At 40.7% G+C, this 144,179-nt stretch overlaps 1 protein-coding gene across 1 annotated transcript; it reads left to right on the forward strand.

Annotated features, from left to right (window-relative positions):
- Positions 1-13,373: 13,373 nt before the first annotated feature.
- Positions 13,374-120,143, forward strand: NEBL (nebulette). The gene is given in 29 exon segments (XM_086714805.1): positions 13,374-13,648; positions 13,740-13,811; positions 20,751-20,855; positions 22,526-22,636; positions 29,441-29,551; positions 38,380-38,481; positions 39,450-39,551; positions 49,831-49,944; positions 51,541-51,642; positions 55,980-56,084; positions 57,815-57,922; positions 62,664-62,774; positions 65,424-65,534; positions 67,504-67,614; positions 72,854-72,964; positions 73,133-73,243; positions 76,167-76,271; positions 78,645-78,737; positions 81,799-81,850; positions 81,853-81,890; positions 84,238-84,330; positions 85,931-86,023; positions 87,528-87,620; positions 88,907-89,011; positions 89,996-90,167; positions 92,568-92,660; positions 93,866-94,015; positions 116,193-116,299; positions 118,163-120,143. Coding segments are annotated over 29 exon segments (3,036 nt in total). The 5' UTR covers positions 13,374-13,570; the 3' UTR covers positions 118,340-120,143.
- The last annotated feature ends 24,036 nt before the right edge of the window (positions 120,144-144,179 follow it).

The following is a 144,179-nucleotide window of genomic DNA, read 5'->3' on the forward strand; positions in this document are numbered from 1 at the left end:
CTTTAAAAGATACATTTTCGATGATGTTTTGAAAACTAGTTAGTCCTTATATCACAGATATTTAAACCTTTGAATATTTAAACAAAGATAGTTTGTTTAAACAGGACATTTGCTATTGCTGTTTTAGAAAAGTAAAAAAAAAAAAAAATAGTACAACACTGAACTTAGAGTATAATAGAAAAGGTAAATTAAATAAAGCACTAGTTAAAGCATAAAATTGTGTGTAGTTTTCTTTGTGATAAAGTCTTCTGCAACTACCCCAGAAGATTAGATTTTATCCTATAGGTGATTTACCCCTTTAGAGAAACCTTTGTATTTTGAATTGGGCCACACTTAATTGATAATCAGATGATATCTTTAAAAAAAAATCTTGTAAGGTTTGTTAAGCAAATCTAAACTTATTATAAGTTTTTTAAAACCCATGCATATGATATTTTAATGTAGGATAATACAGTTTAGCTATTTATTCTGATTAAGTTTAAATCTGAGACTTCCCTCATGATTATTTGTATAAGAGAAAGCAAATATAAATAATTATCAAATCAGGGGGCGGGGCGCCTGGGTGGTTCATTCAGTTAAGGGTCCGACTTCTGCTCAGGTCATGATCTTACAGTTCACAAGTTCAAGCTTTTTAGTGTTTTTTTAAAATTCTTATTGAGGTATCATTGACATATAACATTGTCTTTGTTTCAGGTGTCGAACGAGATGATTCAATATTTGCACGCACTGAAATGATCACCACAATAAATCTAGTTAATATCCATCACTATACAGAGCTACAAAAAGTGTTTTTTTTTATGATGAAAACTTTTAAGAATTACTCTTTCAGCAAATTTCAAATGCAATACAGTATTCTCAACTACAGTTACCATGCTGTATATTATATCCCTGTGACCTATTATTTTATATCTGGAAATGTATACCTTTTGATCCCTTTTACCCATTTCACCAACCCCCCCCCCCACCTGCTTCTGGCAATCACTAATAATCTGTTCTCTGTGTCTGGGAGCTTGGTGTGTATGTGGGTTTTTTGTTTTGTTTTGTTGTGTTTGTTTTTGTTAGATTCCACATATAAATGAGATCATATGGTATTTGTCTTTCTCTGGTATTTATTTCATTTAGCTTAATGCCATCAAGATTCATCCATGTTGTCTCAGATGGCAAGAATTCCTTCCTTTTTATGACTGAAGAATGTTCCAGTTGGGTATATATATATATTATATATATATATATATTATATATATATATTATATATATATATTATATATATTATATATTATATATATTATATATATATGTATGTGTGTGTATATATATACACATATATATGTGTATATATATGTGTGTATATATACATATATACACACATATATATACACATATATATATACACATACATATATACACACACCATATGTTCTTTATCCACTCATCTGTCAATAGACACTTAGGTAGTTTCCATATCTTGACCATTGCAATTAATGCTGCAATGAACATGAGGGTGCAGATATCTTTCTGAGTTGGTGTTTTGTTTTGTTTTTTCAGATAAATACCCAGAAGTGGAACTGCTGGGTCATATGGTGTTTCTATTTTTATTTTTTTGAGGAAACTCCATACTGTTTTAAACTGTTATGCATTGAATTGCATTAAAAGAAAACTTGTCAAATCTTTTTGGGTATCAAGGCAGTTATGTAGAAAGGGGAGATTCTATTTAAAAACAGTAAAATCTGCCTCTTACATTACTTTTCATCCCATTTCCTTCATTTGTGTGTACAGTATCTGATATGCATTTCAATTGTCTTTAAGAGTAACACAAACACAGACTTTATGATCTTACTGTATGGCCATCAGTAAAGAAAAACGGCTGCCCTGATAAATTGGAAATGTTATTTGTCAGCACGATTTCATCAGCACACAGATATGGGACAGAATAGCACTGGGGCATAACTGTGTATCTTGAAATGCCTGTTTTAAAATTTGGAAGATTAGTCTCTCAGGTCTACCGGCAACCTTTGGTCCACTCACTGTGAGATACAGGCTTTTTATTGTTGTTACTCACAGTGCTTCGTGTTTCTGGCTCATGTCATCTCATCTGAGTCAGTTGTGTTCCTTCTGTGTCCTTCCTTCCTTCCTTCCTTCCTTCCTTCCTTCCTTCCTTCCTTCCTTCCTCCCCCTGGGAGAGATGGTTGTTAAATATTTTTCCAGCTTACTACTGCTTATAAATGTATCGTTATTGAATAACAGTCAGGAAAGCTTCTCAAATTAGGTTCTTGCCAGGTCAAGAGTGCTCCTAACGCTTTCATTATTACGTGCTTTACCATTGCTTCTGACTCCTGGGAAGTCTTGTTTTTGCCACAGGAACCCAGTTGTCCCCACACCACAAGTACTCTTCCTGTCAGCCATGACACTGTCATCAATGACAATTACTTTGAAGTTGGAAATTGAAAAAGAGGATAGAAAATAATAATAATATCACTCGCAGAAAGAAATAAGTCATTGAATGTTCTCCTGTTCCCTGTTTCCATAGATTTTACACAGATTGAAGCGATACGGACCTGGGTTGATATCTCTTAGTGTGAGAACTTGGGCAAATTATCTCTCGGGGTCCCAGTGGCTCATCTGTGAAATGGATGGTGTGAGAATTAAATGGGATTTTATAGGTGAAGCCCACAGTCATAGCGCTTGGCATCCTGTGACACACACAGTGCTTTTGTGCCCTCTCCTAGTACCCAGCAGGCGGAGTTCCTAAGAGTTCTTGACTTCTAAGAGTTCTTGACTGAGGGATGACACAAGTAAAATTTAAGTCCTTGGATATCACTTTATGTAACAGCATTTTTGATTCAAAGCACTTCATTGCATTTGGATATTATCGAAGATCCTAGCAGTTACAAAATATCCATTTTGCTGGTTCTATGGGTCCTTTGTAGAACAGAGGTGAGAGATACTGTGTTTCCTCTCGCTGCTCAAGGGCTTTTCTGTTGAGAATTTGAAAATTTAAAGTTTTTAATAGAAAAAAATCTCATTTCAGTGAGACACTTTGGTTCTTTAAATGATCCATCAGGCCTCTTTAGCAAAGGATCATCGTAACATTGCTTCATAACAATGGCTTAGGTAACTAAGCCAAGCTGGTAAACAGTTGCTGGTATATTTTAAATTAGGTTCTAGGAGTTAAAAATGCGAGGACCAGTGGAAGATATTTCACTATCTGGACTTTTTTTTTTTTTTTTTTTTTTTTTTTTTTTTTTGTATTTAAGTAGAGAAAGAAAGAGTCAATATCTATTATTCACTCATATAATTATCTATTTATTAGAGAGATAATTAAAGAGTGACTATTTATCCTGAAAACTGCTGGGACCTTAAATATGTCATTCTCATTAATGAAACAAGATAGCATTTTGAAAATACACCTTCGGTGAAGTTAATTAAAACATCATTTAAAGAGTTAATTCATTATTTAGAAGAACCGTTGAAACCTTTAATACAATACATTCCCATACAGAGGACTCTGACTTAAGTAGGTCTGGAAACGAAATTAGATTGCAGTTTTTATTGCTTATTAGGGTTCTGAAACCCTCCTCTTAAGAAGTTTAATGTTAAATGTATTTTTTTTTCACATTTAAGGTATATACAATTAAAATGAAAAACATAGCGAATGGTTTACAATTTTTATAACATTATTGTACAGCTGTAATGTGCAATGGTAGGTTACTCTCCAGTACAGCTCATCTGAATTGGGATGAACTGCAAATATGAGATGAAAATACACTGGATTTCAAAGACTTCATATAAAAAAATGTAAAATACCCCAGTACTTTTTATATTGACTACATGCTGAAATGAATATAATCCGGATATATTGAGCGAAATCACATATATCATTAAAAGTAACTTATGTTTCTTTTTTAATGTGGCAACCAAAATACTTAAAATTGCATATGGAGCTCACATATAGGTCTCCTAGACGGAGCTGCTCCAGTGAATAATTTCTGATATAGTTAAAACATCATAGATAGACATTGCCCAAAGGATGCCACTTTAGGGGCAAATCAAAAGTATGCCAAGCGTGTTGGGGTTCGGAAGGAAAATTTCCCACACACGATTTGAGGGAAAAAAAAGGATGGAGAAAATCATCTACAGATATAGGGTATAAAATAGGATAGAAAATTGGGGCTCCTGGGTGGCTCAGTTGGTTAAACATCCGACTTTGGCTCAGGTCACGATCTCACGATTCGTGAGTTTGAGTCCCACGTCTGGCTCTGTGCTGACGGCTCAGAGCCTGGAGCCTGCTTTGGATTCTGTGTCTCCCTCTCTCTCTGTCCTTCCCCCATCCGTGCTCTGTCTCTCTCTCTCTCTCAAAAATAAACATTAAAAAAAATAGGATAGAAAATTGATATCTATAAATTATTTGCACATTGATAAAAATTCTTTAAAACATGCTGCTTTGTTGAAAATGTAGGTTTTATAAGCCCAATGCATTTTTCATAGTCTAAGAAAATTCATATTTTTACCTGAACATACCAGTGAATATTGACTGTCATATGTACATTCAGTACTTGGAATAACCTCGGGACGTAATGCTTACTACGGAGAGTGGCACAAAGTAGATATTCAAATATTTGATGAAGGAATATACGATTGAAATTGGAGAGATGGGTAGGGATTTTTATTGGTTTTGTTCATTGATTATTTGAAGAGATTAAAATAGTGCCTGGCCTGCAGAATGCACACAAAATTATGGGTGAAGTAAATGAATGAAGACACACACACACATATTAAATAATAAGAGAAAGTACTAAGAAATCACCCCAAATAATGTTAAACTAGTTCTTGCTCTTCAAAGGGTACCAATTGTTTCCAAACATCACTATATAGCTGTTTTAATTATACATTTACTTTAATTATGATTCTACTTTGATATTATGTTGTATTTTGCATTATACATGAAGAAACTCCGTGGAAACAGTTGGAATAAGATGCAGGAATTAATGCTTCACAAGTTCTGAACTTGTGAGAATCACTTGTGTTGTTTTCCCTGGCTTAAAACTAGGATGAAATCACGATTTCACGATAAAACAAAGCCTTAGTGAATGTAGGTACGGTAATTGGATACTTAAAGTTTAAGTAGAAACATTGGTATGACTTATTTAGGAAAAAGGAAGAAAAAGAGGTGCATTCCAATAATAAACTTGAAATTGTGGAGATGTGGAAATATGGAGCACCTGGGTGGCTGAGTCGGTTAAACGTCTGACTCTCGATTTTGTCTCAGGCCATGATCTCACGGTTCGTGAGACTGAGTCCCATGTCAGGCTCTGTGCTGAGCAGGGAGACTGCTTGGGTTGTCTCTCACCCTCCCTCTCTCTCTGCCCCTCCCCTCCTCATGGTCTCTCTCTCTCTCTCTCTCAAAATAAATAAATAAACATTAAAAAAAGAAATGTGGAAGTATGAAATTTGTATTATAAACACCTTTAATATAAATTCCATTTAATTGGGGGTGTATATAACACAAATATATTTCCCTTAATATTTTTCTTCATTAAACTAGTAAACCTGGGAGAGATTTCTTCACTATGAATTTTCGTAAATTCTAGATACACAGAATATTTCAATTGACTCACGGTAAAATGAAGGGGTAGAAATTAAATTTGAGGCATATGAAGGGACTAGAGTGGGTGTGAAGGTGCTGTTTCTGCTGTTAATTGACCAGGAACTGTGTTCTTTGTAAACAGTTCATGCTTCAAACTGGTTTAAGCTTCTTGTGTTAAGATAAGTGATTTCCGCCCAGGTACTCTTGTCAGTCTCTCCCCTGAGGTCTCCTGTTCTGCTACCCTCAGCTCTTCCCACTGTATTCTCCAGTGACATTGAACTTTTGGTTCCTTCAACTCTTGTCTCTGGGTCTTTGCAAATGCTCTTTGGATACATTCCCTAAACCCCATCACTTTGCCTAATTCTGGCTTAAATATCCTCCCTAAGGAGGGATCTGTCCATTCCTTGGTTTCTAGTAAATCTCTTTGTTATGATCTCATGTAACTCCCCTACTCCCCTTTTAGGAACATTATTCCACTATCTCCAAAAGGGCCAAATTGTCTAGTTTTGCGTGTGTTCATGTAAATTATTGTTCTGTTGGCTGTTTTTTAATCTACAACCCCAAAGCCTTCCCCTTTATGCCTAGGATTTAAGGATTTCCTTATTATTTCCACATTGTAATGCATGATTTCCCCCCTGAAAACATGACAAAAACAGCTTTTCTCCATAAACGACTAAGAAATCATTTACTTTACTGTGTTTTCATAAATCGTGTTCCTGCTTCGGACATGTTATAAATTAATTGGTAGAACATCTATCTCCGAAGAGTTAAAGAATTGCCAACAGTGATCCAACCCCACACTCTCTCTCTGGCTCTTGATATGGTGTTGACAGCCAAGCAAAGAGCTTCTTCAATAAATCCACTCTCATATTCAAGTTTTTCCAGATGTGAGAAATAATTAAGACTTTGCATTTATTGAAGCCTTGTATGCTTTTCAAGAGGGAACTAGCAGCTGTGGTGAATTAACTCTACTCTAGTGCATATGCATGGTGTGTGTGTGTGTGTGTGTGTGTGTGTGTGTGTGTGTGGTGTGTGAATGTACATATATACAAGTACACATGTGGCATTTGCCAATAGTCGAGCGAGATCAGACCTCAAAACAAAACAAAACAAAAAGCTAATTTCAATAAACACCCAAAATTGTTACAGCTATATTTCACAATTGAGAGGAGGGCTTTAGCCAATCAGCAGTATACCTTCTCCCTTTCTAGTTTTGCAAATGTTAAAAGAAAGCAACGAGGATGATTAAATCATTTGCATCTGTTAAAGGATATACTTTTTTTTTAAATGGTGAAATCATGATTCTCATGAAACGTAAGATGAACACATTTAAAAGATTTTAACTCATTGATTAATGAGGGCACCAGCAAGAGGGTAAGACTGGGTCAAAGGTACATTTGAAGAATGCACAAATATGAGTAATACAGGGATGCTGAAATGAATTTACAAGTAAATGCAAAAAGGCTCCATTGACAAGGCGATAATCAATTGCTTTTCCCCAGGACACAATTAATTTGCATTTGCATGGATAAAGCATCATTAGCATTGTTATCGGTTTTTAACATTTTATGCTGCTATAAAGCAGTTCAAAGACAGAGAAAGGCCAAATTAGCCAGAAGGTAACACTAGATAACACAGGAGGTAATTTGTGTGAGTGTGTGCCACTTCCCAAGTCTTTCACAATTTTTCCTGACACAGCTCACACCAAATTCTAGGAAAGAGATACTTTTGGGGACAGGCAAGGTATTTATGTGGGACTCTTTGGTTCTGGTCACAAGCCACACAGGGGCCACTCAAACCTCGAGCGTCTCTCAGCGGGAAGGCTTGTGCAAGTGAGCTCATGATTAGCTAGCTTCACTGTGGTTCATACAGAACTAATGTCTCAAGGAAGCAGTGAATTAAACCAAAGTCCTTCAGTTCACGGGATGCTTGTGTTAATGTCGGCTCTGAATGAGAATAGCCCCGCCCCGTTCCCAGTCAATACGTTTAGAAGAATAGATAACTTTTGATTTTTGGCATTCCAACTACACCCAGCCCGGACATCGTGCAAAAATGGTTTGCAGCTTCCTGTTTTCCTCCTCCTCCAATACCAGGGTAGATACGTAGCTCTCATTTGTGAGTAGCCTCTCTGTTTGTGAAAGCAGGAATATGAATCCAAAAAAGCCGACTCTATTAAATCTTATTTTAATGGCGTAATTAGTAACGGTGACAATTATTCAGGTTGCTTTGTGTTCTTTTGATTTCTAATTAACAAACAGTAATGAAATGGCCATTAAAAAGGAGAAGATGGTCTTAATGAATGTAAATTGTAAAAATAGAGTGGGCTAATATTAAACAGAGCTCTTCTCTTTTTGTAAAGAAGACAAATTGCCCAAGAGAGTTTACATTTCTTTCAAAAATTTTTTTAAATGTTTTCATTTACTTTTGAGAGAGACAGAGAGAGACAGAGCGAGTGGGGGAGGGGCAGAGAGAGAGGGAGGCACAGAATCTGAAGGAAGCTCCAGGCTCTGAACTGTCAGCACCGAGCTCGACTTGGGACTTGAACTCTTGAGCTGTGAGATCATGACCTGCGCTGAAGTCAGACGCTTACCTGACTGAGCCACCTTGGTGCCCAGAGAGTTTATGTTTCTTGTATGAAGAGACGATTTCAGACCCTCGTCTTTTAGGAAAGTTCTCTTCTGGACAGATGCCAAACAATGAGGAAACATGCGAGGCAAATGCGAAGTGACCAGGGATTCCGCTGAGAAGCAAGAACCTTCTGGGGGGATAGTCATAAAAACAAAACAAAACGAAACAAAACAGAAAACCCAGGCAACCGAAAATGAGTATCTAATGGACTGCGAACACAGGCGGACAAGTCAGATGAACCAGTTCCTCTCTGACCTAACCATTCAGGGAGAATATTTTGTAATAAGACATGTTGAATTAATTCTTAAAGCGGAAAAATTCAGTTGATCTCTGTAAGTTTTCCTCCACTCAGAACTGCACCTCCATTTTAATTATTACGGATTTTCATTTGCAAGCCCCACTCATCACCGTGTTGGCGAAAAGCACGTGTCCTATCACTATAAAGAAAAGAGGAAAAAGTGAACTAAGTGTGAAACGTTTGTCACATTCTGGGAGATCCTTATTGCATGTGACCAGGATACTGATAGCAGTCAAAGCACTGCATGGCCGGTGATGAAACACAAGAGTCTCCTTGGCCAGGGGCTCTGTCCCCAGAGACCTGAATCACCCATGGGACTTGGAAGTTGCCATGGAAACACATTTGCTTGCACGAAAGCATCAAACTCTAACCAGATTCAGGACTTCTGTATTGTACCATGCAAGTTAGCTCGTATCTTTAGGCTGTGAGGCTGGACGATGCCCCTCCGGCCTTTAAAAACATACTGATGTGGGGGCGCCTGGGTGGCTCGGTCGGTTGAGTGTCCGACTTCGGCTCAGGTCATGATCTCACGGTCCGTGAGTTCGAGCCCCGCGTCGGGCTCTGTGCCGACAGCTCAGAGCCTGGAGCCTGTTTCAGATTCTGTGTCTCCCTCTCTCTCTGCCCCTCCCCTGTTCATGCTCTGTCTCTCTCTGTCTCAAAAATAAATAAACATTAAAAAAAAAAAAAAAAAGATTTCAAAAAAAAAACATACTGATGTGATAGAGTCTTACCCTTTCAAATGAGAAGACCCTTTCCTACCGAGTGCTTTTCCTGCAGCTGTGTGCCTTTGTTGGATAGTTGACAAATCTTGTGTTTGTAAGGGGCTTTGCTATTTTTAAACTGCTTTGCTTTTGTGAACTTCTGGCAATTTGGTTTTTTGCATTAACTATGGAGAATTAGGGTGGAGAGGGATTAAAAAATTTGCCTTAGAGGGTGTGGGAGAGCCAGACCTGGGGAAGTAGAGGGCCTTGCCAGAAACAGTGTGATCCCCACATTGCTCTCATTCTGTGTCAGGGCGTGGAGAGAGCACTAACGTAAAAGGTAGGCAACGTAAATGAAGTACACGATAAGTAAAAGGGATTAGCGGTTTTTCAGACACTCCCTTCTTGGGGTGTCCCAAGGTGAAAACATATATTAAAACACAACATTTAACTTGGTTGAAAAAAAATAAAAAGAGGACAATAGGGAATTTTGAAACATGATAGCTATCTGTGAAGAACTTCCTTCTTATTCCCCAAGTCACGTTTGGGAGCTATTGACAACAGAGCTTTGCTGTGATAAAGTGCAAGGCTTTATTTAAAAAAAAATTATTAAAAAAATTTTTTTAATGTTTACTTTTAATTTTTTTTTTCAACATTGATTTATTTTTGGGACAGAGAGAGACAGAGCATGAACGGGGGAGGGGCAGAGAGAGAGGGAGACACAGAATCGGAAACAGGCTCCAGGCTCTGAGCCATCAGCCCAGAGCCCGACGCGGGGCTCGAACTCACGGACCGCGAGATCGTGACCTGGCTGAAGTCGGACGCTTAACCGACTGCGCCACCCAGGCGCCCCTAATGTTTACTTTTAGAGAGAGAGAGGTGGGGAGAGACACGGAGCGTGAGCAGGTTGGGGGGGGGGGGTCAGAGAGACAGAGCAGTGCGTGATCGGGGAAGGGGCAGAGAGAGGGAGACACAGAATCTGAAGCAGGCTCCAGGCTCTGAGCTGTCAGCGCAGAGCCTGAGGCAGGGCCCTGTCTCATGAACTACGAGATCATGACCTGAGCCGAAGTCGATTGCTTGACTTGTTGAGCCACCCAGGTACTTAAAATGTTTTAAAGAAAACTACATGAATTTTATATTATAGTTACAGGTGAAAGGGGAAAAAAAGATACATGCAATCAACAGGAATAATGTATGTTGCATGCCAAAGAATCCATTGAGGAGGGAGGTCATCTAGCATGTTATAAATAATAGTTTTTTTTTTTTTTTTTTTTAATTTCCTGCCTTATCTTAGCACAGAGAATGCTTTACTCATCATTGTATCCCTAGCACCAAGCACAGTGCCTGGCATGGCAGCCCTTAGTTGAATGAAAGAACAAAGCTCCAGTGAGTTCTGGTCCCGGTGTTCCACTGAATACCTCTGTGAATGAGACAGATAATTAATTTCTCTTGATCTTCATTTTGTCCTCTGTAAAAGAGCGAGCTTTTTGGGGCGCTCAGTCGGTTGAGCATCCGACTTCGGCTCAGGTCATGATCTCACAGTCTGTGAGTTCGAGCCCCATATCGAGCTCTGTGCTGATGGCTCAGAGCCTGGAGCCTGCTTCGGATTCTGTGTCTCCTTCTCTCTCTGCCCCTTCCCTGCTCATGCTCTGTCTCTCTCTGTCTCAAAAATAAATAAAAACATTAAGAAAAAAAAAAAAGAGCGAGCTTTTAGTAACATTGATTTCTTCAGGATCCCTGTGGCTTTAAAATTCTGACTCTAAAATCTCAAATGGAAAATTTGTGTTTACATTGCATATGGTGTTTGGTTTTGCTTTCAAAACTTCTGTGCGTAATCTCAACAAATTATTTTCTTCCAGCACAGTGGAGAGTCAATAAGAACTTATTACACGATGGGAAATGAGAAAATAGCAGCCGCTGAAGTCCACTGAAGGTAATTTGCGTGGGGAATGGATGTCACTGTGAACAACACAAGTCATCTTAAGTAGCTCTGGCAGGATGTTCTCCCTACACTTCTAGAAGTTTGTTAGCAAAGCTCATAGAAATTGCTCTTCCCCTTTTCCAAATAAAGATAATGTAATAGATCTTCTATGGAATATTAGAACAGTCTTTTGGCAGAAGACTTGAGAGAAACAGAGTTCACACATTCTGCTCCTTTACGGAACAAATATAACACACAGAGAATTTCCTTGTCGAATTCTCTACACAGCCATGTTTAAAATAACAGAGTTGTTATTTTAAAAGTAAAGGTTTCCAAATTCATCGGTCCTGGGGGACTTCTTTTTGGCATTTTGCTAGTAAGCAGGATATGTGATGCCATTAACTTAGCCTGTATCTAAAAATCATTTCAGGGTACGCCTGGGTGGCTCAGTCGGTTAAGCGTCCGACTCTTGATTTCAGCTCAGGTCATGATCTCACAGTTTGTGAGTTCGATCCCCGCATCAGACTCTGTGCTGACAGCTTGGAGCCTGCTTGGGATTCGGTCTCCTTCTCTCTTGCCACCAACCCCCCCCCCACTTGCTTTCTGTTTCTTTCCCAAAAATAAATAAAAATAAAATAAAAAAACCAATTTGTGAAAAGACAAACAACTATTCTAGAATACAACCTTTTTGTTTTTTCAGAGTAGGATAATGTTTCCCTAAGAAATACTTCACAGAAGAATGTTAGTTTTCTGGAGCTTGGGCATCATTAAAAAATAAGTAGGTAGGTAAGTAGGTAGATTAGATTAGATTAGATTAGATTAGATTAGATTAGATTAGATGAATAGGATTTCATGTTTCAGAAATGCTGGATTAAGGAGAGCTAAATAGTGTTTTTCGTTGTGGGTCTTCTTGGGAGTTTCTGATTTGTCATTATGCCATGTGGATCTCCAAGTGATAGGGGTAGAAATTAGAATACAGGTTTTTCCAAGCACATTTGTGTAAGAAAACCCCTTTCTTCTCCAGAGTATTTTGTGGAACTTTAGCCTCGTGGAAGACAATTCGAGGAATAATCTATACATGATGGTTGTTTAGGATATATTTCATGTCAGAATTTTTAGTTTAGGTAAAGCAATTTCTTGAAGAAAATTGAAAACTAGATATGATATCAAGAGAAAATAGCATATACTTGGCTACTTAGAATAATATATTTTGAATTAAGTTGTATTTTATAATTGATTTCATTATACACCCTGATGTTTTTTTTTTTATGTCCAACACTGTTATGTTATGGTTTTGTGAAACTTAATTTACCCTAGAATGTGAATAATCAAAATGATAAATTATGAGTTGTATAGAGCCTTAGGATTGCCTAAATTGACAATAAAGAATTTTTTTGAGAAATATATTTTTAATTATATAATTGATGACACCACATTATAAATACCATTATAATTTATTTTTTCCAAACTTTCCCAAGCATTGAAGAATATATAAATTGTGAATATTTAAAAAGGAATATATTGAGGAATATATAAAAAGTGAATATTTTATAATATAAAAACTGGTAAATTTGTAAAAATTGACACAATGGGCCAAATTGGAGGAGCACGATTATTATGTTTTTGAAACAATGATGTTTCTAGAATTCTTAAATGATATATCAACCCATGTTAACTGCGACTTCTCATGTTTAATGATGTTTACAATTAAAATAATACAATAGCAATATAAGATTAACGGTCATAATTAACTCAGAATAGATTCTTTGAAGTGGTTCAAAGGGCTTTTCATAATAAATTACTAGTCTTTAATCAGCTAATTTAAAGCTAGTACTTTTTAGAATGTGAGAAGTATGTGTTTGTCTCATAAAAAATTAACTTAGGTTAATGAAATGAGTTTGAATGATCCAGATTCACTATACCAAACGAGAGCTATGTCTGATATTCCAGTGAAAGCTTTATTTAGATGGAGTCGAGAAATCTTCGAGATAACAGGCTTTTAACTGTGCTATCTGGAGTGTTATAGCTGAGTCGTGTTCCCAGAAAAAGATCGTTAAGTCTCTTTCAAACTATTGTATGAATGCATTAAATTGGCGAAATAGAAATAAATGGTCTCTTTCGGATTCCTTTCCAAGTTTAAAGAATGTTGACTTTAAAAGGTTACGAAGCCGAATTTTGCCTGTTAAAGTGGTATTTCCACTTGCGAGGCTGGCCCTGGCCGACCTCCGCAATCCTGTTCTATCCACTCACATGCGGTTGTGATAAGGAGAGTGAAGTGTAAGCTAAATTGGGACGAGGCCTGGGCAAGGACATTTCTGCCCGAACACCGGAGACTCCAAGGTCTCAAGGGTGCTGAAGTACAGAAAAAGGGTCTGTCCTAGTGAATTAGAAAAACAAAACAAAACAAAACAAAGCACCTCTAGATGTAAAAAGTAAAAATGGGGGTCCCTGTATTTGAGGATGTAAACGATGAAGCTGAAGAGGAAAAAACAGGGGAAGAAGAAAATGAAGACACGGTGAGTAGGAAGGCATCTGCCGAGGAAGGGTATTTGTTCCTCAAAGTTGATCGTTAGAAAAAATGTCTCCTTTCCTTGTTTTTCTGGACAGGTATTCTTTAAGCCTGTGATTGAAGACCTCAGCATGGAATTGGCCAAAAAATGCACCAAACTCATTAGTGACGTAAGTGGCTTAAGTAATTTTTGTCTTCCTTTGCGCTGTGTGTATGGCACTATTATGTCACAGAATCATCGAGTTGGGGACAAAACATTGAAGTCCTCTGTTAAAACACAATTGTTTTTCAGATCATAGAAACTAAGTCCAGAAGTTTTCGCTGATTCCTTCAAGGTCACCTGTTCAGAGAATTTCTGTAGGGAGCAGGTGTCTGTGTTCCTAATCCAGAATGCTGTCCCTTATGAATTTCGTTGTCATTCTGGCATGAAATCATAAAGCATTGAATTTCAGAGCACTTTCCTTGTGCGAACCCCAAAGCCTTCTTAGTTTGTACGGTGGTGTAATTTGTTTCGGGAGGATCTCTGTCTAAATGAATGGAGGTTTAGAAAACATTTTGGGGATTTTTTGAGGGCTTTGATAAATGCAATAGTTTTCTAAACTATTTCCAAACCAGGAAAACAAACCATATATATACTTGTATGTACATAGTGTGCATTTACAATTTTGGATTTATGGATTACCGAGCAGCATGTTAAGAACCGTGAATTAGATGATGATGGTATGAGTAAAAAGAAGCATTTTTCTTGTGACTCTTTTCATTAACTGAGATCAGCTTCTATTATATCTCCAGGGAATCTTAGGATTGTAGAATTATTTAACACACACGTGATTATGTATTGGCAAACCGGTAAATATGGAAGCTAGAATTCTAGAAGCCCAAGGAAAAAGGGTTGCTCACCAGGGAAGAGCATTTAGATCCTCATTAAAACGATTGTCAACTATTTGCTAGTACAGAGGTGAATAGGTGCCTGGGGCTGTAGAGAAGCGAGCCCAATACTGGCCATTTCCGTGGTAGTGAATGAGCAAAGTGATCAGAATATTTGCAAATGTTTGTTTTCAAAGGCGGTCAATCCAGGGAAGTGGGGTAGTGTGCCGGCAGGGTCTGGGCTGACTGGGCTCAGTTCCTCAAGGACACCATCTATTACGGTACGATTAGGTCATGGTAACGCGTCTGAAATGTTTAGTGAACTGTCTGGAACATTGTATGCACTCAAGAGATGTTAGCTGTTACTAACTCCTGAGTCTGTAAATTTATGTCTGTATCCATTCTGTCCCATTTTAGATATAACTCTGACTCCCTGTGGTTGGTCAGAAAGGGCCAGAGGATGGTGGGAATCATACGACTTCCATATATTTGACGTGTAATGTAATTGGATTTTAAATGGAGTATTTCTTTGTGCTATTACTTAATAGTCCTAAGCTACCGCGTGTGAAAGTTCCTCGTAAAACCATAAGAATGATAAAGTGATGACAACAACGAATCCATCAGCCTAGTTAAGATTTACTGAGTGACAGGCACAGCGGCCTCTGACGTAGATTCCATCGTTTTTCTCACTTTCGAGGTGAAGAAACGAAGGCTCAGAGAGGTTCATGTCTTGCTGGGTCACACAGTTAAGCAGCGGGGACAAGGAATAAACACAAAGCCCTTTGGGCCTTAGCTACTCTGCTGTGCTTTCTCTCACTGTGGATTTCCGTGCAAAGTTTATCTTAGTTTTACTCTTATTTATTACTCTAGTATTGCTGATAGTAATGCTACCATTGAAAACCCTAAGTTCCAGAACTCTGGAAACAGTACATCTTCCAGCATTGTTATGTTTTTTATTAAAACAGAATTGTGGATGAGCTAAATTATATAAACCGTTGGCACAGAAGTGGCAACTTCAGTTAGCAGGTGATTTTATTGGAGTTATTTTGGATGAGATAATTTCTCAGTGACTCTTCATTTATTTATTTTTGTTTTTTTAAATTTTTTTTAATGTTATTTATTTTTGAAGGAGAGAGAAGCAGAGCATGAGTGGGGCAGGAACAGGGAGAGAGGGAGACACAGAATCTGAAGCAGGCTCCAGGCTCTGAGCTGTCAGCACAGAGCCCGAAGTGGGGCGCGAACTCACAGACTGTGAGATCATGACCTGACTGAAGTTGGTCGCTTAACCAACTAAGCCACCCAGGCATCCCTATTTATTTATTTATTTATTTATTTATTTATTTATAATTTAATTTAATTTAATTTTATTTTATTTATCCCTATTTATTTTTTTCAACGTTTTTTTTTTTTTTTTTATTTATTTTTGGGACAGAGAGAGACAGAGCATGAATGGGGGAGGGGCAGAGAGAGAGGGAGACACAGAATCGGAAACAGGCTCCAGGCTCCGAGCCATCAGCCCAGAGCCTGACGCGGGGCTCGAACTCACGGACCGCGAGATCGTGACCTGGCTGAAGTCGGACGCTTAACCGACTGCGCCACCCAGGCGCCCCTATCCCTATTTATTTTTTTAAAGTTCATTTATTTGAGAAAGACAGAGACAGTGCGAGTGGGGGAGGGGCATCCCAAGCAGCCTCCTCACTGTCAGCACAGAGCCCCACACGGGGGCTCGAACTCACGAAACCACAAGATCATGACCTGAGCCACAACCAAGAGTCAGACGCCTCACTGACTGAGCCACCCAGGTGCCCCATTTTTCAGTGACTTTTAAACCGACCTGATGGTGAGGGGCATGGCTTTTTATCATTTTGCAAAGGCCAAAGCCATGTTATTTCACTTCCATGCAGGAGAAATCAAACACGTGGCCGTAATTTTTGTATATTATAGATCTGTGCGGCATAGCAGAATATCTTTATTACTTACATATTTAGATCATAGACTGTGGCCTAATTTATATCTGTGTACATGTTCACATTTTGTTTCAAAATAGAATTCTGTGTGTCTTAAGGTACTGGCTTAATTTTTGGAATTTATATATTTACCAAGGAATCATCTGGACAGTTACTTCTTTTTTTTTTTTCTATTTATTTTTACTTTTGAGAGGTGGGGAGGGGCAGAGAGAGAGGGAGACACAGAATCCAAAGCAGGCTCCAGGCTCCAAGCTGTCAGCATAAAGCCCGGTGCAGGGCTCGAACTCACGAACTGCGAGATCACGACCTGAGCCGAAGTCTGACACTTAACTGACTGAGCCACCCGGGTGCTCCTACCTCTTTTGCTTCTAACACAAAAATGAAAAGAGAAGTTTAGACAATCGTTTTTTAAAAACAAATTTTAAGGTGCACTTTCTGGACCAAGCAAAAGTTCTAGTTTTTAGAAGTTTGGTTAAAAAGTAAGGTGTATTACGAAACAGCTACTTCATTCACTGTGTGAATAAAGTGTGAGGCCGTTTTTCAGTTTGGTTTTTGGTTCCACCTAATTTCTGCCTTTCACTTGCCCTGCTCATATTGTACAGTTTCCCTCTATGGAACTCACTTCCCAATCTTAAAGACCCTGGTCCTCTGAGGCCACCTCTTTTATTTTTCTGTTAACTATGTAATGCTTTTTATTTCCCCAGATATTCCCTCTCTCATTCTCTCTCTCTAGGCCTGTTAGTCAACTATCCAATGAATTCTTTGAGTACGTCAAACCTGTCAAACCTGGCTATTGAGCCGTCAGAATCATTGATCTAGTGGCCTTTTGTGAGGTGGTCATAAAAAAATACTAGGTTAAAGGGGATGTTTTGGTACGTTTCTTGCAAATTAGGCAGCAAGAGTTTCTGCTGAGCGAGCGCAGCCACATCTGCACAAAGCCTGTGACTCAGTGTTTTGGTTCAAACCTTCCGAGGGTGTTCACTTGCATGGCAGCAGAAAGAACATTTTCCAGGCAACTGAGCATTGTTTGTTGTGGGTAAATCCTTCCAGCGCTGAAAACACTAGGTTCCGTGTCTACCCCTCCAGAGAGAGCCCCGACTGTGTGAAGAGAGTCTGGGACGGCAGATTTGCTTATGAGTGCCCCCCACCCCCCCTACCTCACAGTGATGGGGCCACAGTTCTTTCTTCCAGGGTTTGCTGCATTTAGCCAATATGGTTCCATTTGAGAAAAGACTTTGTCCGTACTTTTGGTTGAGCGCCTTAACAAGGAAATATCCTCGGACATTTCTACATTTGTCATCCACGTTCAGCCATTAGCTAACCTCATACCAAGAGACTGGGCTAAGTGAACAGATTTAACTCTAATTGTAGTTGAGACATGGCAGGATTCCTGGGCATGGTCAGAGCAGAAGCTAAATACTTGGGGTATCTTATTGATTATTAAGTCATCAACTTTTCCCACCTTTCCCCCCCTTAATTAGAAAGGAACTTGGATGGGGGTGCCTGAGTGCTTCAGTCGGTTGAGCATCCGACTCTTGACTGTGGCTCAGGTCATGGTCCCAGGGCTGTGGGATTGAGCCCTGCATCAGGCTCATCACTGAACATGGAGCCTGCTTGGCATTCTCTCTCTCTCCCTCTGCTTTTGCCCCCTGCTCACTCTCTCTTCCTAAAATGAATTAAAAAAACCGGAAAGTAACTTGCACAGGATCTCGGTTATGAGTGCAAGATGGCCATGAGTAATAGGCAAACCCTAGCACAGAGGCTTAACAAATAGGTGCGGTTTTTTATTTTCACATAATGACACCTGGAGGTAAGGGTCCAGTCTTGGTACAGTGGATGTTGTCAGTCCCTCAGGTTCCTTTCCCTCTGCTTTGTCATCATTAGTTTGATGACCTTCTGATGACACCACTGCTCTTGCATCCCTGTGACGGGGGAAGGAAGAAGGTAGACGAGCAAAATGTCAAGGGATTGTGCCAGGAGGTCTCTCCCCTTTATTCCAGAGACACCAGGGACACTGCTGGGAAGACTTCTACAAATGTCCCCTGGCCAGAGCTGGGCACCGGGGGAGGCCGCTCACTTGCCAAGGGGAGGGAGCAAACCATGGCTGGTTTAGAGCAATTCGTCCTCTGACACTCGGACAGGGGCCTGGCTACTCTCATAAATACATTTGAGTTCTGTTATTGGGACAGAAAGGGGTCGCATAGGCAATCTAGCCAATAAATGGGGCCATGGCCATATTAGGAAGTAGCTGTCGACTCAGTGATTTTATTTCCCCTAGGATTTTGTGTCCCTTCTAGGTGTAGTTCCCTTTCATCTAGCTTTTTCCATGATCCCGGTATAGGAAGGCTAACAATACGTGACATTCTTTAGATAAAACTTTAAGTCATTTGCTTCTTGTCATTCATGTTGTAAAATTCACTACAAATACAATATGAGTGTCCATAAGCAAATCATACGTGTCCGTGTGTGTGTGTGTGTGTGTGTGTGTGTGTGTGTGTGTATCTTTTCAATAAAGACCAAAGAAAGGAACGGGGATCCCACTTAAGACTGAACCATTTGCCTGCACAGTGAAGGAAGGAAGCACTTCACCCTTATCCTGTGCGCTTGTCCTGAACATTCTGCTCAGGTCAGAGCTTATCGGGAGGCCCATAGCCATAGTGCATACCACTGCAGTGAAGAATGTGGTGGCAAAAGATAAAAATAATGAGCCAAACTTAAGCCTAATGATAGGTTCTTTTCTCTCACACTTAATTATATAACGGGGCTACTTTTTTTTTTTTTCTCCTTATGATCAAAATAGCCTACTATTTATCATGCTGCCATTAACGGTTTAATTACTGGTGGCTGAGGAGGGTGATTTGCAGAGACCTAAAATTATGGCTAATCTCTGAGAAGAAAAAAGGTAATTTAGTGCTCAGATAAGATAAATATGTTCCAATGTTGATTTCAGGAACAAAGCAAATGTTTAATGCGGTAGGCGTCTGATACCTGAGTCGCAGCCGTGATACACGGTATTTTGAAATAACTTTACTTAGTATGTTCATATCTGGTCGTACCCCAGGTCAAATTACGTCCCTCACATCAGGTTGACATGTGGTAAAATCTCTAGGTAATGCTAATGTGCAAGCAGTGTTAGTTGTGCCCTTGAGGAACCAGGTAGGTATTCAACTGAACTTCACTTTTAGGTTCTAATTAGGGAGACCATGTAATGTATCATCTGACCTGGGACATGTTTTTCAGCCAAAGTGTTTACAGTGTTGGGTAGCCAAACATGACTTTATTACAGGGTGATGCAACTTGTAGCAAATTACCTTCATCCTCTCAACTAGTCATAAATTTTGCCTCGCCAGTTTTCAGATCGGGTGGCAACTGGTGTGACAGGGCGGACAGAGCCTTGTCCGCAGATCCTGACTTCTTTTCAGCTCATGTGTTCATGCAGGGTCTACCCGCAGAGTGACAATTCTGGCCCCTCCTTAAGGGGAAAGGACTGACTCATTTTACTGCGGGGGGTGAGAGCACAGATGTGTGTGCTCAGCTCAGCCTCTCTGGCCTTTGTCTCGGGCACCTGCCTGCCCGTGGCATTCTGGAGTGGTCTCCTCCACCAGGTGGCAAGCTTTCAGGGCTCCGTCTGCTCCTGTCGGGGGAGGGGAGGCAGCTGGGCAGGCCTGTGGGTGCTCATAAATTCGGTAAGTTTGACTTGAGCAGAATTAATCAGTAAAGGAAGCTCATTGTGGCCACAGTCTGAGCCCCTTCCTCTAATCCAGCACGGAATGATGCTAACGGGAATCTCCACTTCTTTGGCTTCTGCCGCTCCTTCTTAATTGGTTACATCCCTCCCGATGGCTACTTGTTCTAAGCCTAGAGATAGGCAGCTAGGTTTCTGTTTGATTGTAGGCTTACCCGTGTCGTCAGGGGCTTGAAAGTAACGATAAACTAGGACACCTGTCGAATGAAAGAGGAGTGTGTGCTAATAGGCTGAGCAAGCTGGGCAGACAGGACCCACGGTCAACAGGAGTCCACCAACGTGACCCTTGATGATAACGGGATGCTTACTTACTTAAGCAACAGTCTTTCTGTCCTGTGTCTCATCACCCTTGCAGGTCTGTGTTAGATACCTGTGTATGTGATTTGGCTGGTGTCGAGCATTTTTCCTCATTTGAGTATTTCCTTCAGAAAACGGGCTTTCTCAAGTAATTCTCATTCTCCTGTTCAAAAAAGGACCATTCAAATGGTTTTTCCTCTTTCTTGTCTTATGTCAGTTATTCTCTCTTTTAGATTCATTATAAAGAAGAATATAAAAAGTCTAAGGACAAGTGTACGTTTGTGCCTGACACGCCCATGCTAAACCATGTAAAAAACATTGGTGCTTTTATTTCTGAGGTAAGGCACCCAAACTTTCAGAATGGCTTGCATTTTCATTTTGTTTGTGTAGATAAAAGTCTATGCGTTAAAATTAGAGAATAATAGTTTTGAGAGCACCACTGAATGTTGGCAATATCTATATAATCATGTAATTCAAACACAATGTCAGTTAACTCTAAGGTTGACATATTTTATTATATATGTTTCATATATATATGTTTCATACATATATGTTTCATATGTATATATATATATATATATGTTTCATATGTATGTAGGACTACTCTTGAAAAGAAAGATTTTATTCAATAGGTAGAAAGTCCTGGAAAAATTGTTTTAGAAGTTCCATTATTTTATTTCCGGAGAGGTGTATTAGATATAAATTGTTGAATATCATTTTGAAAATCAGTAAAATTTACCAGCTGATTCTATACAATGTAGTATCTTTGGTAAGTAATTTTAAATCAATTTCAACCATTTTTGAGTAGGATCAGTTCAACAGAGACACTTACGAAATCACAGAGTGAGAAATGCACTCCATTCATTTTCCAGCTGAAAAATCATATAGTCTCTTTCTGAGAGCATTTCAAGCTACAGTTTATTCTGCATTATAAAGCACACTATTAACAATGATATCTGTGAGAAGGCATTTCTGTAGTCTGTGACTAGATCACTTAGAAAAGATAAATGTGAAACAAGGATGAGTGAAATCGTATTGTAATTGACTGACCTCTAGTGTTTCGTCAGCTATGTTGGAAAAAGATCAACATGATGTTCTTGGGATTGTTTTCCCTCACGTGAAAACATTTTGCGAACTGGCAAATTTTCTTTTATTAAACACCCAACTCCAAAGAGTTGTGAGAACACGAGGTTTACACCTTGTCTACGCTTGATAAACCCACACTCAAATCTAGCCCCGAGTGGGAGCTATAGAGTGTGGAGACACGTGGTTTTGTTTGTTTGCGTTAGCTGTTATTTCTCCGGTGCAGACTCTCTTGATATCTTTAATTCCTGATGGATTCTTTCTCCTGAAGGAGTTAACTGCAGAGCAAGGAAAAAAGGAAAAAAAAAAAAAAAAAGGAAGTGGACAATCTGTTGTGTTACTTTGAACCTAATCTTCCTGAGGGAGACGGTGAATGAAATGAGCCTTTCTTTTTATGAGTAATGAATGTTTGGGATCACTTAGAGACGGTGCAGATTGGAGGTGGGAAGGCACAGAAACAGCACCCTCACTGCCCCCCCCCCCTCATCTCTGCTGCAGTCGTGGTAGAAGGAGGTTAAAAACATTTGAATAAAGGAACACTGTGCATTCGGGTTCTAGACAGTACACTAACAACTTGTGTTTTCTGGAATAGCTCACTTGTCTCATTTTTCTCATGTTTTTCTTTGCTGATCAAACATTTGAAACTCTCAATATATACAAACAGATTTACTTTTAGAAATGTGCACGGGTTTAAATAGAAAAATAGTCATTATTTCCTTGAGCGTCTAATTTAAAGCTTTTTCCGCGATACATTGGATTTATCTCTGTTCGGAATATGTTCTTCAGCCTAGTATCTAAGGTTCAAATGGTCTTCGGGTTTTTAAATTAATTCTGTTTCTGAAGAAAGTGGGCTTTTATTCTCTTTCAATATTCACAGTGAAAAAAAAAGTAATACTTATTTTTTTCCCTTTTTCCCCCTCTGTAGGCAAAATACAAAGGCGCCATTAAGAAGAATCTTTCCAATTCTCTCTATAGGCAGATGCCAGCCACAATTGATAGTGTCTTTGCAAGAGAAGTTACCCAGCTTCAGAGTGAGGTGTGGTTTTCCTAAATTGTTATAATTATATATACATAAAATTGTATATATTTATTATATATATTTATTATGTTTATAATTATATATTATTTATTATATATATAATTATATATATTAATCATAGACATATATGAATTTAACTTAATATAATTAGTATCTTAAAATATATTAATATTTAAAATATTTAAAATGTATATTTAAATATATTTAGCAAAAAGGTTGTTTATCTTGGGTCTCACATACTGAATGAAAATTAGAAGCTGCTCATTGATGTGCTGTCAGGAGTCACTGGTGGAGTCACAGAACATGAAAAGGACAGGCAAATTTGTCATCACCGGATGCTGTTTTTCCTAATCCCAGTCACAACTCTTAATAGAGCAAAGTTTGATCTAATTAGGACAGCTTACTTAGGTTGAAATCTTACAGCAAATATTAAAGGGTTAATGGTTAAATTCAGAATCCACAGGCCTGTGCTTCCTCAGTTAGGCAAGTGGTTCCTAAATTTCCTTTTCCGTGGATTATGGTTTCCATGTAGAGTACCTCAGCTGGAAATGGCCATTTCAGTGGTTGCACGGTGCAGGGGAAATTAAGGACTGTCATCCTATAAACCCATTTTGAATCCAGAAGAGTAATTTCCCCCTTTTGTACATTAAGACATAAGGAATATGTAATGCATTTCATTTGTTGTATTTCTTAAAATAGAACTTCAAAATAGAGTATTTCACCTCTCTCTCACCCACTTACTGTTTCGTTTTCTTCATAGCGCAGTTTGTTTGTTTGTGTTTTTAATGTTTTAACTTCATTAATCTGTTCCTGGTTCCCTAAGTGACATGAAAGCAGGGACCTCACATGTCTTGTTCTCTGTTCTACCCCCGAGCTTAGAATATTCCTTGGCAGACAGGGGGATATTCAGTAAATACTTGTAAAATGGATTTTGTTGAACTTGTTGATTCCTTTGGTAAGGAAATGTTTCCTTTTACATAGTTCATACGTAAACTTTTTGCTACATTTTAGGTTAAAAATAATAGTGAAAACATAGATGTGCTTACTGTATGTCCGGGGCCGTTCTCTGCATTTTACATATATTTGCATCACATAATCCCCATAACTATACTCTCTGAGAGAGTCTCACTTCGGAGATGTGGAACCTGAAACAGAGGAGCTAAGGAACTTACCTGAGATCACACAGCCAATAAATGGCGAAGCCAGCGCATGAATGTGGATCCAGGGTCTGGGCTGTTAACCACACACTGTTACCACCTCTTTTTACCACTGTTTTTCATATTCAAAAAGTTTACTTCTTCCTTCGGAATCTTTTTAAAGTAGAGGATAATTTAAAAATAGTCTGAAAATAAAGTGCTCTTGAAAACGACTGAACATCGTTATCTTTTGCAGAACATTTCTAAGTACCTGATTATTACAAATTTAAATGTCTGCTGTGTACTCAGCTTAGCAGTAAGCGTACCTCAGCTGCACAACACGAGGCTAAAAATATATGATATCAGGGTTTGGCATGGCTGACCATGACTAATGTGCCCCCTTTTTTTCCTTGCCAATATCTGATCACCTACCCACTTACCGATAATACAGACTATTCTGTAAAGCAAATCAGTACACTTGATATGTGACAAACAACAGTTATGCAAGAGAGGAAGAATATTCTTTTTTCTAAAAAAATTATGTTTATTTTTGAGAGAGAAAGGCAGGATGCAAGTGGGGAGGGGCATAGAGAGGAAGACACAGAATCTGAAGCAGGCTCCAGGCTCTGAGCTGTCAGCACAAAGCCCGACGCGGGGCTCGGGCACACGAACCACGAGATCATGACCTGAGCCGAAGTCCGACGCTTAACCGACTGAGCACCCCAGGAATATTCTATTCTTAGTTTTATACTTGGGAAGGTAACGTTGTCAGATATTTACATCCTCACTGCTATGAAAATGTACAACTTTTCTCACCTTGTTATGGCAGAAACAGAACTATAGTACATAAACACATGCAACATAGAGCTTAACGTGAAAGATAATCCATAGTGTATATTGTAGAATCTTTATTTTCCCTCCAGAATAAGTTGTCACTTACATTGTTAACATGTGTTATATGCATAGCACATGTTAAGGAGAGTGTGCACCCTGGGAAAGACATGTATGTGCCCCCAGCACTGCCCACTATTGTAATTAGTCACTGAACTTGTGAGGAAGAAAAAACCTGGATTCTGGATAAAGCATCTATTTCAATGGAATAATGTAATGTAATAACCTGTCAGTGTGATGTAATCACATTTCTTGAGATTTGTGTAAATCAGTTTTATTGTTGTTAAAATTAAAGTTCTCAGAGCTTACTGGGTAATAAGACTGGCAAGAAAGTAAAACTATTTGACAGTGTCTGAAAAAATTAAACAACTAACCTTTTACTGTGTCCAGATAGTATCGGATTTGTGGTAGGCTAAATTAGAGTATTAGATAGATTCTGGAAGTTCATGGTGTTCTGGGTTCTAATGAAAAGTCTCCTTAAACTTAGGACACTGGATCAAAATATTATGCTAAAATCAATTTGCAGACATTGTCAGATGCTTTCATTCAAACTAGAATAAGGTGAGATTAGCTAAATTAATGCTCCTTATAGAAAACGACTAAGAGGAAGAAATATCTTTTAAAAAAAGAGAGAAAGATGTAGAGGGTTTTGGATGCCATTTTATTAGATATCCTCCCCACCCACCCCTTACAAATTTTTGAATGAAGACCACAAAGAAAGTTTCTGGAAATGCATGGACCATGCCATGGAATGGTGAGATCCTTCTCACCAGGGCTTTTTCACGCAGAGGCTCAATAATCTCTTATCACAGAAGTAATACAGGCTACTCAGGTGTCTGAACTCAGGAGATGTTTGACAGCCTACATTTTATCTGTAGTGGCTACAGGGTCCTGCCTCAGGAGCCTCCGAGGTGTCTGTGCTATGGGGTTAGAAGTGCCATTTACCCAGACAGTAGTTCTAAAATCTACTGGAAGTTAGAAATGTATACAGATCTCGTGTATATATGTGGCATAAATATATACTATCTCATCAAATGTATAGGATAAACGTATACACTACTTTTATAAACACATTTATATATATGTGTACAAGACTATTGCACGGTGGGGCACCTGGGTGGCTCAGTCAGCTAAGCACCCAACTCTTGGTTTTGGCTCAGGTCACGATCTCACGGTTTGTGGGATCAAGCCCTGCATCGGGCTCTTGGCTAACAGTGCAGAGCCTGCTTGGAAATCTCTCTCTCTCCCCCTGTCTCTCTGCCCCTCCCTGGCGCTCTCTCTCTCTCTCTCTCTCTCTCTCTCAATAAATAAATAAACATTAAAAAAAAAAAAAGACTATTGCAAGTTGTCCTCCATTAGTTAGGTATCCAGTACCCAAGTGGCTTTAATTGTCAAGGTATGAAGAAAACAGTGTTAATTTAGGGAGATGCCACACCATAATGACAAATCCTACGAAATCAAATTTATCGGAAAATTGATTGGCTTGACATAATTTTCCATTAGCTACTCTAAGTATGAAAATTAATATGATAAATTAAAGTTCGGCTGCCTCCAATTTGATGTAATCTTAATTCTAAACTGGTGCTTAGTGGCAGCTATAAATGAAATGACTTTTAATGCTGCAGGGAGAAAATTACACAGCCTTTTAAAGAAAGGGTTCTTTTTAAAATTGTGCTTGATGACTCGCCATTTCTATGATAACCCACTAAGTGATCAGCTGCACTGGTTATGTTTATAAAGTCACAAGTAATACAAATTAGACCAGGCACCCAGAAAAAAAGAAATAGTACGTGCTATCTCCTTTTATTTAAGAAGAAGAAACACATCTGATAAAAGTTTCTTCTTGGCTTAATAGACCTGGCCACCCATTAAACTCTTCCTCCTTTCCCCCAAAGTTATAATATAGAATGTAATGAAACTGACATAATGGTCTTTGTCGACTTAAATGGTGGTTCTTAATGGGTTTCCTGTTTAACATAACTAATTGGTGAAAATGTAAAGGTATGTTCATGAGAATTAGATATCCTGATGGGTTAAGTCAGTGGACAGATACTAACAAGATGAATCGTCCCTGGAATAACATGGGGTGCTGTGTGTAAGTCCTGATAATCAACTAGACATGCAAGATTGGATGTGAGAACAGAGCAGGGCAGAACCGAACAAGACTTAAGGGCATTAGTTGACAGAAATCTCAACATCGCTGTCGAAAGGAAAACATTGTCATCTATGGGTACGTGAGTAATAGCGTATAGCACGGAAGAGGTCATAACCTGGCTTGGACAGTTCTAATTAGGAGAGGTCAGACCATATCTGGAACATTCTGGGCATGTTAAGAAAGAGATGGCCTAATTGTAAATTGTGCAGAGGAGGGCATTTAGGGGTATAGGGCCTCAGGACCTTACTCTGTGCAGATGGTCTGGAGGAATGGAAGTCATTGATAGCTGTGCACCTACATTTGAAGTTCTGTCCTGAGCTAGACTCCTGCATGGCTTCCAGGGGAAGACAGATGGGGGTTTCATTAAAGGAGGAACTTGGTATCCCAGCTTTCAGGATTTAGAGACTGTGATGCCCCAGGGTGAGTTCTCTTTCATGTAGAAGTTTTCAAGAAGAACTTGGTAGGGGAGCCAGAGAGGGGATTTAAATATTAATGGTTGCAACAGGTGACTTTCTTTTTTTATTGTAAATTTCAATGATTTTATTTTTAAAAATTAGTTTTACAATTATCACTTTAATTCTCCAGACAAGTATATTATATCTAAGGTAAACAAGTGGTTAATAGTGTTTATTAAGACCCATGAGGAGTTTGAGTTCATGAGAATATTTATTTTTATTAAATTTTTTTAACATTTATTAATTTTTGAGAGAGAGAGAGAGAGAGAGCACACGTGCATGTGAGTAGGGAAGGGGCAGAGAGAGGGAGACACAGAATCCCAAGCAGGCTCCAGGCTCTGAGCTGTCAACACAGAGCCCGATGCAGGGCTCAAACCCACGAGACGTGAGATCATGACCTGAGTGGAAGTCGGATGCTCAATCGACTGAACCACCCAGGTGCCTCAATTTTTATTTATTTATTTTGTATTTAAAGTTTATTTACTTTGAGAGAGAGCTCGGGAGCAAGTGGGAGAGGGGCAGAGAGAGAGAGAAAGAGAGAGAGAGAGAGAATCCCAGGAAGGCTGCATACTGTCAGCACAGAGCCCAACGCCGGGCTTGATCCCACGAACTGTGAGACCGTGACCTGAGCCGAAATCAAGATTTGGACACATAACTGACTGAGTCAACCAGGCACCCCATTTTTTTTAAAGTTGAGAATATTTAATAAACTCATTTATTCATGCATTCGCCAAGCATTTATTGACTTCTATACTCCATCATTCACTATGATAGACACAGGATATTAAAAGATATCTAAGGGGCGCCTGGGTGGCGCAGTCGGTTAAGCGTCCGACTTCAGCCAGGTCACGATCTCGCGGTCCGTGAGTTCGAGCCCCGCGTCAGGCTCTGGGCTGATGGCTCGGAGCCTGGAGCCTGTTTCCGATTCTGTGTCTCCCTCTCTCTCTGCCCCTCCCCCGTTCATGCTCTGTCTCTCTCTGTCCCAAAAATAAATAAAAACGTTGAAAAAAAAAATTTATAAAAAAAAAAAAAAAAAAGATATCTAAGAAGATACAGACATCGCTGTTAAGGAGCTTGTATTAGTAAAAAGTTTTCCTCAAGTTTAGCTGTATTCCTTTTCATTAAAAATTAGATCTTGTTTTGTTCTTGGTGAATACTCTTCTAGTTTTTCTCTTCAAATTGTCTTTATTCTCTTGTTTCAAGTTATTCTAACTCTATAAATATTTTCGTATTAAAGAACTTTTAATATATATTTAAAACTAATTTTAAAATCATTCATTCATTCCTGTTTTATTTTCGTTCGTTCATTCATTGAGCCAATAGTCATTCTTCCTTACTTTATGCCAGCACTATTTTGGGTTCTGAGCATTCAATGAGCTAAGCAGTTATGTTCTAGTGAGGGAAGACCGAAAATCAGTAATTCTACAAAAAATGAGAGTAATTGAAAATTGCTAGGGAGAGACATAGGATTATAGAATAGACTAGGGGGAAGGGGTTTGTTTGTTGCCTTCTGGATCTTCTTTTTTCTAACTCTGTTGTTGAGTTTGGTTACTTCCATTTTCGAAGCAATCTTTCTCACGCCTTCTCTCCATCCCAGGAGGAAACAGATTGGAGTGATAGCAATGGATAGTGTTGGCATGATGCTTGTTTCTCTCCCAGAGGACATTATCTCAGAAATCTGCCCGCATGTTATATTTTTCCCAAAGGTTAGGGCGTTTCATGAGGTTTATGTTATAATATAACTGTGCCTACGGAAAGTCATAACAACTAATTAAAAGGTGAAAAAATTCACCTATAAATGTCTGATCATTTCCCCCCACCATGTCAGTTGCTTTCCCAAGATTTAAACCTTGGACATTTATGACCCCCAAAGGCTCATAGATTTGGAAGGTTTCCCAAAACCGTAGCTGAGATTCAAGCGAGCTGCATATGGGTGGGAATTTCAGCATACGGAGTTTTGAAATCAACAGTGAAGAATTAGAATTACAAGTCTAACCTGAAGCACTAACATTAAAGCACTGTGTATACTCTCTCATAGAAGCTTAGGTGACTATGTCCATCATGATGGTATTCAAAAACACAAACTTCTAGCGAAAACACTGAACTGTAACAGGTAAGAATTTAACATCCCCTGAATGAAACTAACTGATGTGTGTTTTTTAAGGTTGCCTATAAGCAGAAACATGATGCTGGCAGAGGATTCTCAGATTATGCTCATATGAAGGAGCCACCCGAGATCAAACATGCCATGGAGGTCAATAAACACCAGAGTAATGTAAGGAAGCCATCCCTCGTGATTTTCTGGGGAATTGTAGTTCACCACATGAGGGCTAATGGATATGTTGTCAAAATTTAATTATTACAGCTCTCCTATTCAAAAAGGACTGTAAAATTTCTTTTTCTTTCTTTCTTTCTTTCTTTCTTTCTTTCTTTCTTTCTTTCTTTCTTTCTTTCTTTCTTCTTTCCTTCTTTCTTTTTCTCTTTCTTCTTTCCTTCTTTCTTTCTTTTTCTCTTTCTTCTTTCCTTCTTTCTTTTTCTTTTCTTTCTTTCTTCCTTCCTTCCTTCCTTCCTTCCTTCCTTCCTTCCTTCCTTCCTTCCTTCTCTCCTTCCTCCCTCATTTCTTTCTTTCTTTCTTCCTTCCATCCATCCTTCCATCCATCCTTCCTTCCATCTTCCTTCCATCTTTCTTCCTTCCTTCCTTCCTTCCTTCCTCCCTTCCTTCCTTCTTTCTTCTTTCTTTCTTCCTTCTTCCTTCCTTCCTTCCTTCCTTCCTTCCTTCCTTCCTTCCTTCCTTCCTTCCTTCCTTCTTTTTCTTTCTTTCTTTCTTTCTCTCTTTCTTCTTTCTTTCTTTCTTTCTTTCTTTCTTTCTTTCTTTCTTTCTTTCTTATCTCTCAGTGTTCAGTCAGAAGTCCATCTGAATTATTCTGTCAAAAGCATAAAAACCTTGTGGAATGCCTTTAAAATGTCAGGCACTTACAGATATTAGAAACTGTGCTTTGGACCTGTTGTGTTATTAGCATTTCCTAGAGTGCCCTTGGCTTGATGGTGAAGCTCCCATAGTTTCCAGTCTAGAATTACAGAAGAACTTGGAGAAAGGGCCCCATAAATCACTGATCCAGGGAAGAGTCACAAATGCTAGTGAGATTGTACCCTGTTTCTTTTGGAATGTATATGAAGAGCAAATTGTCAAACTCAATACCTATTGAGAACATGAAAGCAGTTAAACAAGCCCATAGAAAATGAAAATGAATTGTTTTTTAAAATGTTTATTTATTTTTGAGAGAGAGAGAGACAGAGAGAGAGAGCGCGAGCATGAGTGGGGGAGGGGCAGAGAAAGAAGGGGACAGAAGATCCAAAGCGGGCTCTGTGCTAACAGCAGTGACCCCATGCGGGGCTCCAACTCGTGAACCTTTGAGACGAAGCTGGACGCTCAACTGACTGAGCCACCCAGGCACCCTGAGAATGAATTCTTTTATAAGTTAGCAGATTATACAGTTGTAAGTTAGCAGGCACATGAAAACTTTCATGTGTTTGTTCAATGACCACCACTCTCCTGGTGGCCTAGAAGAATAGTTTGTTCCTGAAATTTCAGTGGAAGCCTATTTCTCTCCCCGTTATCAGTTCTTTGCTCTCTAGAAAGAATGCAGGAACTGTGTGTTTGGGTCTTTATGGGTTAGAATCAGTTACGATAAAGGTGTCTGCCTTAGCTGGGTCAAGAAACTCCCTTTCTTTGGAAAGTACCTGATACATCTTGGTCATCTCACGTGGGCTCTGTCCCACCACTGCGTTCCTTTATTGAATGGTGCTTTGCTGACTCTGTCCCCAGAGCCCCGGCTGTTCAGTGTCTCTTTGCAGGTTGGCAACAATTATCTGATATTAAATTGTAATAGGTCAGTGCTTAAGTAAAAACTGAGTGAGGTTTTACATTTTAATTCAAATGTGTAAACATATGCCAATAACAAGACAATTTTCTAAGATGGTTTAACCTTGATAAGAGATGAGGAAGCTACGTGTCTGTAATTACCAGCAAGGCCATTTTAAGGGGATGCTTTGTAAGAACGGTTTGCTTACAGAATGAGGATCATAATCATAATAACTACCACTTAGCGAGCCCTGCTGCACGGCAGGAACTGTGCCAAGACCCTGATCATTTCCAGTTCTCGCAAAGTCCCTGCACTGCATCCCAGTTTGTAGATGAAGAAAACGAGACCAAAGAGTCAAACTCCCAAGTCCACGCTCTCCATTACGCCCTGCTACCTCCCTCTTAAAAGTCACTGGTTACCGGTCAAGATTTTACGTGAAATTTTTTTTAAATGTGGGACCAAATAGGTTATCATCAGAATTTAGATGAACAGATTCAAGGCGCTGCAGGAAAGAAGGTGGCGACGGTGGTCCGGGAGGGGCCGGACCACATTACACGGACCCTCGGGAAGCCTTTTCCAACTCTATAATTCAATGAAATTCAAATACGGAAGTTCCTTATCATAGAACCGGGGTTATTATTTTAACTGTGCCTTTTCTTTTAAAAGGTCTTTGATTGAGGGATTGAGGGAATAGAGTATAAAGGCCTTTTCTCTTCCATTCAATACTGTGTACTTATGGGAGAAGGGTGTATTTACTTACACTCCTCTGCCTTCCCGGCTCAACCTTTACATGCAAAGTTTGTACATATAATAGGATTTAGAAAGTGTTTAAGACTATTTGCTCAGATTTAAAGTGAGAATGATATTTGTATTCTACCTGTGAAGTAGTTGATATTCCCCTAGAGTCAAAGCACTCAGAATAATACATTTGTTGTCCCTACAATATGAGATTTAAACCTAGGTCTGCAACGCCCCAAGAAAGCAGGAACTTCTCTTGGCTCGTAGGTGAGGCGACCGCATCTCCACGGTAGACGACACCCTGTCTCCCATAAAGCTTCAGTCCGGTCAACCTCATCTGCCCAGAACTAACTAACAGAATTACCCTTTCGCAAGGTGGAGTGCCGCCTTGCGTTGTGCCCCGAAGTGACGCGATTTAATGTAAACTAAAATGTGTGGCACTTGCACATCTGATTTACCTAGAAATAATGCAAAGAGGCATCCCGGCTTGCCTTTTTCTGTTTCTCCCCAAAGCAAGTGAGTTTCCACTCTCTGTTAAGAGAACCAGGACACCAGGACAGCTGTGCTTTAAGCCTTGTAATTTCTGCCTTCTTTCAGCTCAAACTGTTATTAGAACATCCGCCAATGGGCTTAAGGGTGTGATCTTTCTTTCAGAACCTCTCTCTCCCTCAGGCCTTGAGAGGAGAGGGCTTCGGGGAGGGCCATCTGAATCCTCACCTCTGCGTAACTGAGAGTTTCAAGAGGAAGGCTATTCTAGGGGTGCTAGTCTCTTCTGTCACCCCCAAACTCAGTGAGCACGGAACAGGGGGGGAATCATTTGTCTGAATACCCCCCCCACGGTAGCACATAACAGAAAAGGAATTCAGAGTCAGACCACATGTTGCCTGGATGACCTTGGACAGGTTACTTAATATCTCCAAATCTCAGCATTCCCATCTGTAAAACGGGGCAGTGATAATCTACCTCACTGGGCTCTCACGAGTATTAAATGAGATGGTACATGTGAAGGGCTTTGCAGAAGAGCTGTTCCATAAAATATGAGTCCTCTTTGGTCCTCCTCCAATTTTAAAGGGTGATTGGAGAGGCTAGGATGATTTCATAGTCAATTTGAAATAATTAAAAGAGCTTAGATTTAGAAAAGAGCCAGCTCAATATGCAATTTATTTTAAGAAGCGTTTAGTTCAGAAGGGCACGTTCAAAATATTTCTGAACCCATATAACTACCTATCTTGTTGATACTAAAATCAAGAAATTATTAAAAACAGCCAATCTAAATCCTTTCGTATCTTAAGGGATGTACCCCTGCCAAATTCTTCTAATGTAATTTAGAGGAACTGGAGGTAATCTATCCTGTTACTTTCCCCTAAAGATGGGCTCGAAATGAAAACCCCAGTAACATGATTAGTTCTCATCAATCTTATCAGAGACGTGAAACCCAATAGGTCTGAAGGAAGTCAAACAAAGTTTGAATTGCCATCTTCAGTTTTGTAAGTAATGTGGTCTGGATAGACTTGGGGTGAAATTGGAGTGATAAACTTTTCCAAAACACCATATTGGTAATCAATTCAATGTGTATTAGAAGGAAGTATTCAGCAGGGAAACAAGAGACTTAATGTCCTTTTTGAGCATGATGTATATACTTCCTTGATGGCAATAAAAACTTATCAGGAGGTACAATTTCTTTTCTTTTCTATCAGAAAGTGAAAAAGCTTAGAGATAAATCAGTAAAATGATACTGGAAAAACATTCGTGGTTCCCTGTGATTTCCTGGTGTGACTTACAATAACAGCACTTCAGGACTTAGTATTAAAATAGACACATTAGTATTTTGTTCATCTCCAAGAGTGGTTAGTAATACCCATTCTGCCTTCTTTACAAGATTACGGTGGTGGTAAAATGAAGTCATGAGTAAGAAAATGTCTGTCAACTCTAAAATGATTTTTGTAAACAAGACAGGGATAAAAACGACAAAGATAAAGCTCCATATTCTACTCCATCTTTTAGGAAACGGAAAACTTTTCTGCCTTCTGATGAATATCAGATCCTGCATTCACTTGTAAATAAAAGGTTTACATTCTCTCAAAAAAACATATGTACAATGTAATATTTTACTAGTTTTTTACGTACAGCATGCCCAGATGGAAATAAGCCTACGATGGGATTTCCAGTCCGTGTGCCCATCTGATGATACCTGGGAGCTGTTCTCATGTGAGAGTTTCCGATGACAATAAAAGTATTTCTTGAGAATGACTTCACCAGCGCTTTAAGATTATCACTAAGTACAGGCCACACGACTCACTTCCGTTCTGCAGACTTAAAAGATGTCTGTCCTATCTAGTCTCTTCTCACCAAGAATCATGTTACCCTTCAGCAGAGTAGCAAAGGGAATGAATGGTTCTGGGCCAGTTGGATTTGATTTATTTAAGTCTACTCAAGGGAACGTGGTGAGATAAGAAATTCAAAAAGAAATTTTGATGGAATTAATATCTCTATTGGAGGCAACGAAGAACACATTGGACACTGCAGAAAAACATGAAGTGGAGATGGCATTCGTCGGGAGTTTCTAGAGTTAGCACCAGAACTCCGCCTCAAGTGAGCTAAGTAAAACATGAGAATTTATGGGTTTACATGATTAGACATTCAAGCTGCCTTCAAGTGTAACTGGATGCAGAGATCACAGTGTCACCGGGACTCTTCCTCTCGACCCGTCTCGTGGCTTTGCTTTCGGACGGACTCTGTCGAGGTGGTCTCAAGATGACAGCTGGTGTTTCCAAAACCGAATCGTCCCCTCAGCAGCTGATCCCAGAGAGAAAGACAGTAGGTCTTTCTCCCTCAGCCTCGGATGCATCGGTGCCTCTGGCCCTCCCTGGGTTATGTGTCTGCCCTCTTATCGATCATGGTTTCCAAGGGGATGGGGTATCTGATTGGACAGACTGTCATGTGGCTGTTTCTGTCATCAAGAAGGTAGGCTGCATTGGACAGCCCCACCAATTCACGTGGAGTGACGGAGAGGCGGTTTCCAAAGGAAAAATCCCAGGCGGATTAAAAGAAAAGGATAAATGTCCATTACAACGGAAAATGACCCAGAGACGTGGGAAAGGGCAGGGAAATAAATTTAGTGGGGGAGGGGGGGTGGGGGGGGAAGATAAGAGGAAGAGATCAAGCAGGTATAGTAATAATTCTAGGTGTTCCTGAAGAAGAAACCGCAATCATTCTCTACAGATATTATTAAAAAGGTAAAGCAGTTTATCTTGGATACAGGATCAGCATATAAGAAAATGGTCATCGTATGAGAATTCCTTTATTGCCTTGGTTGGGACCTATAGAAGGAAACAATCAAACTTCATCGAAAGGTATAATAAGAAATTTAAACAAGTGGGGAAACACACTTTCTCCTGGGAAGAGACTGAAGTATCTCTCTTCTCCTTTTTTTCGTCCCTCCTCCGGCTTTTTTCCTCCTCTCCTATGCTCTGAGGACGCAGTAGGGAGCAACACGTTACACAAAACAAGGTAAAATCAGTCGCTGGCCCTCGAGCTTGCACGCATCCTGGGCTTGACGATTTTCAGCAGCCTCCTGTTTTCTCCTTCTTCAACAGTGTTCTGTAGAACACGAGAAGTTTCTAAGATTCAAGATTCATGAGAAGACAGCCTGAAGAACGGAGACCGGTCGGTCCACTGTTCCAATACAGTTAGCACTTGGGGGTTTGAAGTCATTCCGGAAATAGGGGGAAAAAACCATATATATTCTTTGACCTTCCACTGCCAAACCTCTCTTCGGCCGCATACTGTTTTTCCTCTTCCCGGGTTCGGACAGACTGCAGAATGGAGCTAAGACACATTGTGGACACTTGAGAAATGTCAGGCGAGCCCCCCTCAAAGCCGGGCAGCCGGCACACCACCAAGTTCAGACGTCGTTGCTCACGGTGCAGCCCAGGAGCTGGTGGCCCTGTGCCTCCCCACATGAAGCCCCGTTCCCGTGGGATGTCCCCACGCAGTGATATTCTGGAAGATCTGACTAGCGACCGGGCTCCCGTGCTGCTCTCCTGTGTGGCTCTGTGCCGTCCGCTTGTTTGAATCTGCAGCTCTTGTCAATCTTCATATTTGTTTGGAGTCACATATGCCGGCCTCTAATTTGCAATTTACATGGATGATGGGGCCCTATTCAGAGTCCTGCTCCTGCGGCCTTTGTGCCCCTCACCTCTCTTCACGCAGTCATTAGGCTGAGCAGCATATAATTACATAACCCATGCAAAGCTTAGATTTCTGGAAGGTTGCAGCTCTTTTCAGAAAGTAAGGGTTTCCGTTTTTATCCTCATTCTTTTCTAAACAAAAAGACATTCCCCCCCTGTGGTTTTTGTATGAATGCAGTAACTTAGAAACAGTTAGTCTTGTAGGTGGGTAGTAATTTCGGTTTGTTTTCACCCGAGAGTCGGTTTTTGTTTACACAGCTTGTGTTTAACTGAGCGCCGGCTGAGGTTGATTGGCCATCGTTGGAGCGGGAGCGTGTTGCTATTTGAAGCCAATGAAATTGGCTTAATTTTAAATCCCGAAGGATTTAAAATTCGCCCAACAATATAACTCCGTTTCCAGCCCGTTTTCATGTTTCTTTTGCTACCCGTGTGCACAAAACCTACCTGAATTACTTGCTAAGGTAAAGCCTGTGAAAACAGAAACAGTGAAGAAAACAGATGCTCTTGCTGAAATCACGCGAATTCTATCGAAGCTGTGTTTACCTGTTAGACAGATTCATAATTATAAACACAGTTTAAAAAAAAGTCTTGGTGGTGAGGCAAAAGCAAGCCCTTAAAAGAATAAATAGAAATGTATGTAAACATTTCACCGAAATGAAATAATATAATGCGTAGGGAGCCTATCAAAGTATTAATGCATTTTCATTTCTTGTACCGGATAATTATTTTTGAAGGAAGTAAGAAAGTACAAATGGTTTTTAACTCTACAAGACTGAAAGGAAAATAACAAGATACATTGATATTATCTAGAACACTGGCTTATATAGATCAACAGGGGAATTCATTAGAATGCGGATCCTTGAGCCCCATTTACTGGAATTCTGTTACGTAGGGTTGGGGATGAATCTAGGTTTTTTTTTTTGTTTTTTTTTTTTAACGTTTATTTATTTTTGAGGCAGAGAGAGACAGAGCATGAACAGGGGAGGGGCAGAGAGAGAGGGAGACACAGAAGCGGAAGCAGGCTCCAAGCTCTGAGCCATCAGCCCAGAGCCTGACGCGGGGCTCGAACTCAAAGACCATGAGATCGTGACCTGAGCTGAAGTCAGACGCTTAACCGACTGAGACACCCAGGTGCCCCAGGAATCTAGTTTTTGAATAAGTACCTTAGATGATCCTACTGTAGAAAATTCACAGGCAGCATTAGAAATATTTGTATTGTACCAATATAAATAATTGTGCATTTTGTGTAGATGTTCAGTTGTAAGTTTCTGTGTCTTACCTTTCTACGCCTTGAAAAAATGAAGGTGGGTCTTAAAAACGACCATTGCTGCACTCTTTGCATTAGAACTTCAATAGAACTAATGTAATGGACAAATCAATCAGCCCCTGGTGACATTGCCAGGTAGAATTACATCTGGAAAATAGATAAATATTCCTTTAGCTTATGACCAACCTCGAGAAACAGAGAAGTGGACAGATTGGTGAGGTGTTGACCGGGGCGGGGGGCATTATACTAGTTTTGGTCTGGTCTCACTTCCTGTTCGTCAGTCGAATTCAAATCTGAATAACCACCATCACCTAAAGTAGGTTTGATAAAATTTACATATATTTTTCTCTTTAAATTTACATATATTTTTCTATTTTCCGCGCTTCAGTTTGGTTGCATCTCATGTGCATTCAGAGAATGAATGTTCCTTAATGTAATTGCTTTTATTTTTTGGACTCATGGTGATGGTAGTTGCTAGAAAATAAAACGGTCAGTAAACATGACTAGTCTTCCCACACACGGGCATTTTAAGAGTCCAGTCAGAAAAGGAAGAGAAAGCCCGAGAGGAACAGCTTCACACATCCTTACCCCAGGAAATGATTTTCTACTTTCACGTGCTGGGCTTATCCTGCATCCACTGGGGGTCAAGACTGTGTGATGGGCAAGTTAAGGCCCTTGATGAGGATATTCTGTATGTGAATATGCACATACACATGTACCCACGTTGACATGCTTATCAGAGTGGTCTATGTAAAATCCTGTAAGATTGGTTTTGTGCCAAAGTCTTGGGCTCACATTTTTTTATGTTGTATGAATCCAGTTCATATGCAGTAATGCTAGTGAGACTTAGGTATGGTAGAAAAAAGAATGTATCTATTCAAATAAAGGTTGTGCTTAAAAAAACTTTAAAAAACAGCTCATGGTCGGTGGGTTCTCTAAGATGATTTAGCACAGATAAATGATTTTATAGACATTAAGTCTGGTAGTTATATAAATTTACTAATTTCTTTTTCTTTCTTTCAATCAAAACTGCCTCTTGGATCAGATTTCTTATAGAAAAGATGTACAGGACACCCACACGTACAGTGCAGATCTCAACAGACCAGACATCAAGATGGCAACGCAGATCTCCAAGATCATAAGCAATGTAATCTCTCTTTCTTATCTTGAGCAGAAATGATTTCTTATTTTTTGCAGGAGACAACCTGTGGCTCTGGTAGTTGAATGGTTAATTGAATTGGTGAAATCAATCTGAATGCATGATGTCTCAATTTTTTTTTAATCTGAATCATCCACTTGACTATGTAGGTTATTCAGGTATATGCAGAAGCTGCTCAAAGTTGCCTTCACTATGGCTAATGCTGCCATACTTTCAGAGAAGTAAGTGCTATACTCGCATTCAGATGTCTCAGCCTGAAAGTCAACTTTGTCAGTCATCTGGTCTAATATTATCTCTCACCTTACCTTGTCCCGAAGAATATCACTTGGCCTTATTCCCATCGTGTTCCTGTTAATTGTGCAGATTCTTTTTAGCCACCATTTGCCCTTGTACGTTTTCTACACATCGTGGCTGTTTTCTTATCTTCTCCAAGATATCCTTCTTGGTTAATACCATTTAACTTAAACATACCTTTGCACCTCGGTTAAAAATGATGACCTAACACAAACCAAATATTTGAATAATGTAGACTATACTCACCTTAAAAATCAATAACTATTTACGAAATTTAACTTCATGTTAACCAAACAGGGCTAAATTCCTGAGATCAAGCGAGCCATACAGGCTGTCTGCCTGCAGAATTTGGGATCTCAATTATCCAGAAATTTCTTCTAATATTTTTTTTCAGTGTTTATACAGAAACACAATGATGACAATGGTGACAGGGTACAAAGATTCAAACTTGGTAATTATTTTACTACAAAAGGGTCGAGTTTATTTATATAACCACACGAAGTCAATTTCTGCCCTAGCAGTCAGCATTTTATCATTTGGTGGATTGTAAGGGATGTTTTTTTGTGGACTGACCATCTATTATATTTTATTTCAGCTAATGTTAATGTAATGCTTCATTGGAAAGTAGAAATATTTAACATTCTCATATTTATTCATTTTAGGCAGAGTACAAGAAAGGGCAAGGAGTAATGAATAAAGAGCCTGCTGTAATTGGAAGACCAGATTTCGAACATGCTGTGGAAGCTTCTAAACTTTCTAGTCAAGTAAGACTCGAGTGATGACTCCACAATGATTTGATTGAGAGATTTTGTTTCTAGTGGCACAGGAAAATATTTCATCTTAGATAATATCTTTAATTGCAAGTCTGTGCAAAGATAATGTTTCTGAAACTATTTCAGATAGGATTGCAATAATTATAAATTTCACTAAGGCATAAAAATACGTCCAATTTTAAGCATGAGACAAAGGTTTCTTTTCTCCAGGCTCAAATTCTAACCCTTTTTAATGAGGTGGGCTGTGTTGTCACATTTCCTAGGATTTCGAGAATTCAGCAATCCTGATACCAATTAGATTAGATCAATAATTAGATTGCTATCTATCTATACACACATACATACACTTTGTAACTTGGTAATAAAATATCAATTTTGTTTAATCACAAGATAAGAAAGAGGTGAGACAAATGAAGGAAACTTTGAAATCTTACTGAAGACCATCAAATAAGATCTGCAAAAGTATAAAGGCAGGTCATGTTTTAGGCTGAAAGTCTCAGCAGGTAAAAATTGCAGTTCTCCCCAAATGAATATATAAATGTCATGCAATTTCAATGACAAGCCAATAGAACTTTTTTTTAAGCATGGACAAATGATCTTAGAGTTTGAATGGAAAGGAAATGCCTGAGAATAGCCTTTAAAAGTATGAAAATGAAGACCAGTGAAGAACTTTAGTTGTGAGTTACCATAACATAATATAAAACCACTGAAATTAAATCAATATGGGATTAGTACAGTAAGAGATAAAATGATCAGTAGGCTAGCATAGGGAATCCTGAAATAGATTCCAATATGTATAAGAATTTAATATACGATGAAAGTGTTGGTTCAAGGCAGTGGGAAGAAGTTGTATTAGTTAATAAATGGCGCTGACATAACTGTCCATCCATCAGAGTAAAAATAAAATTGGACCTGAATCTTAAACTACATACAAAATGAATTCCAGATGGATTAGAGATGTGAATGTAAACAATAAAATAATTTTTTAAATCTTAAAAGAAAACCCAGGAGAATATACATAGCACATAGGGATAACAGAGTTGTTCTTAGATAAGACCGGAGATCCAGAAGCTATATAAAGGGGAGTTAGGCGTATTTGACTATAGAATTAAAACTCTCTCGATGGAAAATGATAATATTTGCCAGGTCAACAATAGTAATATCAAAAGCGATTTTTATACATTTACGGTGTTTTCAACTTTGACAATACCCGTTCCTCAAGTTGCAAAGTTGGATTACATTTCAAAATGGAGAGGTGTAAATGAGGAAAATTGTGAAACCAGATAGAAGAACATGATGACATTTGCACCAATGAGAAGACCTACTGTGCTCTAGCTCAGGTGTCTTAATACTCAATATTGTAAAAATGTTAATTCTTCCAAAATTAATGTTAAAAACTCCATGCAAAGGGCGCCTGGCTGACTCACTTGGTGGAGCATGTGACTCTTGATCTCAGGGTCATGAATTCGAGCCGCATGTTGTGGGCAGAATTTATTTTAAAAACTAAATTAAATCGGGGCACCTGGGTGGCTCAGTTGGCGAAGCATCCAACTTCGGCTCAGGTCACAATCTCGTGGTTTGTGGGTTCGAGCCCTGAGTCGGAGCTGTCAGCGCAGAGCCTGCTTGGGATTTTCTCTCTCTCTCCCTCTCTCTCTGCCCCCCTCACACACTCTCTCTCTCAAAATAAATAAACTTAAAAAAAATTAAACAAGTTAGATGGTCTATAGAGAAGGAAGTGTCTGCGAAAGGCTTTTTCTAATTTTAATTTTTATTTATTTTTTAAAATTTATTTAAAAATTTTTAATTTTATTTTGGGGAGTGAGAGTGAGCGAGCGTGAACAGGTGAGATGGGCAGAGAGAGAGAGGGAGAGAGAATCTTAAGCAGGCTCCATACCTAGCACAGAGCCCAATAAAGAGCCTGATCCCACGACTCTGGGATCATGACCTGAGCCAAAATCAAGAGTCAGACACCCAACTGATTGAGCCAACAGGTAAGCAGATCGTAATTTGCAAGTTACATCTTTATTTTCCCCATGACATTCTTGCTGCTCTCATAAACTCATGAGAGAAAAAGGAAAACTGGGCAGATGAATATAGAGGACTCCTGGAATGAACGCGACACGTTCCGTGTGTGTATTTTCAGGGGTGTGAACTAGAGTCGAGGGCAGAAAGTGTGGTTTCTTATTTTCACTGACAATTCGACCATCATGTATTGTCTTGCTCCTCACCTAATGACAGATCATAGATACAGGAGCACTCAAAGGCAAAGAAATGCCTAGAAAGGAAGTGACTTAGGAAGGCAGGAAGCAGAGGACCCGGGGACAGGTGCAGGAGGGGGAGAGCAGATAGCACCAGGAGCACTTAGAGAGGAGGCAGAGAGGAGGTGGTGCTCGTGGCGTATAGCGGAAAGACCTGCCTGATGAAGGGGTGAGAACGAGAGAGCAGGGGGCAGAGTTCTTCCAAGTAACCAGTAAATTGACCTCTGAGGGGTTGAGCCTGGGAAAGGTGATGGAAACCCAAAACCCTTTGTTAACTTGTACAACAGCTTTGCTGCCATACTTGTGAAAGTTTCCTTTTTTAAAATTTAGTAGGCACATAAAATGATGGTCAAGTAATCAGGAGAAAATGAGTTAAAAAAAAAAAATTAAAGTGACACGTCACGTGCCAAGATAATGAGATTCGTGTATTTCCGGGTATCTCAAATGTTAGTGGGGGTAACTGTTGAAGCCATCATCTTACAAACTTCTTTTCTTTTTTAAGATTTTTTTAAAGTTTATTTTGAGAGAGAAAGCGAGAGAGAAAATGAGTGGAGAAGGGGCAGAGAGAGAGAGGGACAGAGGATCCGAAGTGGGCTCCAGCAGAGAGCCCAGTGTGGGGCTCGAACTCACAAACTGTGAAATCATGACCTGAGCTGAAGTCAGACGCTTAACCGACTGAGCCACCCAAACGCCCCCTTTTTCTAAAAGATTTTTTAAGTGTATTTATTTATTTTGGGGGGGGGGGAGACAAAATCCTTTTAAGAGCAGCTGATTTGTTAATATATTCATATATCGTCTTTATTACTGGAAATTTGTCTACATAGTGAATGCAATTCTGTTAGTTTTATAACATCAAGGAAAACTTTTGTATTTATAATAACTAGTGTTTGTTCTAAAATTGCATGGGATGTATTGACAAGAATGGGTTTGAAACATAAAAAGTACATTTTAGATTGCCATTAAAATTTAATTATAAATATTGTCCTCAAATTGAATGGGGATGTTAATTGGTTTGGAGAATCTCCCATTCTGTCTTCCTGGCAAACACTCTCCCAACCAACTTCTTTACCCCAAAATTTTGGCTTCAGTGTCGCATCCTTGACTTGCCAATTTAAATTGTATTGCTCCCTCCCCTTCATTCTCAGTTCTGGTTCTTTATAGTTCTTAACACAGTCTGTATTAATCAAAAATGTGTGTGTGTGTGTGTGTGCGCGCGTGTGTGTGAACTATCTCCTTTACTACCACATAGCAGGCTTTATGGGGACAGGGTTGACATGTGTTTAATTCATCATTACAGAATAGCACAGATTGGACTTCAATAAATATACATAGACTGATTAAACAAATTTCTCTAGATCATTCACAGTTGGTACAAAGTAAGATGTTATTTTGTTATGAAAATAAGGACAGGGATATGATTTTGTGTAAAATTCAGACCTGAAAATACTATTGATTTTATGGCAAGTTCTACATAAGAATCTGGATATACTATCTTCCTTGATAGCTTTTAGTTTAATTTCATCCAAACTTGGAGAGAATTGGTGCCTATAGGTATATGGCATTGTGTTATTTGTTTACGCTTCATTTTCACTGATAATGAAGGTATACTTCTCAAATTTTCCATTTTTCCCCTAACATTTGTTTCTGTGGCAATGATGAAAAGCTTTCTTTTGGAGTCTGCTTCTGTTTTTTTCTTCCTTTGTCTGGAGTCATAGGTGGGGCTGAAGTCCAGCACCCCTCGTGGTGAAGCTTTTAACTACTGGCTTTAGAAGTCAGGCTTCAGGCCATTGAAACACTGCTTTGTCTAGTTGCAGTTATGAGGAATGATTTTAAGTTATATTATTGTAGTTTAACAATTCCAGTGTTTTCTCCAAGTGTGGGTCTCTGAAAATCTTGCTAAGTCTTAACATTCCTCATCAACTTTTAGGGGTATGATCCTATATACCTCTCCTATATTAAAAGGAAAGGTTGGTAAACATCAGGATCATTAGATATGATGGTATTTATAATGTAAATAAAATCAGTCATGGGCATAAGTAACTTTTCATTTGTTTGCAAAGTAATTGACTGGTATAGGGGGTAACATACATAAGGAGCCAACTCACCCAACCCAACACCTATTTCTCCCTTTCTCAAGTGGTCTTGAAACTGGAGGGAGATATTTTGTTCTATGGTTGAGTCCCCAGTTAGTCAAGGGAAAGCATCACGTCAGGAGATGTGAGTGTGCATGAAGAGACAGACACTCAGATGTGTGAAGTGTGGGTTGAAAATAGGATAGGATATTGAATGTGTATGTGTAGTGAGTGAGTGAACCAGTCAGAAGGTGACCAAGGGGCCCATTGAAACCATTTGGCTCTTTTCTCACTTCATTTACATGCAACCCTTTATAGCAAGAGGTAAGAAATAGTTGGGTGTCAGTGTCTGATAAGCATGTTTTTTTTTTATGTAACGAAGTTATTTTGCTTTGTGGTTAACTAATGAGGGAAACTCTTGTGTCTTTGTTCCTTAGGCGTCTTTGAATCAGATCACATGGAGTACTGAAGCTTAGAGATAAATTTCACAACACTGCCTGTTACTACACTTATTACAAGGATAGGAGCAACAGATATATTTTAAATCACTGATCTCACACTACAGAAATAACCTGGAAAGGTTAGACAGAATTTTAAAATTCAAGTCTTAGGGTGTATAACCCAATGCGTAGCAGTGGTAGAAATCTTTAAAAATAAAGTTGTCCCGCAAGGAGTTGTGTGCAGGTTAGACTAGTAAGTCGAAGGGAGACAATTTGGTATTGAGACAATTGGTAATATATTTCTATATTTGGATTGTGAATTAAGAGTGTGAATGGATTTCAAACCTCCACACAAACATAACCATGATTTTGTGGGAAGTATGATCACAAATTTTGGGATCATTTGCATTACTCTGTGCTTAATTAGTAATGTCATGAGAGTACTTTATTACACTTTGTTATATTTTTAAGATATTAGACTTCTATTAAATACTTTCAGGAGAATATTGCATTAGAATGGCATTTAGTTCTGAATAGCTTATTTTATGTACCCAATTATTCCTAAGATGTGTAATTTATGCCCCTAGTTCACCCTTATTAGGACCTAAGCTGTGACTAATGCTCATTACGTGTGAGGCATGCAGTTCCCCATGCATATTTCGAAAGAATGTGAATTTGGGATTTCTTATTATTCTTCTCTAGAACATCAATTCTGTGATCTCTAGTATTCAGTAATGGCTACCTGATGATTCTCTCTGACTCTGTCACCTAAATGTGAGTTTGTTATCCTCAGGAATATGTAAAAGCAGTGCCTAGTATAGAGGTTAATACAGATAATGCCTCAAGAGATACTAAATGAAAGGATGGAATGCTAACAATTTCTGAAAGTAGAATCCTTTACTTAGATGGGAATTGGTATTTTTCCATTTTGAAAAGAATGGTCTTAAGGTATTGAGGTGGATATTGAAACTTAAAAATCAGGGTTCTAAGTAAACTATGCTGGATGAATGAAAAAAAAAAATAAAGTTCTCATCAAAATCTATCGCAAGGCTCTATCAAAATTTGAGGACACTGTGGAAGGTACCTGCTCCTGCCTTTCAGTGAAAGAATCCCTTCTCCATCCATGTATTGGTTCAAATGAGATAGATATTACATGCTGGACCCTGTGCTTGGGGGTAGATTTTCAAAGGTGAACAGGACAGATACAGCCCCTGCCATCACTGAGCTTCCAGCCTAATGGGAAAGATCCACAGTGCAGCGGTGTGGCAGATCATGACACCAAGGTGTGATCTCTGTGACTGGGTAAAGGCGGGATGTTTCAAAAATACACCAGCAGTCTGGGACATCAGAGAGGGCTTTCAGAAAAAAAGTTCCTAATGTTCATCTGAATAATTTCTGCACATCCTACAGGTATTAGCCTAAATGTAACTTCTTTTCATCATTATCCACAGAAACCATGGAGGCTAACTACCCATGTATACTAACTACGCATCGATACTAACCTTACCTTCCGCAGTAGAGCAAATGCCATTTTTTGATTTTTTCAAATATTTGAACACAGTTACCAACTGTTCCTTCAGTCTCTTCAGTATGGCCCTCTTTAGCCCAGTGAGCGACACAGAGGAGCCATTACATAAATATTTCTTGAATGAGTGAATGAATGAACGAATGCAAATCCAGCAGGAACTATACAGTAAAATACAGATTCAGCATAATGTTTTTATATCTATTGTTTTGCATTCCTTTCACATTCTTTATCTTCTTCATGGGCTCTAGTTCCAATCGATTTAACAGTGTCTGTGGTGTGCATGCACACGTGTGTGTGCATATGTGTGTGTGTGTGTGTATGTGTATGTACTTGGAGAGTTAGAGAAATCTCCGACACGTGTCTCAAGGTTTGACTCATTGTATGAGTCATAAAAGAGAGTTTTTGCTTATCATTTTCATCATTAATTTATATATTTAATAAACATATAGGAAGTACCAAATCCATTCCAATCCATTATACCAGGCCCTAGGGATAAAAAAATGAATAAAACTTTGTTCCTGGCTCACTGTCTAATGGGAGAATAGATGTACCCAGATAATTTAAATATGTCCAAAATTAGAAAATAGTCTAATCTAGTATTAGCTAAGTGGCAAGCGTCGGTTACATCATCTCTGAGCACAGAGAAGCCATCCTGCTCTCCGCATGCCAGCACAGTTACATGAGGGACGGAGGCCACATGGAGGGAGTGAAACTTGGAAATGAACGTGACGCATTCTCACCTGCCATCGACTCTGGCGTTTGTTCTTCCCAGGGGAAGGTATATTTCTGAAAAGCAATAATCGATCCACGTTGCGATGACTCCTTTTTCCTCTCCTCACTACATCGAGCCTGTGTTGAGTTCCTGCCATGAGGTAGGATGAGTTCCCACCCGAGGTTGGAGGTGGGATCAAGACACGCTCTGTCCAGACTGGCGTCCGAAATCCTTCCAGTGGCAAACCTGCTCAAGTCGCAAACGTGCTTAGAATGACTTCCTACCGGCCTTAGGATGAAGCCCAAGATCCATGGCAGCTACAGAGCTCCGTAGGACCTGGCCATTCCGGCTCTCCAGTCTCTAGTGTAATCTCCATCCTCCGGCCACCCTTGTGTTCTTAAATTCCTTGATCATGCTGTGTGCCCCTCTCTCGCCTTCCACCTGCTGTTCCCTCTGGGCACACTCTATCAGCATGCCCCTTCCCCCCACCCCTCTCCCCGCTTTCCCTCACTAAGTACACTCTCTTCGCGCCTTAACTCAAATACCCTCGGTTCCTCAGACTTGAAGAGGGTCTGCCACAAAATGTGGCTCCGTGGCCTCATTGCCCTGTGCTGCTGCAGCCAGCTCACCCTCCCGGAATTTGTCTTTGCGCCTAACCATCAGCAGTGACGCCTGGATGGAATCAAGTTCATTTTTTACTGCATGTCCCCGGGGCCTCCCTCAGGGACAGGGACTTCGTGAGCACAGGAGTATAAACACACATATGCATACATACATGCATATGTATATTAATATATATTATATCAGTCTTTGCAGTATTAAATTAAATCACGTGATTATGATAAGTACAGCCAGCGTAAATGGGGTTAGGGACGAACTCAGCTTGACTCTTGGCAAGTTTATAACGTAGCTAACGGAGTGGAAGTGCTGGGGCGCTTAAACCACTTTTAAGTGACTGTGATTCAGTCAGATCTGCTGCTGGAAAGATTACCGACCCCCATCTTGACAGAGCGTGTCTTGATCCCACCCCCAGCCTTGGGTGGGAACTTATCCTACCTCATGGCAGGAACTCAACACAGGCTCGATGTAGTGAGGAGAGGAAAAAGGAGTCATCGCAACGTGGATCGATTATTGCTTTTCGGAACCATACCTTCGCCTGGGAAAACAAATGGCAGGTGAGAATGCCATTGGCTCCAGGTTCATTTCCAAGTTTCACCCGCTCCATGCTGTGGGCAGACGGTAGGACAGGCTCTCTCTTCTCAGAGAGGATATAACCTAACTTTGCCACTTAGCTAATACGTAACTAAGATGCTTATGGTGCCCGGGATTGGAGAATTTGAATCATTGAAGGAAAACTTGGTGCAAGCCAGGATTGCATAGGTGGGTTGGTTGATGGGGTAAACAGCTACCAGAACGTTCAGGGCACTGAGGCCATCAGTTAGAATGTCTTGTTCAGTCAGGGGAGAGTGTTGGTGAATCTGGCTGAGTCAGGAGTGCCATTCAGGTGGAAGACAGTTAAGAGAGCCTCCTCTCATTGTCAAGCAAATGTCCTTTAGGCACTAAAAACCTAGAGAGACAAAAGCACAGATTAACACATGGTGACAAGTGTCCTGGAAGAGGGATGGACAAGTGCCCTGTGACTGGAGTGGAATTTAGAGGAGGACCAGGGAGGGGAAACTTTTGCTGTGGTGCCCATGACCGTGGAAAATAGCAAATGAGATCTAAATTTATTTCATTGGTGATATTGTGCCTGATTTCAAGACATAAATATATATATTTCGTATAAAATCAGAGTTTTTCTTGCTTTGTAAAGTTTATTAACTAGTCTAATTAATTAGAATAAATGAGGTTTCGCCTGAATTTGTAAGGCAATATGACTATCAGAAAGTTATTACTAGCAAATGGAGGCACAGCAGAAAATATTTCCTGTAAGCCATCCTGGAATCTTTTCCAAATGTATTCTCACCAAGATTTTCACTAGCGGTCTCCCATAGGTACCAGACATGTGTCCTTGAAGAAGACATCACCCAGTGTACACTCAATTAAAATAGATAGTGGCAGCCAGACCCAAATTGCTTCTCGATAAAAATTACTTTGAGGGGCCCCTGGGTGGCTCAGTGGGTGGGTGGCTCAGTGGGTTGAGCATCTGACTCTTGACTTCAGCTCAGGCCATGATCTCACAGTTCCTGAGACTGAGCCCCTCATGGGGCTCGGCACTGACAGCGCACAGCCTGCCTGGGATTCTCTCTCACCCTCTCTCTCCGCCCCTCCCCGGCTTGTGCACACACGCTCTGTCTCTCAAAATAAATAAATAAACTTTGAAAAATCAGAAAAAATTTTTTCGAGGTAGGGCTTAAAGATATATGAATGAAGATGCATTAGGACAATGTTGTAAGAACACAATACTGTGAGAATTATAATATTGTAAAGTTATCGTAAGAGAACAAAAGAGCGAGCTTCTGCTTTTGAGGTCTATGCCTCCTTTTCCTGGATGCAGGAATCAAAGTGGGTGTGAGATTCCAATAACTAGTTTTTTGGGGTTTGTTTTTAGTAAAGGACTTGTATCTACATTTCAGGTAGTTATCATAACCTACCTTCACATATTTCTCTATCTATAGAGAAATTGATAGACTACTTTAAAAAGGAGAAAAATGATACAGAGTAAGTATTAGAGATACTTTGCTGCTGAATATAACTGTGGAGCTAAAGCAGAGGAATAAAAAATTGACATTAAATAGACCCAGGACATTTCAGAAAATGTAATCCCTAAAAATGAATTTTTGAGCAACTGGGAAATGATGAGAAAAACCATAATCTAAACTATGTCCCGTATTTGGAATAATTCCCTCAGGAAAATTCATATTCAAATTCTGGGTCTCAGGATCCATTTTCTAAATGTTATAGACTTTCATTCATCTGTGGTCTCAATTTCTAATTGATCATAGGCAATAAGAATGCAGAAATGGAAACCTGACATTTAAAAATCCTGAGATTTTAGTGTATAATTCTTGTTAATAGGATTTGAGTTCATGCCTAATTGCATTTATGATCAATGTTCAAGTAGAGGTTGTTTTTCCATAAAAAAATTTTTTATGCCTAATTAAGCTTTATAGGAGGAAAAATACCAGGAATTTAAGCTTTGTTACCATTTGTTTTTAAGGTAGCTTAGGTCTGATCTAATTAAAAATCAAATGTTTCATTTTGAAAGCTTAAAGATAAATGTGCTGTTTAATTTATCCTGTTTTCTTCTTTTATGGCAGATTAAATACAAAGAAAAATTTGATAGTGAAATGAAGGATAAGAAACATCGTTACAATCCTCTTGAAAACGCTTCTTTTAGGCAAAGTCAGCTTGTCACTGCACTGGTGAGCGATGTAAGTTATGACGTGTGATTCATAGGCAATTATTTTCAGTATCTTTAGAATCAACTGTATTGTAATTACTAATTGCTAATACTGAATCGAGATGATGCAGTTCCCAAGTATTTTAGTTGCAAACACTGAAGCATACTTTCCTGAGAGCTTTCTCAAGGAAAATGTATTATTGTAAGTTACCACTAATGGTTCCTGATTACTGATTAGTTAATAAGTTAGGAATAGTATTGCTAATAAAACTATTCTATCTGTTCAAGAGTAGAACCAGATTACAGAGTTTTGCGAAATAAACGGTATGTAGTATGTTTGTTAAATTAGTGGTTATGACAACAGTTAACTCATGTAATTGTGCCCAGGAAATTGGGCTCCTGTAACGTACAACCTGGCATATGGTAGTTTATAAGAAAGAAATTTTCAGAAATTGCACTGATAACGTCTTAAACAGTGTCTTTCCTATGCCTTATGTAAATGCTGTGAAATACCTCTTCACAGGCTTGGTTTCATTTTGTGTTTTTAAAAATAATCAAGTTTCAGTTGACATGAAAAGATGCCTTAAATTTTTATTAGAATCAAGCAGAGCGTAAACACGGAAACATGGGAAAGAATGGACCACTTTGCTGTGGTTGAAGGATGCATAATACCTTTGCAAGTATTGAGATGAGGAATTGTTGAACTGTTGCTTTGTCAGATCACTGAAACTTTTCAACTCTTGCCCTGTCCTTGGGACTCAGCATAGCTTATTTCCCTTGATGTTTAGTAGGTATTGTTATTTGTGCCTCTTCACTCACCTGTGTTTCGTACCAACACTTGAAATGGGTCTGTTAGGATCACTGGAATATCAGAATGGATTCTTTGTCTTACTTGTTTTTTATCTCATGTGCGTGTAAAAATGGAAAGCAGATAGGGTTGGAATACACATAAAGGAACCTAGAGCATAGTGCTTGAAAGCACAGGGTTTAGAATTGGATTGCTTGAATTTGAATCCTGTTCTGCCTCTTAATTCTATACCTTCATCTTTCTGTGCCTTAGTTTACTCCTCTGTAAAATGGAGATACTTAAAGTATCTACCCACAAGGGTTGTTGTGGAAATTAAATACTATGTATAAAATGTTTGGCACAAAGTTAATGCTCAAATATTTTCTGTTATTAATATTTTAGTATTACTATTACTAATATTGTATATTTAGAATAGTTGGAAATAAAAGAAGAATGTCTGTATTGCAATAGGATGAAAAAACACCAAAAACCCTTAAATTGCTCCAGAGCATAATTAAAATATGGTAATTTCTAAAGAATAAAGTTACTGTTCCTTTTGGAAACAGAATGTCTATTAAAATTACCTGATTCTGTGACTGTCACCCTTTCTAAATATGTAAACAATAAAAGCAATTACCGAAATGTTTTCAAGACCCTAGCAGTAACTTTTTTAACTCATTCTGTAGTAAATGAGCACCATCTTGTGGCTGCCTGTAAACTCGCCTGTTAATTTACCACTACGTGGTGTTTTTCGATGTATTGAAAATAATAATGGCGATAATGCAAAAGCATAATATTTTCTTCTCCTGGACGGTATGTTGTTCCCTGTTATTTTCATAGGTGAAGTACAAGAAAGACATTCAAAATATGCATGATCCAGTCTCGGATCTCCCAAACTTGTTCTTAGACCATGCTTTGAAAGCCAGCAAAATGCTCAGCCGAGTAAGTGGGTTTGTTTGATGGCAGCCGGGGATGCCCTGTGGCCCCAGAGAGCCAGGATGGCTTTGAGCCTGTTCATGAGCGTACCTGCTTCATCAGGCGTGCGTGGGCTCCACCTCTCCCTGAATTACTAACTCCTTCAAAAGTAGTGGTCTGCTTGCTCGAAGCCCACGAAAGCTGTCGCTTTACACAGGGGGTTCTCACTAGCTCTTTAATATCGCCTGAATGCAACCTTTCCTGTTGAACAACTACACTTCAAAGTGCTTGCACGAGACTTCTTTCTGTCGTTCTTCCTCTTTCTTCTTCTGCATTAGACTGAAGCCACTTGAAGGTCAGGCTTAAAGCAGGGATCTTGTATTTTTTGGGGGCCAGAGCAGCGTGTCTGGTATTCAAATGGGCCTCGGTAACATACAAGATCGTCTTAGGCTAATTTGTGTTTTCTCTGGAAATAAATCCAACATTACGTTGGCACTCTACTTTTGGTCTTGTGGAAGCTTCCACGGTTTCTTCAAAGCAGTTAGGGGGCGAGAGCGGTTTTTTTCATGCCCTAGTGAAAATATTTGTGCACGCTGCCAAGTAGTGATTCTGGCAGAACTCACCTCCTGGTTGCTGTTTCAAACACTTAAAGCGTGTGGACCCCGACTTCACTGGTTCTCATAGCTGAGGACCCCAGCTCACCTGTGCCCCATTGCCTACATCTCAGAATAGCCCCTGGTGATGATGAACTGTAATTTGACCTCAAGTTATTTCTATGCCAGCTCTAATAATTACGTGCTCATCCAGGCACTCAAAATTATCCAGATGTGTTGGATGTCTGCTTTGGGCCAGGTAAGATTAGGTGGAAAATATGTTGGGCAAGGAATGTGAAAATAGCTGTCTTCAGGAGATATGCTCACAGTTCAGGACTGAAAAAAAAAAAAAAAACCCCAAAAAACAACAACAACAAAACTGGTAGTCCAGACCTGGTTCCCGAACTATTAAAGAATGAGATAAAGGGGCGCCTGGGTGGCTCAGCCAGTTGAGCGTCTGACTCTTGGTTTCAGCTCAGCTCACGATCTCACGGTTCATGATGTTGAGCCCCACATCAGGCTCTGCACTAACAGTGCAGAGCCTGCTCGGGATTCTCTCTCCCCACCTCTCTCTCCTCCTCCCTGGCTTTCTCTCTCTCCCTCCCTCTCTCCAAAAATAAATAAATAAACACAAAAACATTTTTAAAGAATGAGATCTGGCTTCAGATCAGGTTTAGAAATGTCTGCGCTTGGCCTCGAAGTATTGAAAGTTCTGTTCACTATTTTGTAGTTGTCTTTTCTCCACCACTATCCCTGACCTCCTTCTTGAAATATATTATGCATGTAAAGAATTCTTACTTGCAGAGATTTTTAAATTAATTAATTGACTTTATCACTGGTCCTCAGGAGAAAAGCAGTCTGTCCTTCTTGCTGTCTATTGGGCAGAGAACCATAGAGGACTGTCAGGTGTAGAATGAGACTCAGGTCAAGGACATTTTGTTCATGCTTCCTGTCGTTTCAGTGCTCATTCGTCCCCCTGTGCACACATTCCTGTGCTCCTTTAGTGGCTTTTTGAGAGTCACATTTTCCTCCATGCCTCACGGGGATGTTTCTAAAAGTTGATACGTTGCTATTCTCTGAGCTGGCTGCTTTCTTCACGTTCAGTCTTTGCCATCCTGTTTTGATCATTGCAGTGCCATTTGCCCTTGACTGTTTGGGTTAAATTTCCCGAGGATGTGAGGATTCCTGTGTAGATAAGACAATAAAAATATCATGGTAGTAATTTAAAAATTCGGTAGCTGGAAGAATACATACCACTCCTAGGCAATATTTCTTTTCAAGAATATTGACCTTTATTTTATAAGAATGGCAAAATTAAGAAATCATAGCTTACTGTAAATTGTTTCTATCACCTCCTCAGCAGAGAAACCCAGCAAAGTCACATATTACATTTATTGTATATACCATTTTTAAAGTCTAAATCTTCATTCAGGTGGTGCCTTTGCCTAGATTATGGACTTTTTTTTCTCCCATAGAAAAATTGCGGCTGAATAATTACTTTGTGGGAGAAAAAGAGTTTAAGACTCAAATGCGTTACTCTGAGGTGTCTGTTTATTAAAGTTGTATGATAATGCATTGGCTAAAATTTATCGTACATTAGGATTGCCTCTTTTAAATTTTAATGTGAAGACAATGGGAATTTTGCTGATTTATAAAGGCAACTTAATTTTATCAAAAGATTGAATAAGAAAGTGCTTAATAAACAGACATTCTGCCAAAATTAGTTGTCAGCTTGTTATAAATCACTGTTTTTTAAAGACCTCTAAATGTCTTTGGTATAGATCACGAATTTTGTAAAACACATAGTGTGTAGAGTAAAATTTGTCCTTATGAGTTTGAACGGCCATTCTAATTAAAGCTTCGAAGGAACATTTCCTCCCGGAAAATAGGGCTCGGGCTCTCCTATAACTGCGTAAGTGAAAAATCTATAGCACGTGTTACCCTGTCGTTCCCACTAGGAGGCAACAGAGACTATTGTATAAGGCACAGCAAGTCTTGAAAATGGTTTTGCAGACCTTAGTTCGAATAGGTTTTGTTTGGTTTTTTGTTTGTTTGTTTGTTTGTTTTTTAAGTCGGAGTTTCTGAAATTCCCTGTCCCTAAAACAGATCACCGGGGACAGGATTTATTAACGTTTCCTCAGTCTCTATCCACTATTGCAGACAGTGTCCTTCGGCTTTACTAGTTCTGGATTTTAAACCTGGTATGAAGTACGTTCTAGAGTGTGACATTTAGTTGATGATGATTTTTTTTTTTTAACGTTTATTTATTTTTGAGACAGAGAGAGACAGAGCATGAATGGGGGAGGGTCAGAGAGAGGGAGACACAGAATCCGAAACAGGCTCCAGGCTCTGAGCTGTCAGCACAGAGCCCGACGCGGGGCTCGAACTCACGGTCCGCGAGATCATGACCCGAGCCGAAGTCGGCCGCCCAACCGACTGAGCCACCCAGGCGCCCCAGTTGATGATGATTTTAATTACGTGTTATAAAATAACTTTTAAGTAAATTATAAAGGCTCTGAGCATGCTGTTATCCTTTGAAATTGTTTATTTGCTTTTTTTCAATTAGCAAAGGAGCCAAAATTTAGAGCTTATGCTCTTCAGTGGAGACGTAGGATGGGAACATTTTCTTGAGCTTCCTGGGGGCAGTTTACTCCCTCACTTTATTCTGGTTAGAGTGTTGGGGGAACCCATGACGTAGTGCTCTAATCGCCTGGGAGCACTTCGGGGACCCATCGCTGCGTCCCCGTGGAACATCCCTTCCCGTGCATCCTTCCATCCTTCCCATCCCTGGCTCTGGGCCTCTTCCTGTTTCACTCTCAGATCCCTGGAGCATCTGCTAAGACCTGAAAGTCACTTCTGTTCTGGCCAGCTCTTTCCCGCTCTCTTTTGAACGCAAGCTTACCTCTCCCTACATCCTGCACAAAATCGCCATTTCCCCTGAAATCCTCACCGCTTAAGGGGCAGCCAGCTTTACCTTAAGTCTCTGTAGCCTTGAGTCTTTGAGAGTTACTGTTTATCTCTAGAAGGCTTTTCCAAATAGGGTGAAATAACTGTCTGATCTTTAATGAGAGAAGTCACGAAGCAATTTCTGTCTTAGCGCACGCTGTTGTATTTGGAGTCCCACGGTTGCCAAATTTGGCGTCTCTTCCAAATTCACCTTTTTGTCTGTGTCTTAATCCAGTTTCTTCACCTTAAAAATTCAACCGGCTCTACCCAGACTCCTCTGTTTTTCTCGCAGGCACCACCTACCCTCTCCTTTTAGGAAAATTATTTGAATTAGTTCTCACTCTCTCATTTTCCTTATGATCCTTGCCAGTCATTGTCATGGCCGAGCCCTCCTGTACAACTTTTTTCTTTTCCTGCCCCCCCACTTTCCTTTCCTCTGTTGGTTCTTCTTTCCTTCTCTTCTCGTAGATGCCATCAAACACATTGCTGTCTGAGGATACGGGCTGGACAGATCGCCTTTATTTTGCCCACCTTGCTTGGTCACACGAGTCCTGTCACTGGCTTTAACACTGCCACTCCCCAGTGTCTTTCACATTGTGCTGACAGCTGGTTGTCCCCTGCTTCTCTTGGGTGTCTTGCCTTGACCACCTAGAGCTGGTCTGCCCGGCCTTGTGGTTTCCCTTAGTGTGGGAAGTCCACGAGAGCAGCCAGCACGATGGGTTTGCCGCTCTTGTTGCCTTGTATTTTTTAGTTCGCATTCCTAAGGATTAGTTGCTTTAATCGGTCTCTTTTATCCTGATTTTATTTTCACGTTCTCTGTTTTAGCGGGAGTATAGAAAGCTTTTTGAGGAAAACAAAGGAATGTACCATTTTGATGCGGACGCCGCTGAACACTTGCACCATAAAGGCAACGCCAAGCTCCAGAGTCAGGTGCGCAACCCCTCCCCCCACCGCCTTCTGGACCCTTTAACTACCCACCGCCACAGGCCTCCCCTGAGCCGGGGCAACAGCCAAAAAGGACCTGCATCCTGAGGAAGTGAACGTTGCTTTGGAAGATCTCAAACACTATTCAGTCTCACTGGGTTGGGAAAGCTGGAACCATGTTTTGGGGGCAAAGCATTTCGTAAAGAAAGTTCCTTCACACAATTTTAAACTTCTGTATCAGTTACTTAAATGATCGAATCTCCTGACGATTTCAGTTTTTATAGTGTACCGATTTGTCGTTTTCAGCTGCAGAATTCATTTTCCGGGCGCAAAGTTTAGTATAATTTCTCAGCTCAATTACCTGTGTGATTAAAAATGATCTTACGTTAATGTTTCTTTCAGCGATAAGATTCTGTGTATTCCCTGAAAGAAATTTTAAAATTTCTTTTTCCATGCACACTTTAAAGTTGGTATCCGCATGTTTCTTTTATTCTGAGTAGTTACAAAAGATGTCATTCTAGCATCTGTTAAGATATAATTTTACATCAGTCTATTAAACGTACTCTGTGGAACATACATTCCTTAATGATTTGATACCCACCTTCATTTATTTAAAAAATGTACAAACAAAAAATTCAAAAAAATAAAAATATACAGCTCAGCTCTCCTTTAAGCTTTGGAAACATACTTTTTTTTTTTCTCTTTGTATTCTTATTTTCATTTAATTTTTCCCACAAAGTTTTATCCTACCATAGTATGTTACTACACTTCAAACACTCTCATTGATCACTCTAGCTAGTTCTCCGAAACAAAAGTCGTCCTACAAATAAGAATTCAAAAAAATCTGTTACATTTCCCGCTACCACAAAGTTCTAAGTATTGAAAAGCTGCCTTTGTTTTGAAATGCCATTAAAACTGCTGTTATGATATAACTTAAGGAGCAATTTCATAAAAAAAAAATTATTTACACCTAAGGATTTTAATGAAAATACATTTCTGAAGGAAATGAATCATGATCAAAACTTTTCTGGGAATTTAATTTAAAAAGGGACACTGCTAAGAAAAAGCCAATCACTCTGACAGCTACGTATAATTCTGGTTTCTGTTATTAGGAGATGGAACTTATCGATCATTTTATAAACTAAAATAAGATGGAGATTGGTTGTAATTGAAATAAATAATTCATGGCATGATATTATTAAATAATGCAGGGTGAAACTGAAAGCAATCTCATAAAAGCTCTGTGTGTGTGTTTTACTCAACGTCTATGGAAAAATTCAGTGCCCCCAGAGAACACTGCCTTCCCTTTGACAGAAAGACAGAATCGCACTATGTTTTCCTCCTTGTTCATGATTTACTCATAGACTTTTGAAGCCATCGCGGGGATCTCTGCATCTCTGTCTCTATGTGTATAAAATGATCATATCCATATTAACCCCTTATATATGAGATATATCTGTATATCGCAGTGATTTAAATACTTCATCCGAGTCCCAGAACTACGTTATTTAGTAGTTCTAAGTTATTTTTACTTCTTAAATATTTTTATATATTACCTGTTTACTTTTTTTGTACGTCATTAACCACAGGGGACCCACTGACCAACCCAAAGTGGCCAGAATAATGTGATTTTAGAAACTAGGATGATTAATTTTGGACATATTGATTTTACTTGGCTCTGTTTGTGGAAGGGCCAATGAACTTTATGTGCTCTTTATACTTTTTTTTCAATGAAGGTTAAGTATAAAGAAGAGTATGAGAAAAATAAGGGGAAATCGATGCTTGAATTTGTTGAGACGCCATTGTATCAAGCTTCAAAGGAGGCTCAAAAGATGCATAGTGAGGTGAGTCCCTTTGATTTGCTATCAGCTATTTTTTTCGTTTCTTTATTTTTAAGTATTCTCTACGCCCAACGTGGGCCTTGAACTCATGACCCTGAGATCGATAGTCACATGCTCTCCCAACTGATCACATCCTGTGATTACAAAGTTGACATTTTCAGTTTGTGTCCAGGTAAAAAGTCTGATGAGGAGGAAAAAAAAAAAAAAAAAAAAAAAGGAAAAGAAAACGAAGGGCTGGTTGCTTTATTTGCCTTTTATTTTTCAGTGACAGTAGAACATTTATTAGATACTTACTCTATGCTAAGCAATATGATCAAACCTTTATATATGTCAACTAATCCCCTAGATTGATGATTATCCACTGAAATTAATTGTCTTATCTGAAATTACGTATCCAGGAAATGCCAATGTTTTAGGGCCTGGGAAAGTCATGAAAGATTCTCGTGTCTCTGTTAGCTTATTTAGTTGATTCCTCCCTCCCCCAAATAAACAGTGACATGGAAGTTTTAAAATATCAAGAGAAGAGAGAAGCTAAGAGTTTTTTGTACGTATGTACTTTGTTCTCTACTTAAAATGATGCTGAGTCATGTCCAGATATTTCCCAAATGATTTTGCTCTTTCCCAGTGAGACTTCTTTTGTTCATTTTTTGTCCCTACATTTTTGGGGACCAGACACCAGGCACAGAAGGTTTTCTCTGCAGCCAACATCCAGATTCTATGGGTACACCAAGTTATTACTTCAGAGGGACAGAAATAGTGGACAGTACTATCAGCTGACTACAGCCCAGTGTTCTGGGGTGTTCCAGCTATGTGTGCTCCGTGGGCACCATCTTTTCTGTTCTCCAGTAACAACACCGAAACAGGGAGAAAAGATAACTTCTGGACAATAGAACTCTCACAAGAATTTTGAAAACAATTTTTGTGCTGTTGGTTGAAATGTCATAATTCTTCTCAAGGAAAGGGCACTCAGACATTACTGTGGCTTGTTGAATTGTCCAAGTTGTCTGATTTCTTCTTCAAGCAAGAAAGGAGAAGATAATCGCGTGTATTTTTCGTATCTTGTAACTTCTTAAGCCAATAGAGAGGAGTCTGATCAAGAATAGTCAGGCGAATCTTTCGACTAAATTAGCTGTTGGTTTTAACTGACCTGGTGGAGCAGGTAAATTTGGTCATAGTTGAGAAGCCCTACCACAACTTAGGTTTAGGGGGATAGCTCTTACCGGCCTATCTTTGTCTTTGTCAGTTTGGGGTGCTGTTAACCAAGTACCACAGACTGAGGGGCTTAAACAACAGAAATGTATTTCTTACGCTTCTGGAGGCTGGAGGTCTGAGATCAAGGTGCCGGGAGGTCGTGTTTCTAGCGAGATCCTTTTGTGCGGGGCAGATTGCTGCCTTGTTTCTGTGTCCTCGTGTAGCCGAGAGTAGACAGGGGAAGCAAGCTCTCTCGTGACTTGTAGGAGGGCGCTAACCCCATCACGAAGGCCTCCTCCTCCTCACCTCATCGATCCTGATGACTTTCCAAAGGAAAGTCTGTCCAAAGGACGGATCCTAATGCATCCATCACATCGGGGGTGGGTTTCAACATATGCATTTTGGAGTGACGCGAACATTCAGTCCTACCACCTTCTCTGCATTTCAAGAATAGTATGTCAAGTGCTGTGATGATGCCAAGTGGGGAGCTGGAAGGCAACCTCTGGGTTGAGCCTCCGGGGCCTGTAGAGTTTATAGTCCTCGCCCGGCTCGGCTCCTTCTCCCCCATCTCTCACTCATAGTCCTGCCTCCTCCTTTAAGGAAAAGACCAGCACCTTCAAACTGGGTTTTCTGTGTTCTTCCCATCAACCCCGGGCTGCTATTATTTAGCTGTTTGTGCTACGTTGCCTTGCTTTATTCACCAAGGGACATGTTCCTGTTTTCCTTCTCTTTGATCCTCTCTGTACTTTTTCTTCTGAAGACCCCATTTTCCCGGCCCTTCTTCCTGCCCGTGGCTGTGGTGTTTGAACTCTGTGTCTCAGGGAAGCATATTGGGAAGACACATCCCTCGCTGCTGCCTCAGGATGTGCTTCCGTGGGTCTTGCTGTGGAGCCTGGGAATTGGATTTTAACAATATCCCGGGAGCTTCTGATGTTGGTGGTCCAGCGACCACGCTTTGAGAAACACGGACTCATGGAAGAAAACAAATAGTCCCCTCACTTAAAGTCATAAAAACCAGATGGATTAAAAAAACAAACAACCATCCCCCCAAACATAAAGAGAATCTTCTTCTTAGAGAGTCAATGGGCAAAGTAGGCCAACTTGTTTTTCTTTGCATGAAATGCTCAGTTGATTTTTTTTCTGTTGGGGATGGACCCTCAAAAGGGAAAGATTCCCTAAGAACAGATTTCGCTATGCCGATGACAGGAATTTTAAAGGCACCTTCTGCACTGGAAAAGTGCTATTGTTTCTAGAAGTCTGCTACCTTTGCCTTTACCATTGCTGTGGCTACCTAGTACAAAAGGAAAATAAAATGTTGCCAACTGAAAATAAAAATCTGTCAAATGAACTAATCGATTCCTTTTGGTTGGCTGTTTTGACATCAGGTGCAAACAGCTTTAAGGTTTAACTGTAGTAATACATTTATTATATGCTGTGGAGTTTGCTTACATTGGGGGCTGAGTGGGCCTTTTGTTAATATTGGCTTTCAATTTTCACTATTCTGATTTCTGATATTGTCGCTAGGGGGGAATTATCTTTTGCAGAGGCTGAGACATGTTTTCCTTTTAATTATAGCCATTGGCTATTGGATTTTTAGGCTCAGCAATTATGTTTCTGCTCAGCAGGGTTTGAGGAGACAGAGAGAGAGAGAAATCTCCCAATAGAAAATATCTTGAGACCAAATTTATACTCTAAAGGCTAGAAACATAAAATATCTGAAAATTTTAGATCAGTCGATGTGAAAGATATCCAACAAAGTGGACACAGAGAGAAGCATCTGGCTTAGGGATGGTTTTTATCCTTAAGAGGTAAGCTTGTCAACGAGCTTCCTGAACCTCCTATGGGTAAAGCCAAGTGTTTATGATCTCAGGAATAGTCACTAATGTTTCTGTGACAGCCTATAATTAGGCTTCTCTCACTTTCTTCTATTCTAGGTATAGGTTTAATCAGTCGGCTTTCTAGAAGAAACCTCTAAATCTGGCTTTGGAAAGTTCTTTGTCTTCTGTTTCATAAATATAGCTGTCTTGACAAAAAGCATACTAAAGGTTTTTTTTTTCCCCCCTAGTCATGTGTTGGCCAGTTCTGGTCATAATCAACCATCCTCAATGACTTATTTCAGTAAAATATTTTTTTCATAGAAGAAAGGATTTTTGAAGTCAATTATCTGAAGTAAATAAACATACCCATATTTATATTTTTACTTTTTTTTAAAGAGACATTTTTAGTCCGGAAATGCCCTGGATTCAGCTTTATAAGCATATAATTTTGGTTAGTTCCACATAAAGAAGGGGACAATTTCTCATTGTTCTTTAATAATATCTATAGTTCCTTTAATTCAGAATGTTCTCAATGCAACTTCTTAATCACTTTGTTAGATTTAGTATTTCCAGGACATCTATTGTGGCCTTTTCTGTGTGTGTGTGTGTGTGTGTGTGTGTGTGTGTGTGTGGTTCTACATAGGTCATTTGTTGAACCTGCTGTTCGTGACACAAATACAGGTGAGGCAACGACATGCTTCTCTTACCCTTCCTCGTGGCTTGGGAGAACTCCTTAATACAATTACCTATCTCTGCAATAAGTGTATTATGAACCTGGAAATGGCTTTTCATTTTGCATTAGTAACAATCTCATGCAGAAATTTACCCTTATCATCTTTGTGCTGCAATTTGAATAAAATACTTAGCTGGTAAAATACGGGTTTTTGTTTGTCCGGTAAGTATGGACATGGATGGACATGGATGGACAGTTTTGTTATTGGGAGAGATTGGTTTTATAGTCCTAACGCATGAGTTGCTGTTGGTTTTCAAACGCATCGTTCAAACGTTGGAATGGAGGGACTCTTAGCCAAAGGATGGCAGAGAATGTCGAAGGGGCAAGTGGGGGGTATGGATGCCTGCCCTCCACAGCACTGTGCGCATTCCCCTTTTCATTCCTTGTTGTGAACCTAGAGAACAATTTGTCAGGTTGGAGAGAAGACTCCTCACAGTGTAATTTAATTCATATCAAATCCCATAGAGGGTAGAGAAATAGTCTCAATGCCAAAATCATTAAAGGAAAATGTACACCAGCCTCCATTACATTTTAGAGATGGTCTTTGCTGAATTCACAAAAGGATAACACTGAAAGGGGTGAGAACCTCAACATTAATGCTATTGTGCTTTAAATGGCCTTCCTTGAAACCAGATTTTTTCCTCCGTGGATGATCCACTCCCTTTAGCACGAACCAGTCACGTGATTCGCAAGTAGCCAACTTTACTGGTTTTCCTCTCCAATCCAGCTGACGTCAAACAATGACACGCTAGTAAGACGTTAAGTAGCCTCACTCAGAGCGCTCTCCCAGAGGCAGTTGGTACTTAACGGTTCTCCTTTTGTTTGGTAGAATTCTAAAATTTACGGTAAAGGTGGAATCGTGTTCTTGTGGCTCTGATGACTCTGAGGGGGTAGAATTATATAAGGAAAACATCAATTTTGTTCTGGGAACTCTGGTACTAATATCTTCTCAACAGTCACTAGTATTTTCTTAAATTTAAAATTACCTGGTTTTATTTAACAGAAAGTTTACAGAGAGGATTTTGAGAAGGAGATTAAAGGAAGGTCATCACTCGATTTAGACAAGACTCCAGAATTTTTACATGTTAAGTACATCACCAACCTTCTGAAAGAGGTATGATCTTGCGATTTACTATTAAATATTGTGATAGAAAGCTAAAGAAAGAACCCAGGAAGTATTTACCCAACAGTTCTCTACTGTTTAAGATGTTAATCCGTTCCCCCACTCTCATTTTAACCTTTGTTAGTAGAGTTTTTCATTTTGATTAGAAACAGGAAAGTGTGTGTTAATATTTCCACTTAAAGTTGGGGGGAAAACTCACCCAGATTTCCTGGAAAAAACTTGAAAAATATTCTGATTTTGTGTTTGGTTATATCTCGGAAGATCTATAAACAGTTGGTTTTTTTCTGCAGCACCCCTGTAGCATTCTCATGACATCTGATAGCAGAAATGAGATGCTCCAAGGTGAAGGTCTGAATAAACGGCACATTATTTATGAGTGGATTGTGTTCTCAGGGGGACAAATATTTAGCATATAGACCATAGGAACTCGTGTTGATTTTTCATTTTACTCTCAGCAGGATTCTCCCCATCCCCTAACTTGGTGCATTTTGGCTCACAATTATTGGATTACCTTTGTTGAACATTAAGGTCTTCGAACCTAACAATTAAAAATATCATGCTCCTAGTCCATCCGTTTAAAAATTTATTTTTGTTTTTGTTTATTAATGCCTGAAAAGTAACTTGGAGCTCTTCCAACTCCTTGCTTAAATAGATTCTCCTTAGGGGCGCCTGGGTGGCTCAATTGGTTAAGCATCCGACTTCGGCTCAGCCAGGTCATGATCTCACCATCTTTGGGTTTGAGCCCCCATCTGGCTCTGTGCTGACAGCTCAGAGCCTGGATGCAGTCTGCTTCCGATTCTGTGTCTCCCTCTCTCTCTGCCACTCCCCCACTTGTGCTCTGTCTCTCTCTCTCTCTCTCTTTCAAAAAAATTTTTTTTAATAGATTCTTTTCACATTAAGGGGAAGTATTAGAAACCTCCATTTCACCCTGAATTTTGAACTGAAGAAACTATTCCTGAAAGAAATATCTTAAACCAGTGAAATAAATTCACGTACAATTACCTACATGAACTTCCTTAATAACTGACTGCCAGTTGGCCTTTACCATTGAACTGCTTTTAGAAATTTAATGTGCTTCACTGTTGCGATGTATGTGGGCCTGAAATAGGTGTATAATTTATGGAAGAGGGCTTGTGCTATCCTACCTTTTCTCACTGCCAGTTCTATAAAATTTTTTGAAGTTGAAGGCTAATCAAATGGCAACTTCCTACTATTATTGTCTTCCATTTAAAAAATATGCACTATTTATATGAAATTTTGAAAAGGAAATCTTTTTCGCATTTATATACAAATGACAGTGTAAGGTCTATTTTAAGGTCCATAAATGACTTTAATGTACATGCCATTGACTTTCTCTTTCATTTCTCTTTTTGAATGAATCTTCTTTTAGGTTTATTGATTCAGAACGTATGCATCAGGATAGGAAATGGCCCAGAAGATGATGATTAAAAAATCTTCTAATTCAGTTCTTTTAAAAGGACTCTCAGTAGCTTAATGAAATTGTAACTTTTCTAAGTATAAGCACTTAGCTTTAAATTGTCTTTGCAGTTTTTACTTTATTATGGTTTTTACATTTATGCTGCCATTCAGAATGTTCAAAATATTGTTTCATACTTCATTTCATTCTCCCAATTGCCCTTAGACATTGGTGGAAAAAGTATTTTTATTTTCATTTTGCCTGTGTGTGTGGAATCAAGGCTCAGTTATTTAAAGTCTTTTGGAGGTCACATGACCAAATAAGCGAAGCACTCTGACTTTCATCCAGATCATTGGACTCCAGAGCTCTTTCCAAAATTACATTCGGGTCATTACAATGTCTTGTAGGCTATTAGTTAAGCAGAGGACTAGCTAATTTAATTATGCTGGACAAGGAGAAAATAACATCAAATAAACCCTAGAATTAACTGGAACATGACTTCTTATTATTAGAGGAAGCCTCATCTTTTATCTGCCAAGTTGGTCATAAGTGCGACTTAGTTGAATTGGATCAAGATATATATTGTTTTCATAATGCATTCAGTAGGAAAAAAAAAAGAAATTCATTAGCAGAAAAAAAACCCCAAGTTATATATAAATATTAGTAAAGACATTTGGATCTACTTAAAATATAATGTTAAAATAGATGACACTCAAACTCTGTATTATCAATCTGTAGGAAATTATTTGGTTTTATGAATCTGAATAAAGTGGGTTTTTTTTTTTTAAACTTTGGCTACATCAGTCCTTTTGATTTTGTAATTTTCAATTCTTTTTCAACTGTGATCTGTTGGTGGTTCATATTTTATAGACAGCTTTCAAAGAAATACTTCAAATAATTAATAAGAAGCATCCATTCCTAAGACCTTCCTCACCACTTAAAAGGGAGACATCTTTTTAAAATATGGCACCAATATGGTACGAAAATATATTGGAAGAAAGGATGAAAGGGAAATTACTGATAATACTGGAAGCCACCCTAAACATGACTAAAAGAGAAAATGAAGTCTCTGTGGGAAATAAGGAGCGTAAATACTCACGAGTCTGATTCATTCCCTCTAGAAATATTTTCACCTTTCTGTGATCTCTAGAAAACATGAGAAACGGTTTATCAGTTAAAGAGTGTCCCAGGAAGCGTTGAACTGTAATGTTCTTGTCTCACAGAAGGAATATAAAAAAGATTTGGAAAATGAAATAAGAGGGAAAGGAATGGAACTTAACTCAGACATTCTTGACATTCAGCGAGCAAAACGCGCATCTGAAATGGCAAGTGAGGTGAGTGTATTTATTCACCAGCTGAGAATGTAGGGATTTCTCAGCTGATTTCCTTGTCTGTAAATCTTTCTCCAAGATTATAGACAGTCCACAACTTCTGTGTATGAGATGAATACGAGTAGCTATGTCCTAGTTGTCATTTCCCAGTCGATGAACTGAAAAAAAAAACGAAGTATGTTCACCATCTCCTTTCCACGTGGCATGAGAACCATGACCGTTTCCCCACTGTAGAGAAACATACATAAATCAGACTAAATAAGAAGCCCGACTACTTTTTTGAGATTTAACTTGATCTTTTAAGTAAGTGAAAGGCAGAAGGTTGGGGACGGGCGTTGTGTTCCATCAAGAATTGCAGTACAGTTCACGAGCTCTCCTGCTCCCAGCCCAGCGGAGCCCTCCAGCCCTTACCCCAGCTGCTGGGTGAGCCCACAGCAACCTCTTTGGGAAATGAAATCCGTTGCTTACTTGGCATGGAACTTGTAGGAAGGAATGGAATGTTCCTGAAGCACTCAGTGCTTTCTTTCATCCTCGTGGTATGTTACTTTGGTGTCGGGTAATGGCACTGTGCACGGAGGAGAGTCTAACTGAATTGAGCAGTGAGAAATTTAAAGTTGTGCCCCGGATGTTGGTAACCTGTGATGGTGGTGATGAGGGTGACCCCATTCGTCAGGCTGCAAATGATAGGAGCCCAACTCAAACCCGGTTAAGCAACCAAGGGAATGTTTTGGCATATGAATAGCGAAGTTCAAGGTCAAGTCTCCTTCAGGTTGGAATTCAAATGATGTCTCTCTTCCCTCATCTCTCAGTTCTGTTATCTTCTCTATTGCTTCAACCTCGGGAGGCTGCCTCCAAGTGATGGCCCCTCCTCACAGTAGGGTGACTCACCTCTGTGCCAGTAATCTCAGTGGGAAGTGAGCACCTGTTTCTTATAGTGACAGTGAAGGTCCTAGGATTGAATCTCATTGGATCCACTTGTATCCTGTGCCCACACCCATCCGTCCTAATCATTGTATCTGGAGCCAGAGGAGTGTAATGTGCGGATGATCTGGTATGGTTCTCATGGTCACTCATTTGTTTAGTTAACTTCTTTGGTAGTTTAGTCGTATCATATTTTAATATAAAAGATTCAAGATTTTTATGTGTTTTTAAAAAATGTATACTCATAGTTGGCCATATTCATGTTCTTTAAATAAACTAAAGAAAGCACTATGATGTCTTTGGCTAATACTGTCATCACACATTCTGAAATTAGTAATTCTGTACAGATTTTTCTGTTATGGTGACATGTGCAGTCCACATTCAGATGTAGAGCTTGTAATCACTTGTCCGTAATGCTCGGAAAACTCGTTTTAGACTCTCAATGGCAGAGTCCAGCCCCATACAGTTGAATGGCATGATGGCAGAAGGAACAGCAATAAATGAGCCTTAGCATATGAAAATAGGAGTAAAAGACCAAAAGAAGCTATCAGTTATTGAACACTTATTCTGCCCTGGACTCTATGCTATATGCTCTCTCACTGATCCTCACATGGATCCTGGATGCAGGAATTATTACGCCCATTTTGCAGATGAGTAAACCAGAAATGTTAAACATTCCTTGTGTCACACCGCAGTTGAGAGCTCTGGCCTCAAAGCCAGCCTTCTTTCTCTAGCATCAACTCTCTTAAACCTACCTCTCTATCCTCCAGCCCTTCAGACCGTTGTCAGTGAAAATTCTCACCATGTATGGTAACAACCTTCAGAGCGTCCTATACTCTTCTTCAGTGAGAATAGTGATACAGTTCTAAGCAGCTCAGAAAATTGAGTTCTAGGTGATCATTCATAGTACGAAGTAAGCTGTATTTTCTTCTTATATATTCAGCCATCTTTTGGTATCATTGATTATAGATAGTATGTTTATCCCCAGAGTGTATGAATATTATGAAATGTAGCCTTTTTTTTCTTTTTCTTTTTTTTTTTTTTTTTGCAGAAAGAATACAAGAAAGACCTGGAGTCAAAAATTAAAGGGAGGGGGATGCACATTGGCACTGACACCCTTGAAATACAACATGCCAAGAAAGCTTCAGAGATAGCTAGTCAGGTTAGTGGAGTGAATGGTGCAGATGCCTTAAAACCTGTATTTTGGAATTGAACAAATCGTATTAACAACCTGATTAACACATGGAATTTCCCAAAGCTTTGTGACTAGTGTAGAAGTTTGGAATGGAAACCATTCCAAATCATCATGCTTGTTTGAAAATTTGCAGTTTCTGCTTTACTCATTTCCTTTAAATATATCAAAGAAAACTTGGGGGAAGTCATGTTAATAGAACACACACACCTTCTTACCTTATTCTTGTAATACACCAAATTTCACATTCGTCTAGGCTACAATAAATGTTTTCATACTATGTTTGTCTTATTTTGAAGGATAGGTCACGTGCTGCCTGGTATCTCTGTGTTTCCAACTCTCTGAACAGAACTTGAAAAATCACATATTGAGACTCCAACATGAAAGCGATAACCATTTCTGCATGGTTTGGTTGCACATTCTTGAAATAATCCCTGTTGACCTCATCACCGTGCCTGAAATTCTTGCAGGGCTAGCATTTTGTATGAAAGTATTTTGTATTCAAGTATTCTATATCATGAATGACCACGTTCATTCATTTAATATTTTCCTCTTCATGTAATACATGTAACGACAGGATTTTAATTTAGAAGTTTTGGCTTAGATGCTATGATATGATAGATAACAGATAACACAGTGCAGGAGTCAGACCATATGTGTATTTTTTGGAAGGAAATACCTCAGAATCAGTTCCATACCTCTTGAACTCCTCCAGCAATTTTTTTTAATTTTATTTTTTTATTTTAGGATGGAATTTTATTTTTTTTTCTTAACTATTTATTTTTTTAATATGAAATTTATTGTCAAATTGGTTTCCATACCACCCAGTGCTCATCCCAACAGGTGCCCTCCTTAATACCCATCACCCACCCTCCCCTCCCTCCCACCCCCCCATCAACCCTCAGATTGTTCTCAGTGTTCAAGATTCTCCTATGGTTTGGCTCCCTCCCTCTCTAATTTTTCCAGCAATTTTGAGACTGTGAGGGTGTCACTGGAGGGGGTGCCTGGGTGGCTCAGTTAACTGAGTGTTCAACTCTTGGTTTTGGCAGAGGTCATGATCCCAGGGCTGTGAGATCGAGCCCTGTGTTGGGCTCCATGCGATTCTCTCTCTCTCTCTCTCTCTCTGTCACTCTCCCCGACTCGCACAATAAATAAATAAGTCAGTCATTGGAGCAGAGAGTATTTGGAAAGAGGTGATTTTGTGAGAAGCATTTATAAAGAGAATATTGGGGTGCAGGTTAAGGCATGCTGTTCACTTACCTCAAGGCTGAGCAGGGGGGTGGGAGGCGGGGCGGGTTCAGTGGAACTACCCTGAGAGCTGTAATGTGACCCTTGCAGTGACCCCAGGAAGAGCTGGCTCAGGATTGACTCCTCTCGGGAAATCTGGAGGGTAGGAGGCAGCCACTGATTAACTGCCAGGTGCTGCATGCCCAGGGTTAGGGACTGGCCAGGGGGATGGGATGATTCTAACTGGTTTAGACAAAGCATCTGGGGATGGCGTAAGATGCTTGACCAACAGGGGTTTCATTTAGAAATGGTGGAGTTGGGGGACTGCATGCCGAACAGGCGCTTGAAAATCTTTCACTAGACCTCTCCTTCCATTCTTCTCCTGAGACATTGCCATTGTTGCAAATTTGCTGTAGAACCTTCCAGATCTATTTTTATGTGTAATAAAATAAACATACACGAGGCACACATGGACTTAACAATCCGTAAATACCATGTGTTTTGATCTGTGCTTTGTTTTTCTCGCTTCGTATTATGGACCCTTTTCCGTGTTACTTCATATAGTTCTACCTCATTCTTTTTTTAAAATTTTTTTTTTTTTTTTAAATTTTTTTTTTTCAACATTTATTTATTTTTGGGACAGAGAGAGACAGAGCATGAACAGGGGAGGGGCAGAGAGAGAGGGAGACACAGAATCGGAAACAGGCTCCAGGCTCCGAGCCATCAGCCCAGAGCCTGACGCGGGGCTCGAACTCACGGACCGCGAGATCGTGACCTGGCTGAAGTCGGACGCTTAACCGACTGCGCCACCCAGGCGCCCCTAAAATTTTTTTTTTAACATTTATTTATTTTTGAGACAGAGAGAGACAGAGCATGAATGGGGGAGGGTCAGAGAGAGAGGGAGACACAGAATCCGAAACATGCTCCAGGCTCTGAGCGGTCAGCACAGAGCCCGACGCGGGGCTCGAACTCACATACCGCGAGATCGTGACCTGAGCCGAAGTCGGACACCCAACCGACTGAGCCACCCGGGCGCCCCTAGTTCTACCTCATTCTTACAGGAGGATTAAGTGTTTCATAACATGGATGTGAATATGCAACCATTTACCTTTCGATGTGTCACAGGCATCGCCACATGTAAACGGCACGTGAAGTGTACTAACATGCTCTCGATATCACGTGCCAAAACCAGAACCTTAATTTTCCCCCAGATCTGCTTTCCTTTTCCACTCCCTTCTCAGCAAATGGCATCAGTGAGGTCTCAGAAGCCACTGAGATTCCTTTTGTCGGCAACTTTATTGACTCCACCCCCAACATGGTTTCTAAATCCATCCACTTTGCTCTGCCCTAGTCCAAGCTCTGTCTTGTCACTCATTTCGTAGATTTAATCGTACTTTTTAGTGGTGGCTTCCTTGGGCCACGTAATTAACTACCAAGAAACTACCAAATCACTACTTACAATTCTCTGAAATTTGTCTCTTTATTAGGAGAGGGCAATATCCAATTCAAGGTACTGGATTGGGGTAAGGGGGTTGGGAGTGAGGGATTCGAGGCTGGAGAAGAGAATTCAAAATCATCCTCATGGGCCTGAGAATTGAAACCAAAAGAAAGCATCCTTGCCCTAGAGAAAACAATGTGGAAAGAACATAAATTTGCGACTTTACATTTTTACCTAAGACAGGTTTCTAAGACATACCCCTTTTATGACATGTTAGAATGTCATGTCTTTCCTTCTAATGGTATAGATTTGTTTTACTCAACCATATGCTGCTTTCAATTTCTCTGTGTACCTTAGGGCTGGATGCTAGTTATTGAGAAGAGGGGGGAAAAAGGCCTGGGGGGTCAGCTGTCCTATGATTGCCCATACATCAGGGTTGTGGTGATGTTATTATCTTTGCCATCCAAAGATCTCATTTGTGTGTAATCATAGCCATGTCCCATTTTACCCAATTGACAGGCTTTCACATTCATTTCAGCCAAACTTTAGGACTTTTCTGTAGTTCAAGGTTTAATTTTTCAAAGAAATGAATGATGTATATATTGCTACATGAATGACTCCCAATAGTTAAACTCTCCAATACCTATGGAATTGACCATAGGACTTCCTTTAGCCAAGAGGACATTAGCAAACATGACTCAGACAGAGCCTCTAAAAGCTCTTGTGCACAGGGCTTGCCTTTTGGAATAAAGGTGCTGTCATGTTGTTTTAAGCCTTCTAAGTTTTAGAGTGTTTTATTGTGCATTAATACAGAAATGATGTCACTAGTGTCCTATGTAGTCTATGTGCTTTAGAACGCTTTTAGATTTGAATATTCATATTGCAAAATTAAGTGACATACTTCTACCCTGGGACCGTGGTGGCTGTGTATGATCAGTGCCTCAGTTTCTTTTTTAAAAAAATGTAAATGTTTATTTATTTATTTAGAGAGAGAGAGAAGGAGATTGTGAGTGGAAAGGGGCAGAGAGAGAGAGAGAGAGAGAGAGAGAGAATCCTAACCAAGCTCTGTACTTCTAATGCAGAGCCTAATGTGGGGCTCGAATTCACGAAACCATCAGATCATGCATGACCTGAGCTGAAACCAAGAGATGGAAACTCAACCAAATGAGCCTCCCAGGCACCCCGGTTCCTCACTTTCTACATACGTTATCCTTCAAATGAAGTGCTTTGTTTCAGGGCCTTAAAGAGGCTTACTGAAAATGGGGGGCTTTTTATAGACATACTGATAATGACTTTTGTGATCTTGCAAGTTAAATAGTATTACTTAAACTGTATTCAGAAAAGTGAAGTTGAGGCTGAGTCAGTGAAAATAGGCCAAGTTATAAATAGAAGATAGGGCAAAATATAATATTTCTCTGCGATTGAGATCTTTATTTATACCTTTTAAAATTTAGGATATGACAAATAAGCAAGCCAACATTTACTCTATACAGGGAATGTACAAATCTCGATTATGGCACATCTACAGTATGTCAACATAATAGGAAATAACTGTTTCAGAAGAAATTTAATTAGATACAGTCAATCGTTTTCTTTGAACAAAATTTTTCATTGAAGAATACATACGTACAGAAAAGTGTACAACTTGTGTACATCTTGCTCTATTTTTTATGATGAGTTTTCAAATGTGACAAGTCTCTGAGCCATGTTGTGTCTGTGCAATTATGACTGTTTTGTGAGTAACACATAATTCAGTTTAAGCGGCTCAGATAATTTATTGTTCTTAGAACCAAACAGTAGAGGAAGCCCTAGGCACGGCTTGATCTGGAGCCCAGACCATGTGATTCGGTTTTAGTTTCTATTTTCGGGTCTCAGGCGGGCTTTCTTCTGTTTGCAAAGAGGCTTTTCGCGGCTCCTGGGGTCCCCTTCTTCTCCACCCATGTCTAGAAGAAGAAGACAAACTTCTTGATATCTTGTGTAGTAAAAGAATCACCCTTATCCCTGGAGCAGTCATGAAGCACCAGGGATGGGGTCTAATGATTTATGTAAGCCCAAGAGGACCCTTAGACTTAGGCCAGTCTCACCCAACTGCATTGGGGGAGCAGTGAGTTGCCTGTTGGCCAGTCAGGGAGCTAATGGGGGGGGGGGGTGGGGGAAAGAGGGACTGGATTCCAGAAAAGCAACCAACAACGATTCACTACAGAGCAAAAAGTGACAGTGTTACAATCACATTTTATTGATATTCATCAGATGAATTATATATTAACCAATAATTGATCAATTTGATCATATTGAAATATAAAAACTTTCCCCTTGACTGTGTTCTCTCTCCTAATTCACGTTAGTAGAAAACAGCCTTCCGATTACTTGTGAATAAGTCACTCCAAGCCATGTTCCTCCCACAAGTTAAAACTCTTCCTAGTTTTGTAGAAATAAAAGAAGTAAGAGTCAAAAGCCATGATCCTGATGTCAAAATGACATCACAGTTTTCAACGGTTTTTCAAATTCACGTGGAGCCCTCACTGCGTGTTTTATTTTCTCCAGAAAGACTATAAGAGAGATCTGGAGACTGAAATAAAAGGGAAGGGCATGCAGGTGGGCACAGACACTCCTGATATCCAGAGAGCTAAGAAGGCATCCGAAATGGCCAGCCAGGTAAGAAACAGATGGGGATACAAGGTTGACATCAGACACAGTGAGTTGTGTGTAGAAAAAGCGTAAATGGCGTCTTCACACGTGTGGCTTTGACAGTCAAACACACAAATATCTGCATTACGATGGAAGGTTAAGCAAAGCTCTGAAGATTATTTTCTGTTCTTTTAGAAAGAATATAAGAAAGACTTGGAAAATGAAATTAAAGGGAAAGGGATGCAAATAAGCATGGACATCCCGGACATGCTTCGAGCCAAGAGGGCATCGGAGATCTATAGCCAGGTTGGTAGGAATGCGTTCTGCTGATATTCAATCACCATATGCTTCGTGTGTCTCTAAGATTGATATCTTTTGAGGGCATTGTATTCAAAGTCAGTGCACTCTATTATAAAGGAGCTATTGGCCAAACTTGATTAATCTCACTAACAAAAGGGACAAGTGCTATAAATTCGATTCAATGGATGTTACTGAGTGTCCGGGCTCCCCTGTTTGAGTCCAACGACATTTTGATCTTTTTATTTTTATTTTTTGACTCTGCACACTTGAATCCAGTGCTCACATTACAGAAAATGATTACAAAATGAGCTTGTCTTTTAACCGTTTCATAATGCATATTATCCTTAAAACAATCAGCTCCAACTAAGAGTGACTAAAACCACACAAGGTGGAAGGTGAAATAGAATATTAACTAAAAATTAAGAGAAGAACTGTTTTCTTGGTAAGATTTAATTTGCCAAGTGTACCTACCTGTCACATGTCCTCTAGAAAACCCTTTAGAAGAAAAAAAAAAAAAACTCTCATAGAAAAGCTGGATATGAATATGACCACAAAAGACTATGTGCAATGGAAGAAGAAGTTCTTGATAAAATCTGATCCGGGCAAAAAATTCATTAGTGAATATTGTCTTTGCTATCCAATGTACAAGGAAAAGAGTGCATCCCAATGGAAAAAAAAAATAATAAAAGGGGAATGAAAAATTAAAAGGGTTATGGAAAACTGACGAAGGAATTACATTTGATTAACGGGATTTATGAAGAAGATACTTTTCAACAAAATCTGACCAAATTTGTTAACATTCCAGTTAAAACGTAAGCAGTGGGTCCAAACACCTGCTGGTGCAAAAGGGGGTGTCCTGATGGCCGTCAAATGCCAGAGGACTTGTGTGCTTCGCGGCCTCCTCAGATGATACAGCTGTTGGATGGTCCTGAAGTGCGTGTTCGTCTGCCCTCAATGTCTCATGCTGGCACATGAACTTGTAGAAGTTGGCTGTATCGGCTGACTAAACTTAAATACGTAAAATAGGCAAATGGCCATTGGAATCAGTGGAGGAAATTTACTGTGTCTAGAATGCCAATCTCATTCATTCATTCAGAAAATACTTTCATTTACATGCAAAACTAGACCTGGTTTTGCCCTTGGGGAACTGCAGACTAATCTAATAATCAATAATCATGCAAATATTACAAAGCGTGATGTATGCCACCAGGAAGTAAGGCATCAGGTGTAAAGGCTTTCCATAGGAAGTGACACCTGAACCATCAGAATTCCTGCTTTAACTTGATAGCATTGCTTTTGTGTATGTGTGACAGAAGGATACATCTAACTTGAAGGAGTTTTAATTATTTAGGATACAGTTGTAATGATGCTGTGCTGAGTCTCAATAATAATTACCTTTCTTCACAAGCCGCAGCATGCCATCATGGCTAACTTTGCTGGCTCTAGACCCAGAGTGCCTGGGTTCAAATCCTTGCTCTGACACTCCTTAGCTCGTGTCTCAGTTTCCCCATCTGTAAGGGGAGACAGTGATAGTATCTGCTTGTGGGGTTGATTCAGTGTGTTAATGAGGGTTTCGAACCAAACCTACAATGTAAAAATGCTGGTACTCAGAGAAGGTATCGGGGCTCTCAGTAGTAATACATTTACCAGACAGAAGAATTGAGATTTTTTATCTCAACTACAGAAATGCTAGTACCTTTCCATTATACAAATGTCTCTTTTTCTGAAGTAGGAAGCAAAAAGCATAAATCCAGAAGCGTGAGACATAGCGGGTGGAGAGAGCCAGCTTACTTGCAGGAGCTCTAGGGGCTCCTTTGAACAGGGACCGGGCTGCTCATCAAAGAGTAGGTTTCTTCTGTGTTCTCGTCACCAATTCCAATGCATGTATGTGGAGGCTTCCCCACCCCGACGGCCAGTTCTCAGGCACCAGTCGGGTATGGGAGAATTCAGCTCATCTCTGACACCATCTACTGGAAGACAGCACCAAGTTCCATAGGTTGAGGGTTCAGTCCTACGGGACTGTCCCCCTCCCCTCTTCAGATACCAGTTGCGAGCTGTCTGTCACCTGTGCTTTTGGCCAACAGGCTATAGACCAGAGGTTCCTGGGACCCCCCCCTCCTTGGGTCCGATTCATCTGCTAGGGCAGCTCACAGAACTCAGAAACATTTTACTGACTAGATCAGTGGGTCATTATAAAAAGTTATGACTCAGAACAGCCAGATGGAAGAGGGCATGGGGAAAGGTCGCAAAACTTCCAAGCCCCCTCCAGGTTCATTCACCATTTCCCCCAAATCTCCAAATGTTCACCAACCCGGAAGCTCTCTGAACCCTCTCCTTCTGGGTTTTTATGGAGGCTCCATTACATAGGGCATGCCTGATGAACTCATTGGCAATTGGTGATGATTCAGCCTCCAGCCCCTCTCCCATCCCCAGAGGTTGGGGGTTGGGACTGAAAGGTCCAACCCTCTAATCACAAGTTTCGTTTCCTTGGCAACCAGTCCCATACTTCAGTGTGTCCAGATACCATTTCGTTAACATAGCAAGAGATACCTTCATCACTCTCACCACAAGAAATTCTGAGGGTATTAGGAGTTCTGTGCAAGAAATAGGGACAAAGACCATAGATATATCTTATTATAAATCACAATATCACAAGGTTCTAAACTTAGGAGTGACACAGAGGCCAAGCCCTCCAGAGGCCTTTGAATGGACTAGGGTGGGGGCCATCGCCTGAGAAGAGGGGAGGCCGCTTTTATACTCTGTTTTCTTACTCTGTTTGCTTACTCCCTTGATTTTTGCTGTCACCTCAACAACTGCTTTGAATCAACATATATGGAAGAGGCATCATTTTCTTTCTATCTCTCATGCCCGTGGGCACACACAAACGCACACACAGTTTCAGATTCATGTTAGCTGTTTCTATTTCTAGAAAAAGTATAAAGACGAAGCAGAGAAGATGCTTTCTAACTATTCTTCAGTGGCAGATAGTCCTGAAATGCAGAGAATCAAGACAACTCAACAAAACATTAGTGCGGTGAGTAGTAATTCCCTGACAGTTGCCACCTTGAAATTTTGTTTCCGTTAGGAGGGCCTTTGTTCCTCATTGTCTGATTGTGGCATTGTTTGAATTTTCTGTCAAACATATTATCTTTACTTCTTTAACATAATAAGAGTACTTTTTTAAAGAACCAAATTCGGGGTGCCTGGGTGGCTCAGTCGGTTAAGCATCTGACTTCTGCTCAGATCATGATCTCGCAGTTTGTGAGTTCCAGCCCCGCATCGGGCTCTGTGCTGACAGCTCAGAGCCTGGAGCCTGCTTTGGATTCTGTGTCTCCCTCTCTCTTTGCCCCTCCCATGCTCACACTCTGTCTCTCAATAATAAGTAAACGTTAAAATAAAACATTTTTAAAGAACTAAAATTCAATCCAGTAAATTTAGAGATCTAATTGGTTTTATTCAATGATTCAGGAATCAGGAGGCATCCCATCTAACAAATAAATAGAGGATGATCAGTAGAGAGGTACAAAATGTAAGGCCTTTATAGGCCAAAGCTGCAGGACAAGGAAGTTATTAGCAAGAGAAAAGACAGGATTGCTTCAGACAAGGTCACCTTCCCTAGGAAAAGGGTGGGGGTCTATCATGCAGATTACCTCTCTAGGGCTGATCAGGAAATTCCAGGCTGATTGATTTAAAATTCTGCTCTTGGGAGAGGCTGAAACTGCAATTAGGTTAGGTATTAAGTCTTGATGGGGTTTAACATAAGTGACTCCATTTTGGGCCTCTTGTTTGTTCGTTAATAGTACCAAATGTTCTTACAAGGTATAATTTATCATGATTGTTTTGGAATTACAAATTCAAATCTTCTTCTTTGGTACAAGCAAGAGTTCTTTTTAACTGAAATTTAAAATTTTACTTAGGAAAGAGGTCTTAATCTTCTACACAGATTTTACTTCAAAGAGGAGAATAATCATATGAAGTGATTTTCTTGCAGGTCACTGATTTAAAATGATAATGTATTTAGGGATTTACTAGTTTGTAACCGATTCTTAAACTTTCATATTTTTTATTTTCAGGGATAAGAATTAAGGGACTGGGTCTACATTTAATGGATACATAAATTTGAATTATAAAATTATAAAAATTGACCAAACAGCCAATATTTTTATGTAGAACTAGCTCATTAGTCCTTTAGGAGTTAAGCAAATGTCTCGTCAAACTGTATATTGTGTTAAGTCTGAGGGCTTTTGGAATCTTTTCTACTTTGAAATAAATTGGCAAGCTCCAAACCTCAAGGTGTGCTAGACAGGTGCCTCTGGGGCTTTCAAAGCAGGTGTGCTAACAAATGGAAAAGTCTGGCTGGAAGGGAAGATCTGGGAAAAAAGCTGTTTCCACCCTTATCTCCTGTGATTCCATGGTATTCTAGATTTTTATCTTGTGGAGGAAAACATCTCTGGGGCCTACTCTCCTACCCCCACCAGGGCCTCCTGGATTACCTAGTCTCAACAGAGGGAGCGGTTCTGTCCTCATATGCTTTTCTTACAATTATTCTATTATTCTGTAAACATTTTTTTTTTTGTTTGTTTTGCTTTGTCTTTTAAAATATTTATTTATTTATTTATGAGACAGAGGAAGGCAGAATACGAGCGGGGGCGGGGGGCGGGCAGAGAAAGAGAGGGAGACACAGGATCCGAAGTAGGCTCCAGGTTCTGAGCTGTCAGCACAGAGCCCAACGCAGGGCTCGAACTCACGAACCATGAGATCATGACCTGAGCTGAAGTCAGACACTTATCCGATTGAGCCACCCAGGCACCCCGGTTTGCTTTGTCTTTGAAAGGGGTGGCTGTTGGTAGGAGTGGAGAGACATGTGGGAAGGTTAATGAATAAGTGGAAGACAAGGGAAACAGAATGAGGAAACTTTGATGTTGGTGACAGAACCAGTGTTTTCTTTGAAGAGAATGAAGGCATCTTTGTGTTTGGAGAGTAGCACTTGCTTAAAATTTCATGCTGGTTTTGAATTAAATGATACTGCTTGGTAAGCTTTTATAATATGCACTTTGATTTTCCTCAAACACACATGTGACATACATTCATATTTAAAGCCGGGAACTCTAGTTTGCCAACTTATATCCTTAGACCAAATAATCTGCGGCCACCTAGGGTAGCATGCATGCTCTAGAACAAGTATGAGAGGGTTACTTGGGGAATACTATGCAATATGAAACCAGAATTGGGCATTTATTGTGATAATGGATTATTCAATTGATTGATATGACCTTGGTACTTGTAAATAGAGGCTGTATTCACGTTACTTGAGAACCTGAGACATCGTCTTTCTTTTACAAGAATCTAACCTAGGACTTGAATTCTAATACGCTTATAGTTATTCTTTCCTTCTCTTATAATTAAGGTATTTTATAAGAAAGAAGTAGGAGCTGGCACGGCCATAAAAGATACTCCAGAGACTGAACGAGTGAAGAAAAATCAGCAGAATATTAGTTCAGTAAGTTCTCCATAGCATTAATTATCCTTTCCAAAAGCAAACATCAGCTAGATAAATGTTTTCAGTTCTTTGCTAAACTGGCTGCTTTTCTTTTATTCTTCGCTTTGTTAAAATGCTGTTTCATCAAATATCAAAGGTCTCAGTTTCAGAAGGAAAACTGTAGCCTTGTTCCCCTTGAACCTAAAGCAGTGTTTCATCTTGATATATCATAGTGCACAAGAGATAGATCACTTTAATAGTCCAGTAATGAAATCTGGGATTAGATTTCATCTTTTGAACAGAATTTTAACTGTATTAAATTTTTCAGAGAAAAGATAAATTTCAGTACCTCTCCACAACTTGGAGGAAAGAAATTTTACCCTGTAGAATGATTAAAGGCCCTTAGCCCATTGATTTGGTGGCTTAAGAGAAGGTTTCAAAGGCCCCGTTTGCCTTTTTCTTTTTCCAGCTCCCAGCAAAACAAAAACATGCACCTTCACCATGATTTGTAAAATAATTTACCCTCCGGTTACCTTTGAGCTTGGGGGAAGGGTAGGGGAGGCAAGGAGCAAGTACTGTGATGGGTAAAAAACTTCTCCATTCAGTGCTTGACAATTTACAATGAATAATTGCTATCTTTACCAACAACAATTCTTCCATGGATATTTAGTTTCTTGTTGAGGAAGTCATAAAGTTCTTTCCTGAAATCCCCTTCTTTCCTTTTCTTTTTTTTTTTTTTTTTTCAGAGAGAGAGAGAGAGAGTGCTCATTTTCAGAGCATCTTAGTCAAATGCTCAGGGCTCCTGGGTGGCTCAGTCCTTTGGGTGTCTGACTCCTGATTTTGGCTCAGGTCATGATCCCAGGGTCTTGGGATCAAGCCCCATGTTGGGATTCGTGCTGGGCATGGAGACTGCTTGAGATTCTCTCTCTCTCTCTCTCTCTCTCTCTCTCTCTCTCTCTCTCTTCCTCTGCCCCTGTCCCTTGCTTGCACTCTCTCTCTCAAAATAAAATAAAAATAAAAATAAAGAGTCAGGTGCTCAACGAACTGAGCCACCCAGGCACCCCTGAAATCCCTTTCGTGACCTTTCTCTTCACCTTCACTCTTAGACACAGAGCCTTTCGTTAACTAATTCAAGTAGGACTGGTCTGGTTAGACTTACATATCAGTCAAGACAGTATGTGGCATTCTAGAGTATGAGTATGCGTTGGCTTTTGCAGAGAAAAAATAGAAAAGGCAAGGTAATGCTGTATTAAATCATATTTCAAAAAAATCTGCAGACTACTAGTGCAGTAAAATTTCTGTAGTCTGAATGAAGCTAGCTCCTGAAGGAGGCTTACAGAGAAGACCTTACAATGAGGGTGTTCCCATCCACCATGGCGAGAGCCTGTGTCAGGCAATGCTCGGGTCCAGCTGGAGAAGTTTGTTTGGCAGAGAAGGATGAAATGTTTGTTTCCTTCACTTTCAAATGATAATATTTGAAATGCACCCATCAGTGTACTGAGATACAGTGTTATAAATGTTCTGTGGTAGGCGATTCCATTGCCTGCAGTAAAATGACTGCCTTTTTGATTAGTTTAGAGTCGTCTGAAAAACAAAAATGTTCATCTTTAATCATGTTTAGCTTCTCACCCGAGGAAAATCGCACAGAGTAGTGCGGTTTATCATTTCTTTTTCCAGCGTCCCAATGCCTTTTCCAGCAAACAATAAATGTGTAGTTCTGTATCTCTATAAGGTTGGGCCATAAACTGCTGCTTAGTATTCAAATGGAAAGTTGCCCTTTCAAGATTAGCTAGATCTGTCAAACGAAGATATGATTCTCTAACATTTAAAGATCTCGACATTTTCCACCTCCACCGTACAAGCCTTTTAGCTATTAGCTTTCTCTGTTAAGGAGTGTTTTTGAATCTTATTTAGAGGTAGTCTTTCTTGGTGTATTCTCAATTTAACTGTTTCACATCTGAGCTAACGTTGTTGTTACCCACATTCAACCTACGGCTACTAGGACATGGATGATATCTTAGATATTTAGGTTACCATTTCTTTGCGACTGTCAGTGTGGATTTCAGCCTTCATCATTTAAACATTACCAAGTGATTTCTAAACCCTGTTTTGTGTAGATTTAAGTCTTTGCTAAATTTCAGCATGTGCCTCTTAAATCCAGCCTGTGTTTGCATACAAATAAATATTTATGTGTGTCCTTTTTCTTGAATCTAATCTTCCATGAATTTTAGACATATTAAAATACCACCAGATAGGATGGCATTACTAATCTTTTCATAAATTTAAAGAGCTGTTTCTTGTCCCATGCCTAGCAGTGTGCTGGCTTTATCATTTTTGTCTGGTTGATCTTCCTCTAAATGGATTTGAAGGAAGGGCTTTTGAATAGAATGGGTGCCAGACTACATACAGGCTGGCTTTGTATAACGTGATTATGTGGGTACAAGACACTTCCTGACTTTTTGCCACTGGCCCTTCCATAGTGAACAGAGGTCATGGCCTCTGCTTTTAGTACATTTCCCTCCACCTTCCTCTTTCTCTTCTTTTATTGTGGCCACTTAATTTTTTTCCTTATCCTGGATTATTTGTGTGCTCTCACTCAGATAAGCAGTCTTCCCGAAGACTCTGCCCCTAACTCGGTTTGACTTTGGACTTTAAATGCATGATAAATTGTAATTCATACTTTAATGAGTAGAAACGGCTTTTCAGATAGAAAAATGATAAGTTATTATATTACTTAAGATAATTCCCAAGGTTTTTATGTGTGTGTGTGTGTGTGTGTGTGTGTGTGTGTGTGTGTATCTGCCTAATGATAAAACTTATTCTCGTAAGCGGCATTTGCTTATTGTAATTAAATAAACTCCTGTAGTATGGCTAGGTGAATAAATTGAGTTTATTTACACTTTAGGATAAAGGAATCCTAAAAGCATCACCCGCTGAAATAAAAATTTGTGTTCCCATGGAAGGAAAATTAACGTTGGCGGTGAAAAAAGTTCAACTATGTAATGGTTACAAATGCAGAATTCTTACCTTGCAAGCCTTGTGTTGAATAAAACCCGCATTGTTCTTTCAGTACATTATTCAGGTGAAATACAAAGGAGAGATAAAGCAGGCAACAGCCATCTCCGATCCTCCAGAGTTAAGAGAGCCAAAGAAAACCAGGAGAACATCAGCAATGTGTGATCATGTTTCTTTAAGTACTGTTTTCTATTTTGCTGGATGGCAGCAGACAATGGGGGGCCCAGCACTTACACAGGTGAAGTCCCATGATGCATTCTGTTGCTGGAGGGCCCGTTCCTGGAAGGTGGAGATAGGATTTCGCCCTTCTTTCTGTTGGGCTAGCACAACACTTTGTGCGTGCATTTATTTATCCGAGAACATGTTAACTGAATGCCTGCTCTGTTCTTGTTCTTGGGAAATTCAAAGATGAGTGAGGATCCTCAAGGCCTCTAGGAGAAACAGACAGAGGCATAAATACCCATTATGCATTAAGTGCTGTAACCATAATTAATAGTTATTGACTGTTTACGAGGCTTTTGGAGTACTTTACGCTCAGTGTGTCGTTTAATGATGAGCAAGTATTCCCTTTGCAAAGTGTTGTGGAAACACAGAGAAGGAAGGGTATTTCCTTGAGAGAGAGAAGAAAACCCTCGGAGGAAGAGTAACATTTGAGTTGGATCTTGAAGAATTAATCACAGTTGGGGGGGTGGATGTCGTGAAGAAGTGCCTTCCTGGCAGAGCAAACTGAACCTGTTCAGAGTCCAGGTTCTGTCCAAGGAGAGGAAGGTTTAGTGTGATGGGTGCATGCGATGAAAGACGGCAGAAGATGATGGTGAGAGAGAAATTGTGATTCGGGCTCTAGGGAGTCACGTCGGGAACCCCAGTGTTTCCTAAAGTATGGTTGGTATATAAATGATAGGTGCTTGGCCCATGAGCAGGCCATGATTTAGGGATTGTATTGTTTTAATGTATCTCTTTTTCAAAAGGAAAGGATAGTCGTGTTCAATTTATCAGAGACACATAACTCCCATAAAATAACTTTATTTGAAGATAATAGTGACCTAATTTGATGGAAGACGAATACTGCAAATCACAGCACAGTTGATAGCTGGCCCGACATAAGGCAAGTGGTGTGCACACGGTAGAAATTTGGACAATAGGGAATAACGGGAAGAATGTGGACCCTGGTCTCCTGGCTTGATCCCAGCTCCAGCCCTTACCTGCTGTGTAACCTTTATAAGCCACCAACCTCTCCCAGCCTCAATTTCCTTATCTGTGACACAGGAGCCATACCATTAAGGGAGGTATTACCTGGAGAGCACTTAGCATATTTGTGAATGGATGAAAACAAGACATGAACAGTCGCCATTATCAGTTTGATTTCCCCAGACTTACATCCACCAGAAATTGGTTACGATAGTTTCTCCACATCCGTAATGCCGTTCAGCAGACTTTTCCCCTCCGAGCTCTACTCGGAGTAATCTTTCCTTATATCCTGCCATCCGTAGAGATTACACTGGATCTTTTCTCACTTTAACGCAGATACAGACACGGACACAGAATCTGCCTAAACTCTCAACTACATATCACAGCACAAAGAAAGCCGCCCGCTGAGGAAAGCTGCCACACGGAAGGGGCCTGACCCTTTGTCATTTATTTTCCAGGCTTGTCAAGCTTCTCTTCACTGGCACACTCACGGTTAAGGGTGTGCATCCCGGGTGCATTTTATCTGCAGGCCCTGAAGGTCTTGTGATGTCTTAAAAAAAAAAAAAAAAAATTCCCTTACACTAAATTTAAACTCCGGAAGATCATTAAGACCGTCCCTGTGGAGTTCCTTATAATAGGATTTTAACCTCCAGTTTAACTTTTGCCTGTCAAAGATTCATTTGATGGACCCACCATTCTGTTTCTTTGTGCTGGAGGCTCATTTATTTCCCGGGGTGTTGCAGAATTGCCGGAAAACTGACCACAAATGTTGGGGCCTGATCCTCCAGCTAAGAAAGAGCACCTCAACACGGCAGGTCAGGAAAATTTCCATAAATGCGAGTCAGAGCACAGGCCTTCCCACGTGGGCACTTTGTAGATAAGGAAACTTTGAGGTTCGGGGTGTGTTTCCGCAGTGACAGCCTGTCACGAAGGGGCAGGCATGGTGCCATCCTCCTTGCCGATGAGAGGAACGTAGGATTTTTATTTTTAAATACGAAATGGTAGTTCGCTAACGTTGCCTTTGTGCTCTGAAGAAAGGAACTCACGGAAGGGATCACTTATTATTCCCGGTACCGATCACACTCGGAGGGGCCCCCGACAAATGATGCGACGCAAAGAATAACAGCCAAAGGTAGAGTTCAAAAACATTCGGGCGAGAACAAGCTTGCAGCCTGGGCTCGTGGTGATGGTGAAGTCTGCTGGCGATGCGCAGGTCCCCGCGAACTCCTAAGGACGCTTCTTTTAATCTGTTGCAGACTGTGGGCGCACCTTTCCTTCACATAACCCCACCCTGTCTCGCACCTTGTCTGTCTCTCAGCTCCGGTACAAAGAGCCGTGCCACAAAGCCACGCCCATGAGCGTCACGCCAGAGATGGAGAGGGTGAGGAGAAACCAGGAGCAGCTGAGTGCGGCAAGTGTTTCCTCTGTGTTAGCAAGCGTCACGCACTTTTATTCTTCACAGTGCTCTCCGAAAAGCTCGAGCCCTCTACGGATCGGGTGCCCTTTTCTGCAGTCCCATGCTCAAGGGCAGGAACTTTGGTTCTCCGGTGCGATCCGGGAAGTTTGGGATTGTCTGGCTATGATTTAGCCGTGGCCGTTTAGTCAAGAAGCCTTCGTTAAGCACCCCAGCGCGCCAGGCGTGATCCTGGTTACTGGTACACAAAGATGGGTGAGACCTAGTTCCTGTCTCCACGGGCCTCATAGGTTCGTGGGTAAATCTCTCCTTTTGGGGAAGGACCTGGAGAGAAGTGGTTGTGTTGTCAACCTGAGAAGAAGAATTTAGCTGTTAGAATAGAGCAGGAGAAGACCCGGCTTGACTGGGCTGCTAAGACATAACGTCAAGGCAGGGAACCTTGTAAATAAAATGAAAAACATTAGTCAATCATCAATGATTTATTGCTAATAAAGGAACGAGAGTTAATAATCGTGAGATACTTCCAATATGGCATGTGTGCTGAACGCTTTCTGTGAACCCGTGAGGTCGGCGCAATTTATTTCTCTGGTTTGTAGGTGTGGGAAGCTGAGTCTTGGAGAGGTCAGAGGACATGCCAGGGACCCACAGTTTGAAGGGCCGAGCTGGGATTTGACCCCAGGTCTCCCTGGGTGCCCCTGGGGACCCCAGGTGCCCCCTGCTAGCTATTTTTCCCATTTTTTGGACCCTTTTGTGGAACTTTTACCAGTATAAACAATAGCGTTCTTCTCCCAAACAGGTAGTTTTGAAAGACTTTACAATGTGAGTGTGAGTTCTTACAGGTAGAGGAGAAAATCAGGCTGAACACCACCTGATCCTTATAATATCCCTGGAAGGCAGTAGGAGGGAGAGATCTTTAGCTTCTTTTGAAGGTGGAAGCCCCAGGTCAGAATGAGAGTAAATGGTCCTCCAGAGGACCAATGGTCTTCCAGAATGAGAGTAAATGGCCCAGGCTGGGCCAGCAGCTTCGCTCTGGTTCTCTTGGAATGGTTCATTCCTGTGTTTCTCCCCTATATTCCCATTGCTTTTAGTGGTGGGATTTGCAGTTTGCTTTGGCATTGAACAGCAAAATATTTATTGAAACCATCATTCATTTATTTATTTATTTATTTAAAAAATGTATTTATTTGGGGGAGAGTGCAAGCGGGGGAGGGGCAGAGAGAGGCGGACAGAGGTTCCTGAGCGGGCTCTGCGCTGACAGGCTGCCAGCAGCGAGCCCGATGTGGGGCTCGAGCCCACGAATCACACGATCATGACCTGAGCTGAAGTCGGACGCTCAACCGACTGAGCCCCCCAGGCACCCCTTGAAACATCATTTTAAAGAAGCACAATGCCATTTTGTGCTTGCCACATCAGAAGAGTAAGGATCCAGGTGTGGACATGAACTGACCGGTTTCTGCATGTCTCCTGTGGGGACAAGTGTGGAAAGATAGGGTTAATTTTGAGGCTCATGCTCTGTGGGGTGTGTGTGTGTGTGTGTGTGTGTGTGTGTGTGTTGACCATTCTGCTATCTACTAAAATTCTCATTTATCCTCCGCAGGTAAAATACAGAGGAGGGGTTAAACAAGCAACTTCAATTTCTGATCCACCAGAGCTGAAGAGAGCTAAAGAAAACCAGAAGAACCTCAGCAATGTGTGACCTTAGTAACTTTTTTTCCTTATGACAGCAAACGTATTCTCAACATGTCAGTGAAGAGTTGTGTTTATAAAGTTCTCAAGTTGATACTGTGCTCTCAGTTGACTGCCTGTCTAACTTGAAATGGTGTGGAGTGTTAAGTGTGGGTACAGCCAGGCATTCCGGGCTCCAGAGTTCCCAGTGACCGCCAATTACGATTTTTGGCGACCGATTATCGTGGCTCCCTCTTGTCTGCACGCTTACAGTTGCTGTCGTTCCGCAAAGGGATGCGGCGATGGCTCCTAGCATCTTGGCCCTTCGAATAAGCTTTCCCACTGCCTTTCTTACCTGTATGTGTTCTTGTTTGTTAGCCTGTCCAGCCCTGTCGCCCACTCCCAGCTCTCGTCACTTTATTTTTGGATGATGACTTGGGGGGTAAAATTATAAAGTGTGCAAGCCTGCACAGGTCACACGGGACAGGCCCATTTTTCAGGGCACTTGTAAAGGGGGCTGTTCGTTTTTCCTCGAGCACCAACTCCTGGCCTGTTCTTAACCCCTTTCTGTTTTTGTAATCCCTAGGTGTAGTTCAAGGAGAGCATCTTTTTTTGAAGTCATTAACATACAGATTGGGTTCTCTGCGGGTGCCTGGGTAGCTCAGTGGGTTAAGTGTCTGACTTTGGCTCAGGTTATGATCTCGTGGGTTCTTGAGTCTGAGCCCCGCGTCAGGCTCTGTGCTTGACAGCTTAGAGCCTGGAGCCTGCTTCGGATTCTGTGGTCTCCCTCTCTCTCTGCCCCTCCCCTGCTCACATTGTGTCTCTCTCTCTCAAAGATTAAAAAAACCAGTAAAAAAAATTTAGATTGGGTTCTCTGGAAGAGGAAATCTAGAAATCTATTAGGTTCAAAGAAATATTTTATTCTTCAAACCTTTAAAGTCTTTGGGGGCAGATCATAAAACAAAGGCAGGCTGTTGTTTGGCCATTTTCCTAACAACTGTGTTTTGGAGAAGTAGGTGCCCATCTCTGCCCGATATATCTAGGGGCAAGGTTGATATAACTCCATTACTCTCAGAAAGGAACTTAGTTATTGAGAAGGAAGAATGGGGTCGTGGGAAGTGCAGCGACCAGTTTTTGGATGACCACAGTCACCTATTTAGGCATCTTTTTGAAAACCCTGCTACAGTTAATTACTAACAGACTACAACAGTATATGGGTACGAGTGCCTTTAAGGCAACATTTCTTACCATGTTCCTTTGTGATGCAGTGCTTATGTCCGCTTTCCTGACAGTACGCCCATGTATTTGAGTGTATTCACGGTGACGTCATTCCCAGCCATAGACGCAATGGGATGAATTGAAATTGATTTCAGATGCAAGCCTTTTAAATATGGCTAGCCCTCCGATACCATCCTCTTTTTTCCATTGTGCCCTTTTCTCGGCTAGCTCTTTAAAATAGCTACTGTGAGACTCTTATGTAGGTGAATTGATTCACCGTGCTCTTTATTTTTTATTCTCCGCAATGATAGGTTTATTATAAAGGTCAGCTGGGAAGAGCCACAGCTTTAAGCGTAACTCCTGAAATGGAAAGAGTGAAGAAGAATCAAGAAAATCTTAGTTCGGCAAGTTGCTTTTTTCAGTTTGGTCTGTTACAAAGGATGCGTCCTTTATTATTTACTTGCAGTCTTTTTCTTGTTGTTGTTTTTTCTCCCCCGTGAAAATAAAACGTACTCTCAAGAAACATTTGTGATACATGCAGTAGGTCCACGTGTAATTTCAGATGATTTCCAAAAGCTGCCGTTGTGCAACTTGACGTCATCATGCAAGCCCTTCCTCGGTATTTCCAGATGTGACCAATGGTTACATTCAAAGTTTAGTTTTAAACTATATTATGCTCCTTTAAACAATGATTCATGTTATTTTAGCCAGTGTCTTTGAAAGTGGTGAAGTCTTTGATGCGTAAGTTAAATAATTGTCATTGTGCAGATGTATCCCATTGAATGTGAATTGTTAGATGTTCTCTGCAAAACAAAATCAGAAATGACTCATTACTCCAGAGTAGGGACCTAGAGGGAAAAAAAATCTTTAAATGCATTGCGTATAGCATTCAGTTATTCATTAAAGGCCCGTGGTGCACATCAGTGTCTTATTTGGATTGTATGCTTTCTTTTAGTAAATATCAGGGCTTCAGTTCCGAATTGCACATATGTCCTCAGGTCCTCAATCGTTGCTTTCCTCATATCATGCATAGCCAGCTTCATAGATAGCAGAGTTCTGCTGGTCAGTTATCAAAAAGATAGCTCATGCCTGGGAATCAGCATTTAGGGTTTACGGTTTACGGTTCGCCAGTGGCATTTCTGTCCAGAGATGCTGACCGTATTTGACATAAATTACCTTTAAGCTGTGGCCGCTTAGAAGGAAATTAGATCTGATACTCACAGTTTCTTATTCTCCACAATGGGAAAAAAAAATAAAAGGAAATAGAGGGATGCTTGGACTTGGTAGGTATATATTCTTCAACAGTGTTATGGTGGCAAACGGGGAAATATTAGAAACAGAAAAATAAATTTAGGTTTCATTTAGTGTGGATTTTTCCTGTTTAATTTAGTGTGGATTTTTCCACTGTTCCCGACTACACTGTTAGTGGATATCGCTCACTCACACGTTGGTTTTCGGTTAATCGAGAGATTTAGGTGGTTTTTGCTTTAGTTTTTAAAAGTGAACTTTGAGAGCAAAATTTTAGATTGTTACCCTAGAATGACATGTAATTCACTGAACAACTTACTTGGGGAATCATTTTGAATTTGTTGTAGATGTGTCACTCATTTGGAAAGTTTGAAAACGTGGCGTAATGTTTTCTCTTACAATTGTCGTGTTGTTTAAGTACGTTCTACTGTGTCCTTTGCAGGTAAAATATACCCAGGACCATAAACAGATGAAAGGTAGACCAAGTCTGATTTTAGATACGCCTGGTCTAAGATATGTCAAAGAAGCACAAAATCATATTTCCATGGTAGGGTACAACCAGCTCCTTCTTCTCATGACTAAAACATACTAAGGAACGGCCCCACCCGGTATACAGAAGGCGTTGTTCACCATTAATCTGGATAACTAACCAGCATGAATGCAAAGCAAAACGCAGATGGGACCCTCCTTTGGGGGGGGGGGGGGTGACCGCTAACCACACTGAAATGTAATGGAAATATTTAGTCTAATAAAGTAATTTTTCTCAGTGATATTTGGGGTGTGTTTTTATTTCTAACATGACTACTCTAAATGCATTTTGTGAAAGACATTTGCTTGGACTTCTTTTCAGTTAATCTGAAGACAGAGCTTGGTATGTTTACATGTTGCAAAGAATGTAAAAGTTAGGTATGTTTTTTTTTAAAGCAGTTGCCTGAGATATAATTTATCGGCCATAAGGTTTCTTCATTTAAAGTGTGCAATTCAGTGGTATATAGTAAGATCTATAAAATTGAATAACTACCACCGTAATCCAATATCAGAACATGAAAAAAATGTGTGTTTGAACTGTGTGTGCACACACACTTGTGTGTGTGTGTGTGTATATATATATATACACACACAAAAAATCATGTCAATGTGTGGAAATAGAGTATCATTTTAAAACCTATTAAAAGTTAAAAAATAGCAAATTAATTTATACCTAAGTTAGTACATTTTAGGAAATCGCCAGGATTAAACAATATGTATCTTTTAAACCTTCTCACCGATATACCGGTTTATATATAATTTAAAAGAGCTTCTAACCATAATGAGGAAAACCGTTGTGAAAATCTCAGCACTTGATTTCTGATGCTAGGAAGCTGACATTTCAGACACTATTTTCGGAGTAATTGGAAAAGACTCATCTGTGTGGAAAATAGTCTAGATGTAGTTGATTCTGTAACAGTTGCCGTTATGTCGAAATTGTGTGAGCTCTGTTAACAATCAGGAAATTTCAGTTGGAGTTTATGTTGTTTTTCCTTTTTTTCAGGTAAAGTATCATGAAGATTTTGAAAAGACGAAGGGCAGAGGCTTTACTCCTGTTGTAGATGACCCCGTGACAGAGCGAGTGAGGAAGAACACCCAGGTTGTCAGCGATGCGGCCTACAAGGGCGTCCATCCTCACATTGTGGAGATGGACCGGAGACCTGGAATCATTGTTGGTAAGCTGACGGTTCTCAGCAGGTGTGCACGGTCAAAAAGGTGGTCCTTGCCCCCGCTGTAGAATCAGCCTCCTTATTCATTGGACCCGTCCTCAAATGTTGGATGTGGTGCCCAATTGAAAAGGGATGACAGGCTAAGTGTTAACTGTTTGTGCCACGTTGAATGGGATTCATGGTCCTTGTCAGCTATCATCGCAAATCTTTTGAATTATTGGACCTTCTCTGTCTTCAATAACTTGCTGGTCTTAAGAGTGTTCTTACTTCTTAAGCCAAGGAGCGGCCCAGATACCAGCCAGGAGTGATAACAAAGGCCGGACAATTGTTTTGTTTTCCTTTAGCTAACGTACTTGAGCAATGCCTTGTAGTGCAGACATTGTCTACATGGGGGACAGAAATAATAGAACCGATCCCATGTAGGACCTTTTACCACAAATAGAAGTGCCAGAGAGATTCTGATGGTATTCCACAATATGAAGAGCTTATATTTTTTTTGATATTATCCCCGAGTGGGGATAACCGAGAGCTGTCTGCAAGTGCCATAAATCTGAAAGGAAGGAAACTTCTCATTATTCCTCCTAGTTCGTCTGGGTGCATGTTCAGAACAAAGTTTTGAATGGTGGCTGAGACAGCAGTGATCACACCGGAATCTAAGGCAGGGCTAGACAGGACAGTTACTGAGTTTTCGGTATGCACAAACGACCCATACTTCCAAATGATTGTTCTTCTTCAGAGCAGTTAGCGTCTGAATTTTTGTAGCTAGCCCAGTTCTAAAGCTCAGATAATATTTTTGGGAACCATGCAACCATGCTCACCAGCAATCTCCATGTGAAGTTAGCTTCATCTTCACAAGTAAGAGCTTGCCTTTTGGAACTAGTGAAAGGCCATTTAGAGGTGAGCTGAGGGACGGAGGTGCATATCTGACAGGGTAATGTCTTCATATAAAACAACGGTACTGAAGTCAGGGCATAAGTTTGTTGAGTGATTATTAAGTGAATCTGCAAGTCTTTTCCAAGAGGGATTCCAAATAGATTGGCACACCTTCCAGATAGCTCTGCACACCTTCCAAAGTTGATTGTTTAAAAGAATCATATTCAGTTGGGTGGATGGGTTGAGATGTTTTTGTTGAAAGTAACATGGAATTCGTTTCTTTTCTTTTCTTAAAAAAATTTTTAAGGGGCGCCTGGGTGGCGCAGTCGGTTAAGCGTCCGACTTCAGCCAGGTCACGATCTCGCGGTCCGGGAGTTCGAGCCCCGCGTCAGGCTCTGGGCTGATGGCTCAGAGCCTGGAGCCTGTTTCCGATTCTGTGTCTCCCTCTCTCTCTGCCCCTCCCCCGTTCATGCTATGTCTCTCTCTGTCCCAAAAATAAATAAACGTTGAAAACAAAAAAAATTAAAAAAAAAATTTTTTTAAATGTTTATTTTTGGGAGGGAGAGAGAGAGAGAGAGAATAAGTCGGGGAGGGGCAGAGAGAGAGGGAGACACAGAATCTGAAGCAGGCTCCAAGCTCTGAACTGTCAGCACAGAGCCCGACACGGGGCTTGAACTCACGAAGCGTGAGATCATGACCTGAGCCGAAGTTGGACGCTTAACCGACTGAGCCACCCAGGTGCCCCTGGAAATTGCTATTTTTTTCTAAATGCAACATATATGTCTCTAAATTATTCCCTTACTGGGTAATCCAGAGGTCGGTGCATTTCTTCTTTTGGGGGGGGAGACTGTTTTCCACTGAGGACTTCCCTACGAAGCCCCAAAATGAAGTACATTCCACAAACGAACTTTTGAACCAGGCAGGGAGTAACTGAAGTGAGTTATTTTTAAAGTTTACTTATTTATGTCTTGAGAGAGAGAGAGAATCCCAAGCAGGCTCCACACTGTCAGTGGGGAGCCCACCGTGGGGCTTGAACTCACGAACCATGAGATGACCTGAGCCGAAATCAAGAGTTGGATGCTTCTACTGAGCCACCCAGGTGCCCTCAGCAGAGAAGTTTTTGTTCTTTCTTTGGTTTTCTCGGACAAAAACCTCTCAGTCACTCCCTGAGAATTACTCACATGTCCTTAATCAGCAGTTTATGTCAAACATTTTACTTCTTTGAGCACGAGTGTTGGGGGCTCAGGGATGCGGGGGGCTGTCTGGTATGCATGTGTGTTGGGTGATGAGTCACAGACTGCAGACAGAAGGACAATGAAAAATAAACCAGGCAACTTAAATTTGCTCACAAGATTTTCTTACCAAATCCATGTGGGTGCGACTGTCCCTTTGTTCTCTGATGTCTGCAGGACCGTGGGTTTGCCTCTACGTGTTTGCTTCTTATGTACATCTTTTTCCAGACTTGCGCTTGACTCCGGTGCTGGCTTTTTAAGATTCATTCTTGATTTGTTGATTTCTTCCTTTTGGTAAAAGACCTCAAAGTTTGGCGCACAGATCCTGGCTCCATCTTCGACATTGATCCCCTGGAAGACAATATTCAGTCTAGAAGTCTCCATATGCTCTCTGGTACTGCTTACATTTTGAGTTCCTCCTCATTTACGTGGTTTTGTCCTCAAAGTGCAGCTCATCTGAGCCTTAGAGGCACCTGGTGCCAACTGTAAATTGTGAATTTTTAAAGTTGAGGGTTTGAAAAAAAAAAAAAATGCCATGCTGCTTTAAAATGCCATTCATCATGCATGAAAACAAACCTCACAAAACAGCTTTTTAATATATCAGACATAGATTAGTTTGTCCCAGGTTCACCTAGAAAGGTGTCCAGAGCTTCCTTGTTTCTGCTTTTCATTAGTGAATGTGATTTGATAGGTTTTCTGGGCTTTCGAATGCAATTATTTGGATTGCGTTAAACTGCTAAGATATAAAGGAGATTCGTTTCTCCTTTATATAAAAGGTGGGGGAGGTGTCCTATATAGCATCATGAATGTGTTAAAATAAAATAGACTTTTTGGTACCCTTAAAATTTATCTCTGAGTTTTCGTATAATGCAGAATTTATGGCGTATGTCGCAAGTTCACTCGACTTTTAATTTAGACCGCGTGTTTCTAATTAAAAGCAAAAACCGAATGGCTTGGATATTTGGGTACAGGGATAGCATGCTTTGACATTTCAGACTTTCAGACAGTGTTGAACACACAGAAGCCTTGACAGTTATGCAGTTATTTCAAACAATATAAATAGATGTATTATATCCTTTGGGTCTGTCTCTACCCCCTGATTTATATTCTACATTTAATTACTGACATTAATAAAATGGAAAGCCCAAGGGAAAATAGGGACTCTAATACTTTTGTCCTCGGTTTGATCTACATAAGCAGCCAAGCTCTCATTAAATTTTCTGAAGATAAAGAAAAGGCAACAAATACTTACGCTTGGCGATTCTTGAAAACAATTACGTATAACCAGATGCTAGGTTTGATAGAAACATTTTAGTTTGCTAGTGTTTCCTTAGTTCTTGTTAATTCCCCACCCCACCCCGATTTCTCCTTTAAAATCTACACTTAAAATGAGCATAAGTGATTGTTCAACCTTGATGCACTTGACACAGCATATGCGGAAGTTTGGTAACAGGTGGCTAGAACTTGTAATGCCTGAGCTTTGGGATTTTTATTTATAAGAGACCTGCTTTGTGTCCTTGTTACACTTTTCAGTAATTTTTTTGTTGTGGTTCTTCAAGTCACTTAATCACAAATACGAATATTTTCCTTCCGCTGTAGAAAAGGCGAGTCACTATAGGAGACATCGTTCTCGCTCTCATTCGAGCAGTACTTTTGGCACAGGTCTGGGAGACGACAAGTCAGAAATATCCGAGATTTACCCCAGCTTTTCATGCTGCAGTGAGGTAACCAGGCCATCGGACGAAGGAGGTAGTAAATTTGAATCAGTCTCAGAGAACAATAATACAGTTTTGCAAACCTGTCGTAAGTGTGCCTAACATTCTTCACCTTTGCACAAACATGTAGCCTGGGTGTGTTTGAAAATTTTAAATTCTGTTCAGAAAGTGGAGTCCTTTTCTTTTATACTACTAATTTGCATTCCTGCACGTTTGTTTTTTCCTGTCTTTCTTCACTATTTTCACCGCCAATGGATTTTTAATGACAAAAGGGTCTTGGGACCTGCTGTGTGAGTTTGTTGCATGATTGTGTGATGGAGGTACACAGCCAGAGTGGACATTTGGGTTCTGTGGAGTTTGCGTTTGATTTCCATTGAGGGAAATCAATCTTACAGTTATATTGGAACAGCTAGAAGGGGTTGCTATGAATTTGTGTGCATTTATTATTATTTTATTACTTTTTTTCAAGTTTACTTATTTATTTTGAGACAGAGAGAGAGAGTGCGTGCAAGTGGGGGAAGGGCAGAGAGAGAGGAGCTGAAAGCACAGAGCCCGATGTGCGGCTCTGACTCAGGAACCATGACACCTGAGTCAAAGTGGGACGCTTAACCGACTGAGCCACCCAGGCCAGGCGCCCCTTGTGTGCGTTCTAACGTTGATATACATTTGCAGACAGAGTTAGATCTTGCCTAAAATAAATCGGCTGTAGGGGTGCGTGGGTGGCTCAGTCGGTTGAGTGTCCGGCTTCAGCTCAGGTCATGATCTCACAGTTCGTGGGTTCGAGCCCCGCGTCAGGCTCTGTGCTGACAGCTCAGAGCCTGGAGACTGTTTCAGATTCTGTGTCTCCCTCTCTCTCTGCCCCTTGCCTGCTCACACTCTGTCTCTCTCTCTCTCTCTCAAAAATAAATAAACATAAAAAGAATTAAAAAAAAAAAAGAAATTGGCTGTGATACTTGAGATACGAGATTTAAAAACAAAACAAAACTGGAAAATACTGTTCATTGTTAATAATCTTCCCTATGTTTTATGTAGTCATCCTTTCTCCCGTTTTCTATATCCAAGCCGGCAGATTACATCTAGACCTTTTAGTTGAAATTATTTTGGATGTTCAACTAATCCTGCTGACAAAGGTCTTATTGAAAGTTAAGACCATGGAACAGCTCCATTTTAGTGCCACGGGGAAGGAGGTGAGGGGTCTGAAGCACATAAGAATAAAAAGAACCCTGAATTTCCCCTTCAACCACAGAGGTCCTATCGCTGACATCCCAACGGCAGGAAATTTTGATGTTGAGCAACTTAACATGGGGGTGAGGGGCTGTTGCGGAGAAAGTAAAGTGACCAAAGACCTGATAAAACCGTGAAAGCCCTTGCAATTGTATGATTGGTGTTTTTTTTTTTTTTTCACCCATTCAAATAAAGCACTTATGAGGTTAGAGTCAATTACATCCTATACATCTTAAACTGCATATTTAGACTGGCCTTAGCTGGGTCGAAAGTTTTGTTTTCTTTGACGTTTCAGTTTTACTGAGGTACAATTGACATGTGAAATTGTAAGGTATCCGAAGTGTCCATTGGGATGGTCTGATATGTGAGTACATTTGTGAAATGGACTCCCCCCCACCCCCCCCCCAGCTGGTTACTTAGCACATCCGTCACGTCACATAGTTATCTTGTGTGTGTGTGTGTGTGTGTGTGTGTGAGAACGTTAAAGTTCTACTTTTCTAGCAAATTTCAACGATACAATACAGTGTTGTCAACTGTCGTCACCACGTTATACGTTAGATTCTCGGAGCTTGTTCTTCATATAGCTCCAAGTTTGTGCCCCCTTTCCAACCTCTCCCTGTTTTCCCCACACTCCAGCCCCCGGGCAACCACTTTTGTGCTGTTTCTATGAGTTTGCCTTTCGTTTGTTTGTTTTGGTTTGGTTTTTAAGATCCCACCTTACTAGGACGTTTTTAAAGATCTCTTTTCTCTATGACGCTAATGAAATGTTTGTCAGGTACTTTTGCCGTCTTGTAGACACAACAGTCATGGGGGAACCTCCCTTTTCTGTGGGTGGTTCTCTAACAAAGGGTTCAGTAACTTCTTGAGTTTTTTGATTTTGGACTTGGGGTTGTTGATTTCTCCCTTTGGTGTCCTCTGTGGTTCTGGAGGTGTAGAATAATGCCGATGTTTGATGAGACGAGCAAAATGCAAAACAAATACAAGAATAAACTCGGAGCCATCGTAGTCAACTTCACTCAGTCCAGTGTTTTAGAGTTGATGCGATGTACCTTAGAGACTCTGCTTCAGCAGTGACCCTTCGACTTCACGTCTGTGCACCCAATACAGCATTCATTCATTTATTCACCAAATGTTTATTGAGTGCTCTTTTACACCAGCCAAGAGCTCAGATCTGGTGATGCATAGTGCAGTGAGCAAAAGAGATGTGCCTCTGCTCTAAGGGACTCGGAGTCTGGTGGGGGACTCTGACATGAAACAGATACTGACCCACGTAATGTATAATTAAGAACAGAGAAGGGGCTTTGAGGGGGAGAGTGTGGGGGCCACAAGATGTACAACCGGGGAATTTGATCTGGCCTTGATGTCAGGGAAGCCTTCCCAGAGAAGGAGGATTTGAGCCGAAACGCAAATCCTAAATGATGTTAACTGGGCCAAGGAGGCTTTGGGAGAAAAATGTCTTTGAGAGAGAGAACGGAGCACTGAGATGGTGTGTGGGTGAGATGTTCGAATGGAGGTGTCGAGTAGGCAATCAGAGTCCAGAAGGAAGGCTACACTGGAGGTAGATGTGGAAGGGGTCAGTGATGAGGACTGGGATGAGCCTGCGTAGAGAAGAATTCAGACCCCCTCCCCCAAACGTCTCCAGTCCCTCTGCACCTGCTGACTCTCCGTTCTCTGTCCCCAGGACTGCACTGTGAAAACCCACTGTTGTTGGCTTCTCTCTTCTTTCTCTTCCCAAGCCATACCTTCTCTTTTCTGATTATTTCTAGCAAAAGGACCCCATTCTATGCCAAACTGAATGAGAAAATGTCTCCACTGAAAGACAGTATACATACATATTCTTGTATTTATGCCAGAATGTAAGATTAACACTTGATTGAGAGGGCATAATTACATTTTTTAAAATGGAGGAATTTCAGACGCCATGTTAGGTGGCGGTGGGGGTTGGGGGCTGGATTTCTGACAGGAAGGTGTATCTCAGTAGCTTAAATAATGTCTTGTAAAATGCCTTTGAAAATGCCTTGTCATTCTCAGCCCCCCGTTATGGGGTCAAGGTGCTCTGCTTTTCATGACGTTTCCTAGTTTGGAAAATGGATACTGAAGTACGAAGCAGAAGTAAAGATGTGCCAGTAAGCGTTCTAACGTACATACAAGTATGTGTAACACCAGATGTCTGTGTTAATTTGAAAAGATTTTAGAATACATGGGAACATGCTCCCAACTCCATTTATTTTAAGGGAGGCAAGACGCATTCCAGCTGTTGGCACCTTGGGTCTGTATTCAGATGATTAGTGATATACCAAACCCAATATGTTCAAAGCAATATCCCCGCCCCCCACCTTCCCCCCACAACAGTCTGCTCTTTCCCAGGTTTTCAGTTTGCTAAATGGCAACCGCACCCATCCAGGTACTGAGGTCAAAGCCTTTGGAGTCATCCTTGACCCTTGTTGTTTACTCACACCTCCCTCCAACCCATTAGCAAATCTTATCAGCTCCACCGGGAAAAACATACGCAGAATCTGACTGCTTGGGCCCCCCTCTGCCCTCACTCCGCGTTTCCGGTGGGGCCCTCCTTGCCTCGGACCATCAGGGTAGCTTCCTGACCGCTTTCCTGTTCCTGCTCTTGCCTCTCACGCCGCCAGCCCTCTGTCCTGCTCTTTCCTCCACCTGGTAGCCAGAAGGGATCTTTCCGAAAGTCCAATCACGTCATTCTTCTGCTACCATTTCATTCTGGATATAACCCAAATCCTCACCGTTGCCTGCTCTGGGCCCTGGCTGCTTCCCCAAGCTCGTTTCTTTCCATTCTCGGAACACTCCTGTGGTCCCCGCTTCCCTCAAACCTTCCAAGCAAGCTCCCACCCTGTACTGCCGCACGTAACTGCTTCCCTGCCTGGAACATTCCCTCTCATCCCCATATTTGCTTTGGCCGAACCCCGTTTTTCTCCATAATTCTGCTCAGAAGTCACTTTATTTGGAGACACCCTCCCTGACTCCCAGAGACAAAGTAGCACTTTTCCTGTCTGTCCCTTTTTTTTCTCCTTCACTAGCACTTGGTACCATCCGAGATATTATATATCTATTTATTTGCTTGTCTGTCTCTGCCTCGCTAGAATAGAAGCCCTGCAAGAGAGATATTGGCTCTTTTGTTCACGACTCTGTCACCAGCCGTTAAGAATAAACACTCAGCAAGTATTGGGTGAATGAATGAAATGGCCAAATTAACATTTTTTTTTCCTGTTTCTTATATTTTTTTTTTTAATTGACATATGATTGACATGTAATGTGGTAGTAGTTTCGGGTATACAAGAAACTAAGATCTTAAAAACTAGAACTGCGTGCATAAATATATACACTATAATTATTATTATTTTTTTAAATAAAAGGCTGTTGTGGAAGGCTTTCAAGGAAATTCTCCCATTTTTGTTTGGATGATGTTTTGATACGTTTCAAGGACATTAAAGCATAGCTGAAAAATAACCTAAAATAGAAACATTCCCAGTGTTTTGTTTTGTTTGTTTTTTTTTTCTCCTGATGGTGAAGGGAAGAAGGAGTACCCATGACTTCTCAGTTTCTTTGAAATTTAGGGTCCCCTTTGAAATGTGTACTCTGCTGGGCCCTGGGAAGGAGGTGCTGATTGACTCTGTAGAAGGAAGCAACTTTTATGGTCTTGACGGCTGTTTGATGAAAACCTTTGGTGTCTTTAGTTAATCATATGTATTGGTTTAAGTACCATTCTAGAAACGGAATAGAATTTTAAAACCGTACTTGTTAGTGGTAAGATGAAGAAAAAAAGACAACGTAAGTATTTGGAAACGCCAGCTTTTCTTCCATACTCGATTTTTTTTTTTTTTTTTTTTTTTTTTTTAGATACAGATTAGGATTTTATAGGATAAAATGTGCTAAGTCCCAGCGAGATGTCCTTGGAGATTGGGTTATCTCCCTGCTGTCGAGGGTGTGTGTGTGACTGTGCTGCACTTTAGTGGACACAGCTGTGTGCCACAGGACGAGGCTTTGGACTTCACCCTGGCTGTCTCCTCCTTGAACTGAGGTCTCTGGAGATCATCTAACTTGATCAGGCACAGAGTCCACTTGTGTAACAAGAGGGACATAGAACAAGAAGCTCTCAAAGATATTTTACACTTCCTAAGCTACTTGCCATAAATTTACATAAACTCCCCCCCCCCCCCCCCCGCTTTCTTTTCTATGTATGAGAATACGTTTATGTTCTAAAATTGATCTGTTCTACTCTGTGAATTAAGTAGCTGGGCAGTTATGAGAGTCATCATTTTAGGGTTCTTCTTATGAGTCAGAGGAAATTCTGATTGTTAGGATAAAGGATTAAACAATCGGCTCATTTCCTTGAGGCAAAAGTACCTTATTTTCGTCATTCACATTTGGTTTTCATGAGCATTAGCATAGAAGCCTTCTCCTTTAAGTTTTTATCGTTGTTTTCTTTATGTGTTTCTCATGATATTTTCCCATCTAGCTTTGATTGCTGAATATTTTCCTTTTCTTATGCGATTATTTTGAGCTTTCTTACTTTTCCATCTACTTTCCAAGGTATTAAGTTACCAAAGCATTTTCATGTTACATCTCTACTGTGTTACTTTGATTCAATAAAGGAGGCTTTTTATTTAAACTTGATCTGATTTTGTTTTGATTCTTGAATAGTATCATTTGAAATTACCTTCAGTGCCTTTTGGTATCAGATTAGGTTAACTTGTTTTCATTCGACACGCAGTTCATTGAGTTGGAAATACTCTTGATGTCTCCTGCTCGGTTCACTGCAAGGTTTTCTTTGATCTCTGTGTTTGTCTTCCACACACTTGTCTGCAACGTGTATTTGCCTCCTGGTACGACTTTGTATTTCTTTGGTTTCCCCTAACTCGCAGTGTTCTGTGTTGCTGGTGTTCCTGTGTGTTTGCAGTCTTGCCCAGTGTCTACCCTTCTCAGTTTGAACTCGTGTTTCATTTTGCTTCAGGTATTTTATGTGCTTCTGTTTTCCTTGAGAGCGTACAAGGGTGTGGGGCTGCGACAGGGAAAGAAAGACAGATGTACTTTTTAAAATGGACATTTTTGGTTTTCCAGCCTTGTGAACTTTTTCAGTTCTGTTGTGAAGGAGTCTTGGTGGGATGACCTTGTCCTGCCTTCACTGATGGAAAACAAGCTTCTGAATTCTGTGGCCGCCCTGTCTGGGCTGTGCTTATTATAGCATTCTAACCCGTGTCCTACGCCCTTTTGTGAGAGATGCTTCGGCACATTCTGGAACTCTCAGTAGATTGTCTGTAGGTGTACCAAGAGGGCAGTGCACCAATTAGGGAGCCGATTGTCCTAAACCTGTGTGTGTTTTCAAGGCACCCATAACTCCATCTGTTTATCCACAAAACATTTATCTCCTACGTGTGGGAGACGCTAGAAACCGAAAAATTAAAGGTCTAGTTGTTACCCTCGAATAACTCACTTTCGGACGAGAGAGCCAGATGCATGAAGCCATTGTATCCAGGAAGGCGTTGTGATGGACTGACACAGAGAGTTGGAATCAGCCAGGTGGGAACACGGGAAAGGAGTGTTTGGGGCCAAAAAGTAGCTTATGAGCATATGGGAAACTTGGGGTGCTCTGGCATGTCTTAAGCCCAGGGGCCGTGTGTCTAGGAAACGGGTTGAAGACCAGACCAGAGTGTGGGGAGTGCCAAGCCACAGCCTCCTCAGGGACAGGGTGCAAGTGAATATTATTTGTGGGCCCTCTCCTTGGGCTCTATCCAGCAGGAGAGTTGGAGGCTACGTAGAGGACCCGTTCTCTAGACTGGTAGGTGATTGAATCTGTGGCTTGGAAGTTTAATCCCCTCTAGGAGCTTATCTACGGATCTAGTCTGCATTGGATGATTTAGATCCTACCAAGAGAACCGACTTCTTGGGCATCCCATGACCAGAAGGCCTTCTTCACAGTCTTGTAGAGGGGCTCATGGTGTAGAGACAGCAGTGTAGATTTTTATTTCAGACGTCACAGTGTCTCTTATTGTTGATATTCAGCATCGATGTAGGAGAGCAGAAACTCCAAATTCATAGCATCTTCCTACTCTCACGACTTCCAGACTCCAGACAAAATAGCCTACTGCTGGCTGCTTCATAGGTGTATCAAATCCTACGTGTGGAACCAGTGTCTAATTTCCTATCTTCCCACACAAACAAACAGACATCTGTTGTTGTCTTTGTTCACCATCTCAGCTGGTGACGCAATCATTCACAACACTAGACCAACAATACCTGTGACGTCCTCATTACCTTTCTTCCTCTCCCACTTCGTATTCAATCCGTCTGTAAACCTGTTGACTCTGTTCACTACAGATCTGTCCCAAATCTATCCCCTCCTTGCTAGTCGCGGTACATCCTGAGCAAATCCCATCCCGGCTCCTGGAGATCTCCGAAATAGGCTCCTGATCTTTATAATTTCATTTTTGCCTCTCTCCGAGCTGACCTCTGCCCAGTGACCAATGATCCTTTAAAACCCTGCATCAGATCACATACATGCTTGCTCAAAATTCTCCAATAGCTCCAATCACACTTCAACTAAAAACCAAGATCCGTAGACTACAAGGTGTTGCACGGTCTGGTACTTCCTTGGTCATGTCTCCAGTTTCCTTTTCTGCCAGACTGTCTGCTCCAGCCACACAGACCTCCCAGCGTTAGGTGTCCTCTCACCGTGGGCTCTTTGCAATCACTGGTCCCTTTGCCTGGAACACTCCCAAGTGTTTTGAGGTGCTTTGTGGCTTGCCTCCCTTGGTTCAGGTCTCTGATTAAATGTCAGCTCATCAGAAACGCTTTCCTTGACCACTCTACCTGGAAAACTCTCAATCTACGTACACCCATAAGTCTCTATCCCTTTACCCTGCTTTATTTTTCTCTGTAACTCTTCTTTTAAGCTTTATTGATAAACAAAATTTGCACGTATTTAATATCAAAATTTTGATGAGTTTGGACATATGCATATACCCATGATACCATCACCACAATCAAGATACTAAACATATCCACCATCTCTAAAAATTTCCTTGTGTTCGTGTGTGTGTGTGTGTGTGTGTGTGTGTGTGTTTGGTGTGTGTGTGTGTATGATTGATAAGAACACTTAACATGAGAACTATCCTCTTAACATCTTTTCCAGCGCACAATACAGTATTTTTTTAAATTCTTTTACTATTTACCTAACTTTATATTCATGCATTTGTATATTAGATAATTTGTATATTACATTTTATCTTTTTTTATATAATTTATTGTCAAATTGGTTTCCATACAACATACAGTATTGTTAACTAGAGGTACTATGTTGTACGGCAGATCTCAGAAGCTTTATACTCAGTGAGCAACAATTTCCCATTTTCCTCTCCCTCTGCCCTTGGCAACTGTCATTCTGTTTTCTGCTTTATGAATTTGACTATTTTGGATACCTCGTATAAGTAGAATCGTGTCCTATCATTGGCTTGTTTCACTCAGTATAATGTTCTCTAGGTTCATCCATGTTGTCACAAATGGTAGGATTTCTTTCTTTTTCAAGACTGAGTGATATTCCATCATATGTATATATCATTTCCTTCATCCATTCATCTGTCAATGGTCATTTGGGCTATGTTCATTTCTTGGCTATTGTGAATAGTGCTGCAGTGAGCCAGGAGCCACAGATATCTCTTCCAGATCAGGTACATGCAGATCAAAACCACAATGTGACATGATGTCATATCTGTTAGGATGGCTATTGTCCAAAAACAAACAAACAGACAGACAAAAAACTCAAACAAACAAAAGAAGATAAATGTTGGCGAGGATGTGGAGAAATTGGAACCCGTATACTTTGTTGGTGGCAATGTAGAATGGTACAGCCACCATGGAAGACAGCGTGGAGGTTCCTCAAAAAATTAAAAATAGAATTTCAATATGATCTAGCAATTCTGTTTCTGGGTACATAGCTATCATCCTTTTTATCATCTGATACTGTATTGCATTATGTATTAACTAATTATGTCTCCCCCAGAGTATAAACTCTATTAGAACAGAATCGTTCTGCCTGCTTTGTTCTCTAGTCTGTAACTACATCTAGAAAAGTACCAACAAAACAGACACTTAATATTGTTGACACATAAATACATTCAAGTTAAAGTTTGATCTGAAATACAAAGAGACCGCTTTGTTACATGTGCTAAATCACTAAAACTTGGTATCAGTCTTTAATTTATTAAATCTAATTAGAGCTAATATGGCTGAGGATAACAGTGCAATAATAGCCTTTTTACTTTTACTTCTTTATTTTTTTAAGCAGTAACGGAAGATGTTTCGCTGGACCATAACATGGTAACCTCTGTTTATTTTTTATTTTATTTATTTTATTTTTTTTTTAATTTTTTTTTTTTACATTTTATTTATTTTTGAGACAGAGAGAGACAGAGCATGAACGGGGGAGGGTCAGAGAGAGGGAGACACAGAATCGGAAACAGGCTCCAGGCTCTGAGCTGTCAGCACAGAGCCCGACACGGGGCTCGAACTCATGGACCGTGAGATCATGACCTGAGCCGAAGTCGGACGCTTAACCGACTGAGCCACCCAGGTGCCCCGGTAACCTCTGTTTATTACAAAGCCTGAGTCAGCTGGTGACCTTTCATAACCAAGAAATCAGTAAATTATTCCTACATTAACACTTCTGTTCTCACATAAAGACCTCTCATTTCAATGTTTTATTTCACTTGTGACAACTGTCCTGAGTAAGGACTTCTGAAATTCATACCTCGTATCGCTTCCGTCTCAGTGTATTCTAGTTTGTTGTTTGGTCATGAACTCCATGGTGGCAGAGAATGAAAGGTGCCATGTAGCTTTGCTTCTTGTACACAGCGCAGGGCCGCGAATGCTCGATGAATAAAGGGTGAACGAGAGGAGACAAAGTGCCAGCACAAGTCGCCCCTGTCCTAGACACAGCAAAGACCCCAGAATGCACCCTGAGTTCCGAAGGATAATAGCCATCATTAAAAGTTAAATTTACCACTAAGCTGAGAACAGAAATAGTAAATGCAGGCACAATACTAAACTATTAGTATATTTTGAAAGTGATGGATATGCATCCAACCAGCGGTGTTTCAAAATCTCCTTTCATAGGAGCAGTGTCCATAACGTCACAATCCTTTGCTCGGTCTCTGCATTAATTTTTCTGTTGATCCTCTTTGTGCATTGAGGATTTACGTTTTATGCTTTATGAGTGGTAGTCTACCCAAATGCAACATTTGTTTTTAATGGTGAGCATAGTCTTAAAATTAGAAAGCCAGAACTGCTTAGTAGGAAGTACACTCTTGATTTTGAACTCTTCGTATTTTTGTCTTTGTTTAAAATAAAATTTTGTCTTTGTTTAAAATTTCTAGGGAAGCCACTACTTTTGGTTTCTGACTACCGATGGGAAGCTCTAGCCCCCTGAAAAAGTCCAACTCCTTCTTAGCCTGACTTCCGTAAGGAAAATGCCTTCAACAAGAAAATTTCAGTCGCATTATTTCCCTGTATGTGAGAGCTGCTTCCAATCTGAATTTGAGAAGTGCGCGGTATCTGTCAAAAAGTGATGTTTGCCTGTCTTCGTTTAAGTGCAGGAAGATTTAAAGAGTTGATAGCTGAGATACTTCTGTGGTCAATTTCTGAGATAAATTTCTGTGATGAAACTAATCTATAGGAAAATAAATGAGTCCTTTATAATGTAAAATCCTATTGTCAGCTATTACCTGATCACATGTAGCCATCTAGCTGGTGCCTCTAGCTTGCAAAAAAGCACATATTGTAAACTGGTAGAAACTTTTAGTTCGTTCCTGGAGAAAAAGGTTCAGGATTCTGACTGAATTTGAAGTCCTTAGAGAAAAACTCCTATTGCTGATATCAATAGACTGGGAATGAAAGCAGCGTAACAAGTTTCCTCTTCTGAGTGTGAAGCTGGGAAAAGGATCAAGTCCTAATGAATAGCACTTGTTCCAAGATGCACATGTGTCTTTCATTGATTTGCCAAAATTAAATCAAAGGGTTCCAAATGTGTGTGAAGGAGAAACATCTGACGCCCAAAGTAGCAAACAATAAAACACTAGAAATATATTTCCTGCGAAGCCTAGTTGATTGGGGAGAAAGAGAAGGTTTGATCATCGGGAAGGAGATAAATGTGGCCATAGCATATGTGTCAAATGAGAAAACTTTGGAAGAGCTTTGTAAATTGTGAAGTGATGTACGTGGAAAGGACAGAATGAGTTTTTCATATTGAACATCAGCAGTGAAAATGGAAAGAGTGGTTTTGGGTTTTAGGGATCAAATTTAACATCCAAGTTGGATGGCGGACTGAGTAGATACACATATTTGCATATCTGTCTTAGAGATAAAACAGTCACAATGTTACCTTTGTAGTCATGCATTTCCTTTCCTGCCCCGACTTCCTATTTCATGCAGGTGCCCCACATCCTCCCGCCCCAGGCTAGTAGGTCATGGGGATTGGATCCTGACTTTTTACAGGAACTACTTAAAATTTCCACGGGCTGATGCGGCCGGGTGACGTTGTGTCGAGTCTCTGCCTTTTGTTTGGTCATTATCTCCTGTTGCCCAAGCTCACTGTTGTGTGTTTCCTCTCTTGCGGCCAGATTCCCTACTCCTTGACTATTCTTATTCCAAAAATGTCCCTGATCTGCCCGTTCCACATTTTTTCAGACATTCTGCCTTGGATCTTTATCTTACAGCATGTATCTGACCCTTGTGTACTGAACTTGTTTACTAGTCTGTCAGATTCTTACCTAGATCCTGTCAAAATATCTTTAAAATTGCATGCCTTTGATTCCAGGGGCCTGTTCCCCATCTCCCTACTTGACTGTGACTCTTGGTACCTGCCTATTTCTTCAGCCCCAGCCACTTACCTTAAACTGAACCTTGGGCTCCGCAAGGCCCAGACAATCCATTATGTTCATTTGCCCACATTTCCCTGTCTTCAAATCACGTCAGGGACACATTGATTCAGTTTCGTATATGTCTGTTGGTTGAAAAAATATATACTTGCTCATTCAGAAGTGTTCCCAAGCCTGAGATGTGTCTATATATGATATTTAGTGTGCCTTGTCACGAAGGGTGTCTAATATAAAACTGTATTTGGGAACTACTTGTGGACTGATGCTTTTCCCAAGGGTCAGTATTTGAATTGATTAGCGCAAGAATAAACCACATGCCTAGTCTGTTTTAAAGTCTTTAAAAATAGGTTATGTCTATTTATCTAACAGGTATTTATAGACTATCCTCTACAATAGCATAATGAGAATTTCTTTCATTGTTGAATAATGAATCTTTCTGGATGAGACTGACTTACACAATATGGATGGTAGTATTCATTGAGGAAAATTGGGATTTGCTGTGAACTGACCTTTCAGTCATGGCCTAACTTGTGTCGAACACTAGATTCAGTGCCGCGGTTTACCCAAATGGAAACAGCATCTCTGTATCCCTGCTATCCTTAAGTTCTTTATTGCTTTCATCTTATCAAAGAACTGCCCCCAAATTATGTATTTCTTGTCAGAAAGTTATAGATATAGACATATATCTATCTATCTATCTATCTATCTCTATATTATCTATATCTATATATCTATATACATCTATATCTATATCTATATCTATCTATATCTATATATATCTATATCTATCTATATATATCTATATATCTATATATCTATATGTATATATTTCCATACTGTGAATTCCTTTATTTTCTTTTTTGTTTTGTTTTGAGAGATAGCATGCATGTGTGTGCACAGACACAGATACATACCTTATTGATTTTGTGCCACGAGAACATTTTTAAAGACTTTGTAATTTGGGGCGAAAAGCACTTCCTTTTCCCTCAGTGACAGTGCTGCTTCTACGTGTGGTTTGTGTTACAGTTACAAGTTGGGGAGTCTCTCCTGGATTTGATAGCTAAAACCGAGAAACAAATCGGAGAAGAAACACACAAGTTGATATTCAAATGTAAATGTACGAGTAAACCGGTTAGATTACTCTGAAGCAAAATAGCAGATATTCCTAACTCTAAATCTCTCTAGTTCTGTTCAAAACACATTGTGTCCTGGTTCCATTCTGCCAGAGAAGATTCACAGACTTATTTTTTCGTGACAAAAACCAGTTAGCTTTGAAATCGCGACCTACTGCTGGCTTGTGAGACTAAGTGTACCTGGCTGATAATGTAAAAAATAGCTTATTTTGTGATTCTTTTTTTCAATATTTAGTGATTTTTTTTAATGTTTATTTATTTTGGGAGGAAGAGAAAGAGAGAGGGGGGGATGAGTGGGGGAGGGGCAGAGAGAGAGGGAGACACCGAATCCGAAACAGGCTCCAGGCTCTGAGCTGTCAGCACAGAGCCCGATGCGGGGCTCAAACTCAGGAGCCCTGAGATCACGCCCTGAGCTGAAGTTGGATGCTTAACGAACTGAGCCACCCAAGTGCCCCTTTTTCCAATATTTACGAACTGCAGAGCCTTAAAACAATATATTAGAAATTCTTATTTGGGGGCAACTAAGCCAAATATAGAAAAGAAGTGGTAAGATGTAATGCATATATGCATAGCGCTAGAAAGTACATAATCTGGATGTTTCCTTTTGCGATTAATAGGTAAGTAGGAATCTTTAAATATCCGACTTATATTTGGCTAGAGCAACATTGTAAATCTATTATTTGAATTTACCGAAGAAATGGTTAAGCAGTCTTCTGGACTTATTATATTTGCAACTGAATTCTTAGCATGACTGTAGTGCTTGTCGCCATTCTGATGCTGACTTGGGGGAGTAACAGTGTCCTTGCAGGCAGTGTCCTCCAGAAGGATTTTGAAAATTGTCAGGTGGCATCATGATGGGGGTCTTCCTTGCTCAGTGGGAGAGTGGCTGAAGTCCTATTAGGACATGTGGCTTAAACCCAGACTTGAAATTATTCATACAGGATAAGGTGACTGAGTGACAATTGTCCTGAGTAAAATAGGATACTATTGGCAAAGGGAAGAAGAAACAAATCTCTCTCTCTCTCTCTAACACACACACACACTCCAGAGACTTATCAGATGCCAAAATGAGCCTTTCAGAAATCTGAAAGCCTTTCAGAAATCTGAAAGCCATTGCTTCAGAAGTAATGCTGTTTTCTATGACTTGAGCTGGATTTTCCAAAAGTGAATGACTCATTCTCACCGTAATTTCTTCCAGCGATGTAACTAGCATCCCATCATCAACCACAGTCACCTAAACTTCCTGTGGAGTTTCTACCCTGAATCCACCACGGAAAGAGTCCGTGCTAGTGACAGTGACCTCTGTGAACCTGACGAAGCCGACTTCCACATCTCCCCACGCACCAAACTTCTTTTTCTTTCGCCTTTCCCTCTCTGCAGTCTGCCCCACCACAGGAGTGAGTGGTCCACTGAGGAGTCTTCCAACTCCACACAAAGCCCTCTATGCTGGAAGCTCCTGTGCTCTCCAGACCACAGCACCCTCTTTCACACTTCTGATTTCACAATGCTTGTTTGCACATTGATCTCACACTGTCTTGTCATTTCGTCCATATCATTTTGCTGTGGTACAGTCAGACGATAGAGTATAGACTGACTGTCTAGGGTCAGACTGTTGGTATTTAAATACCAGCTCCACGTGGCCCTGATATTTTTTTTTTACCAAGTTACTGCACCTCTCTAACCTTCAGATTCTTCATTTGGAAAGTGTGGGCATTTTGCCACCTGTAAGGGAATGACGATTTCACCAGCTGATGCGTGTGACCCACTGAGCACAGGGCATGGTTGTAGTTGGGGGACCCCAACTGGACTGAGACCAAGGGGGTTCCTGGGGAGCAGGACTTCCTCTGCTACAACTGGGCGAGTCCTGAGCAAACTGAATTAGTCCTCTAACATATAAGCACTTCATCCAATCAAATTTTATTATATTCATAGCGTATGTTCCTTGGAAGGCAGAGTCCTATGTTACATCTTTCCCCCATGAAGTGTCACAGGGACACATACCTAGGTGATTAAATATGTTCCCATGTATTGAATTGTCTTAAAGGGGGTTTGCAACACCTTAGAGTAATAACATTTATCTGAGAATAGAAATGAAAACAAAGATGATATCGGAGTCTAGAAGGAGAAAATTGTAGGAACCTAGCACTGGCTTGGGGGATGATTTTTGAATCTGTAAAGACATTTTTTGGCTGCACAGCCCCCTTTCTCTCTGAGGTCCTGTTCTGGTCAGCCTCACAGAACCGGGGTCGGCTTCCATTGGTTCGCCCTCCCTAGGTGGTGCCTCCTGGTGCTCGCCTTACTGGAACAGCTGGATTCTTGGATTCTTCTGCAGGGAGCTTCCTCTCACTAAGATTTCTTCTGACGGTCTCTGGTTGCTTCTCGTGTCTGGGGCTAAACATTCGCCTCCACAAATACAAACAAGTCACGGAGGGGGAGATGTGTATTTTCTTTAGCCTGTTCCCCCTGCTGTCACAGAATACCACAGACCAGATAGCTTACTAACAACAGAAATCCGTCTCCCCCACTTCTGGAGGCTGGGCCTCTGAGATCAGGGAGCCAGCACAGTTGAGTTCGGCGAGGGCCCTTTTCCCAGGTTGCAGACCGGTATCTTCTGGTACCCTCACCTGATGGAAAGAGAGCTGGCTACTCTCTGGCCTCTCTTGAGGGCACGAATCCTATTCTAGAGGCTCCGCTCTCATGTCCCAGATCACCCCCCAAAGTCCCCACCTCCCAATACCATCACCTTGGGGGTTTGGATTTCAGCATATGAATCTTGGAAGCAGCCAACACAAATATTCTGTCGGTTTCAGGGGGAGAGGGCGAATTTAGGAATCGCGTAAATAGGGTCACGTGAGCCTCTAAATTTGTGTCGGGTTGGGGAGAAAGCTGATAGATAGCTCAGTGGTTCTTCACTGTGGCTGCCCATGTAAATCACTTGGAATCCTTGAAAAAATAAGACAGCGACGGTTAGTCCCTTCACTCCCACCCCACAGATTCTGATTTAACTGGTCTGGGGGATCTGGACATAACATGGTTTTAAAAGATTGCAGGTGAATTCAGTATGCGGCCAGAATGGAAACCCACCCACCAAGTAACTGATTCCCTCTCTGTCTCTGTTCCCTTTTCTTTCCCACAAGGTTCTGGCCTGGCCAGAGCTGGAAATTTAGCATAGGAAATAGCAATGGTTGCTTTTATTTTTACATATGATTTCCAAAGTTTGAGCACTTGTTTTGTATCCCAGTGATGATGATGCTTGTCTTTAAAACCTGGTGGGGCGCCTGGGTGGCGCAGTCGGTTAAGCGTCCGACTTCAGCCAGGTCACGATCTCGCGGTCCGGGAGTTCGAGCCCCGCGTCAGGCTCTGGGCTGATGGCTCAGAGCCTGGAGCCTGTTTCCGATTCTGTGTCTCCCTCTCTCTCTGCCCCTCCCCCGTTCATGCTCTGTCTCTCTCTGTCCCAAAAAAAATAAATAAAAACGTTGAAAAAAAAATTAAAAAAAAAAAAAAAAACTTGGTGATTTTAACTCAATTGTAGGTTAGCTCACTTTTATGTTAAAGTCTGTTGATTCATAGCTTATTATGCTGTAAGCCGGTTTCTTAGGTACTTGTCTATTTACAGCTTATAATTAAAAACCAACAAACAAAAACCTGGAGGCAATCTGGCTTGTTTCTGTCTTCTGCAGGGATGGGACAGAATTTTCTAGAGTGCTTAGAATTCTGTCAGATTAGAAAAAAGCATCTTGCCGCTGCATTCAGCATAAATGTTGTGGATTTAGCGCTCACTTGGGGCTTGTGGAGAGAATCAGATGCCAGGAAGAAGTGAGGCTCTGAATTGGAACCCTTGATGGCACCTGTAAAAGCTACTTGAGCAAAAAGGTCCACATCATGGGCCTATTTTATTACCAGTCAGCTCAGCCACCTTGCTCATGGCCAAGATGAGATCTGATGAGGTTCTGGCTCCTTATTTAATACTTACTTCAAGGCCAGCAGTATCTTCATGCTTTCTCACTTACGGTCATCATTCATTTTAGCAACTCCCCTGTGGTTGCCCAAATCGAAATTCTTTATTCAGAAAACAAAAACATCCCACGATTCTCCAAGTTCTTTGATACACAGTAGGTGATAAAACTGTAGTCAGCTGTTAAGAAAATAGGACGGTAATGTGATTGTATCCTCTATTCTTGATTGCAAACCTTCTGAAGGGTGATTTTCTCCTTATTCTGAATTTTTTTTTTTAAAGTAAGCCTATGAGAAACACTCCCAAATTATTTTCTTTGCTTATGTTATGTTTACGGTTAGCCAGCTGTTACAGACTAAATGCTTGTGTCCCTCCCCAGTTCACATGTCAAAATCCTAATCCTCAAAATGATGGTAGTAGGAGGTATGGCCTTTAAGAGGTGACTAGGTCATGAGGGTGGATTTAGTGGCCCAGAGGGCTCCCTCAGCCCCTCTGCCATTCGAGGGCTCAGCTGAAGGAAGTAGTTTATCTATGAACCAGGAAATGGATCCTCATCAGACTCTGAATCTGCCAGTGTCTTTTTTCTTAATTTTTTAAAAAATGTTTTTATTTATTATTGAGAGACAGAGAGATACAGAACATGAGCAGGGGAGGGGCCGAGAGATGGAGAGACACAGAATCGGAAGCAGGCTCCAGGCTCCGAGCTGTCAGCACAGCGCCCGAGGCGGGGCTCGAACTCACAAACTGCGAGATCATGACCTGAGCCGAAGTTGGACGCTTAACCGACTGAGCCACCCAGGCGCCCCTGAGTCTGCCGTTGTCTTGATCTTGGACTTCCTAGTCTCCAGAACAGTGAGAAATAACATTTGTTGTTTAAGCCATCCAGTCTATGGTATTTTTTTGTATACCAGCCCTAATGGGCTAAGGCACCATTCTTATTTTTGTGTGTGGCGTTTGGCCATCTACTATTATGCTATTGTCATGGTGAGGCTTTCTGAACCTCTCCCCCACAGTGGGATGGCCTCCTTTTGAATATTCTTCCCCTTTTATTATGGGTGCATATCCTTGGTTCATTTACTCTACTGCGCATGTTTATGCGTATTTCCTCATTTTTGCAGCTTCAGATTTGCGAAGTTTCCAAAACATGTTTCCTCTTCCATTCTCACCTTGTTTTATGATCTTTGTGTCTGCGTGCTTCTTTATCTTGGCTTTATCTCCTTCCGTGATAAGGAGAAACGTTAAATAGAAAATATTAGTATTGGCTGTTTGTGGAAGAACTTTACGGTGCACGAGAGGAGAGATTTTGGTTTTCTAAATACTATGAGACATTCCAAATAGAGCCTGAAATCCTTAAAGCTTGAGTCAGCTTCCAGACCTCTGGTCAATAAATCTTACCAGTGTGAAATGAAAATTGAATCACATTTGTGTGTTTGCTGTTGCCTTAGGATAACGAAACTATTGTTTTATGACTCTTACGCCATTGTAATAAAAAACTCTTCAACTTCAAGACTCTTGAATTGGAAGACTGTCATGGTACCTTGGCCATTATCCATATGTATCAGTGCCGGTGGAATCTGACCCCTGGTTGAAAGAAGAGGGCACTATATGTTTTTCTCTGATAAAAAGGCCAGGTTTGTGGCGAAATTAGCCTAATATCTTGCTTCTGCAAAACCTTTGGAGTTCCGTATTTTCATGGAAGAATGTCACACACACACAGACTAGCTATCTTTCACCCAAATTCTTAATAAACCCAATTTCCAAAGCCATTGTTTTAAATCTCCCATTGCTTATTTTACCTACAGTACATACAAAAGAAATCACTTAACCAAAACAATAAAGAAAAGCAATGTCTGTGCCTCTTTTTAGATTGGCATGTGCTTTTAGTAAGTTGATTCCTCTGGGCTCTCAGTTATGTTTTTCATAGCTCTAATAGGAGCTTCCTAAAAACTCTTTTATTGTATCAGGTATAAGGTAGATAACAAGGTTTGATAGCCCTCGAGGAACGTGCATTAAGTAATGCAGCTGGAGAGGGAAATGGAAAGAATCGATAAAGGCATGAGGAGAAACCGTAAGAACAAGATAGATTATGTTTACCCCAAGGTTCCTCCTTCTAAACTCTCCCCTGTTCTCTCCAACCCACACAGATTTAGGGCAAATACATCACTTTCTTCTTTTGCTATATTTGACAGTGGCTACAGGTTCTCTTTGAAGGTCAGGTTTGAGCAGTCGAACGGGCATGAATACACTTGGTTTTTAAAAGCCAAAATTCGAGAACGCTGTTCAACAACACTCTTGAACTGTCAGTCCTGGGATTATGACGTACAAATTATATAAACATAAACACATTACAGCATACGAGACAGCATGTTTAAAAATATTTTTCATCATTGTCTTTTCCTAGTGGTTTTCCCCCAAAATAATTTAAGATGGTTTTGGTTAACTCTGCACATCAGAAGGTGAAGGTCAATTTGATAGTGTAACAAAGGATAAAAGTTTTTTTTTTTTTAATTCTAAGCAAGTTTATAGGAGTTTTACATTTAACTTTTAGAATTTACTAATAGATTAAAATAATAATTTATAAAGCACTGACTTGTTTAAAATTTTTTTTATTTTTACATTTATTTATTCTTGAGAGACAGACAGAGCACAAGTGGGGGAGGGGCAGAGAGAAAATGAGACACAGGATTGGAAGCAGGCTTCGGGTTCCGAGCTGTCAGCACAGAGCCAGATGAGGGGCTCAAACTCATAAACCGTGAGAGCATGACCTGAGCCGAAGTCGGACGCCCAACCAACTGAACCACCCAGGTGCCTCAGCACTGATTTGTTTCAATGGCTAAAAACCAGTCACGGCTGCCAGTCTGGGGGTACAATTGGTGCCCTTGACTTACATATTTAACTGGAAATGCCCTAAGTATTCTGAGCCATGTCTTCAGCTCGGCAAAGGACAGATGTCCAGGGTCACTATTGCTTGGGGAGAGCAATTGTTTTTGTCACTCCTCTCCTTTCATGCCTGGCATGCCTTGAACGTAGTGGATGGTGAGAGTTGTTAAAATTTATGGAGGCTTACTAAGTGACAGGCAATGTAGTAAGCCCTGGGCACACATGAACTCACTCAGTCAATATTTGCTGAGTATCGAGGGAGTAAAGAAATGAATGGGCAGGGCATCCAACACACAGAAAAGGCTCTTCTCCTCAGCTGATTAAGTGGACTTAGATATTTTTAGGGATTTCATTATTTTTTCTTCATGAGTGAATTTTGACGATATGCCTGACTTCCTCTTGACATTAAATATTTAAATTGAGCTGCTAATGTTAAGAAGTGCGATGTTCTCAAGTATTTGATATTTAATGCTTTAATAACTTCAGAGTGTTCTACAATCCAAGTAGAGGTCTTGGCAGCTTCTCTCGGCAGCTTCTCTTTGTCTCTTTGAACATCGAGAGAATAAATAAACACGATCTGTAGCCACACTGTAATATGAATTAATTCAAGAACTTTTTAAAAATTTCCATTCAACCTAATATCACTATTATCTGGAGAACACATTAATGATTTGTAATTTTCTGATGATTCAACTTCTTTAAAGTTTGACGTTCTCATACATCGTTAGACTGCACGTGCCACTTATAAAATATTAATTATTCATAGTACCCAAGAATTATATCTGCTTTATTCTTTTATTATAAAAACTGTCCTAAATCAATCAACCTAGGGTAATTACTTTACATACTCAACCCAGTTGAGCAAAAATGGCAACCTATTATGGATTTTTATAGCACATGTATAAGTCTTACTAATGTATCGTATGATCATTCAAGATACAACGAAGGGCGTGCTACTAAAATACTCTGATTCATAGCCAGCCCCATGTTTCTGATTACAAATAATTAAATATACTTAGAAACACACACTCAAGCATCCACCTACTGAGTTTGTGGGGTTTGTATCTAGTTTCTCTGTTGGTTTCTCTAGAATTCAGTGTTCTTCAAAACAGGAATGATGTCTTTTGAATGTCCCAATTAGTGATAAGAAGAGCACACAGTGAGTGAATGTTATGTTACTATTTTCTTTTCTTTTGCTTTTTTTTTTTTTTTTGACATAGAAGGATGTTTATGAAATTCTTTACATGGTTTGATTTGTTAAGCTTTTGTAACATATTCGGCCGACTTATTTAGTCTTGACTTACAGGCAAAATAAAATGGAGAATTTATATATTCTAAATAAAGTCTTCTTTTAGGGGGATAGACTCATTATTAACTGCTAAGCTAACCATATGCTATATTTACCATCTTTGTAAACTTGTATTCAGCTGTATGTCTTGAAATATTGAGAGCATCCGTTATTTCTGTGAAAACATTTATACTCTATCATTGGTTTGCCAATCGGATTAAATTTCTAAAAATTTCTTATTTAAAAAAAATTTCTAAGTTTATTTATTTATTTATTTTGTGTAAGACAGAGAGTGTGGGAGAGGGGCACAGAGAGAGGGGGACAGAAGATCCAAGCGGGCTCTGCGCTGACAGCAGTGAGCCCGATGCGGGGCTTGAACTCACGAACTGCGAGATCATGACCTGAGCCGAAGTCGGACGCTTAACTGAGCCACCCAGGCGCCCCCAACATTTCTTCTTCTTCTTCTTTTTTTTATTTTAGAAACTGTCTAGGGGGATTACATAGCTCAGTAAAAATGAGATTTTGTTAAAAGGTTATGGGAAATTTTTGTTTTGTACTCGTGTTGTTTGCACGGAGCATCTGCAGTCGTGTAACACAAATATTTCTAGAACATGTTTTCACCGCGTGTTAAACTGATTCCCTCTGTCTGTGCTTAGTGGCCGAAATGTGTGGTAATCTAGAGATCACTATTAACATTACTACCCCAATTGCACAAGACACTGGACATGGCATTTTGTTTCAGAGGATTCTAGCAGAGCATGACGTCACTTGAGGACTTGGGAGGGGTATTTTGAGACTCGCTTTGAGGCATCTGTGTGTGTGTGTTTAATGTGCAGCACCTGTCCTTCCTGGAGCCTATCAGCAAAGCCATTCTCAAGGCTATGGGTACATGCACCAGACCAGCCTGTCATCCGTGAGGTCAATGCAGCACTCACCAAATCTAGTAAGTATCAGTTTGAAGTGTTTGTTCTTCCCTGTTCTTCCCGTTTTGTCTCCAAAATAGAAATACATATGGAATTGATTTGCATGGAATATTTTCCATTTTCACATAAAGGGTAAATGCTGACCTTGCTGTTTGTACCCTTTCGAAGAAAGCAAAAGACTTACAGAGGTAAACCACTGAGAAAGGAAAGCATGATGTGGAAACATGTAACCAGTAAAACATAGAAAGACTCTACCAGAACGATATCCTGATTGTGACCTCATGATGGGCATTAGCCAACTGTCATCTTCCTTCAGGTCGAGAAAGCACAAATATGAGGTCACATTAATCCAAATGGCCAGCAATCCAAATGGCCACTACAGCCCAAATGACATGGCCAGCGTATGTCTTCGAAACCTCCCATTGGAAATCTTGAAGTACTTCCTGATTGCTTCGCTAAATGTGAAGTTTGGAAGCACTGTTCAAGGTCATCTAGTCACATGGGCATCTTGTGCTAAATTCTCTCCACCCTCCGGACACAGTAGCTTAACCTTAGCCCTCAGCAACAAGCGGTCCTTCTAAGCAGTTGGAATTCAGCTTTACCAGCTCTGACCTTCTTTGTGTCTCAGCCAGTTTCCTCAGTCCCTGAATTCACTGAATTTTGAGATTTTCCAACGTTCACATTAACTAAATTCTTGGTCTGTAATGAAAACAAAGGTGGTGAAACTAAATTTATATTCTGGATACGAACCACACAGAAGACGTGTGATGTGCAGAGATTTTCTCCCAGTTGGTACGTTCCTTTTTGTTTTGTTGGTGGTTTTCTTTGCTGCACAGGAACGTTTTAGTTTGATGTGGTCCCACATGGTTATTTTTGCTTTTGGTATCAATTCCAGATAACCATTTCCAAGACCAAGGTCAAGAAGCTTCCTGCCTGTGGTTTTTTTTTTTTTTTTCCCTAAGAGTTTTATGCTTTTAAGTCTAACATTCAAGTCTTTAACGTATTTTGGGTTAATTTTTGTGTATGGTGTAAGAGAGTGGCCCAGTTTCATTCTTTCACATGTTGTTGTCCACTTTTCCCAGCACCATTTACTGAAGAGGCTGTCCTTTCCCGTTATGTATTCTTGGCCCCTTCATCATAAATTAATTGACCATATATGCATGGGTTTATTGCTGGGGTCCCTGTTCTGGTCCATCGATCTATGTGTTTATGTCAATACCACAGTGTTTTGATTACTATAGCTTTGTAATATAGTTTAAAGTTAGAAAGTGAAAATTTTCCCTATTATGTTATGCGTACCTCAATATTCAGAACACTTGTGTACTAAATTTCTGTCACCGGGATTCAGAAACCTACAAAGTAAGTATATTCTGTGTTTTTCTTTTATTTGTGTTACGTGTTTTTAAGAGGAAGCAAAAATCCTTTGTATCTGTTTAAGAAAAATTCATTTCCTCTCCCTGACGGGGATGGGGGACAGCAACAGTGACGTGGCTCTGTCTCCACTAGGAGAGCTTTTCTCTGAAGAATGTGGAAGAGGGGAGAATCTCCATGACCTGAGGTCTCTGGGGTTATCTGTAGCTGGGGAAGGTGGCTTTACTGCTTCAAAGCTTACTTTGTTGATGGGCTGGTGATTGTAGCCAGGGCCTTTCTCTGTCCCCATTCTGGGCCCCCAAACATTACCCTTTTTGCTAGACTGGTAAACTGGAGCCGGACACAACTGGGACAGACGCTAGGCTCAGGTGTGCACATCTCCAGAAATAAGTCCTATACTGGGGAACATTCCTCGTAGTTACCTTACCGCATGGGGGCTGGCTTGCCGTGATTGGCATTTGTGGCCGTAACTAGTTCGTATCCGTCACGTGACCCGCTCTTTCCTTTCTCAGAGGACCTACCGAGCCATGTACGATTACAGCGCCCAGGACGAAGACGAAGTCTCCTTCAGGGACGGCGACTACATCGTCAACGTGCAGCCCATTGACGACGGCTGGATGTACGGCACGGTGCAGAGAACTGGGAAAACGGGGATGCTCCCGGCGAATTACATCGAGTTTGTTAATTAATTATCTCCCCTTGTCTTTGAGCTTTATTCTAATGTATACTAGACCTAATCTTTTTAAAGGCTAGAAGATACTTTTAAGACAACTTGGCAGTTATTTTACAATAATCTCTCTCTACTTTGACAATTAGACACGCAGGTACCAGGAAGAGGGAATGACTTCTGGGCTGAAAACAGCAGCATTTTCAGGAATTGCTGTAAACAAAATCGTTAGGTCTGGAGACCCTGGTGCTGCTAACTGTGTTAATGGTTTCCTTTGACTGGCTTTCGAACACTGCTGGGAAATGTATTTTTGTAGACTTTAATAGAGATGTTGAGTGTCCCTTAAATGTAACAAGTCTCTGAAACTTCTTAGCTGTCACTTTGGAACCACCAGAAGCTGATTCTCTTAATTCAGTAACACGGCCAATGGTTTAAAAACAGTTAGCTTTTGAGTCATTGGGGAATTTCCAATTCAAGTGAAAATTGCCCAATATAATAAACCTAAGCAGTGGCAGAATGACAGTTTGGTTACAATTATACTGACTGGTGGCCTTAGGGACCTAGAAACTTCTACCGAACAGACATTTCCTTGTTCCCTAGGCTGACTTGGGTCTATTTATTTCTCATTTGTATCAAGGGATACCCTTCTCTCCACTTACATCCTGTGGGCCCGAGTCTACGCTTGACTGCACAGAATGTCAGGACCAAATGATGTCACAGCTACTCCGCAAAGGGCAAAGTTTAAAGTCATCGCTGTTCTTTCCCTAGTAGCTTTTACCCTGCTGCATGTCACGTAGGTTCAAGCTCTGTAACATAGGCAGCCGCACTGCCCGTCCCTGTTATGAAAACAAAAACCGTGGCTGATAACCTCACAGCCCCTCCCTCTAGCGGCCAGCTCATCAGAAAAACATCTTTTGAAAAGTTGCTTGAGATCCTCTTGCTGTCCTGCACTCTAGTTTCGAAGGATTTACACCTTTAGGAAATAGACGTCTACTCTAGCACATAAGTGGTTTAGGTGTTTACTGAACAACTTTCATTAACTTAATGCCGCCGTTGATTGAAAAGGAAAGAAAACGGACTAGGAGCCAGTGATGACGCGGTGTACTAGAGGAGACACATGAGCAAAAAGTCCCCCCCTCCACACCGAGATGAGCCGGTTTCCTATTTTGGAAAACGGCATTCAGATCTGGGAATGGAAATCTAGCCACCGAAACCGCTTAGACTTGGAAAGACTTCCCTTCCACTTTCTTCCGGTTTTTCTTTTCTAAACCACATTCAGGGGGTAAGGTGAAATTGCCAACCGAGATTTTAGGTATAGGCCCAAGAGGTTGTCCACTGAAAAAAGCAACTGTTGTCCTGTCTTGAATTTGAAATGAGAGACCTTGCAGGCTCTTTCTGGACTCACAGCCATGCTACAGCCCTTGCTGGTGGCTCATGAAGGTTCGCCTGTGGTCCACAGTCTAGATCACTGGAGAAATGAACGTCCATCAGCGACTCTGTGTTTTTCTGATGGGTTCAGACGTGCAAGAGGGTAGTGTTTTTGGAGGTCTGGCTCTACAGACTCACTCTACAGTGATGAAGCTGGAAAAGCCAAGTCACAGAAATATGGTAAAATGTATGGATCTTGGGGATATCTCCCTTCTATAGTATATGCAAAGAAATTAACAAAACATCCTATAAAGTACCTTTTTTTTTTTGAAGTGTTTAGGAGTCCAAAACCAAATGCTAACTTATTTATACTTTTTGAAAAGTTAGCGCATACTTTTGAAAATCGATAGTTTCATTCGATCCGGCTAAAAGAACAAATAAAACTTTGTTACACTCGAGCTGCATCTGTAAGACATTCACAGAAAAAGAAAAGACAGGAATTTGGGTAAAAAAAACTAGAGAGTCTTTTTGAGGGGGTTTCACAGATTACTACATAACCAACTGGACTGATTTTTTCTATCAGTGAAATGGTCGGTCATGATTAAATCGACCCCATTCGTGTTTTGATCGTCTCGTAGGCAAACCGACAAAGACAAGCTGAAATTGAAACATTCTTACAAAAATTTCTGTGCATTAAAACCTAGGGCAATGAACTTGCTCGATTTACTTATATTTCCCCCAGACAAGTCCACTTTTTGTGAAGTCGTTGATGACATCTGCAGACTAAGTGTGGGACGGGTACAGTTTTTGAGAAATAGCACATTTGAACAGCAGCAGACTTGACATGATGCTTATAATTTTGAGAAAATACCGCACGGCAGCAGTTTGATGCTCCACGGTCATTCTCATCCACTAATTTCAAAATCAGATTCATGGAATGTAGAAGTCAATAATTATTAGGGGAATAATTCTCCTAAGATTGGAAGCTTCCCATAATGTTTGCACAGCGGGATGTTTCTGCTCCCAGCCTCTAGGAATCAAGGCCTGCTCAGAACTTAACTAGAGAGCAGTTATTCTACCATAAAGACTGAGGGAGACCGAGATGTCACGTGCTCCCGCCACCATAACTTGATAATGTCACTGTTATTAAAACTTGTCAGGATATTGAGCATCTCGGCAGAAATACAGGAAACATACATGTATAATACCAAAGTGCTATTTTTACAGGATCATTTTTCAAAACTACATTCTCGAAACAGGGGTTCCACTTTGCACACGCCTCCCCCCTTCAATTTGGCGACCCGTATCTCATACATAACGCTGGCGGCGAAAGAAGGGTTGGAAAAAAAATCCGTCTTTTACAAATCAAGTTAAAGGAGACTGGGAAATGTTCAAACACAGGGAGCATGCACTTGATTTTCTGAATCTGATGCATTCTCAAGCCTGATAAAAAGCACAAAGGAGCAGGTTGACACGTGCTAAGGTTCCCAAAACACAACTCCACGTGGATCCTGTCTCTCTTGAGAAAAGCAGAGCCAACAGGATAGAGGACCTCTGTTGTCAGTTTTTGTAGCAAGCGTTTTTACTAATTCTCGTTCTCTAGGGAGGATTTCTATTTCTCACCTGTGGCAAAACAAATTTCTTCACACCTTCTTGTCCTCGTTTACGCATCCGCAGCGTAGCCCAGTTTAAAATTTGTATCTGGTTGTCAGATCCCCGCGTGGTCCCTGCCTGTTCCTCAGGCTTCCCCCACCTCCAGAGACCACACAGGAATTTGCCAGCACAATTTCTCCGGGCACCTTGTGTGAACATGGATGAGGTTGGACTGGCCCCTCTCTTGCCAAAGAGCTTGGTTCTTTGCTCGAAGATGATGGAGATGTGGTGTTGGCAGGCCGCCCGCGGTCTTTCTCCCCCGTCATCTCCCCGTCGGGCTTGATGACGCTGCCGGAGGGTGGGAACCAGACTTTTCTCGAACAGTGAAGTTCAGGAGGTACATACATCTCTTTTTCAGGTGCGTCCATGTGCAGCGAAATGTTTTTAATGAAAAGATAAAGAAACGTGTGTGATCCTTTAATAACACATCCCCTATATAAAGTGGATGGAGTTTATACCAAAATTATAATATAGATATATTTTAAAAAGGTGCCTTTTTGATTGCCCTTGTTAATCCATGATGGTCTTGGAAAGAAAACCAAGCAAGCAAGCAAACTTCTATCTATTCTATAGTAATATTTTATTATACACGACTGGTATTTTTGTGGTGGAGGAGTGAGACGCTCCTGACAGATCCGGAAGGTGGTAACCGATTGTATTTTACCTGTAAAGGTTTAGAACTTTAGAAAACACTGACTTTCCCCATCTATTTCTGAAAGGTTCTTTGTGGATTTATATATATAGTCAGGATGCATAAACATTAACTTCAGGCCTGAGACTTAAAATACCTATTGTAAGATAGAAGCATTATGTTATGAGGCTGAATTCATTGCAGAAGATGAGATTCACTTCATAAATGTCATTATACCTTAGCTATTTGCTTCTGATAATCTAAAAGTGGCTAGAGCGTGCATGTTCTGGGTAACGTGACTCCGAGGCGAGAAAGCTTCAGTGAAGCCAGGAACAACGCGAACTCAGTTAAAAATGCTAAAACGGAAGTCTCTTTCTGAAGTATTCCATGGCCCTTGGCAGCTGTCAACTGTTCATTAAAAAAAAAAAAAAAATCAGGACATTGTATGATGCTTGTGTGGCCGTCGTTTCACGATGTCTAGACCGCTGGAGTCCACAAGCCTGGAAGGATCCCAAGGGCAGACTTCTCCCCAGCTGTCCATATCACTTCAGTATAGCCATGGGATTCAGATGCTTTTTGTGTTTGCTACACGGTGTCCCGTTCGCATAGTACACGCTTCTTTGTAATCCAGTTGCTGTAAAGAATGATTTGCTTTGAAGGTAAAGAGAAAACCGCATCACAGTCCCATTTCTTTGGTGTCCATACAATGAATGGCGGAGCCTTTAGAGGCAGCACCAGACCTGTGGCAGGCGTAGTGTGGACACGTTGGCCTTTGACCTGTGATGGGAATAGAGAACTAAACCAATGTGTAGTTTGGATTCCGTTCGCTTCAAAAATGTGCAGTTGTGGTTGATGATTCATTTGCAAGGTTGTGCTAACTTTGAGAGCAGACGGTTTGGGTGGAAACGATGTTTTTTGAAATGAAGGGGCTTATAGAATGATATGATGTTATGAACATAATTTGGCTTTTGTTATGCAAATTAACACCAGCTATTAAAATATATTTTAGTAGAAATGCTTTAATTCATGTTTTTTTCCTCTACACTGTGAATCTTTAAGCCTTGGTGGACTAGAGCAACATCGTGCTGCCCAAAGGACTAACCTATGCAAACTAGTTCACATTTTAGTGGATGTCACAGTAATTGTGTACTAAGACATTATTTCCCCCGGGATAATGTACAACGGCACTGAAATAACACCTTAAGCCGAGCATCATGTATGTTTAGTATAGTCACTCACAAACCCTTCAAGGCTACTATAATCATTAGTAGTGGTATTTGTTGAAAAAGCAAATCGCCGATTGATCTATTAAATCTCCTTGAACGATGTCAGAACAAGAATGACAGGTGGATGTGTCGGCCATGGCTTCAATGTGGTCACTGCAGATGTTCTGTGATACAACTGTGTTCGGATGCACTCTCTTCAGGGTATTATTATTCTGTGTCTTCTTTCTGTATTTGTAAGACATTACAACGCTTTAATTTCCTATCTCTACACATTCGGTTTGCTTAAATAAATGCAGGATATAACAAAATGGTTCTACTTCTTGGTTCTCACCTTGGTCTCTTGGTGCTTGGGTCGTTGCTGCTACCCCGGGAATTAGGTTTACCGTGACAACTTACATTAAATCACACCGTAGTTATCTGCTGGCTTCAGTGCACTTCCATTAGAGAGTCATTCAAAACGTGTCTTCCTCCCCCAAATAAACACAGTTTTAAATGATAATAATCTTATGCTTTTTCCGGCTCAGTATCTGAGTTTATATCAAAGCACCAGAATAGGACAGCATTGTAGTTCACTTCTTTCAAGATTAAATTCCTCATATGTTCTCAATGGTAGAATTTTAATTTTCTTGTGTTAGCAAGATGAAAGGAACAGCTCGGAGCAAAGCACAGAAAATGCACAAATCGAGTACATGAAACGGAGTTGCTCTGATTTCTCAGCTAAGAACGGCTCATTTATCATAGCACATAATTGCTTTTTTCCCCCTAAATTTCCCCTAGTTGGAAAAAGCGAGTTAGTCCCTGTTTGTACCCTCCTAGGAATCTACCGGGACTAGGATCTTAGCTTTACTATATTATTTTGTAAAAGTTCCTCTTTCATGGTGCATAAACCCTCCTAATTGTAAACTGGTAAACAGTACGGATGACACATTTAGGACACTGACTCACAGAATAAACAAGTCTTCCTGACCTTGAGCTTTTGTTTTTCATATTCCAAAAGTATCAAATGAATATTTGTACGATATTAGTCATCCAATGTGCTGATGATATTTCAAATTACAGAACAGATTATTTATTCATTTGACGAATTTACTTATTTTTTTTCCCTCTGTGATAATAAATTTACTCCTTATAACCCAAGCCACAGAGTAATGAATAACTTAGCAGGATTTTTTTTTTTTTCCCGAACTAAAATAATTTGGATTTAGGATATATCATGCTTATAATTTTATTAACTTAAACATTGTGACATCAGTGTTCTAGGTAATTGAGATCTACGTGACCACGAGAAGGCGACCAAAATAATTTTTTTTTACAAAAATACTCGGACATAACAAATTAAAAAGTAGATAGAAGGAAAGTTTTGTTCTTTTCTTTATTGTGATCTTCTTCTCCTACACAGGGGGATTGAATAAGAGTTTTGTGGTGGCAGAAAACTGGATATGGGCCAAGTTTGAACTACTTTCTGCAGTTCTAAGCAAAATTCTCAGGGCTTTGTCTATTATATTTGTATTTGGGAAGAGCAGACTTATGAAAAACAGAATGAGAAAACAGAGTTAAAGGGTACAAAGTCAATATGAGAACAAAGGACCTAGTTACTGATTTTGTATTTATACCATGGCATTTGATCTTTAACACTTTTCTACTTTTTTTTTTTTTAAGAAGTAGCAAACATGAAAGAGAATAGTAGACTGAAACAGAGAAATGCACTTGAGAGAGTAAGGAATTTTCCTGCGGCCCAAATCTAGTTATTAGATTGTTCTTTAAATGAATCAGTTTCTGGTTCTTAGCCCAGGTTTTCCAGAGGGCCGCTATCCAAGACCACGGTGGCCCAAATTAATTTTTGTTATCTCGTGTCATCTCACCATCCCGATCACAGCTGATTGGGTCTAGGTGACCAACTCATAGGCTGCCTGGGAGCCCTGAATGGGGACTGCACAAGAACTTGGTCCAACAGGGATGGTGGTGACTGATCCTGTCCAGATCTCTCTGACAAGACCGAGTTCACGACATAGAGCAAGTTGGCTAACTGGTTGTATTACAAAGTTAAAAGGCGAAAAGAAGGAAGTCAGGAGTAAGCCTCGCTTTGAGTAAGCAGGAGTCATGAGTAAGTAAAGTCACGAAGTGGGGGAAATGTATTGAGAGTAGACAGAGGAAAAAGTAAAGGTCAGTAGTGACATATGGCATATGATAGAGCCATAAAGAGACGGGAAGAAACTTGATTCTTGTTAATAGGTGGTGCCCACCATTCAGGAGCCCCAAACCTTGCTGCAGAGGGTGACACTTCGTGTCACATGCCCGAGGCTCGGTCCTGCTGCCACTGTGAGGCCACCTTCTCTTACCTGGACAAGGAACAAATTTCATGAACGATGGAAAGATATGCACGATGTCCCCCTCCACAAAACACTGAATGATAGAAGTGACTGGAATGCCAATTACGTTGTTACAGTTCAAACGTTCCCAGGTTGTCTTAAGTAATTTTCTTTTGTGATATGTTCTACTCTATTTATCCTATTGAAAATGACTTTAGTTAGAAGTTGTTTCCCGGGGTCCTAGGAAGGGTGTCCATAGTTGATATCAAATGCATTTAACTGCAGCCAGTGTGTATGTGCAAAGAAGGGCTTGGAGCTTTAAGAGGAATGTTCTCGCTGATTTCTGTGTTTGGCAAAGAAGAAGGGAGTAAATGGGGCCACCTTAGAGAGAGACATTGGCACTGGTGCTCCAGGGATGAGGGCGTAGTTGTTTTCTGCAGAGCTTTCATAAATACCCAATTCGAGGTGGGTTTTGGGAGTGTAGAGTTTATCACGTTCACCTAATAGAAATACCTACTTCTGGTTTTCCTCAGTGACAGCTGTTTAAGGCGGATGAAGCAGTAACTGTGATTTATACATTTAGCCTCTATTGATTTAGTGTTTATGTGCTCTAAGGAACAGAACACAGAACTTTCCTCCTATAGCTTATGAACTGGTAGGGGAGGCTGGCATTAAACGACCAAGGATACACATTTATACACTCGTATATACTTGCGTATACTTAGATAATTGCCCGATTGCACTGTAAGAGATGCTGTGAAAAGGAAGCCTAGTGTGCCCCGAGTTCTTGCAGCTGGGCAGGGGTGAGCTGTGGACCCATGGGGAGGGGGTGGGGGGCTTTCCTGAGCAGCTGCTGTGGGAACTGAGTGCTGGAAGCTATGCTGGCAATGGTCTCTGTCCATCCAAGCATTAGACGTGGGGGGATATTTTATCGTGGGCAGTTTGCAATAGAAATGCTACAGTCTCCGGCCAATTTTTAATTTAAGCAGCAATGGCAGCTTTGTAATTTTAATAAAGTGAGATTCTTTGTGGACAAAAGTCAGGGCATGCACCATGCATGAATAGAAGGTACTGCCCTTCTATTATTCTGATTAAGATTTTTTTAGGGTCGCCTGAGTGGCTCAGTCGGTTAAGCAGCCAACTCTTGGTTTTGGCTCAGGTCACGATCTCACGGTTTCGTGGGTTTGAGCCCCACATCAGGCTCTGTGCTGACAGTGCAGAGCCTGCTTGGGATTCTCTCTCTCCCTCTCTCTCTCTCCGCCCCGTCCCCACTCATGCCGTCTCTGTCTCAAAATAAACAAACTTAAAAACAAAATTTAAGATTTTTTTTTTACGCTAAAAACAAATTGAGCAGGTTGCAAAGAGTTAATTATATACGCAAAGTTGTACAGATGTGGAATACTTCACTTCCTTTTTGGACAACTGGTTATTACATAGGCTTTCCTGTGTCTTCCTCTCTGAATGTTTTTGAAAAGCATGTGTTTACTGGAGTTTATTTTCATACAGTCTGCAGCAGAACCATTGATTAAAATGCTGTTTATTCTCTCCCTTTTTAGATTTCACAGATTTGGGAGTTGTCATTTCCATCTAATATGTGATATGAGTTAGATTTGCTACATTAACCAGGCAACATAGGGAAAAATTATTCGCAATGCAAGGAAGTTGTTGGTAATTATTTATAATAAGTCCTTGCTCTGAGGTAAATCATAGCGGTGCATATGGAATTCTAGCAAGAATATTGAACCTTTGCCTCCTTTAAAAGTCAGACGGTATGTTTGCACTTTATCTTGGGTACCTTTGCCCCATTTAAATTAACGAATGATGATAGTTTGGATGTATTTGGTTCCCTTAATCCATGCCTAATAAAAAAGCTTGTTGTGGGAGCATTCCTTGATATACACAAGTATCTCCTGGCTTCATATACATCTTTTTGAAGGAAATTTTTTGAGTTTTTTCTTTTTAAGTTTATTTTGAGAGAGCGTGAGACAGCGTGAGGAGCGGGGGAGCAGACAGAGAGGGAGAGGAACAGAATCCCAGGGGGACTCTGCACTGTTACCACAGGGTCAGACCTGGGTCTCGATCTCATGAACTGTGAAATCATGACCTGTTCAGAAATCAAGAGTTGGACACTTAGGCGACTGAGTCACCCAGGGCACCTTAAGAAATGTTTTGACTTTCAAGTCAGTGCCACCAAGGGATTTCTGGACCTCTGTATCTTTTTGCTGGATTACTTTTTTTTTTTTCCAAGAAGGAAATTCTTGGAAAATATGAGCCAACTACAGCGTTATATTTGTATTGTAATGACACATGGTTTCTTTTGTCTAAAACCATATTCCCACTGGTTTACATTCATTTTAGTGGGGTTGGGAGAAGAGGTGCCTGAAAACCCAATGGGATTAACTTATTTTGTGTGACCCACCCGCGAAGTCTCCTCTCAGCTGTGTCTGAGCGCCAGCCCCCAGTGGGCCAGGCAATGTGGCTCCTGTCTGCCCGCGGCCACCCTCCCCCTGGAAGAACAAGGGACAGGCACAAGGAGATGTTTTCGTTTTCTGTGATTTATGTCTTGGAACGTGGGGGAAGACGATGGGCTCCAATAATGATTTTATTTTCAAAGCAGGCAAATAAAAAAAAAAATGTTTATGGTAGGGGAACAATAATCATGTGCCAGCCTCTTAGTTTCATGGAAAGGTTTCATGTTTGAAACACATTGAAACATTTTCAGAACTTGGAAGGGGACTTCTGGTCTTGATATACATTACGTGATCACGACTGAGGCCCGAAAATGGTAGTTTCGTGATATATAACCCTTGGGCAGTTGACAGATTCAATTTAATTATATTTATGCACAGATCTAGATTATGATGGACTGGGCGGATGGGGTTCTCATCTTTCAAAATTATGTCAGTGACAGGAAGTAGAATGTCCCCGTTTATCCTTTCTCGCCTTTGCATGTCACGTCCACAAAATAATGCTGCGTGCAGTTGTGTGGCTTTCCCTTTATTTTGGAAAGCGAGATTCGGAATGCATCTGGAAAATGCTGAAAATTGGCCTCGTGTGAGTACCGGTTGGGATATGTTCTTGGAACGTAGGATGGTGTGATGGCCCAGCTTTTTTATGGATTTTTTTTTTTTTTTTTTTTTTAATCTGAGAAAGTTGTGTTCACCTGAGGGGAGCAAATGGGTTCTGTGTCCTGTTGAGTTCGGGTACTGTCGCATTCCTGAACTGGACGGGTCCTGACCTTCCACGCGTGTTCCCCTGAGACTCGGGGACTTTCAGGGGAGCAGAGGTGTTTAGTCTGACCCCCTCCCCGCCCCGCCCCACCTTCAGAAAGGCATGGCATGGTTGTCTCCTTTGAAAGACCAGAGGAGCAGGGCGTGAGAAAATTGGTGACTGTTGAAACCAAATGGCACGTGGTTTGAAGGGTGGATAAAAACACAGCTCCTCTGTCGTCTGTCCCTGGGTCCCTCCTGTCACACTGCTTTTCTTGAGGTACTCTCCATCTGCTTAAAACGGGAGGCAGGAGGATGAGCACATATCTTCACTTGCCCCCTCTTGGTCCTTTAATGTCCCAGGAAGGGCTCTGCGGCCCGGCTGCGAGCCCCGAGGAGCGTGATCCCCGGCGGTGGCCGACTCTGATCACCCCGACCAGGCAAGGACGCTTGGAGTAGCGGAAGTGATGATGGTGTGCGGACGGTCATATCCTGCAGCTGTGAAGGAAGATCAAAGGGGACCAGGGTCTTCTGACTGATACGTGCTCCTGTTCCAAGGCCCGCCTTTCCTTCTCCCGAGAAGTAGGGTCCATTCAGCTGCCGTCGGGTCCACACGCGAGCCTCTTGTACTGTGGGGTGGTTAGACCATCTGAGGATCCCACTCAGTTGGTTTTTAAATGCCATTTCAACAAACATTTAAAGAGGTTTTTTTTTTTAATGTTTATTTTTGGGAGGGAGGAAGAAAGAGAGTGTGTGTGAGCAAGCAGGGGAGGGACTGAGAGAGAGGGAGGGAGGCAGGAGATATTTGCTGAGAGCTTAAAGCCCGATGTGGGGCTTCAACTCAAGTGCTGAGAATCCGATGTGGGGCTTGAACTCACGAACCATGAGATCATGACCTGAACCGAAGTCTGACACTTAACCCACTGAGCCACCCAGGTGCCCCAACAAACATTTTTTAATACATAATGCGTGCCCACCTTGCAATGGCCGCGGGGTTCAGACTTGCACAATAAGATGGGCTTGGGGCTCACTGTGACAAAGCACCCCCTTCCCAGTTGTGTGTGTTCCTGTTTTCCCCTTTCTTTTCTTTTCCTTTTCTACCCCATCCCTCTGTCTCCTGTTTCTAAAAGAATGTATTGCTTCTCTACTTAAAAAAGTGACCCATGTCAACTGGAAACCATTCAGAAGAGTACAGAGAAGAAAAAGTGACTTACAAACTCACTATCCAAAATTATTGGTGTTCACATGCATCTTTGCAGAAGACTTTTTTATACATATGCATCTATTTTTGACAATAACTGTCTTACAGATGATTTTATGCAATATTGTATAATGAAAATTTTTTATCTTTAAGTACGTTTTTGAAACTATCATATCGATGAATTGTTATTTGTTTAACCTTACTGGACGTTTAGGTTGTTTCCCCATTTTCATGTTGTGGTTTCCATTATTACTTTCTTCAGTTAAATTGCTCAAAACGGAATGGCGGGGACAAAAGGAACCTATAGTTTTTAAGGCTTTTAATAAATGTTGTTTTTTGGTCACTCAGCAAGGTTTACCAATTTAGATACCAACCATGCGTGGATTGTGTCTTTTATACCTTTTCACTTCTGTAATTGTGAGTGAGGCTGAACATTTTTCTTCACATGCTCACCGGCCATTTGCAGTTCATTTCTCCTCTAACTTCCTGGTCTTCTATTTCATTGCCTGGGATATTCAGCTTTTGGTTATGTTTCGTTTTGGGGTCTTTTTCTTTAACTTTTGATGTTGCTCTCCAGAAAGTTGCTAGTAATTTACATTCCTCGCAACAGTTTGTCTGTTTCATTGAACCCTTTCTGACCCAGGACGCCATTGTTTGTTTTCATTTTTGCGAGCACGCCTTTTCCTTACAGAAACCGCTTTACGTCTGGTGCATGTTAATGCCATCGTTTTTACATATACAATTGTGTGTGTTAAAACCTCACAGACAGTACGCAGACCAGAGAGAGAGGCAGAGAGAAGAGAAGGGGTGGGGGGAGAGGGAGTTTTCCAGGCGAGAACGGGAGAAGGGTGACGTGGAGACTGTGTCCATAAGTTTTGAAGACTGGCTAAGTCAAGGGAAGTACAAATAGAAAGGAAACAGACTGCGGAACTATCTCACTTTGCTAGGTGGCCAATGGTGGCTTCCATGATAGGCATTAATTTTCTTATAGTTCTGGAGCCTAGAAGTCCAAGATCCAGATGTGAGCAGGACGGTTTCTTCGGAATCTTCGCTTCTCAGCTTACAGATGACCCTCTTCCCCTTGTGCGTTCACGTGGTCTCCTCTCTGTGCCCGATCTGTGTCCAAATTTCCTCTTCTTGTAAGGATAGCAGCCTTACTGGATTAAGGCCCGTCCTTATCACCTCATTTAACCTAACTACTTCGTTCCTATCTCCAAATACAGTCACATTCTGAGGTACCGGGAATTAGGACTATGACGTATGAATTTTGGGGGGACCCAGGGTAGCCCGGCATGAATGAAAAAATATTTGCTTGTGGGCAGCCAGACACAATCAGATGTAGCTTGGAAGGAGCTGAGTTTACTTTTTTATTTTTATTTGGAAAGAGTTGAGTTTATTTTTTTTTATCTTTATTTTTAAAAATGTATTTATTTTGAGAGAGACAGAGAGAGAAGGAATCTTAAGCAGGCTCCACGCTGTTTGAGGAGCTCGACACGGGGCTTGAACTCACGCACTGTGAGACCGTGATTTGAGCTGATATTAAGAGTTGGATAGCTTAACTGACGGAGGCACCCAGGTGCCCCAGGAGTTGAGTTTAGATAGCTTTAATAAAGGAGGGACTGTCTGAGTGCCCACAGAAGGCATCTGAAAGATGAAGAAACCAGGAACCACGAAGGCGAGGTGATTGGCCAAAAGTCACACAGCGAGTTAGTTGCAGAGCGAGGACAGGAGCGTAAGAGCTACCATTCCTTCTCTTGTGGTTCTGTTGTGTCGCACTGCCTCAGGAAGCTGGGCTCGGCAGCGAGGCTGTGCCCTGGGTCTTTCCTCTGATCCAACCCTTGGCGGTGATCTTGAGACAAGCAATCTACTGCTACACACCCTGAATCACTGCTATTTAATTACACTCTACAGAGGGATGGTTTTCTAGACAGCCCGCCTGCAGACCTCTCTCCTCTATCAGGTTCGCGTCAATGTAGCTGGATCAGTTTCCTTTTACACCCACTCTGGAACCCACCACCCGCTGTACTGGAGGAGTCTGATTACTATATTAAAGCAATATAGGGGTACAATCTCCCTGCCCTACATCCCTCACCTTTTCCCCACCTTGACAGTCTTCTAAGACCCACCCTTGTCACCTCCATGCGTACCTGGTTATGGTCACAGGATGTTGCACTGAAGCTTATATTTTCTCCCCACATATTTTATTCCCATCGCGTTGTTGTAAGTTATTCTAGAAGCCCTATCTACCAGGAGGCGGGGGACTGAGATCGCACAACGGGATGGTCCCCTTGCGTCATTCATTATTGGATCCTCTCTCTACCTGTTTATTGTGTTAGTCACCAAGTCAGTGTTGAGCAGTGCAGAAATACAGTCCCTAACTGCCCCCAAACAATATGTCTTGCTTTCAATTTTTTTTTAATCCACCCTTTCCTGAGACAGGAAAATTTTCTACAGAGCTAGAACCATATAGCACATAATAAGAAAATACAACAACGTAATAAGGACACAGAGCATTCCTTTGTGTCAACACTGATGATAAACTTGTTTTCCTTGTCTAAGCTTTCCTCTCACCTTAATCAGATTGTTTCCAGGATGCCAAACTGCTGGCTGACCATGAACTTGTGGAGATGGCTTATTCTTCTACCAAAGAAGAGTAGCCGTCTTGGTGGGCAGACTTATAGGCTGCAGAATGGGCCCACCTTTGGCTTCCTGGAGCCTCCTCACATTTCCTAAGCCTTCCTGAGTTTCTTTGTTCATGGGAGATAGGTTTTCCCTTTTAAGCATGTTCTCATGGTAGGTGCTTAATAAATGGCAACAGAGGCCTCAAATGGCCTCCTGTGAGGGACACCCTTATCAATTGTTATAAAAGAGAACTCACTAAGGGGCCATTGAGCAGCTGGTAGTGAAGGATTAGTGCAAATCCACATGCTCAGTAAGAACAGATTATTAATTGAGTGCTAATTGAGTATAAGGGAATGATGATGTTAAGACTTCTGGATATGGGACACCTGGGTGGCTCAGTCGGTTAAGCGTCTCTTGGTTTCGGCTCAGGTCATGATCTCACAGTTTGTGAGTTCAAGCCTCATGTTGTGGGATTCTCTCTCCCTCTCTCTGTCCCTCCCCCACTCACCCTCTCTCCTCTTTGTCTCAAAATAACTATATAAACTTAAAAAAAAAAAAAAAGACTTTCTGGGTATGTAAGTTAAGAGAGGACCTAGACAGAGTAAATCACGTTACTTTTAAAATATTTAGATATTTACACAAATATGTTCTAATTAAACCGATAGAGCTGGCATATTTTTACATACGGTGTTTTGTAAATGACCATTCCCAATAGTAATTTCAGAAGAAGAGTAGTGATATATGGTGACCTTTAAAAAATGCGTAACTGATTGAATCACTGGTAGTTAAACACTAATAGATTTAATTACATGAAAGTGCCACGAGAGGGCAGCTGTGCACTGTTTCTGAATAGCTTTTGCTACAGTGGATTAGGCTAAAATTGAATATATGAATAATCAGTGTGATAGGCAATTGTCTCTCATAAACGCCTTATTATCTAGATATAATAAAATCATTTTATTTAGAAACAAGTGAATTTTTTATACCACTTAAGTCCTTATTGGAAAATAAAAGTTGACAAATGGTAATTTAATTAACATCCTGCTGATTAACCATAGTTCCCACGTTTACACAGAACTTTCTGGTGATCCTACAGTGAGGTAAGAGAATGGGTGGAGTTGCTCATTAATTAGGGATATTCTGGTCCCCACGGAAGCGTATGTGTTGGAATGAAACCTGTGTCCCATGCATCAGAGCTTAACAATCCTGTGGAGTGGGACAGAAATGTCTCAGCTGCTATGTCTTCACACAGGTCCTGGAAGACGGTTTACTTCTGGCACATTTGGTTGCCATCCTTTGGACCCCTAGCAGTAAATATTCTGCGCGAAACCTAGGGTCTCCTGCCGGAGAAGTGGTGTGAGTTCTATGAGTGGGTTCCATCCTGGGAGTCAAGCTGGGCACTAGAATAAGGAACCCAGAGCCGAGGGGGTCCTAGGGATGCCTAATGTTCCAGGTCTGAATCACATGTAGCTTAAGGGTCTTGGGCAGTTGCATGGGGACAGAGAGAGCTCTGTCTCACCTCAGGTGTGGACTGGAGGTGTAATGGATTGTCCGGGCTTTGGCAAAGATGACTTTGGTTTTGGGAGGGCACATCTGCTTTGTGAAGATGGGTAGCTACAAAGCTTGCAGAGCCGTCACTAAAGTGAGTGTAGATCTATCATTATTATTTAAATCATTTCAACAAACGTTCATCAGTTGTCGGCATATGGCAAGATCCAGTTCACGGTGGGTGCAAAGAAGCCACAGAGGGTCTTCTGACAAGAACTGAATTGCTCAGGGAGGGTGTGGGGTAGGATGGGATGCGGTTTAAGCATGTCGGTCATGGGACACAGTCTGTCCTCAGAGAGCAGGAACTGTGGCCATGGGGTCAGTAGTTTGTGCTGCAGTGCATGCTGGTTTGACAAGTTCATGGTGATATCAGCGGAGTCTGGGAGAGGCTGCCTGAGACACGGGCACCCAGCGTGTGTGACTTCATGATGACAAAGCACAGTGGAACCAATACGAGCATCAAGAGCAGGGCAGGCCAGAGGGTGGCCTGGTGTAAAGGCTCGAGACCTGGCTGTAGGGCTGTACAACCAGAAACAACACGGCAGGTGTACGTCCTAAAGTCTCAATGCCCGTTCTGATTCAAGCATTAGGGACAAGACTGAAGTCCAGAAGTTCGAGCTGGGTATTCAGAATGAGTAGGTGCATGAGAGAAAACAAGCAGGTGACGTGGCCCTGAAATTGAGAAACCAGGGAAACACCCGGATCAGAGAGTAAACCATGCCACCGTGAATCTGGATGTTGTTGCTGATCGCAAGTCAGGAGGCCCTTTGCTTTCTGTGCTGGTTGAAGCTGTGTTCCTGGTAAGGACAGGGACATCCCCACAGCTGCTGGTTCTGTTGAGTCACAGAATTCTAACAGAGTAGAACAATCTATATATAAAGGAAGTGCAGCTCGAAATGACTAGACATGGAGAGCAAGCCGTAATTCATGCCATGAGCTCATGTCTTCAGGTACAGCCAAGCCTCCTCCCAGGGTGCTGGAGGAGTTCAAATACGTAATCAGGGAGTCACCTCTGGTAATCTTTAGAAAAATCATGGACAACAAGAGAGGAGTCAGAAAACTGATGACAAGTAAATGTCACAAGTTTTGAAAAGTGGTGGACTCCAGAAACTACAGACTAATAACTTTGGTCAACGTTTGGTCTAATAAGCAGCTGTCTTCTTATGAGCACTTTGAAAGGAATGTGTTGATGGCTAGAAGACAGGGAGTCACCAGGGACAAATCATGCCAAACGAATCTCATCTCCTTTTGTGAAAGCATTTTACTGAGCTATGAGATCAGGGAATAACATAGCTCTCGGGTTCCGTGGTTTTAGGACAACATTTGGCAAAATCTGTTAAGATATGACCGCAAATAATATGGCAAAATACACCTAGTAGGAAAGTACTTTGGATGGCTGGGACCTGTTTCAAAATTCCGTGTTTAGAGTATCCATGTAGACACAAGAAAAAAGAAAACAGAAATGAGGACTGCCTTCCGCATTAGTGATAATATCAGGAAGGATTTGTACTAAATTCAAGACCGATGAAAATGACAATTAGTAATCTATAACTAATTGCCTAAATGTAGGTAGAAAGACCCATTTTTTTTCTCCTCTGTTTAGTCTCTGCTGTAGAAACATAGATTCTATAAAGCTAGGAAAGCAAACATGTACCTCCTCTGTATGGGAACAGATTCTAGTCACGAGCAACAAAACCTAGGAATAATTCTAGCAACAAATAAATGGACTTATAAGAAGAAAATTATAGAACTTGGCTGAGCGATAGAAAAGAGTATGAATAAATGGTGAACCCTATTCCTGACTGGGAAAATTGGACATTGCAAATATGTTAATTCCTTCATAATTAATTATAAGTTTAATAGATCCTAACAAAATCATGAAGAATTTCTATTTTGGGACTCGACAAAAAGATTCTGTGTGCATCCAGGAAAAATAAACAGTAAGAATGGTGAAGAAAACTGTTCCTAGTGTATTCTGGAAGTTTGTGCATGATCAAGGAAACGTTAGAACCTGTGGAAAATCGAGGGGTTAATTAACAAAAAAAATTGCTTTGAAAAAATAAAGATCGAGCTTTTTTTTTTTTAATGTTTATTTATTTTTGAGAGATAGACAGAGTGCAAGTGGGGAAGGGCAGAAGAGAGAGGGAGACACAGAATCTGAAGCAGACTCCAGGCTCTGAGCTGTCAGCACAGAGCCCGATGCGGGGCTCAAACTCATGAACCTTGAGATCATGACCTGAGCCAAAGTCGGATGTTTAACCAACTAAGACACCCAGCCATCCCTTGAGGTTTTTTTTTTTTTTTTTTTTTTTATATATACCAAGTAAACATCAGAATAAAGTTTAAAAGTTTTAACTAAAAGGAAGAAAATATAGATGCATATTTGATAATGTTGGAATAAGGAAGGATTGCTAAGCATATTAGAATGGAGAAATGCACATGGAAACATGAAACACAGAAAAAAGCTATTGACTTGGATGTAAACTTTTTTAAATGTCTATTTATTTTGAGAGAGAGAGAGAGAGAGAACAAGTAGGGGAGGGGCAGGGAGAGACAGAACCCTAAGCAGGCTCTGCACTATCAGCACGGAAACTCAGGGCTGGAACTCAAGAACTATGAGATCATGACCTAAGCTGAGATCAAGAGACGCTTAACTGACTGAGCCACCTGAGATTATCAGAGAGATACATTTATTTGTAAGAAATAGTACAGAGAGATTTTCTATGTTCACCTTACTCAGTTTTCCCCCACAGGCATATCTTGCAAAACTATAGTAAAAGATCCCAGCTATGATATTGACAGTGATAAAGTCAGGACATGGAACATTTCTGGCACCACAAGGATTCCTCATGCTGCCCTTTCCTAGCCACACCTTCTTGTCTCCATCTGTAACCCCCAACAACCACTCAGTGGCACAGGCTTACAACAGTTTGACCATTCACACACTGAAGTCCTGTGGGTTGTTTTCAGGCTGTTGTAGGGCTGTCATAAATAAAGCTACTATGAAAATTATATATAGGTTTTTGTGCAAATGTAAGGTTTCATTTCTTTGGGATAAATGTCCAAGAATGCAACTGCTGAGTCATAGATAGGATAGTTGCAGGGCTTGGTTTTACGAGACTGCCAAAACTGTTTTCCAGAAGGGCGGTACCATTTTACATTCCCACCAGTATCTTGTTTCTTTGCATCCTTACCACCATTTGGTGTTGTCAATATATATATATATATATATATATATATATATATATATATATATATATTTAACTTAGACATTCTGATAGATGTGTAATGGTATCTTATTGTAGTTAATTTTTTTTAAGTTTTATTTTAGAGAGAGCCTTAGTAACAGAGAGAGGCAGAGAGAGAGAGAGAATCTGAAGCAAGCTCCATGCTCTGTGAAGAGCCCAATGTGGGGCTCGATTCCATGACCCTGGGATCATGAGCTGAGCTGAAATCAAGGGTAGGTCGCTCAACCGACTGAGCCCCTATTCCATGGTAGTTTAAATTTGCATTTTCCGAAGGACTAATGATGTTGAACATGGTTTCATGTGATTATTTGTCATTGTTCATTTTCTTCTGTGAAATTCTTCTGTGTATGATTCTGCCCATTTTCTAGATTGTTGTTTCACTGTTGTGTCTTGAGAGTTAAAAAGAAAACCCAAACTCTGTTTTGTTTTGTTTTTTGGTGAGTTTTATATATTTTGTACAAGTGAGTAGCTTATCTTTACATTTTCTTGTAAGGACTTTTATAGAACAAAAAGTTTTTAACTTTGGTGAAGTTCAATTTATCAATTTTTTATTTGAGGGGTCATGCTTTGGATGTCAAGTTTAAGTTAGTTACTTCTTAGATCTTGAAGATTTTCTCCTATTTGTTTTTTCTAAATGCCATCTGTAAATAGAGATAGTTTTATATCATTTTTTTCAAACTCATTTGGCCTGTTTCCTTTTCGTGTCTTCTTGCATTGGCTAGAACTTCCATTATGTTGAATAAGAATCTGATCTTATAGGGAAGAATTTGGTCTTTCTCCATTAAGTATAATGTTAGCTTTAGGGTTTTTGCCGAAACTTTTTGTCAAGTTGAGCACATTCCCCTTTATTCCTATTTTTCTGAGTGTTTTACATTATGAAAGGGTGTTGAATTTTGTCATACTTTTTCTGCACCTATTGATACGATTATATGATTTTTCTTTTTTAGGCTGTTAATATTATGGATTATATTGATTCTTGCATATTGAGCCAGATTTGCATAAATCCCAATTAGTTGTCAAATATAAATTTTCTTACATATTGCTGAATTTTATTAGCTAATATATATATTTTTAAATTTTGCATTTATATTCATGCATGAGTGTTCTACAGTTTTCCTTTGTCATGCTGTCTTTCTCTGGTTGTGGTAATGGGATAATTCTAGCTTCATAAAATGAATTGGGAAGTGTTACATCTTTTTTGTTGTTGTTGAAGATACAATATACAATGGATGTTAATTCTTTGCTAAATAATTATTAGGAAAAATTGACTGATTTGAACACAAATTTTAATCAAGAGTGACCATGGAGGTAGATTAAAATGATGGGTCACCACACTCTATATTGTACTTGCTGTATTTACCAAATTTATAGAGGACTTAGACTTGAAAAAGAATTCTGCTGTTGGGAAAGTGAATATTTCATGTTTATCCCACTGAATTGAAATGCTGTACCTCAGCGTTGAATTCTGTATGTTCCAGCCACAGTGGTCTTGCTGTTCCCATCTCAGAGCCTTTCTCCTTGCTCTGCGGTCTCCCTGGAGACCAGATCTTTACATGGTTTCCTTTTAGTATCATTCAGTTCTGTTCAAATAGCTCCCTGGGGAAGCCTTCCTTGGCCATCCTTTCTATATGATCCTATCCCCACACCCCCACACCCCTGTCTGATTCTGCTTTATTTTTCTTTATAGCGGTTAACAAAGTCCTGTGTTTTTTCTCTCCTTTTGTCCTTCTTTCACTTCCCTTTATCTGTCTCTCCTATCCATCCATCCATTCATCCATCGCTCCTCCTATCTGTTCATCAATTCACCCATCCATCCATCCATTCATCCATCCATCCATTTTTTATCTTCCCGTACAAATGTAGTCTTTGTGAAGGTGGGAGCATACTTTGTCTTGTTCAATAAGTTATTTCTAAAGCTTAGAACAATGCTTAGAGCATAGTAGGTGCTCAGTAAATATTTCGAACAAATGAATGGGTAATGTAATATTTCCATTTCAGTTAAAATTAATTAGCTACTAAAATTGGAAATTATAAATTGAACTATTTTTTCCTTCCATAAACATTTTTTCCCTAGATGCTAGAGATGCCATGGTGAGGAAAACAAACTTTTTCTTCAGAGATCTTGCAGACTAGCAGAAGAATCATAAAAAATAACATAAACTATATGTATACACATCCATACATAAATTACATAAAAAATATATGTAATGACAAACTGTGTTCAGAGTCCAGAAAGATAAGCACAGATGCTTTGAGAGCACATACTAGAAGGAGCAGATCTAGCCTGGGGTGTCAAGAAGGGCTTTCCAGAGTTGAGATCTAAAATGTTAAGGAGACAAAGGTATAGGGGAGGAGACTCGGGACAGAGGAAAGAGCATGGTTAAGGCCTCAAGGTAGGAGGAGCCAGAGTGTCCACCGAAGTCCAAGAAGTATAGAGAAGGAGAGAGACTCATTAGGAAGCTGGGAAGGTTGATGGGGCCAGACCATGCGAGGCCTGGGAGCCTCAGTGATAGTGTTGGTCTTTATACAAAGAGCAGCGAAAAGTTTAAAAAATTTTTCAGCCATGAAATAAGATTATTAGGCTTGGGTTTTTAAAAGCCTACTCCTCCTGCTGTGTGGGGAACAAATTGGAAAGGCACAAGACTCGAGAATCTAATTAGCAGGCAATGGTCATAACCAGGTGATGTGGTCTATACTCGGCTGGTGTCAGTGGCAAGGGAAATACGAGAGAAAGGTGACATACTTTAGTTCGCCAGCCTACTGAAAACCAAAGATACGATGCAACTATTCGAAAATTGGACAACTTTTGATATAAAGGTCATTCTGCTCTTATTATGAGAACATATAGAGGAAATAAAACAGCCTTTGCTATAAAATTTTCCACCTTCAGTAGTGGCAACAGCACATTCTAGATGTGTAACCTCACATAAGTTACTTAAACCCTTTGAGCCTGTTTCCCCATTTATTCAATGTGTTTAGTCATACCTACTTCGTGGAGTTGTTGTAAGGTGTGATAGATATGCTCGTTGCCCGTAAATATCTATTATCCTTTCCTTAAAGAGTAAAATAAATGTTGGCCATCAAACACAAGAATAAACCTACTAGGTGCTTTGCAGTTAGATGTGGTCATGTGACAACGTTCTGACCAATGGGATATAAGAGAAGAATTGTGTGACAGTGTCTAAGAAGCTTCCTTAAGAGAGATCTGGCACCTTCTCTTTTCCCTTTCTCCTTTTTCTTCTCTTCCTCAATATTTCCATCTGGAAGGAATGTTTCCTCTGACCACAGAGCAAGGGCAACCCGCTAGGAATGGCAGAATTCTGAGCTGGAAGGTGCTTGATCCCTAGGAGCCCAACAAGACCCCCAAGTCTGAATATTGCTTGTCTCCTTTGTTGTTTGTTGGTTTTTCTGCAAGAGAGAGAAATCAACAGAGAAAGACTTTCCCTCTTACTGGCCTTCTACCCCTGTCTTACTTGCTACATAAAGGTTAGAAGATGTTATATATATGGGATGACCAGGACATTGTAAGCCATCCCTAAATTGTGTTTTTATGTATTTTTTTTAATGTTTATTTACTTTTGAGAGAGAGAGAGAGAGAGAGAGAGACAAAGTGTGAGTGGGGAGAGGCAGAAAGAGAGGGAGACACAGAATCCGAAACAGGCTCTAGGCCCTGAACTGTCAGCACAGAGCCCCAGGTGGGGCTTAAACTCAGGAACAATGAGATCATGACCTGAGCTCAAGTCGGATGTTTACCCGACTAAGCCACCCAGGTGCCCCACCATCCCTAAATGTTTCGTCTTCCATGCCTCTCCTACCAAAAAAAACAACAACAACAAAAAAACCACGCAAAACAACAGCAACAACAAAAATAAAAACAAAACAAAAAGAAAAGAGAAGAAAAAAAAAACCCTTTTAATTCTGTCCTTCATTAATAGAGAATTAAATTGTATTCTTATATTTTAGCTTTGCTTAGACTCTGGCAAACTGGAAAACATCCAGGAGAAAACGCTCAAGGAAGCGAGAGGATCTGGAAACCACATCACAGGGGGAATGGTTAATGGTGTGCCTTTGCTATTTTTGAACAAAGTGTGCTTATGACTAGGGTTTGGGAATCTCTGGCCAGAGGGATCCTGTGGTCCCATCTATTCTGCTGGGGTTACAACCAGATTACCCAAGACACTGCTGGGGGCTAGAGCTGGTGCACTCAACCAGGAACTCAAAGGGCTTGGTTGGAGGTGGATTTGGAGGCTGGACACTGGTCCACATGCTCACAGACCTTGCGGGAAGCAAGGTGCAGGAGGCACCTTGCATACAGGGCCCTGCGCTCTCCCGGGAACACCAAAGGCTGGCCACCCAGTGCGTAGATGGTGGTTTCCTCTGGCTTCCAGGGAGTTTTGGAGTCTGTGAAGGTGTCTCAGGAGAGATGGAGGGAGGACAAGGTGCCCCACCAGGACCACTATGTGGATTTCCATGAGGATCCTGGGAAATACAGTTTTGGAAGCAAAAGGACTCGTGGCTTCGAGTTTTTGAAATGTTAGAAAGTCATTTTGAGGCCTTTAACCCAGAAGCAGAGACGAAGAATGAAACAACACTGCTTCCAATTCAATCTGCTCCGTCGCCTCCTCCTGAGAGTGCCACGTGTGTTTGAACTCACTTCCAACATAAACCTGGTGGACTTCAGAAAGGAGTTTGAGCGACAAGGCCTAAGTGGAGACACTGAACGTGCAAACAGGCGTCCATCTGAAGGAAGCACGTAGGCTACATTCCTGAGTGCGTATCTGTGTCCACAGAAAAGGAAACTGTTCGGTGGAGAATCAGTCATATCAGTGGGTGTATGTTGATGTTGGCAGTAATGCTTTACCACAGGAATTGGAACTGCTGAAATGAGATTCACGAGGATTATTTTCAAATGGATGGCTTCTAGGTTTATTCGTGTTCAAGTGACCAATGACCCCAGGGACCCCTGTGATGACCTTATCACCTCGAGGAGCCCTTCAAGGTTTGCGTAAATAGGCACGACATTCATCTGCACCGTGTCCCTAGGAAAGTTCTTTTCCTTCCATCCTTCTCAACACACTCACTTATGTCTTGTGATTCATCCTGAGTGACTTGCAGTTATCAGGAGTCATGACCTTCCAGCCCCGCATGCTTTCTGCTCTGAAAGCCTTCCCCTTCCCCTTGCACACATCTGTCATCGCACTTGTCACACTAGAGACTTTTGTCTGTCTTCTTGTCCGCCTTCCCTGCTAGACTTTTAGCTACTGTGGCTTCTATCACTTAATTCCGGCAATAGCCTGGCAAGATGATTGGAAATGTTTCTTGAATGGTTGAGTTAATTCTCCAGCCCATGGGCTAGTTTCATAAAGCTTGAATATCCTTCACCCTCAGAGACTTTGGCTCACTGCTGGGGGAACTGATCTATGTGCAGAAAAAGCCTCACTAGCTATTCAGATGGTCTGGTGAGCTTACAGTTGTTTTCACAGACCAGGAGGTTCTATTTACAGGTAGCCAAGTAAAGAGAAAGTTCCCAGAAAATGGGGCTGGATATGTGGGCCCAGGCTAGAGCTTTGTCCCCAAATTGCTATGTGACTTGGAACAAGTCCTTTAACCTTTTTGTGCCTTTTTTTCTAAAAATATTTTTTAATGTTCATTTTTGAGAGAGAGAGAGAGAGAGAGAGAAAGAAAGTGGGGGAGGGGCAGCGAGAAGGGGAGACACAGAATCAGAAGCAGGTTCTAAGCTCTGAGCTGTCAGCACAGAGCCCAATACGGGGCTCGAACTCATGAGCTGTGAGATCATAACCTGAGCCAAAGTCTACTTTGAGCTTAACCTACTGAGCCACCCGGGTGCCCCTGTGCCTTTCTTTCTAGGCTCCCTGTCAGTGGGACTCTCATAGTGTCCTAAGAAGTCAGCAAGGCCACACTCAGGTAGCTGTGTAGATTCTTACAGGATAGTGCAGGAGTTGAGGGTGACATCTTTTTTCTCTGGCCTCATGTGGAGGAACCCCATTTGGAGGAACCCACTGGAGGATGACTTCCAGTCTTTCCTTGCCCCCTCTTATCCCCTACAGGGGAAGAGGAGAGATTTCTCTCACTGGGAGAAGAAACAGCATGCTTGGCTTCGGCCTTTCTTTTGGGGTCAGTCTTCTTTCAGGGGGCATAAATTCTGGCATGCCTTCCATACTCTCACCCTGTCCTCACCCAAGATGCTCCCTTGCACAGGAAACCTGGGACAGTCACTGCTGCTCATGACTAAGTGGGTGCTATGGACTGAAAGTTTGTGTTCCCCCCAAATTCATATGTTGAAGCTTTAGTCCCTATTGTGATGGAATTTGGAGGTGTGGTCATTAGGAGATGATTAGTGTTAAATTAGGTCATGGGGGGTAGCCTCCATGATGGGATTAATGCCCTTATAAAAAGAGGAAGAAACGTGAGAGATTTCTGTCTGCGTGATCACACCAATGAAAGGCCCCAGAAGATGTAACCAGGAAGAGAGTCCTCACCAAGAACCCGACCGTGCTGGCACCCTGATCTCAGACTACCAGCCTGCAGAGCAGTGAGAGATTGTGCGGTGTTGTGTGAGAGCCCCCTAAGCTGATGAAAATGGTGGGTGAGTGTGGCAGATAGAAGGGAAAAGGAAGCTTTTTTAGTTACAGCCCTATAACTCTATGCCCAACCACCCTTATCAGTAATAAAGCCAATATTTGATCTCAATCTGCTGGACTTCTGTGCCTTGTTTCTCAATAAGAAAGGAAGAAAAGAATATTATGTACAGACACCCTAAACAACACAGGGAGTTGTTAGGCCCAGCTTTGTAAGCAAGTGTGGTGTGGTCAAACTCCCTTGGGTT

The sequence above is a fragment of the Puma concolor genome, chromosome B4 (assembly GCF_028749965.1).
Source record: "Puma concolor isolate L17-30 chromosome B4, mPumCon1.1.hap2, whole genome shotgun sequence".
Lineage (NCBI taxonomy): Eukaryota > Metazoa > Chordata > Mammalia > Carnivora > Felidae > Puma > Puma concolor.